Source organism: Sorex araneus, chromosome 7 (assembly GCF_027595985.1).
Source record: "Sorex araneus isolate mSorAra2 chromosome 7, mSorAra2.pri, whole genome shotgun sequence".
In the NCBI taxonomy this organism is placed as follows: domain Eukaryota; kingdom Metazoa; phylum Chordata; class Mammalia; order Eulipotyphla; family Soricidae; genus Sorex; species Sorex araneus.
In genome coordinates, this window is record NC_073308.1 from 34,153,843 (window position 1) to 34,287,626 (window position 133,784).

Here is a 133,784-nt window from a genome sequence, read left to right on the forward strand (position 1 = left end):
TAGTAATAATAAAGTTTTCTAATAAGATTAAATGATAGCTCAGGGAACTGGAGACTTGCTCTGCATGTAGGAAGCCAGGATTCTATCCTTGATACCACATGAAGTCCTTAAGCATCACTGAGCATCACTGGGTAGGTCCCAAAACCAAACGAACAACAAAAGTTGTCAAAATCAAAAAAACAAAAAGAAAAGGATGCCCGTTATCATGACTTCTATCCATCATTGCACTAAAATTTAAACCTCAGCAGTTAAGGCCAAAGCAAACAAAGCACACTGCGTAGGGGGCTGGAGCAATAGCACAGCGGGTAGGGCGTTTGCCTTGCACACGGCCGACCCGGTTCGATTCCCAGCATCCCATATGGTCCCCTGAGCACCGCCAGGGGTGATTCCTGAGTGCAGAGCCAGGAGTCACCCCTGTGCATCGCTGGGTGTGACCCAAAAAGAAAAAAAAAAACAAAACATACTGCGGAGATTTTAGGGATAAAACCTGAAACTTGAAAGAAATAAAACTACATAAATGTAAGGATTTATCTTGTTCACTGGAGATTCAATATTGTAAAAATATCCATTCTTCCCTAATTAATCTCTGAATTCGATTTAATTCTATCAAAATTCCACAGATTCCCTCCCAGCACCCTCAACTCCCCTCCTCACCCACAATCTGCCCCTATGGCAGGCACCTTTCACCTGGGGACACTGGTGGAGGGATGGGTGTTGGAACACTGCACGACTGAAATTCAATCATGAAGAGGAGTAAAAATAAACAATATTTCAAGCTGACAGAGAGATATAGAAAATATAATAATAATCTGACCACTTATCAGATTTGATGATTTTTTTTAACTGTTCAAAGACAGAATGTTAAAGATGCAGTTAAAAGCCTGGTATACTGCCTCTTTCCCATTTCTCACCCCCTCTGCCTCATGCCTTGATAAACACCAAAGGCTCTTACCTGGCTTTTAAAAATAATGTTATTACCCAGGAAAGCATAGTAAGTAAAACAAAGTACTGATACATTGTTTTTGTTTGTTTTTTGAGCCACACCCAGCAGTGCTCAGGGGCTATTCCTGGCTCTGCACTCAGGAAGCACTTTGGGGAGTGCTCAGAAGACCGTATGGGGATGCTAGGGATTGAACCCAGGTCGTCCCCGCGCTACCCACTGTACTATTGCTCCAGCCCCTGATGTATGTTCTTAAATTTGCTACGATTCTGTTTGGGGGCCACACCTGGAAGTCTTTAAAGGGCACTGGTAGGGACCTTTGGTCCTGGGGATCAAATTCAGGACTCCTGCTTACTTGCTCTAACTCTCTGGCCCCATTTTTAAAATTGGAGGAGTGTGGGGCTTGGACTCACCCAGTAGTGCTCAGTGACTACTCCTGACTGTGTCTTCATGGGTCATTCCTTTTAGTTACTGGTGGATCACATGTGGGGCTAGGAACAGGTAAGCGCCTTAACCCTGTATGCAAGGCAAGTTCCCGATCCACTGTACTATCTCTCTGACCCCAGCAAATATATATATATATTTTTTTTCTTTTTCTTTTCGGGTCACACCCAGCGATGCACAGGAGTTATTCCTGGCTCTGCACTCAGGAATTACTCCTGGTGGTGCTGGGGGACCATATGGGATGCTGGGAATTGAACCCGGGTCGGTCGCGTGCAAGGCAAATGCCCTACCTGCTGTGCTATCACTCCAGCCCCACCCCAGCAAATATTTTTAAATAAAGAAGTTTAGGGGCCGGGGAGATAGGATGGTAGGTAGGGTAATTGCCTTGCAGGCGGCCGCCCTGGGTTCAGTTACCAGCATCCCATATGGTCTCCTGGCACTGCCAGTCGTAAATCTGTGTGAAGAACCAGGGGTAATTCCTGAGCATCATAAGGTCTGACCAAAAACAAATAAACGAAACAAACAAAAAGTTTGAATTTAGTAAAATGAGTACTGTCTGATATATACTCTCAAATATTTCTATTAGTTGTTTAATATAATAACTACCTATTGCATGATGTCAGAATATTGTTCTAACACTTTGTACATGTAATTAGGCATAGCCTATGATACTCTGATTTAATCACAGCATTTTCTTCTTATTATAACACAGCAAACAAAGTAATTTAATCTCAAGCTGTGCTTTCTGAAATTATTTCATGGCGATTAAGGAGTGAAGACAGGCAGGATTAACAAAAATGAGGAACTGCTGAAGGAAGCAGTGAAACAGGTTGGGGCCAGAGCATTGGGAGTGAGAAGGGAGGAATATCACCAAGGAACAGAATACAGGCTCGAAACAGAAAAAGGAAAAGGAGAATGCACGTCCCAAATCCACAATAAAGGGAGTCAGTTGAAAAGAAGTTCATTGGGGCTGGAGAGATAGCACAGCGGGTAGGGCGTTTGCCTTGCACGCAGCCGACCCGGGTTCAAATCCCAGCATCCCATATGGTCCCCTGAGCATGGCCAGGGGTAATTCCTGAGTGCAGAGCCAGGAATAACCCCTGTGCATCGCTAGGTGTGACCCAAAAAGCAAAAAAAAAAAAAAAAAAAAAAGAAAGAAAAGAAAAGAAGTTCATTATGTAGTGACAAACTATTTCAAAGGCAGACATTGTATCAGATATGAGCTGAAATAAGCTTGTCAAACTTTATGGGTACTCGTGTCTTCTTCAATAAACTTGGATGAATGTGTTTTCCATGGCCGGTTCTGCACCCAACTAGGGGAGACAGAGAAGGGGTCCCATGTCGTTGGACTGCCCTATAGTTCACAGAGAATCCAAATGTGGTGACTCCCCCCTTGCACTGCATTCCTGGATGAGCCTTGGAGCTCCAGTGGCCAGGAGAAGGTACTGTGTGGTGTGGGTTGACACGGAAGCAGCAGGGCTCACCTCACATAGGAAAACTCCAGAAATGGGCCCAGCAGAGTGACAATGGCAGATTGAGTGAACCTACTGTGTTTTAAGACATTTTCTTGTTTGTTTGTACTTGAGCCATACCCAACGATGCTCTGGGTGTACTCTTGGCTCTATGCTCAGGGATCACTCCTGGTGGTGCTGGGGGGACCATAGGGAGTGCCTGGGATTGTACCCAGGCCCATCTACTGACTGTACTCCCCACCCCTGTACTATCACTCTGACCCCTAAATCCTTCTTTAAAGCATACTTGTGGCACAGTAGAAATGACATCTGCACTGTAAATTCATTGCAGCACTGCTCACAATAGTCAGAATCTGGAAACAGAGTGCCTGAGAACAGACAACTGGTTAAAGAAACTCTGGTACAGCTACATAGTGGAATACTATGCAGCTGTTAGAAAAGCTAAAGTCATGAAATTTGCTTATAAGTAGATGGACATGAAGAATATCATGCTAAGTGAAACAAGTCAGAAAGAGAGGGACAGACATAGGATTACCGCACTCATTTGTAGAATATAAAATAGCATAGTATGAGACTAACACCCAAGGACAGTCGAGACAAAGGCCAGGAAGATTGCTCTACAATTGGAAGCCTGCTACAGGTGCTGGGGGAGAAGGGATAGAGAAGGCATCACTAAGTCAATGATGCTTGGAGGGATCGCTCAGGATGGGAGATGTGTGCTGAAAGTAGACAAAGGACCAAACATGATGGCATCTCAATATGGTATTGCAAACCATAATGCCCCAAAGTAGAGAGAGAGTAAGAAGGAAAGTGTCTGCCATGGCGGGGGGTGGGGGCAGGAGGGATGCCGGGGACATTGGTGATGGAAAATGTGACCCTGAGCACAGAGAGAGGAAGAGCTTCCTCCTCCAGAAAAATAATTAATTAAAAAACCTCGTGGGACAAACCTCCTTGGTTTCAAATTTTTTATATTATTGATTTAATTTTATTTCTCTGGGGGAGGGTCCCACTGTGCAGTGTTCGGGACCCTAAATAAGATTATGACCTGCAAAGGAGGGGCTGGCTTATACACAGCTCCATGATGATTATTGTGGGTTTTTTTTTTTAACAAATTTTATCATATTTAAATAGCTAACTGCAGTTTTTAATGTCTCCTTGATTTTGTTTTTTTCTATCGAAGGGATGCTTCAAGAGAGAATGTGGGAAGAAAGAAAACAACGAGATGAAAACCAAATCAGGTATGTTACACTGAGCTTGAAGTTTCTTCATGGTATGAAATTGTAAAGCTTGTTATTGATCAACTATAAGTGGCAAACAGCGCTTGGCCTATCAGAAGTGCAATGCATACCAAAATGCCACGCACATTTTAATCTACTTCTTTCCAGATCAGACCCCATGGACGGCTCTGCCACTGTCTGCTGGGGACAGACTGCAGCTGTCAGCAGCTCACCCATCTCCTGAATGCTTCTTTGTTTCCGCGGAACTGTGTTCCAGCAAGAGCTGGTCCTGCCCAGAACTTGCCATTTAAACCTCCCTGTGCAAAAAGCCTTACAACTGGGCTGGAATACTTGATTCATCAGAAGACTTTGTGTCAGTGTGATTTGTCTTTTGTTGTTGTTTTTTTCTTACAGATTCTGAAAACACACACCAAGGAAAACACCACTTTTTCCAGCAACCGAGTTTTCTGGTCGCCCTCGCTCACTTTTTATTTTAAGAAGTTTAGGCAAAGGGGGCAATTAGGGAAGTGGGTGTTTTCAGTGAGACTCTCCATCAAACACCAATCATACCCCTGGTCAACATTTGTTACATAATGTACTTTTCGTTCCATTTGGAATCTTGAAAGAAATAAGACCTTCCTTTGGAAAAAAAAAGTGTGATAATTTGTTTTCTTATAGAGAATTTCCTGTGAGAAGTGCCTGGGATCTTACTGGATCCATTTAAACAAACATTTTGTGGTTAAAAACCATGTAATGTTCTTCTAAGCAATAACTAATGCCTATTTTTTTTAAGTACAACAAAATGATTTTTGTAAGTTGCCTGGGCGTGAGAACTCTAGAACTCAATGCACTAGGGTCATCTCACACAATCTTCCTGCCCTATGATCTGGTTCCTTTATTTTATTCAGCATTTCCTTCAAGTCCCTTGGAATACCTAATGCAACATAATAAAGTCTTTTGAATTACAGTTGTTATTCTAATACTTCACCTACTGAATGGTGCTATGCTGAATGCAGAAAAATTTTCTAAACTGTATTTTTGCTCCAATTAGGAGATTTTAAATGAAGGTACTAGCATTCTTTTTTTTGGGGGGGGTCACACTTGGTGTTGTTCAGGGGTTACTCTTGGCTCTACACCCAAGAATTACTCCTGGTGGTGCTCAGAGGACCATATGGGATGCTGGGAATCGAACCTGGGTTAGCTGCGTGCAAGGCAAATGCCCTACCCCGCTGTGCTATTGCTCCAGTCCAGATACTGACACTCTTTTAAAACTTTTTTTAATTAATTAATTAATTTTTAAAAAAATTAATAGTTTATTTTTAATTAGTGAGTCAACGTGAGGGTACAGTTACAGATTTATACATTTTTGTGCTCATGTTTCTCCCTTACAAAGTTCGATAACCCATCCCTTCACCAGTGCCCATTCTCCACCACCAGTAAACCCAACATCCCTCCCCCCCTCCCCAGTCCCGTCTCCCCCCACCCCACACTGCCACTATGGCAGGGTATTCCCTTAAAACATTTTTTTAATGTATTTTATTGTCGTATTGTTGGCATTGTTTAGGGAAAGGTATTAGCCTGGCAAGCAATTTATAGACTTAGCATTAGCCCAACTTTACTGTAACTAGTTAGACTTCAGAGGAGATCATTTTGAACCAGAAATGTGAAAGTGTCTGCCTTGCATGCATGGACCTGGGTTCAAGTTCTGCTACAAAAAAGAAAGAAGAAATGCATGTAGAACCATGCTGTAATGAGGTCCCGCTACAGTACACAATATTATAAGGCTTTATTGTTTTGTCACATCAAATTATTCCACAAAATGATACACTATCCATTTAGATATTTAGTTCGGAATGTCTGATGAACAATTACTTGAAGGAAAGAAAGTACCTTAACACAAAATGTTATAGTTGATGAACCCTGGATAATATTAAGATCTATTTCCTTTTCCAAGTAAGAGGCATATCACTGTCACTGTCACTGTCATCCTGTTGCTCATCGATTTGTTCAAGCGGGCACCAGTAACGTCTCCATTGTGAGACTTGTTGTTATTGTTTTTGACATATTGAATATGCCACAGGTAGCTTGCCAGGCTCTGCCATGTGGGCGAGATACTCTTGATAGCTTACCGGGCTCTCCGAGAGGCGTGGAGGAATCGAACTTGGGTCGGCCGAGTGCAAGGCAAACGCCCTAAAGCTGTGCTATCGCTCCAGCCCAAGAGGCATATACAATGCTTTATTTGGGTTCAGAAGGATAGTACAAGAGGTAAGGTTCTTGCCTTGCATGTGGCTATGGTGTTCGCAGCTTTGTTTCAAACCCCTGGTTCTGAGGACTGTCAGAGGTCACTTGAGCATAAAACCAGAAATAGCTTCCCAGCCAAAATGGGTGTGACCCCAACACCACCCGCAAATAGAGTTAAAAAACAAAATGTGTGAGATTGGAGTGATAGTATAGCGGGTAGAGCATTTGCCTTGCACAGGACCAACCCAGGTTTGATCCCCAGTCTCCCATACATGGTCCCCTGGCACTGCAAGGAATTGTCCCAGAGTGCGGAGCCAGGAGTAAGCCCTGAACACAGCCGGGTATGATTCTAAAATAAAAATAAACAAAACAAAAAACAAAATGCCTCATTTTAGGATCAGGAAGGTAGCACAGGCGGTAAGGCACTTACCTTGTTGGCTCGATTCAGGCAGCTCAGAGGGTTCCCCAAGCGCTGATAGGAGTAGCCCCTAAGTAGAGAGCCACTGAACATTGCTGCGTGGGGCCCAAACCACCATCCCTGCAGAAGAAAGTTAACCAGACAAGATGAGTGCCTTTGAGAGTAAACAGTAAAATTCACTTCTAGTGGAATAAATTATTAAATAATATACAGGTATTTGACCTACTTGAATTACCCCTCTGTGAATATTCATTTTGGGCAGACAAAACAATAGAAAGATACCACCAGTTACTTCTTTCTCTATATAGCCAGATAGTTCTTAGCATTTCCACTTTATTTACAAATAGACAACTTCTAATTTTATTTGCAAATAGTTGGAGAGTTATTTTTCGTTTTATTTTTGCCTTTTCTGTGGGAGAGGCCATGCCATGCTCTTGGCTTTGTCTTTAGGAATTACTCCTGCAGATTCCAGGAGTCAAACTAGGGTCCGTCCATGTAAGGCAAGTGCATTAACCCCTATATTATCTCTCCAGCTACAAGATTGTCACCCTGAATCGAGGTAACTAATATAGTGTAACAAAAGTGGTTTGAAATACAATACTAGCTTTGAGTGGATTTTGAATAGATTAATAAAAACCCAAGAATATTTCTTTTTTTTCTTTTTTAATTTTTTTAATTTTTTTGCTTTTTGGGTCACACCTGGCGATGCACAGGGGTTACTCCTGGCTCTGCACTCAGGAATTACTCCTGGCGGTGCTCAGGGGACCATATGGGATGCTGGGATTCGAACCCGGCTCGGCCGCGTGCAAGGCAAACGCCCTACCCGCTGTGCTATCACTCCAGCCCCAAGAACATTTCTTTTATTTCCTTTTTCTGTTTGGTTTTGGGGGCTGCACCCAGCAATGCTCAGGGGTTACTTCTGACTCTGTACCCAGGAATTTCTTCCGGTGGTGCTCTGGCTACCATGTAGGATGCAAGGGATCCAACTTGGATTGGCCACATGCAAGGCAAATGCCTTACCCACTGTACTATCACTCAGATTCCACTTTTCTTTCCTTTTGTTTCCTCTTCTTTCCTTTTCTTTCCTCTTCTTTTCTTTTCTAGTCTTTTCTCTTCTCTTCTTTCCTTTCCTTTTCTTTCTTTCTTTTTTTCTTTTTTTTGGGGGGGGCATCACACCCAGTGATACTCAGGGGTTACTCCTGTCTCTGCATTCAGGAATTACTCCTGGCGGTGCATGGGGGACCATTTATTTTATTTTCAAAGAAACCTTTCTTACTTGAAATTATGAAGATTTGGGGCTGTAGCAATAGTACAGTGGGTAGGGCACTTCCCTCGTATGTAGCCAACCCAGGATCAGTCCCCAGAATTCTATATGGCCCCCTGAGCACCAGTAGAAGTAGTTCATGAGCATAGAGCAAAGAGTAGCCCCTGAGCATCATGGGATGTGGCCCCAAAAACAAACAAAAAGAAATTACAAAGGCATGTCTCAGCAATTTCTATACTGCTCTAAATTGCTTTTATCTTCTTTCCAATGTCAGCTTTTATTCTGAATAACTGTGCCTCATATGGCAAAAATAACATTGAGTTATCTCCATGCTACAAAGAATATCATTTTGGATGCCACAGACTTTGCCTTTGCAAACTCTCACCATCATGCTGTAATTTTCTTCTTCTAGTTTAACCCAGAGTCTTTAAATTAACAACATCAGGAACTGAACAGGAAATTACATTTCTCTGATGTAGAAAATTAGGAGGAAGATGGGGAACAGATGAGAAAACTAAGGAAGGGAGAAGGAAGCAACCGTCTTTTGTTTCTGCTCATTAAAATCATGTATTCACAATCATCCTTGTCTCTTAACCCAAAGAATAAAACATCAGTAAGAAATCCAGATTCTCCAGTTCTTGATAAGTCAACTTAAAGGTATAAATTTTCTGTATTTGATTGATAATTCAAGCTCTACATAGAAAGAGGCTCACAAAACTTTAAGCATAACTTCTAACTAGTGTTTTGCTGTTGTTTTGATTTGTTTTGCTAGCCCCACCCAGAGGTGCTCAGGGCTTACTCCTGGCTTGCACTCAAAGAATCGCTCCTGGCAGAGCTCAGGGTGTCAGGGATTGAACCCAGATCGACTGGGTACAAGGCAAGCACTCTACCCATAGCACTATTTCTCTGCTACCTCCCCAACACCCCCGCCAGTAGTGTTTTAAAGGAAGCTTTGATTTATAAGTTTAGTGGCTAAAAAAGGGAAAATTTAGCCCATATGCCTGACTTGTTCTAATATCAACATATTTGAAAATGCCAACATATTTTAAACTACAGTAATAGCTGTTTCCATAGCAAATGTGGTACACAAAAATAACAGATTTTTGTTTTGTTTTGTTTTTTTCTGAATGCTATTTGCAGCCACTTTGGTTGAAGAAGCTAATCAGAACTAATTCATTGATTTTGGTTGATTTGAGCAGAGGCCCTGAGGCCAGATAGCAGTCAAGTTTCCCAAATAAATGGTGGGGAGAAGAATAAACTGGAGAGGAGTGAATATGGTGCTAGCTACTTACTAAATTTTACCAAATGAAGGTACATAAAAGTTTATTCGTGATCAATAATCTCTTTTATTTCATAAGAGAAATGAGATTTTAACAGGAAAAAAATGGAAGGAAATAATGTCCTAATTAAACTCATCTTTCAGAGGAAAAAAATAGTTTCATGAGAAAACGCTACATTTGCTCTGAATAATTACAAAATAAATTTGTATCTTATAATCACAGGGGAACCCCTTAGTATGGTATTAAGGAGATAATACTCCCATTCGATTCCCATACATGCTAATTAAGGTAGAGTGATCTGTTTCCTGGCCTTAGAACGCGTGCTGATGTAGAAAGGTGTTTATTTGGCGGGTAGTATCCCATTTGGTCTCCCAAGCACTGCCAGGAGTGCAGAGCACTGAGTGAAGAGCAGAAGTAAACACTGAGCACTGCTGGGTGTGGCCCAAAAAGACCAACCGAACAAAAAAGATTTCTCTTGTGCAACATACACAGAGTGATAATTTAGCCAACACATATCATAAGGGGCACAAATAGATTAGACTAAGTCAGAGCAGGGAAAACTTCATGGAGGAGGTGATATCTGTGGGAGGGAGATATTCAAAGACTTCTGTAGCTTGTGTTGTTGGAGGGCATTTGGGAAAGGGTATCACTGTATCACTGTCATCCTGTTGTTCATCGATTTGCTCGAGCGGGTGCCAGTAACGTCTCCATTCATCCCTGTCTTGTGCTAGTGTAACCCAATGGCATATTGGGGGCTCTTTCATGATCAGGGGAGTGAGGAACGTAGTTGTTACTGTTTTTGGCATATCCAGTATGCCACGGGTAGCTTGCCAGGCTCTGCTATGTGGGCAGGATACTCTCAGTAGCTTGCCGGGCTCTCTGAGAGGAACGGAGGCTTTTGGGGCGGCCTCTAATCGCCTTTACAGGTGTTCCCAGTCTACCGAACGTAAGCTTTTGGTCAACTGGCATGTTGTAACGATCTGCACACTGACAAACACGCACCTGCCTGCGTCTCTGCGCAGCACCTGGGACATCTGCAACCTCAGGTTGATCTCCTTAAGGTTGATGGAGTGCGGCTGGGGGTTGTTGAGCAGCTGGCAGAGCAGGACCCTATAGCAGAGGGTCTGTGCCAGGTCGAACACCTGCGCGGAGTCCCCGGTCACCCGCTGGTTGGCTGACAGCACTTTGCAGCAGATGAGCCACTGCACGCACTGCTGCCACGGCTCTATGTCCGACAATGTTGTGGCACTGTGACAGGGCCCGGCTGCGGCAGGCAGTGACACTGCGGCCGCCGCCAAGGTTGGGGAAGGGTAGTTTAATAAAAACCAGTTAAAGCAATGCTTTGGAGAAAAGAATAAATCTTCAGTGTCCTGAGAATACTTTGACTTCATATTTACTGTAAAGTGCTGTCACCAAAACAGGGGTGGGGGTCAAGCCCAGTGGTAGAGCACTTGTCATGCATGAATGAGATCCTGTATTCCCCAACATCTGGTTCACCAAACAAAACGAAAGCAAAAGCAAACAAAAATTATTATTTAAATTTTAAATGAGCTGAAAATAATTTAAGGGGCTAGAGAACATGCTTTGCATGCAGGAGCACTGGGTTTGATACCCAACACCACATGGTACCCATGCACTGCCAGAAGCAATCCCTGGACACTGAACATTAAGCACTGCCAGGCGTCACCCCCAAAAGAAAAATATGTAAAGAAAAAACACCTTAGCAAATGGAAGAAATATGAATGTAATATAAACTATTTTTGAAGAAGAAAGAATATTTCCAAATACATTTTAAGAAGTCGGACTGGAGCAATAGCACAGCGGGTAGGGCGTTTGCCTTGCACACGGCCGACCCAAGTTCGATTCCTCTGTCCCTCTCAGAGAGCCCGGCAATCTACTGAGAGTATCCCGCCCGCACAGCAGAGCTTGGCGAGGTCCACGTGGCGTATTCGATATGCCAAAAACAGTAACAACAAGCCTCACAATGGAGACGTTACTGGTGCCTGCTCGAGCAAATCGATGAACAATGGGACGACAGTGACAGTGACAAACATTTTAAGAAATCAGTATCACTCTGATACCAAAAGCAGAAAGAAAACTATGGAATAATCACTGTCATCCCGTTGCTCATCGATTTGCTCGAGCAAGCACCAGTAACGTCTCCATTGTGAGACTTGTTGTTACTGTTTTTGGCATATTGAATACGCCATGAGTAGCTTGCCAGGCTCTGACCGTGTGGGCGAGATACTCTCGGTAGCTTGCTGGGCTCTCCAAGAGGTGTGTATATATATATATATATATATATATATATATATATATATATATATATATCATAAGACCCTCTATGATTTGTTGCCTACTGTCTGAACTCCATCAAATATGTGGTGTGGTAATTATGGAAAATGGATAGAAATGTCTTATAATGTGTCTGGAAAGCAGCCTGGAGCGTGGCAGCAGTTAGGTAGTGAAGGTCAGCTGCCAGGGCTGGGTCCCTTGGGGCAGGGAGGGTTCTCACCCGCCCCCTCCTCCCCTCCCAGCCCCCCCCCCCCCGCCCCGGGGTGCTCCGAGTGAAAACAGCCTGGTGTGGAGTCCCAGGGATGTCAGGAAAGTTCAACATACACAAATCAATTGCTGTGATGACCAGTGTAAAAAAGGATAGAAGTCACCTAAATTGATGCAGAGAAAGCATTTGACAAGATTCAACATCCGTTTGCAATTTTGTAATGAAATGGGCATAGAAGTAACATACCTTGATATACTGTATTGTATGACAAGCCCACCGCTGAATATCATATTCAAAGTTCAAAAAGTGAAAACCTTTCTTTTATGTTCCGAAACAAGACAAGGCTAACCACTCTCTCACTATTAGTCACAATAGTGAGAATTAGCAGTCCTAAGCAGAGAAATATGAATTATAAAATAAATGAAAAGAATCCAAGTGGGAAAAGAACATGATTGTCAGTATTGGCAAGTGACATGACAGTTTGCCATATTAATATACAAATACATAATAGGCTCTGCTATGAAAAACATTCAAAACAAAAGTAAAGAAGTAGGCTACAAAACCAACATACAAAAATCTTTTGTGAGAAGCTTGGAGATAGTTCCATAACAAAAAAAAAAGAAAAAGAAAAATAGCTTGTCTTGCAAGGCTGGTAAAGTCAAGTGTTTAATTCCCAACACCCCCCTATCTGCTGAAGTGTGATCCTAGAAGTTCTGTTTTTTGGAATCGCAGGCACCACAACAGAACAGCAATCTTTTGTTTTGTTTTTTCTTTGGGGGCCACAACCAGCAGTGCTCAGGGTTTACTTCTGGCTCTGCACTCACGAATCATTCCAGGCAGACTCTGGGGATCATATTCGGTGCAGGGGATGGAACCAGGTCAATGACATGCAAGGCAAGCGCCTTACCTGACTGTACTATGGGTCTGCCCCCTTAAAGGCAGTTTTAAGAGGATCTTCAAAGTCAAGGCAGATGCTTAAACTACAATTACTAATTCAGGCAAAGCCACCAAGCAGATAAGTGGAAATGGGAAGATACTAACTTGAAATTAGGAACCGTGAGTTTGGGGGTAGGAGAGGTAATACAGTGGTAAGGGCACTTACCTTGCACACAGCTGAGCCTAGTTTAATCCCTAGCAACCCATATGGAACCCTGGAATAATTTCTGACTGCAAAGCCAGGAGTAACCCCTGAATATTGCCAGGTGTAGCCCAAAAACAAAGAAAAAAAGATTCCATGATTTTGACTGTCAGCTCTACGCTTCCTGTGAAACCCTGGGGAATTCTCACCATTTACCTAGCCTCCTCTGTCAAATGAAATCAGTACCCACATTATGCATATTACATTTTACATTCTTCTTCTACATTTTACGTAGTATCCATATTACATTTTCTGATTCGATGAAGCAGGGTGTAGTAAATTGTCTGAGAAACAAAAGCAGCGCCTAATTTAGATCCCGAATGCTGGACAACAATTGATTTTACCTTAACCTCCAATTATAATCTGGTCAAACACAGAGGTGTAGAATGTTGTCGTTGGAAATACCTTAGGGGGTGCTTAAGCCCACCCTTTTATTGTACATCAGTGAAAATGAGAGCGCAAAGAAGTCATATTTATTCCTCTGAATCACCTGGCCTAACCGTGCTGTAACCCAAGTGCAACACTGCTGGATCCCAAGATCCTTGATTCAGGACAGCACTGTAGCACTGTAGCACTGTCATTCAGTTGTTCATCGATTTGCTCAATGGGCACCAGTAACGTCTCCATCGTGAGACTGGTTGTTACTGTTTTTTTTTTTTTTTTGCTTTTTTGGGTCACACCCAGTGATGCACAGGGGTTACTCCTGGCTCTGCACTCAGGAATTACCCCTGGCCGTGCTCAGGGGACCATATGGGATGCTGGGATTTGAACCCGGGTCGGCCGCATGCAAGGCAAACGCCCTACCCGCTATGCTATCTCTCCAGCCCCGGTTGTTACTGTTTTTGGCATATCAAATACGCCACGGGTAGCTTGCCAGGCTCTAATGTGTGGGCAGGATACTCTTGGTAGCTTGACGGGCTCTCTGAGAGGGGCAGAGGAATTGAATCCAGGTCGGCCCCGTGCAAGGCAAATGCCCTACCCACTATGCTATCGCTCTGCCCTTTGATTCAGGATCACTGTCATCCCGTTGCTCATCGATTTGTTTGAGCGGGCACCAGTAACGTCTCTCATTGAGAGACTTATAGTTACTGTTTTTGATTCAGGACACTAAAAGATATTAAAAGTGATGGAAGTTTTGCCCCCTCCTGAGGATCCAGAGACTGTAGTTTGAGCAGTGACCTGAGAAAGGACATACCTTAAGGATCTGGGCTCTGGGGTGTGGTGCCTGGGAGCTGAGCATGAGGTTTCTCTGCTTAAGGCAGATTCTGGGAGCCAGCAAGATCGCACGGTGAGTAAGTTGCTTGCCTTGCATGCAACTGACCTGGCTTCCATCTCTGTTCCTCCAGCACCTCCAGGAGTGATCTCTGAGCACAGAGCCAAGAGTAAGCCCTGAGCACCACTGGGTGTGGCCCATCCCTGCTCCCCCTTTCCCCTTACCCCCAAAAGACTTCCAGGCCGACTCTGAGAAGAGCCCAGACTTCCCTGGGTTCTCAGCGCTCCACACTGGCCTCAGACCACAGGTCTCCCTGGAATTGTTGTGAAGACGGATGAGGTCACCCTCATAAAGCTCTGCTGGCCCGACGGATGAAAGCCACAACTGTGTCTAGGATCAAGAGCCAGGAACACAGCCCCACTCCTCTGTCCTACGTGGGTCTACTTGATGCAGCTCAACTTCATCTAATTAAAACCCTACTGTCCTTTCGTCTGGATGAGCTAAGTGTCATCAGCTAAGTATTCGTCCCCCTCCCTCACAGGTCATTCTTCACCTCAGAGAGTTAAAGTTCACTTATTCTAGCCCCTGGAGTTCCAAAGAACTTAAGTCCTAGACCAACGACTTAAAGTCCTCAGTCCTTTGGTCTTCCCATTTACCATAGGAGGATAATAACAGGGCAGCTGAGTGATCAAATAAGTCAGTGTAGAACCACTGTTACACGGAAAAGGTAAATTTCTACTACTATCAGGGTTACCAATTGAAAGTCTACGCATATATGCTTCCCATTTAAGAAAAAAAAATGAATGAGCTCTTTTTGTAGGGCTCCAGGCTTGAGTTTCTTTGTTTCTAAGGAAACACATGGGAGATTTCTACATAAATAATGATCTTCTGGCCTTTGAAGATATAAACAAGACCATGCAGGCAAGCTGGGCTGCTCAGGCCCTCAGATCTCTTAAGTTTACTCATTAAAAATTTGCTCCCTCAGCAGATCTGTTTACCATTGCCTCCCCAGCAAACGGGCGCTCAATCAATAGCGGCTAATGAACGAATTCATCTATGAATTTAGCCGAGACAGGGACTTGGAGATTCAGTCCCAGAAAGGATGTCTGACTGACCCTGAATTTTACAGAAGAGAGGAGAGGAACTTCTGAAATAAAGAGGTGGATTGTCTATGTGGGGACAGTGTAATATTGCCTGTAGATACAAATGAAATTACTGTGATAGCTGTGCAGGTGGACAAGCTGGTTTAAGAACCACTGGGTTTGTTTTTGCTTTTAATACAGTCAGATCTCTTAAGGCAATGGAGACGTTTCTGTTTGACAAAGGTAGGTATTCTGCAATGATTTCCCGTTTCTAAAAGGGATCATTCTAAAGGAGTCACAAAGAACACCCTATTAGCACGTCTGTTGCCCTGAAAAGGAATCCTTCTTCTTTGTACTCAGGGTGTTTCTCTGTTAATAATAGCTTCCTACGATGACCCTAAGTTTCACAGCTCTCTGAAAGGCAAAGCCACTCTTTGTGTTGATCACTTTACCCCAGCCCTTACTCCTCCCCAGTCGGGGTCACAGTAATGCCATCTTTACTAAATGCATCCTTATTGAACCAAAGGACAACTTTCTTTTTTTTTCCTTCTCCCCCTCCCGACCTCCCACCACATCATGTTTATTTTGGTTAAGAAAGTGTTCAATAAAATTCACAAACGTTGGGGCTCGAGAGATAGCTCCAGGGGCCAAGTGCATTCAAAGCATGCTCTGTATGCTTGAGGACCAGTTAAAAGCCCAGTACCAGGAGCACTAATCTGGGAATAGATACATTCTGCTGTTTTGCTAGATTTTTTTTTTTTTTTTTTTTTGCTTTTTGGGTCACACCTGGCGATGCACAGAGGTTACTCTTGGCTCTGCACTCAGGAATTACTCCTGGCGGTGCTCAGGGGACCATATGGGATGCTGGGAATCCAACTCGGGTCTGCCGCGTGCAAGGCAAACGCCCTACCCACTGTGCTATCGCTCCAGCCCCTGTTTTGCTAGATTTGGCCCCCAAGTGAAAACAAATTCACAAGCACTATCTAGTAACCTTTTTGCACAAAACATCCTGCAAAGTTGCAAGCAAGATGAAATTAATGCTTGGTTTCTGGTCTTGAGAAGTTCTTATTGGCTTAAAGATGAGGGTGATGATGGGGAAACTATATCTACATCTCTGACCAACCCTGACCAGGCAACTGAACCTCTGGAACCCTCCAGTCCTGCTTCTAGAACTGACCGCTGCTAACAAGGACTATTTCACAGAACTGAGGTGAAAGCTAAGGTACTGATTATAGGAGCCTGCTTTGTGAACTATTATCTGTGTTAATTTTATTATCCCCTAAGTGATCTAACACATGAGAAATACTACATTAATATGCTAAGTTATAGGAGAATGTCAATGGATTGTATTATTTTTCCTTCTCACTTACATTCTTCTCCTAGCCCAGGGCATTGGGTTAGCTTGGCTTATGTGAGTTAAACAAGTTCAACAAGGGCGGAAGAGACAGTACAGCAAGTGGGGCATTTGCCTTGCATGCAGCCGCCCTGGTTTCATTCCCCCAACCCCTCTATGGTTCCCCAAGCCCTAGCCTAGGCTAGGAGTACATCCTGAGCACTGCCAGGTATGTCCCCCAAACAACAACAAGATAAACTCACTAAGTATTAGCTATAATACCTATCCACTGTCCCTGAACATGGAGTGGCTACTAGCGGCTGCGGGCGGCACCAAAGGCAGACCCTGCCATAAGCGGGGAAAGACATACTTGTCATTGCCTTACAGTGGACAAAGTGCTCTGGCAGAGCTAACGAGGTGTCCTGGGGACAGGAGGGGAGGCACCTATGTGACAACTCTGACAGTTCTGGGAGTCAGGGGCGGTCAGAGAAGGCGTCCTGGAGGAAGTGAGTACTGTGAAGAGACCAGACTGCTGAGTTAGTAACCAGGGGCACAGAAGGCGGCTCGGAGCAAGGCCAGAGCTCTGGGAAGGCATGGCCATCGGGGAAACGGGGAAGCCGGTTCCAGATGCTGGACACGTCTGATTTGTTTCATTTGGAGGGGATGGGGCGGCATTAGGGGATGGGCCCCTTTAGGCGGAGATCATCTAGTTAAGCAAGAAGCACCTCTCGGTTCAGATCGAAATTAACCCAGGCTTGGAGTTTCAGCTCCTCCCTCCCTCGCCACCATTATTTTGTGATCTCCAGGCAGCCACCCCGGTCCCTGACGGGGATCTCGAGCACTGGGCTATGGAGTACTAACCAGGACTTGTTATTTTGTTTGTTTGGTTTTTTCCCCCCAGTAGGGATCCATCTTCCCTGCCTAACCCGGGCGTGATACGACTGCGAGGCCGCGCTCGCTTCCGTCCGGGTCCTCGGCCCGCACGGGGAGCGGCAGCCGCCGCCGCCGCCGCCGCCGCCGCCGCCGGGGCGCGAGCACATCCTCCCGGGCGGGCGCGGCCCCGCTCACCCCCAAGTGCTGATTAAGCCGGGCCGGCCGGGCCGCGGGCGCGGAGCCAGGCCGCGCGTGCGCAGTGGGCCGGGCGGCGCGCGGGGCGGCGAGCGCGGCGGGGCCGGAGCGGCGCGAGCGCGCATGCTCACAGCCCGCATCTGCTCACTCCAGCCGGTGCCGCAGCCGGAAAACCGCAGCGGCGGCGGCCGACGGGGAGCGAGCGAGCGAGCGAGCGAGCGGGGCGGCCTGAGGCGGTGCGGGGGCAGCACACACCGCACCCGGGCCTCGCCGCGCGGGGGCCGCCGCCCGCGCCGTCGGCGGGGAGGACGCGCCGGCCGCCGGAGGAGACGGCGACGGGCGGGGAGCCCCGAGGAGGGGCCTGCGAGCCGCCGGCCGTGATTTTTTGACGTTTTCCGCCGGCTCCCGCGCCCCGCGCCCGCCCGAGGCGGGGGGCTGTCCGGGCGCCGAGGGCCGCGGAGCGGGAGGCCGGGGGCGTGCGGGCCATGCCGCCGGCGGGCACAGCCTCCCCAACGTGACCGTCCCGGGCTGCCCACCCCCGGCCGCCTCCGCCCCGCGCTTCCCCCCCGCAGCCCGTGTGACGAGCCGGAGACAAAGGGGAGGCGGCGGCGCCCTCACGCGCGCTCGCGGGGCCGCACATTCCTATGCCGGGCAGCGGCGGCGGCGGCGGCGGCCCGCGCGGGGGGCGGCCGGGCAGCGGCGGGGCCCGCTGAGCCGCGGCGGCCGGGCGGGCCTCGGGCGGGCCCCGACGGCGGGAGCCGCGCCCGGCGCTGCCCCCGGACCCCGCTCCTCTCCCGCACGCACGCAGGCACACACGCACACACGCGCGCGCGCGCACACACACACACCATGTGAAGGGGCGCGCCCCGAGCGCCCGCGGAGCCGCCGGCAAGCATGGGGGACGCCGCGGAGCCCCGGGAGATGAGGAAGACGTTCATTGTCCCGGCCATCAAGCCCTTCGACCACTACGACTTCCCCAGGGCCAAAGTCGCCTGCAATCTGGCCTGGCTGGTGGCCAAAGCCTTCGGGACAGGTAAGCGCGCGCTGTCCCCCCCCCCCCCCACCACCACCCTGCCCCGGCGTTTCCTTTGGGGGGCCGGGGGTCCCGGGGTCCCGGCCGCCGGCGCCCTCCCGGGCGGGTTGAAGCGGGTGCGGGAGACGCGGCGGCGAAGAAAGGCGAAGCCAGAGTCCCGGGCGGCGGGGTCGGGCGCCGGGTGCCCTTGAATGGTCAGGTGGGAGGGATTTGGTCAGTTTCCCTCCCCGGCGAGCCGCGGCGGCGGTCGGTGCCTTTTAAAAAAAAAATTTTTTTTTTTTTAAATTTAAAGGAGCGATTTTGTCTTCCCCACCCCCCTCCCGCCGTGGGGTGGTTTGGGGGACGTGATGTTTCCCCCACCCCCCACTGTGCCACATCCATCGCCCCCGTCCTCATTGTGATCGCGCTGCCGAGACGACATCTGGGTCGTTTCCGTGGCTGCTGGAAGACGCCCGTGGCACGGTCCTTTATGGGTTTTTGACATTTGCAGTGATGGCTGCTGCGGAGCGCCCCGGAATTGTAAGGGCGCCTGGTCGAAGTGCAGTCCGTGTTCGGGTTTTTTAAAAATTTTTATTGTTGTTGGCTATCTGGACGCCAGTACCTGCCTCCCCTGCACATTTCGGGCTCCCGTCGGGTCAGTTACTTTAAAAAAAAAAAAAAAAGCAAAGCAGGGAAAAAAAGGTCAGGATGAGTTGAGCTCAGGAGGGTCGTCAGGAGGGTGCTATTTTCATCTTGTGTCATCAGTGAGACATCCCCCTCTTTCCAAGTGACGTCTGGCTTCATAAATTAAAAAAAAAAATACAAACTTAGGAATTTTTTTAATAGTTTTTTTTTTTTTGAGGGCTTTGGCCGCTGACATATATTGTGTAGCGCTGAAGCAATTAAACGCTCCTTCCCTTGCCCTGTCTTTGTAAAATAACAGGAAAAGGGCCTTCTGTTCTAATTCTTTAGCTGTTGCTGTAGGAGCCCATGTTGTGCAAGGATGAGAAATGAGCTTATCCTTTGAAGATGCTCCTGTGAGGTTGTTTTGCTGATAACCTTTAATTCCATAAGATTTTTGTGTCCCAGTTCATAAAATTTGGATTACGTGAAATATTTGTTGAATAGTTTCCCAGTATTTACCGATTTTTCTTTTGGTGTTGAATGTAATTTGGGGGAGGGGGAAGGGAGATGGCTTATTTCCAAATTTAGGACTGAAAATATGTGGGTAAATGGTTTAATTCAGCTTTACTGGTTAAGCGCATACAGCTAAATGTTTTCAGAGCTCTACTTACAGCTTAACAAGCAAATGGATCTCTAGACAGTTATTTGAATTGTCTACAACTGATTCAGTTCTACAACTGACATCAGGAAGAAATAAAAATTAAAAACTAATTTTGAAATAGCGTCTATTTTAAAGATTTCTTTGGAACCAATGTCTAGTAACACAGAGAGGAAGTATAGAGTAAACCATAGAAAACACAAATAAAATATTTTTCTGACATTTCTGAAATCAAGCGAGAAAAAAGTAGCCGTCTCTTGGTTTTAACTTGCACAACACACTGAATCTAATTTTCACTTAAGAGTTGAAATCAGCATTTATAAAAGGTGGAAAGGGGAAATTTTACATGGTGAATTGTGTCAGTACGTGTAGAAAATGGAAGTTGAAAATAGCAAAATTATTTTCTTTTCCTCTAAATCCAGGAGGATACTTGCACATATCAAAAGGTTGTCCTGGATTCACAAAGGCTACTCTCAGAAAATGGCCTACTTTCTGGATATATGTCAAGCAGTGTTACTAGATTCTGGGCCGCGCAGGGACACATTTTGAACACGCCTTAAGAGAGGTGAAGGAATCTAGATCAGTGGACTCTGCCATGTGCCAGGCACTGCTCGATGCTTCGCATCAAGCTGTGTTTAGGATTCACACCCACCTTGCGGTACAGGTAGAGTCTTCTCATTTTAAGGGAAATGGAAGCCAGCTGACAGAGGTTAGACTGCCCTACTATTGCAGCTACATAAGGGTTTTGGTGTGACTCTTATGGGTCACATATGCTTTTTAAACCCAATGTTTTAAAACGTACTGCTCCACTTTTTCTTAAAGGGACCTTCTAGATATTGTTCTTATTTTGCAGTTGAGGGAGCCAACTCAGATGAATTTGCTTTAAAAATCAAACATCTGAAGTAGACACCAATGGTGGGATTGGTGCTAGAACATACTGTGTCTAAAACCTAATTATGAATTAACTTTGTAAATCATAGAGGTTTAATAAAATTTGGGGAAAAGAAGATTAAACATCTGGTAGGTTGTGGCATCTGTCAGCTCAGGTCTCTGTGACTCCAACATCTGCATTTCACACCCTCTGCACAGTAATCCTTTTATCTGCAAGTGTGAAGAATGTGCAAGTAGTAGATGTTAAGTCTTTTTATTTTTCCCTTGAAAAAGTAGGCAGGAAAGTTCGAATACTTAGTTGCATTTGCCTCGGCAACAGTTGCAATGGATGAAAAGATCATATATAAAATGAAATGAAAAACACTTCTAGAAGACCTTTCAGAGAGTCACTTAGTAACAAGAAATTAACACCTTACGAATGTTAACTTTCTACATTTTATTCTCTTTTTTTTGGTTTGTTTTGGGGCCAGTGATGCTCAGGAGTTTCTCCTGGCTCTGCATTCAGGAATTACTTTTGATGGGGTTTGGGGTTGCGGGGGAGTGTGGGACACCATTTAGGAGGGATGCGAGGTACCGAATCCAGGTCAGTCATGTGCAAGGCAAGTGCCTTACCCACTGGACTATCACTGCAGCCACTAACATTTTGTTCACTCTTTAATCTTTCTAAGTATAATTTTGGAACGGGGCTTCTCCTAGGCTGTTGTTTAGGGGACCACCTGGGTCCATTCTACGTAATAATCAACCTGTTGCTTCTTGGTCCAGTGGCTTGGTGCCACCCGTGATGCCAAAGTCTCAGGCCGTGGCAGGAATCAACTGGGACTTCTAAATGCCAGACATGTGCCCCCTTTCCCCTTGATTCTTTTTTACTCCAAATATCATTCAGACAACATTCAACACATATCATTTGCTGCAGACCACTGGTGTGCAGCATATAGATAACTTATTTAAATGCATTAAGGATATTCAGTTAATCCTCAAAAACAGACTGACTTCTGTGATCACTTTTTTGGGGGAACGAAAGGTGGGCCACACCTGGTGGTCTCGGTAGTGACCCCTGGCAGTGCTCTTGTGTACCATATACCGTGCTGAAATCAAACTGGCGTCCAACCAGGGTCCACCACATCCCAGGCAAGCACCTTTATGCTGTCACTCTAGTCCCTTGTTTATTTTTCTGGTAATAACTGGCTAGGTGCTTGGTGGACATTCCTGGCATTGTTCAGGAGACTCATTTGTTGCTGCAGATAGAACGTAGGCCTCTTGGATACAAACCATGTGCTCCAGCCCATTGAGCTATCTTTTTGGCCCTGAAATCACTTTTGAAAAATCATAATAGGTATTCAGGTGCTGACTTAACTCTTTTTCATTCAGAAACTTCCTAAATTTTTAGATGTTAAAAGGTGATTATGTTCTAAAGGTCACTTAAATAACACCTAGAAATTGTGGACATCTAATGAAGCTATTAATTCATAATAAAGCACTATCATTCTAGTACCTAGAGAACAGATGGAATTTTTACTTAATTTGAAGTCTTACATTAGAGGCTTTGGATTTTATTCTTTTCTTTAACAGTATCCCAACTAGCCCTAATTGTAAGTTTATTTTGTGTAATAAACAGATAGTGTTGATCAAATAAAGAATGATTGTTTAGTTGACTTTGAAAAATAGTCCACTTACCTTAGGCAATTGCAGAAGTTGAATTGTTTCTACTAATATATTTGAACAGCCTAATCTATCAAAGCAACAGTATTACTGAGCTTGCTGTATATATTCTTTCCCTTATATCTTTAGGGGAAAATAGAAGGCAATTGCCTTAACCTCTGAATTCTCTCTCTGGCCTCCGTGGGTAAATTGATAGATGTAAACCTTCCTCGGGTAGTCTTAAGTTCTTAATAAATTCTTAAGTTCAGCATTTTTAACGTGGAATATAAAATCCACTACCTAGTGTCCAGTTTATCATTTTGACTTTATCACTCTTTCTTTTAGACTATGTAATTCAGTAACATACCAATAACATTTGGTATTACAAATAAATACACCTTATATTTATTTCTATGTATACCAACATTTTTGTTTCACGGGTAAGATTATAGTGGCAAGTGAGTGGATAGCTCTGTGGTTAAGAGATTTAAGTAAGAAGGCCTTTTGGGGAAGTTACTGCAGAAGTCTGGGCAGAGATCGTGGCTTGAAATAGGAATAAGAAAGCTGCTCGGGGTGGAGCCGTAGTACAGCAGGGAGGCACTTGCACATGGCCTACCAGGGTTTGATCCCTGGCATCCATATGGTCCTCTGAGTGCCACTAAGAGTAATTCCTAAATGCAAAGTAGGAGTAACCCCTGAGCATCAATGCATGCCCCCCCTTCATCCCCCCCCAAAAAAAATCTTTTCTTGGATGGGAGAAGAAAAGAATAGGAGCTGAGGTTAAGCTTTCCAAGTGTCAGCCCTGTTGGAAGCAGCCTATATAAGGCACTTTATATGTAATATCACATTTTAATCCTCAAGACAGAATTATGAAGTTACTAATCCAAATTTTTCAATGAGGAAAATTGGGTCCAAGGGTTTAAGAACTCATTCCAAAGCTCCTAATTTAGGGAATTGGGATCTGAACTTGGGGGAACTGACTTCTGACTTAAAGCTGTGTCGTTAGCGTAGTATTCTGTGGGTAGGACTAATGGGAAGGAAAAGAGGGAAAAAAAATAGTAGAGATATCCTCTTTCTTTTTCCTTTGTTTCCTTTTTAGGTTGATGGGGGGTTGACCATCCCTAGCTGTCCTCAGGGCTCTCTCCTGGCTTAGTTCTCAGGGATCATCCTGGTGCTGCCGCTCAGGATCATGTGCAGTGCTGGGGACTGCCCCAGTTCAGCCGTGTGCAAGGCTTTAGCCACTGTACTCTCTCTCTAGAGACAGTGTTAATCAGTTTAACAATCACTCACATCCCTCAGACCAACTGGAGCGATAGCACAACAGTAGGGTGTTCACCTTTCACGCAGCCGACCTGTGTTTGATTCCTCCGCCCCTCTCAGAGAGCCCGGCAAGCTACCGAGAGTATCGCACCCGCACGGCAGAGCCTGGCAAGCTACCTGTGGCGTATTGGATAAGCCAAAAACAGTAACAATAAATCTGTCAATGAGAGACGTTACTGGTGCCCGGAACAAATCGATGAGCAACAGGATGACAGTGACAGTAACTCTCTCTCTCTAGCTCAACTCTGCATATTTCTGCTTAACTTTTCTTGACTTTTGTTGTTGTTGTGTGCTGGGGTGGGCAGGGGCATACCCACAGCAGTGCTCAGGTCACTCCTGGCACTGTTCAGAGTACTGGGGCTCGAACCTGGCTTGGCCACATACAAGGCAAGTGCTCTCTCTGCTGTACCATCACTCTGGTCTCCCAATTCTGGATGAGTTTTTGAGATTTACAAGTTGTTATACATTGGCAGAGAGAGAAAGAAAGTAACAGATTGATATGGGAAGTCAGTTTTGATATTGTAAACTTTGACCTTGATCTCTCGAGCTATTTTAAAAAATCACATGAACTAGACAGCTATGTGTAGGTATGAAGTATGATTGAAGTTGAGGTTAAGAAGCAAGCACACCCAACAATGAACAAAAAAAAAATTATGAGCAACAGTTATAAGTCACAATTTGGGAATTTTCTGTATATAGCATTGTAATTGAATTGGGACAGATGAGATCATAGAGGGAAAGAAGTTTGACACAGAATCTAGGCTAGTGAATACTTAGAATGGATTGTGGGTGCTGAGGAAAAGGAGGCAGAATAAGAGCAATCAGAAATGGTCAGAGAACTGAGAAAGTGTAATAATGCAGAGGATATAGGAGAAAGTTTTGTGGAGAGTCTTCTTACTGTTAAGTGGCACAGCAGGTTTTGATTAAACTTTCCCTGCTTCTCTTCCCCTTGTTTTGTTTTATTGGCTGGAGATTGCACTCACTTGGTTGCAGTGCTCATCGGGAATCCCAGTGGCAGAGCAAGGCAGACTCTGCCACTGGACTCCATGCCTGGACCCTGTTCCTCAGTTCCTCAGTTTTTAAAGCCTTGCCTCTGTTCTAAGAGTTTGTGTTTTAGAGAGATATGGTAAGTGTATATTTATAATTATAGAATTCAGCTACTATGTAAGAAACATATAGCTGCAATAGTAGCTTATGGAAGAGGGAGGGGAAGGAGGTCACTTTCAGCCTCAGTGATCTGTGAAGGAAGAGGTCAGAAGTAAGGATGTAGTTAAAGCAAGTCTGAAGGATGTCAGGCGAGTGAGAGTAGGCATTGTGGACGGAGGAAGTGATGTGTTCCTGGAGTGGTGAAACCCAAGTCGTTGTTGGGAAACAGCAAAGATCACTTGGTCTGGAAAGGTTTCTGTTGTAGAGTAGTATGAGATCCAGCCTAAAAGGTAAATCTGTACTCTGATTTATTTGGGGGCCATACCTGGTAGTGCTCAGGAGTGACCCCTGGTGGTGCCTAGATGTGATGCCAGGGAGTGAGTCAGGGTTGGCTACATTGCAAGGCAAATGGCTTCACACCTGTACCATCACTCCTGCCCCTCTCTAATTTATTAAACACATACTTCTTTGCTAAGTATTATTTTGAACATTTTACCAAGAGTATCCCACCCGCACGGCAGAGCCTGGCAAGCTACCTGTGGCATATTCGATATGACAAAAACAGTAACAACACTTCTTATAATGGAGACTTTACTGGTGCCCACTTGAGCAAATCGATGAACAACGGGACAACAGTGCTACAGGGCTACTTGCATTATTTCTTTTAATTCTGAAAACAGCTCCATAAAGTGGATGTTTTATTTCATTTACAGCTTTTTTTATCTACAGTTTTTGCAATTGGGAAACTCAAAAGCAGTTCTTAAACTCTGAGCAAATTTTCCCAACTGCAAAAATTGCAGTCTGGATAACTTTTAGTTGTGAGGCTATCCTGTGTGTTGTAGGAGTTTAGCAGCATTTCCCAGCCCTACCTCCTCCTTCCCAGTTGTGACAACCAAAAATGTCCAGATATTACCACATGTTGGGGTGGGTGGTTGGACAAATGACCTCAGCTTGAGAGAACCACTGCCAAAAAAATAGTTTGTAAGATAGACCTTCAGTGTAAGGTTTTTGATATGGTAAAATGCAAATTAAGTGTTGACATTTCGATTTTATAAACTTTCCACTGGAAATTAGGAAATATGATACTTTGCCCTTTTTAGAAATGAGGAAACAGGTTTAGAGGTATTAAATAACTTGCTCTTCATCGTCTAGCTTCTAGATGGGATCAGAATGTCTTCAGTATCATAAAAAAGCTTTATGATATTCAAATTTATATTCCACTGCTTTGTCATAATTTTCTATATGTTCTTTACAATTTTATTTTCAGCACTGGAAATAAAGGTGTAGAGCACAAAAGCCTTTCAAATGTGAGTTACTTTTTCAGCATTTTTATTTGATTAGTTAGTACAGAAACGGAATATATTTGGCATTGATCTCATTTTAGGGCCTTCCCTCCTCTCTCTCTGGTTCTAGTTTTCCACATATACTACTTTATGGCTCTTTTCTCTTGGTAAATTGCAATATATTTATATTGCTATTATATAAATTAACCATTATATATTTAATAGGGTAGTGACAAGCTTGGGTGCTTTAGTTGACACAATAATCATTTTTATCATATTTAATTCAATTCCACATTGTTTACATAATTTTTCCATTTTTTTAAAGCATTAATTCTTCATCAATATAATATTTTTTCTCCATGCTGTGAATTCCCTTTGTTATGGTATTAAAAAGTAAAATTTTCTAAAATGTTCTTTAATATACCTTTGTATTGTATACAGGTAAAATATAGATAAAATGATGATACTCTTTGACCTTCCATTCTCCCTTCCCTCCCTTTCCCATCTGCCTTCCCTATTTCCTCTCATCTCCGGTATCAGCAGAACATTTTAGACTGAATTTTTGCACAATAGTATCTTTCCAGTTCTCCTACCATATATGCCCTTATTTTTCTGGAACATTTTTTTTAAAGTACTCTGTTTTAGTTTCCTGGCTTCCTGAATAATCATAATAAAAAGTATTTGTGTACTGCTTTAAGTTCTTCAAAATACCAAATTGCAAAATATTGGGCTCAATCCATTTCATACTTAGAATGATGCTTTTAGATATTACTGTATGCTGTTGTGGGAGTGGGATGCGGTTATTCTTCCTCCCTTCTCCCCCCCATTTTTGGGCTGCACCTCGTTCTGGGGGCTGCTGAGGTCTGGGAAGTGGGATGGCACCTTGTTCAGGGCTTGGTACAGTTGTGGTTTGTGCCCATGATTCAGTTAGGAATGCTCAGTAGCCCTTTGAGCTATTTTCCCAACTTGAGATTGCATTTTTTTCTGGAAACGCTTTTCACTGCAAACTAGAGAAAAGAAAGCAAACGAAGAATATGGCAACAGAGCAAACAGCTCTCTCTGTAACCTTCATAGCTGCACTTTATCATGCCTAATTTATGAACTATCACTTTCTATTTTCTTGAGATAAACATTCATCTCTCCAACACATACATAGCTTGCAAACATAGATTGCAAGGAATGCATGTGTGTGATCTTTACAAGCTATCTTGAAATTGCTACACACCCTATTCCTAGCCCTCTTGTTCATACCATTTTCTGTCTCTCAAATGGGAGCTCGGGATAAAAGATAAGTCATTTGTCTTCACAAAAGAAAATTTGTAAAATAGCTAATATGTGTGTGTGTGTGTGTGTGTGTGTAGGTCACACAATGTTCTTTTGTTCTTTCCCTTTTTTGATCTTTTTGGGTCACACCTGGCAATGCTCAGGAGTTAGTCCTGGCTTTGCATTCAGGAATTACCCTTGGCAGCGCTCAAGGACCCTAGGAGATGCTGGGGATCGAACCCAGGTAGCTGCCTACAAAGCAAATGTCCTCCCCGCTTACTATAATTCTGACTCCAGAGATCACTCTTGTTAGGACTTGGGGGCCCATATGCCATGCCGGGAATGAACAGGGTTTGGCTGTGTTCATGACAAGCCCTTAACTCCTATACTACTCTCCAGCCCTGATAATTTCACTTTTTTTACACTGGCATTCCACTACTGCTCTCAGGACTGTCTTTTTCAGCCGTTTTCCATATCTATTTTGATGGCAGCATAATTTTTTTCTCTGTCCTGTAGAATTTTGCATTATAACAAATTTTAAAGCAAATCACTGTGTCACTGTCATCCTGTTGCTCATTGATTTGCTCAAGCGGGCACCAGTAATGTCTCCATCGTGACTTGTTACTGTTTTTGGCATATCAGATACACCACAGGTAGCTTACCAGGTCTTCTAACTGAAAAGAGGAGCCATGAGAGAGCACCAGTTCATGTGTGTTGGAGATAAGGGTGGGAGGAAACAGGGTTGAGTTTGAAGAACATTTAAAATGCTGGTAGGAGCTGGAGAGACACCTCTGTGAACTAGAGTGTAGGCTTTGTATGTAGTAGGTATGAATTTGATCCCTGGCACTGTATAGGGTGCCCTAAACAGTGTCAGGAGCAATTCCTGAGCACCAAGTTAGGAGCAGCTCCTGAGCACCACTGGTTATGTTCCCAACCCCCTTTTTTAAAATGCTGGTGTGTTTCTTAGGTCTTTGGAAATTCTTAGGTGGAGCTTAGAAGATCTCAGGGATGAGAGAATATAGATGGTAATTAAAATAAAAAATGTAATTGCTACTCACTTTGAGGGAAAAATGAGGAGAGAAGGGAACTTAAGACAGAAAGAGGGCCAGCAAAGCCAGACAGAATAGTGAGAGGAAGAAAGAAAATCAGACCCAGGGGCCGGAGCGATAGCACAGCGGGTAGGGCGTTTGCCTTGCACGCGGCCAACCCGGGTTCGGTCCCCGGCATCCCATATGGTCCCCCAAGCACCGCCAGGAGTAATTCCTGAGTGCAAAGCCAGGAGTAACCCCTGAGCATCGCTGGGTGTGACCCAAAAAGCAAAAAATAGGAAAAAAAAAAAAAGAAAATCAGACCTGTTATGGACCTTGAGGCTACGGAAGGAAACTTTTAAGGATAAAGGAATATAAAGAGCAATTGAAGAGGCCTCCAGAACTTCATTGGATTTAGCAGCAAAGACATTGATGGCAATATATCCGTGGGAATGTGGGGGCAGAACCTATTGATTAGGAGAAGTTGAAAGTGAGAGATTGTATCAGGATGTTTCACTTGTGATAGGAGAAAATCCACCTCGAACAATAAAGAGGTTATATTGGTTCATATAACTGGAAAAGGTCTGAGATAGGATGAGATTTGGGAATGGTTTTGATCAACTCCCTTTTCCGGATTCCTGTGTTGTGTCCTTCACCTGTGAGTTAGCAAGTGGCTATAGTTTTTCCAGACTTCACACATTCATGTATCACATTCAAACGTCTTTCCTAATCATTGAAAGTTTGTATTCAACTCTTGCCTTTTTTTTTCTTTTCTTTTAAACAAACAAAGCCAGTTATTGTAGAAATTTCTTGAATGTGTGGAGTAGTAGTAAATGTTTATGAACTCTTCACCCAGCCTTCCTAGTAACAGTGGCCAGCCTTGATTCATCTGTTAACTGCTCTCTGCCACACAGCTCCCTACCTTCACTAGTTTGAAGCAAATCTTAGCACATTCATTGGGAGATATATATATATATACATATATATATGCATATATATATATATATACACACACATATATATACCTGAAACTCAGGGTTCCCCTTTTATGTTTTAATTGGAGAGGGAGGTTTAGACAACATTCTTTTTTGGTGCTCTTATGTGATGGTGGGGATTTGGATCAAAATTGGCTACGTCCAAGGCCAACACCTTACTTCCTATATTACCTCTTTGACCTGGCATTGTCCTTTTAAAACTACCATAGTATTGCCTTTACTGACAGCACACCACTAAGAACCATTAAGGTTTCTCTGATTACTCCATCTATATTTTTTTGTTTTACGGTTTAGTTGTTACTGTTTTTGGCATATCGAATACACCACAGGTAGCTTGCCAGGCTCTGCTGTGCGGGCGAGATACCCTCGGTAGCTTGCCGGACTCTCCGAGAGGGACAGAGGAATCGAACCCATGTCATCCGCATGCAAGGCAAATGCCCTACCCGCTGTGCTGTCGCTCCAGCCCTCAAGTCTCACATGGAGATGTTACTGGTGCCCGCTCAAGCAAATCGATGAGCAACGGGATGACAGTGACAGTGACGGTTTAGTTACTCCAGTCAATATTCAAACAAGGTTCCTATGTAACATCCCTTTCAAAATACACAAAATTCATTTTGTTTTCCTTGCAGTGTACTGGAGAAACCAGGGTATTTGTCTTACAAAGTTCCCCATAGTTTAACAGGTTTCCAATTGTCTCTTGTATTCCTTATAATTTGGTTGACCTCGAGAATTACATGGGTTTAGTTTGACTTCTCTCTCTTTTCCCTTCCTCTGGCTCTCCCAGTTTTCTCTCCCTTTCTCTTTTCCTCCCCCTCATTCTTCCCCTTCCATATAGGCATTACTTTATTACATTGATTAGTTGCAGCCTTCTAATACACCATAAGGTAAACTGCCCCAGAGCCCAGGGAACATAAAGACTCACAAACCAAAAATACTTAAATCACATGGCTAACTCATTTTACTATGAGAAACAAGGGGAAAGAGGTTGTACAAGTTTTTATACTTGGGATAAAATACAAGCTGATGTTTGGTGTGCAGTGTTCCGAGATGTTTCCATTTGCCATGATAACCTGTCCCCACTGATGGGATGGCCTTAGGGAACCTGGAGGTCCATAGTTTGCTTTGCCAGCGACAAAGTTGATCTGTCAGAGAGGCATGGGCTAAGCACTCCTGTCAAGCAGTAGCATGCTAATGAGCCTGATGAAAACCCTGGGTTTGTATTCCTAGAACATTGGGCCAGAATAGGTGTAACCAAGAGGTGACCACATTAAGGACTCAAGAATATTAAGTGTCCATGTGTATTTAGTGCTCATTGCCTATTGTTTAATCTCAGCAGCATGAATCTTTAGTGTTGGGTACATAGTGTAACCTCATGACTATTATTTTGTTTTTCCATCTCTGTGTATTTAACATATGAGTAAACACTTAACTTTATTTAATATATTTTATGAATTCTGTTTATTCTAACTTTTTTTTTTAACCAGCACCTGGATTAAACTATCTTAAAACTTGAGTTTTACCTTTCACAAGCTACAAACCTACTCATCTTTTGTAATTTAATTAAATAGTCTCAAAAATAAGAGTACTTTCTGCTGAGGTACAAAAAAGGCAGGAAGAATGCTTTCGGTTTTCCCCCCTTTTATTTAAAGGGGGAAGTTGGATTGCTGCCCTGCAAGAATCTACAGAGTATGCATACTACTGAGGCTCTGGGCTGGGTTTGCAAGAAATGCACAGGGCTAGCAGGGACAGGAGAAGATGGGCAGGGTTGGGATCATCCTTTCTTCGATGATTGGAGGAAGAATTTCAGTTCTTAGTTAATATTTTTGGTTTTTGTTTGTTTTGTTTTTGGGTCACCCGCCCAGTGATGCTCAAGGGTTATTTCTGGCTCTGCTCAGGAGTTATTCCTGGTAGTGCTTTGGGGACTAAATGGGATGCCAGGGATTGAACCCAGGTCAGCCACCTGCACGGCAAACACACTACCCACTGAATTCTGTCTCCAGCCCCAGTTCTTCAGTTTCAATGAAGTTGAAATTCATGAGCAACTCTAGCAGTTTGGTGATGCTTTGGAGCATGTGAACTTGCTTATGGGAAATAGGCACACTTTGGCTTTCCGAGAGAGTAACTTGAAGTAAATACTGTAATTCAAGGGAAAAGTAATGATAACCAAGGAGATGTGGGTTGAGATATTTTGAGAATGGGATGGAGTTGAATTAGATTTGGTGATGGGCTTTATTTGGGTTGATGTAGAATGAGGTATTTATTAGAGACGCTTAGGTCTCTAATTTGTCTAGTTATATAGATGGTGGTATAGTTCTTGGTATAGGGGACACTGGAAGATGATCAGGGGGCAAAGATAATTTTAGGTTATTTTAAGGTTTTTGTAAAATTTTCCAGTGAGTTTAGATGTAAAAGAATAATATCAAAAACCTCCTCAAATGCTCTTTATTGTGATTTACCAACTGTTAACATTTTGTTGTTTTATCAGTTTCTCCCTTTTTCTCTCTTCCACAAATGTGTTTCTGTATATATGGTGTATGTCTCTGCACATGTATTTTCTATTTTCAGATTACATTAGAGACATCTTACCTCCCACCTCCAAATATTTTTTTTTTGTTTGTTTGTTTTGCTTTTTGGGTCACACCCGGCGATGCACAGGGGTTACTCCTGGCTCTGCACTCAGGAATTACTCCTGGCGGTGCTCAGGGGACCATATGGGATGCTGGGAATCGAACCCGGGTCGGCCGCGTGCAAGGCAAACGCCCTACCCGCTGTGCTATTGCTCCAGCCCCCGCCACCTCCAAATATTATCCTCTGTCTCCTAAGATAAAGTATCCTTCCGTAAAATAAAAACTAGGAATTTAACTTTGACAAAATAAAACTTCAATAAAATACTATTTAATTCAAAGTTTATATTCAAGAGGCTGGAGTGATAGCACAGCGGGTAGGGCGTTTGCCTTGCACGAGGCCAACCCGGGTTCGATTCCCAGCATCCCATATGGTCCCCTGTGCATCGCCGGGTGTGACCCAAGAAGCAAAAAAATAATAATAAAATAAAATAATAAACGTAAAAAGCTTTTTTAAAAAAAAGTTTATATTCAAATATGTCAATTGCTTCAATCTTTCAATCTTCATTATCACTTTCCCTACTACCCATCTGGATCCATTCCAGTATTATGCATCATATCTAGTTGACTTGTCTTCTAAAGACTGAACAGTTCTTTGGTCTGTTTCAAACTCTCGTGATGCTGGCGCTTTTAAAGACTCAGCACTGAGCTGTGTTCTGCACTGGCCAGGAAGCCTCTTCCCTGAGCGTGGCCTTCGTTCTTGCCAGACTTCCCTTTGCTCTCTGTGCCTGGTCTAAGCAGTTCTCTGCACAGACTAACTGGGCCACTTCCTCACTTCTGCTCTGCTCTGCTACTCTGGCATGTGTTGCCCTCATGTAGCCAGTGTTCTCTGGCACTTTGGATCTGACTAACTATGATGATGGTGATGATGGGGTCCAAAATCAGATGCTGGAAATGTTCCAAAAGGATTAGATGACGTGAAGGAAAAATGCAGAGACCTATTCCCAGAGAAGCATTGATGGAAACACAGAACTGGAGATCATTTCCTACCACCTACTTTTGCTCTCTGATACCACATCATCTTCCTTGGCTTTTTTCCCCTTCCCATTTTGGGGAGAGGGAGGTTGGGGGGGGGGGACCCAGGGACACAAACCCAGCAGTGCTCAGGGTCTATTCCTGGCTCTGATTTAGGGGATCGTTCCTGCTGGTATTCAGGAGGCCATGCAGTGGTAAGAAGCAAATCCAGGCCTCTTGCTTACAAAGTCCAAACCTTCTACATACAAAGCATTTTACTAGCATTACTTCCCTTTAAGCGTAAATACACATACTTACACTCACACACTTTGGTTCTTTTTAGTGGGAAAGGCAGTTAGAACCAAGATACATACTCAGGCATCATTTGCGCAGTAAAGAACTGCATATACAGTGATGGTCCCATAGGCCTTATCACATTGCCTAGGTGTGTAATAAACTGTCCCATCAAGCTTTGTGTAATTACACAATGATGAAATCACTTGTGGCACATTTCTCAATATGTCCCTGTTATTAAGGGACCCAGGTTAAGCTTATTGTTACTGAGCTTTAACAGGCAGGCAGAAAACACTCAGATATGTGTGTACGTTAGAGTACTGCTACATGTTTCTTTTGTAGGTAGATATAAAACTATGCCTTTATACTGCTTATTATTATTTATTTTTTTTTCTTTTTTGGGTCACACCCAGCAATGCACAGGGGTTACCTCCTGGCTTTGAACTCAGGAGTTACTCCTGGCGGTGCTCAGGGGACCATATGGGATGCTGGGAATTGAACCCGGGTCGGCTGTGTGCAAGGCAAACGCCCTACCCGCTGTGCTATTGCTCCAGCCCCTATTTTTTATTATTATTTCAGCCTGTGCCACAAAGTTTACTTTTTGTCCTTCCTATTTTTTCGTAACTCCCCTTGTCACTGAGAAACCTGACTCTCATTTTGAGTTTGAGGTTTCTTTTTGTCATCCAAGCAAAGAGTTGAGTGGGCTGGTGACTTAGGAGGATCTAGAGTTCAGAAGAGGTACGTTAGTCTCAGCGGGCAGTGGGAGGAGGTAATTTAAGCTCAGGAATGCTGTACAACACTTAACACATGATTTTATAAGTGGAGGGAGGAGGCAACCAACTTTTAATTAGATCTTTGAAGGCAAAATTCTATGTTTAGGTACTTTGTATTCTTTCAGTAAATATGTGAGTGCCTGCTGTATTCTAGATACTGTTTTATGGCTAGTGACACAGGCCAAAGATGTACCTTACTTTGCTGGGGTTACATTATAGTGGGAAGAGGCAGAAATGAAATAGCAATTTAGTAATGTTGAGAATTAAAATAGGATATCTGGATGGTTACAGAAGGTGTATCGTTATTTAACTAGACCTAAGTGGAAAGAGACACCTCTCTGAAGGTTAAAGGGAGGAACTTCAGGGACAGAAGGAACAGATAGTGTACAGACCAAAAGTTGTGAACTTGACATGGCCTCACAGTCCATACATGGCTGCAAATAGCAAGATTTTTTTTTTTATTTTTTTTTTTTTATTTTTTTTTTTTTTGCTTTTTGGGACACACCTGGCGATGCACAGGGGTTACTCCTGGCTCTGCACTCAGGAGTTACTCCTGGCGGTGCTCAGGGGACCATATGGGATGCTGGGATTTGAACCCGGGTCGGCCGCGTGCAAGGCAAACGCCCTACCCGCTGTGCTATCGCTCCAGCCCCCAGCAAGATTTTTTTTATGGCAGAATGAAATTCCACCATACATTTTACTGCAACTTCTCTATTCATTTATTCATTGAGAGACACAGGTTATTTTTTTGTCCTGATATATCAGTAGTTTGCAACTAGCCTGCCCGATCAGTATTCATCAACAAGGTTGATACCAGAGGTCTACTACAGTGTTTAACTTCTAGTCTAGTTTGGGTCACACCTGGTGGTGCTCAGGTTTTACTCCTGGTCTGTGGATCACTCTTAGTGGGGCTCTAGGGACCATAAGGGATGCCAGGGATTGAACCTGGATCAGCTGCATGAAAGACAAGTACCCAACCTCTGGTGCTGTTGCTCTGGTCTGCCATTTTTTTTTTTCAAAGCCCAAATTTTCCCCTTTATACCATGCTAATTTCTAATAGTAAGGAATGTAGATTAATTATACTACATTATACCTTAGCCAAAATGCATAGAAGTGATGAAATAAAGAATAATTATAAGAAATTTAGTTTTGAGAGGAAATACTGTTGCAGATCTATATTGGCCTAGGGGAAGAGGAGGGTTTTTCAGTGTAGGTCACATAAGAAGGCCTGAGTCTGGGACAGTGATAGAGCACATGCCTCGCCTGACTTAGTGTCTGGGGTTGGTTTTGGTCCACTGCAAAACAGACAAAGTAGGTGCACAAAGTAAACTCTTATCACTACTGCAGAATCTGGGGGCTCTCTTCTGAACAAGGCTGTTGCCTACAAAAACAAACAAAAGAAACACTTTTAATTTCTCAAAGATTGAGTGTTTAGTGAGTGTACCAAACACTGTTAGGCGATGAAAACTTTTATCCTGATCATAAGATAAACATGGTCTTTGTACTCCGATCATGTGTAATGATGTACTCAAATGTAGTACTTTCTTGTCAACAGTGGATTTTTTTTTCCATTTTGATAAGGCAAAAAATGATTATAACTTTCTTCAGTTATTTGCTGTGGTTCCTGTCATTGACTATTTTTGTGTCTTTTGAATAACATTTTGTTTTGAATAACATTCAGTGATTTGTTGTTGCTATGAGCAGGGTTGATTCTTTTCAGCTGTGATGCTCACCTTGGGTTGCACACTTCAGTTGCAGTGTTTGCACATACCTGACTGAGCCAGAGATTTCACTGGTGTTTTGCACACTCAGCATCAGAGATTGACCTGTGACATCAGTTCTTGCAAGGCAGATATATATATATTTCACTGTATCACTGTCACTGTCATCCTGTTTCTCATCGATTTGCTCGAGCGGGCACCAGTAACTTCTCCATTGTGAGACTTGTTGTTACTCTTTTGGCATATCCAATATGCCATGGGTAGCTTGCCGGGCTCTCCGAGAGGCGCGGAGGAATCGAACCCAGGTCAGCGCGTGCAAGGTGAACGCCCTACCCACTGCGCTATCGCTCCAGCCCATATATATATTTAAATATGGAAAGTAAGGCAGTATTCCTAAGATCGAGTTTGGTGAAATTTTTTTTTTTTTGCTTTTTGGGTCACACCTGGTTCTGCACAGGGGTTACTCCTGGCTCTGCACTCAGGAATTATCTCTGGCAGTGCTCAGGGGACCATATGGGATGCTGGGAATTGAACCCGGGTCGGCCGCCTGCAAGGCAAACGCCCTACCCGCTGTGCTATCGCTCCAACCCCCGAGTTTGGTGAAATTTTTGAAGTGTATTTTACTCTACATATTTATTTTTACTCTACTGATTTATTTGGGCTTTGGGACTGTAGCCAGAGTGCTAAGGGCTCACTCCTGACTTGTGCTTAGGGATGACTCCTGGCAGGCTCAAGGGACCATGTGGAGTTCTTGGGGTTTGCCACATGCATGTCAAATACTATGCCTACTTTACTCTTTCTCCAGCCCTCCACCCTACTTTTGAAATCTGTATCATGTAGTGGTGTGTGGATGCAACTAGTAACTAACCAGGCCAGCTTTATAGAAAATTGCCTTGAGCAATACTATCTCTACTCCCTGTACCTGTACCTCAAGCATTTCAGGTGATTGTTAATTTCAAAACTTAGATCAAATTAGGATTTATAATAACATGATTAAGGTAGGTTCTGCTTATATCCTGGTGCACAAGAAAAACTTGTCTCTTATCCTTTGCAATTTTAGGAGTGGTGTTTCACCTCTCCTTAAATATTAATTTATTTTTGGTTGTTTGTTTTTTGGAGCCACATCCTGAGTTGTTTAGGCTACTCCCAGAATGTTGATAGGGAGTTTGCTCATAGAAGTGCTTGAGGGGGAAGGGTGGGTAGGGATGGGGAGAGGTCCTTGCGATTCTAAGATTGAACAGCATGTGTACTAGTCCTTTGAGCTATCTCCTTTGCCCCGTTTTTATTTTTTGAACTCCCAGGAGTGCTGGTGCCCACCAGTGCTACCTCTGGCTGTTCTTGGGAGAGTAGGGAGAGAGTAAAGCCTCTTTAGTTTTGCTATTTATCTTCTAATAAGGTATGCAGTTCATTTACTTATGTATAGGAGGGAGATTGGACCACACCCAGTAGTGCTCAGGGCTCACTCCTGGCTCTGTACTGAGAGATCACTCCTGGAGGACTTGGGACCGTCAGGGTGCCAGGGACCAAACCCATGTCATCTGTGTGCAAGGCAAGTAAGTACCCTTCCTGCTGTACTCTGACTCTGACCCCATCAGTTACTTTATTTTAAAAGGTGTTACAAGTCCAAACTTTTTCTTAAAGAAACCGAGCGATAATACTGCAGTTAGGGTGCTTGCCTTGCATGAGGCCAACCAGGGTCCTATCCCTGGCACTCCTTATGGTCTCCTGAATTCTGCCAAGAGTGATCCCTGGTCACAAAGCCAGGGTAAGCCCTGAGCACTGCTGGATGTGGCCAAGAAAAATAATTTTTTTTTCCTAAAATATATTCTTGTACCCTTGGCAATGTGATAGACATTTTCAAAGTCTTAAGTATATTTAGTTCTTAAAGACTTGTTTTTCCAAAGTGACTTATTTTAAAATACTCAGTATGCAGCTTTGCATTCTTTTGGGGATGGAGAAATCTCTTTTTGTCAAATTCTTGAAACATTCTTTGACTTGCTATGGATTCTTAGCTTTTTCCTTGTTTTGGGATGTAATTTTTGTTTGTTTGTTTGTTTTTGTTTTTTGGGTCTGCTGGGTCTCATTCCCCTGACCCTGAAAGAGCCTCAAATGTGGCATCGTTGGGAAGGACAAATAAAGAGAGGCGTCTAAAATCTCAGGGCTAGGACGAATGGAGAGGTTACTGAGACCGCTCGAGAAATTCGATGATATGATGATGATGATGATGATGATGATGATGATGATGATGATGATGATGATGATGGTTTTTTGGGTCACACCCGTGATGCTCAGGGGTTACTCCTCGTGGTGCTCAGGGGACCATGCAGGATGCTGGGAATCAAACCTGTATCGGCCCCGTGCAAGGCAAACGCCCTACCCACTGTGCTATAGCTCTGGCCCCAGGACTTAAATTTTTTTTTAAATGAAGTAGCATTGCATCACAAACATTTTGTAAGTTTGATGAAATCATCATTATAAGTCAACATTGTACATACTGTCAGAAAGGGTTACTTTTTTAGTTTTAGAATGTAAATTTTCGTAGTAGATTTTTTTTTCTCTTTGTATTGAGATGATGTGATTTAACTGTAATACTCATATTGTTACTTCACACTTGTAATACTACTTCAAAGCCTCTCCACTAGGGAGTCAAAACCTCTGCCACTGTGCTTTAGGATCTTTAAAAAAAAAAAAATTAAATTTTCAGGTACCAGAGAGAGAATATAGCTGGTAGGACACTTTATTTACACACAGCTGACCCAGGTTCCATCCTCTCACCAGCCCCACAAGAAATGATTCTTGAGGGAGTGTAGAGTCAAGAATAAGTCCCTGAACATCACCAGGTGTGGCCCCCCAAAATAAATAAACCTTAAGCTTTTATATTTTAGGCTTAATGTTATGCCTCAGTAAAGTGGAAGGAAATAGCCAGAGTTATATGTCTTTCTCTTTCATTTTAACTCTTGTGATCTTGGCAAACCTTTAAAAAAATATCTTTTGTTTAATTGGTGCTAGAGTTTTGTTTTACTGGTACAGTGGGTAGGTCACTTATCTGGCACCACATATGGTCTCTTGAGCCTGACAGGAATGGGGGGGTGGGGTGTGTGTGTGTGTGTGTGTGTGTCTGTCTGTCTGTCTGTCTGTGTGTCTCTGTGTGTGTGTGTGTGTGTGTGTTTGCATATGGTCTCTTGAGCCTGCCAGGAATTGTGTGTGTGTGTGTGTGTGTGTGTGTGTTTGTGTGTCCCCGCGCATTTTGGGGCCAGTGCTTGGAGGCTCCTTCCTCTTGACTCTGTGTTGGACTATCTCCCTTGCAGTAAACTTTTTTTGTTTTGTTCCTCATTTTTTTGTGAGTTTTTTTTTTTTCCATACCCTTGCTGCACTAGGTATCCTGGCTCTGTGTCAGTAGTGCCTCCTGGTGGTGCTTGGGGGCTCATTTGTGGTACTAAGTATTCTTTTTATTTTTGGTTTTGATTTTGGGGCCACACTTAGTGATGCTCAGGGCTTACTCCTGGCTCTGTGCCCAGGGATCAGTTTTGGTGAGGCTTAGGGGACCATATGTGGTGCCAGAGGTTCTAACGCAGGTTAGCTGTATGCAAGGCAGGCACCTAAGTGCTATACTATTGCTGCTCTGGCCCCCAAAGCTGTTAAGTTTAGAGCTGTCTCACTGCTGGCTAATGAAACTATGAAGGGAGGTGTTTTTTCATTATTAAGTAAATATATATATATTTTTTATTTTATTGAATCACCATGAGATATAGTTACAAGCTTTCATGTTTGAGTTAAATCACATAATGATCAAGCACCCATCCCTCCACCAGTGCACATTCCCCACCACCAATATCGCCAATATACCTCCCCTTTCCCACCCTCCCATCTCCTCCGTGGCAGATAATATTCCCCATACTCTCTCTACTTTTGGGCACTGTGATTTGTAATACAGATACTAAGAGGTTATCATATTGGTCCTTTATCTACTTTCAGTAAACATCTCCCATCCCAACCAATTCCTCCAACCATCATTTTCTTAGTGATCCCTTCTCTATTCCAGCTGCCTTCTTCCCCCCCCCCCCCCCACACACACACCCCTTCCTGCACCCAGGAGGCAGGCTTCCAACTATGGAGCAATATTCCTGGCCTCTGTATCTACTGTCCTTGTGTGTCAGTCTCATGTTATGTTATTTTATACTCCACAAATGAGTGCAGTCCTTTTATATCTGTCGCTCTCTTTCTGACTCATTTCACTTAGCATGATACTCCCCATATCTATCCACTTACAAGCAAATTTCATGACTTCATCTCTCCTAACAGTTTCATAGTATTCCACTGTTTAGATATACCAAAGTTTCTTTAACTAGTCATCTGTTCTTGGGCACTTGGGTTGTTTTCATATTTTGGCTATTGTGAACAGTGGTGCAGTGAACATATAGGTACAGATGTCATTTCTACTGTGCTTTTTTGCACCTTCAGAATATATTCCCAGAAGTGGTATTGCGGGGTTAAATGGAAGCTCAATTTCTGGTTTTTGAAGGACTGTTCATATTGTTTTCCAGAAATGCTGGGCCAGTCAGCATTCCCACCAACAGTGAAAGAGTGTCCCTTTTCCCTACATCCACGCCAGCACTGGTTGCTTTTGTTCTTTTGAATGTGTGCCAGTTTCTGTGGTATGAGATGATATTCCATTGTTGTTGTTTTGGTTTGCATCTTCCTGATGACTAGAATGTGGAGCATTTTTTCATGTGCCTTTAGGCCATTTGTATTTCTTTTTTTGAGGAAGCTTCTGTTCATTTCTTCCCATTTTTTGGTTGGGTTAGAGGTTTTTTCTTGTACAATTCTGCAAGTGTGGTATATCCTGGATATTAATCCCTTATCAGATGGGTATTGGGTAAATATTTTTGCCCATTCTGTGGGCTTGCTCTGTATTTTGGTCACTGTTTCTTTTGAAATGCAGAAGCTTCTTGGTTTTATGTAGTCCCATTTGTTTATGTTAAAGTAAACGTATCTTTAGATGTCACCAAAATCCCAAATTGATAGGTCCACATGACCTTTTTTTGAGAGTCCTGTATGAACAGCTGCTGTTTGGGTATTCCCACTTAGAGGTTTTTTGTTTTTATTTTAAGTAATACGGCTCTTCCCAATGATGTTCTGTCCTCACTAGTTTTTGTCTTTGGTACTTGGTCACATGTGATAGTTCTGGGAGTTAGGGAACAGAGCATATAGACCTGGGAATCAAATTCAGGGGCTCTCTCATACTAGACATGTGCTCTTAATATTTGAGCCAAACCTCTGCACTCCAACTTGGTTGTTATTGCTGAAATATTATCCCATCAGATTCAACATGGGTTTGTGATTCTAGAACTCATGCTTCCTTTGGTTTTCCTTTTTCTAATAATCATATCTCCATTTCCCAGGTAACACAGATATTCCATTCTAGGCCTTGTTTCCCACATTCCCTGTTGGGGTGTGTAACTTCTTTCTTCAGTGGTGCTCTCCACTCTGGGATCGTGCACATCCCCACTCAGGAATGGATTCTCTCCTTTATTGTACACTATCTCGGTAACCAGACTTGTCCATTAGTTGCCAACTCCTCTCTTTGGTTTATTCATGGAATTTTTGGGTTTGTCTTTAGCAAACTCTTCTGCCCTTACTTCCTGCTTTCACTACTGCTATCAACTTCATGTCCTTTAAAGTGACTGACTAAATTCTCTGTCATCTTATCTCTGATTTTAAAGTATTTTATTGGAGGCTCTGTAATTTATAATATGTTTAATAATAGAATTTTATGCATATAGCATTCCAAAACCACACCTTCCACTGGGACCTCTGACTTTTACCACCATTGATACTGAGTTCCACATTGTCCCCAGACAGTACCCTCAAAATGTCACTCTGCTCCTGTAGGACTGCTGGCGTTTCCTTCTTAGCTAATAGGTAAAGAGCTCTTGTTTTAAGGAATACTACTTTGGGACTGGAGATATGGCTCAGAGAGTTAGTACACATGTTCTGCATATGGGAGCCCCTTTGATTCAGTCACTGGCATGCCCCCCACCCTCCAAAAACTGCTAAGAGCAGACCTAAGAAATGTGCAGTGCCTCTGAGCACTGCCTGGTTTGCCCTCAAAAGGAAGGAGGGAGGAAGAGAGAAAATGGTGGTGGTGGGGGGACTTGGGCTTCCTTTTATTTGCTGCCATTTCCCACCCCTTGCCATGTCATTATGGATTTTGATTGGCTACTTGTTTGATGAGGGAGATTTAAATTGACTGGCTAAATTCACCTGGCACTTCACCTTTCCACTCCCACTGTAACGTTACTGAGGTCTCATTGAAACTACATCAAGACCCTCTAACTTCTTAATCTTCTTTTGTCGGAGAGTCCTGAAATCAAGCGTAATGGCTGCCCTGAAAACCTCACGTTTCTTTTTTTTTTTTCAATTTTTTAAATTTTATTGAATCACCGTGAGATAGTTACAAGCTTTCATGTTTGGGTTACAATCTCACAATGATCAAACACCCGTCCATCCACCAGTGCACATTCCCCACCACCAATATCCCAGGTATACCCCCTCCCTTACCCACCCTCCCCCTGCCTCTAAGGCAGACAATATGCCCTATACTCTCTCTACTTTTGAGCATTATAGCTTGCAACACAGACACTGAGAGGTCATCATGTTTGGTCCATTATCTACTTTCAGTAAACATCTCCCATCCCAACTGGTTCCTCTAGCCATCATTTTCATAGTGATCCCTTCTCTGTTCCATCTGCCTTCTCCCCTCCACTCATGAAGCAGTCTTCCAGCTATGGGGCAATCCCCCTGGCCCTTGTATCTACTGTCCTTGGCTGTCAGCCTCATGTGATGTTACCCTACACTCCACAAATGAGTGCAGTCCCTCTATGTCTGTCCCTCTCTTTCTGACTCATTTCACTTAGCGTGATACTCTCCATGTTTATCCATTTATAAGCAAATTTCATGACTTCACCTCTCCTAACAGCTGCATAGTATTCCATTGTGTAGTTGTACCAAAGTTTCTTTAACTAGTCACCTGGAAAAACCTCACTTTTCAAAGAAGATTGGCAAGTAAGGCCAGAGCTGTGAGATTCTATGAGTACAGCTCCTCATTAACTTTTTGGATTCCCTTCCCTCCTTATTCTTATCCTGGCTTTGATGAAAAGCATATAGTCTAGGTACTGACTAGGGAGGAGGAAGAAGAAATGTAGGGTAGAAAAGGTCAGAAAATTTGTATGACAGTGGCTGGAACTATAAGTACAGTGGGTATGGCTAGTAGCTTTGCACACAGCCAACCTGGGTTCAGCCCCTGGTACCCCATTTTGTTAGCTGAGCACCACTGGGATGTGACATAAACACAAGTGAAAAGAATTGTAAGACTGTGAGAAGCATTTTGTTTAGTAATCTTCCTGCCATCAGACGTGGAAACGTTTCCTCAGGTTGGTTTGGAAGCAGGCATTGGGAGAGTGAGACCTGACATCGTTCAAAGGCAGTGACTAGCAGATAGGAAACTTTTTCCCAAAGGAAATCTAGGTTTTATTTTCATGTCCTATTTGTAAACTACTCCATTTCTGTGTCTTTCTTGAACGGATCGGTGGGATTTGCATAGGAAGTCTTTTGAATTAGGATGGGTTAGGGTCATCTTCCATGAAGAAGATGAAAAATACTAGGTTTTTTGTTTGCTTGCTTTGTTTTGAGTCGTGAGCACCTGGTAATGCACAGGACTTAGTCCTGGGTCTGGGCTCAGGGGTCACTCATGGCCATGCTTGCCTAGACAGGGGACCATGTGCAGTTTGAACCTGGGCTTGGCTGCATGCAAGCTCCTACCCACTTAATGTCTCTCTTGCCCGGAAATAGCAGTGGTTTCTTAGTGCAAGGAATTTAGCTATCCCCTAAACGAAACCTTCAGATGACTCTCATCTGAACAAACTAGGCAGAAAATAAGAGACAGGCCTTAAGGCAGGAGGAACACAGTGAGCTAGGTAGTTTTTGTATTGCACCTGAGTATAAATCTGTGGGCAAAGGATTTTTATATTCTGTGGTGGCAAAGCCTAGCAATTTCCTGAAATAGTCATTATCCAGTATTTCTTGTTGATTGTCAAATGTGAGGGTGTTCACTAAGAAGAGTTTTTCAGATTCTTCTAGTTATATCTCTGTGTTCTAGTATGCACTTGGGAATACTGAACTCAACTTTCTCCTTGTTTGCTTTATAATCTCTTTTTAGAATATGCGCAGAACAGTGTCTTCTGAAAGGAAAATTTTTGTTTGTTTTTTTGGGCCACAGTTCGCAGTGCTCGGGGGTTACTTCTGACTTTACATTCACGGATCACTTCTGGTGGGCTCAGAGGATCAAGCCCAGGTCAGCCTCGTGCAGGGCAAGCACCGCACTTGCCTTACTGTCTCCCCAGCCTTGTAAATGCTCAGCTCTCATTTCAGATTATTTACCAAGGTCTAATAAATCATCTTTTTATTCAAAGGTCATTGTTAATTTAAAGGAATCATAACTTCCAAACAATTAAGTAAATTATGTTTTCATTTATTAAAATCTTACCAGAATTTTACTTTTCATTCTTATAGACAATGTGCCAGAGGAACTTCGAGAACCATTCTACATTGATCAGTATGACCAAGAGCACATCAAGCCACCTGTTGTTAATTTGCTCCTGTCGGCTGAACTGTACTGTCGTGCTGGGAGTCTCATTCTCAAGAGTGATGCAGCAAAACCCCTCTTAGGCCACGATGCTGTAATCCAGGCTCTCGCACAGAAGGGTCTTTATGTCACTGATCAGGAAAAATTGGTAACTGAACGAGATCTCCACAAGAAACCCATACAGATGGTGAGTATTTACATAAGCAAGATTAGTTTATTTAAAGAGCATACTTTTGTGAGGAGGTCGGGAGGGTGTGGCTCTGTGCTTGGGATGCTCAAATGACCTTGTGTAGTACTGGAGACTGGAGACTAACCTGGTGTCAGCTACGTGTGAGACCAGTTACCTTAACCTCTGTGCTGTCTCTCCGGCCTCTGAAGTGCGTACTTTTGGTTGTGAATTGTATTATAAAACAGGAAAATGGGTTTTTATTTTTTTATTTTTTTTTTTAAATTTATTATTTATTTATTTATTTATTATTGAATCACCATGTGGAAGTTTACAAAGCGTTCAGGCTCAAGTCTCAGTTACACAATGCTCAAACACCCATCCCTTCACCAGTGCACAGATTCCACCACCAAGAACCACAGTAAACCTCCCCCCAGCCCCCACCCCCAGCCCCCACCCCCAGCCCCCGACCCCGCCTGTGTAGCTGATAAATTTCATTTTACTTTCTCTTTAGTTTTATTACATTCAATATTCCAACAAAAAACTCACAATAATTGTTTGGAGTCCACCCCCCCCTTCACAAAGTCAGACCTGCTGGAAAGGCGGCATTGGATAATTTGCTTTCCATTGCTGAGAATGAAAAGATATGAGGTCATGTGGTCAAAATAGGAAAATGGGTTTTTAAATTGGATTGTCTTCAACTACAGTGTAAAAACTTTCTTACTCACTTCCATTTCCAAATTCAGGAATATTTTAATAAAGTATTTTGGAATTTTTTTGTCTCATCTAGTACCGAAAAGGATGAACTACACAGTTTTCAATACTACTTTAAAGTGATTTTTATTCAGTTTACTTTGTATTTCCTTTTTGTGGTGTCAGGAATAGAACCTAGGGACTCACATGCAAGATAAGTGCCTACTATTGAGCTACATCTCTGCCCCAACTTTTATTCAATCTTAAAGATTATTTTTCTATCATAGAGACTAGAAGATAATGAAGGTACACTCTTGATTTTATTCCTTTTTCCTGTTTTATTGGTTTGATTTTAAGTGCCACATCTGATGGTACTTATGAACTATTCCTGGGTCTGAACTAGGGGTCACTCCTGATGGTGCTCTGGGAACCATGTGGTGCTGGGAATCAAATCCAGGTCTCCTGTATGCAAACCATGTATGCAGCTAGCTCTCTGCCCCTTTGATTCTTTCTTTAATTAATTCTGTTACTGTGGTGTTGGGAGTTGAACTCGGGTGTCCTAGTGCTTGGCTACATCCCAAGTCCTTGATTTTATTATTTGGGAAAATGTGAGGTTTTTCTGTTTATTTGCAGTTTGAACGTCCTTTTGGTAAATTTCTGCATATCAGATAATTTAGTTTATTTAATAGAAATTAATCGGGGCTGGAGCAATAGCACAGCGGGTAGGGCGTTGCACGCGGCCAACCCAGGTTCGAATCCCAGCATCCCACATGGTCCCCCGAGCAACACCAGGAGAAATTCCTGAGTGCATGAGCCAGGAGTAACCCCTGTGTATCGCCGGGTGTGACCCCAAGAAATTAATTTAGGGGCTGGGACAATAGCACAGCGGGTAGGGCGTTTGCCATGCACCCGGCCGACCCGGGTTCGAATCCCAGCATCCCATATGGTCCCCTGAGCACTGCCAGGGGTAATTCCTGAGTGCAAAGCCAGGAGTAACCCCTGTGCATCGCCAGGCGTGACCCCCAAAAAAAAAACAAAAAAAATTAATTTATTCTGTGGAGGAATACAGTTAAGAAAGAACTCCAAGCTTGGAGCTAGAGGGATAGTATATCAAGTAAGATGCTCGTATGCTATGGTCCCCTGAGCATAGCCAGGAGTGATTCCTGAGCACAGAGCTAGGAGTAAGCCCTGAGAGCACAGCAGGGTGTGGCCAAAAAAACAAAGAAAAAAGAAAAATTCTAACCAGGCCTGGAACACACATATAAGAACTCTCTTAGGATACATTTCAAAGACAAACCCAAAATGTCCAAGTTCATTGTATATTGCTTTGGTGTGCCACATTATTTTGTTTTCAGATGCTTAGTAACCACAAGAATAATATTAGAGGGTGGCGTGATAGCACAGCAGGTAGGGCATTTGCCTTGCACATGGCCGACCCGGCTTCAATACCCAGAATCCCAAATGGTCCCCCAGCACCGCCAGGAGTAATTCCTGAGTGCAGAGCCAGGAGTAACCCCTGAGCATTGCTGGTGTGACCCAAAAAGCTAAAAAAAAAATTAATATTAGAAAGATAAGTGGTTTTTCACATTAAGTCATACTATTCTATGAGACTAGTCTTCAGAGGTAGGGAAGAGTATAATTTTTGTAGAGAAATTTATTAATAAATTATGAAGTCATGAAACTTATGGACAAAAATTTGCTTTCCAAATCTATTAGTTAATGAGGTAATAACCTCTTTGCTTTAGGCTGTTTCCTTCTTTAAAACCGTATGTTTTGACCTAGGGAGCCTCATAAACAGTACTCAAAGGTAGGCCTTCCCTACTATCCCATCTTCCTGGCTTTTCTCGCCCTCCCTCCCTCCCTTCCTTCTCAAATTATGATGCAGACAACAGAGAATATGCTCTCTCTCATTTTTCTGGCAGTTCTGTGCATTTAGCTGGCCACTGACCTTTACTTGAATGATGTAAGCTTAACAAGTAAGATGGAACATGTCTGGGAAAGAACTAATTGGAATGAGATAAGTGATCTAAATATAAGTGTAGCTGATCAGCATTGGGAATATATATATATATATATATATATATATATATATATATATGGTGGATATTCTGCTGGGGAACATCAGAAATTATCTTAAATTTTTATAGCTATTGTTGATGCATAGTGTTAAATATTTTTCTGTTTTCTATTATTAGAAATCCAATTTGAATTCTGTTATTTGTAGGTAGTTTTATATTACATAGACCTCATTTTTAATTCACATTGTCTTTGATATCTTCTGTCCATGTATATTACATTCAAATCAGTAGTGGATAGAACATAGATGAAGAATGTGATCAGATTAAAGGAATAGTTTGATTCAAGTTGACTATTATATATTTTAAGTTAGTGTTACATACATGGAAGCATAATGACGTGAAGCTAAAAAGGGAGGGCTACATTATGAAGAGACTGTGAAGCAGTTGGGGATTTGTGTATTATGTGGGCATGTGTATTACAGGATTATGGAATACATTATTTTACCTTTTTGTTTTTTGGTTTTCCTGCTTACATTAAAATATTTCAAAACACCATTTAATATTTTATGTATGGATATACGATCAGTGTAACTTACTTCAGCTCATTTTCAGATCTTTGTGATTTATTCTTGTTACTTACTAGACTCGTAGCTCTTTTTTTCTAGTTTACTCTGCCAAGCAGTGTGCTTATACTTTGCATCTCAGACTCATCTTGATTCTTAGAACAGCCTCTGAGAAAAAATATGATGGCTTTGTTCTGCTTATGAGGAAACTGAGGCTGTGAGAATATCATGTTTAAGATCACAGCAGGTAGTGAAGGCAGGACTCAAGCCATCTGTCTTTGCTTTAAAAAAGCATACTTTTTCTCAGGTTCTTGTGAAACTTTGATTTCTGCCTTTGCCTAGAATATAGGAAAGTAATAGGGACAGGATAGAGGAGTTGCTGGAAATGGGAAGTGGAGTGGTAGAGGAAAGGATAAGTGGTCTTCTGCCTTCCCTTCTGCCAGTTGGTTTGAAGTTTTGGTAGTTTAATTTACCCAGATTTCTTTTTAAAGTAATTTCAGCATATTGTTCCTATCTTGAAGTTTATGTTTCATGTAACATGGAAGTAACCCTTGGGTTGGATGGTTGCTCATAGAGGATGGAGCCAAGTTGTAATTGATGTGGGTTTTTTTTTTCTTTGAGTGGATGTGTTTCTTTCGTTTTTTTTGTTTTTGTTTTTGTTTTTTTTGTTTGTTGTTTTTTGCTCTTTGGGTCACACCTGGAAATGCACAAGGGTTACTCCTGGCTCTGTACTCAGGAATCACCCCTGGCACTGCTCAGAGGACCATATGGGATGTGGGAATCGAACCCAGGTCTGCTGCGTGCAAGGCAAACGCCCTACCCGCTGTACTATTGCTCCAGCCCCTGGATGTGTTTCTTTGCGGGGAGTGGTGCAGGGGGAATTGGGCCAAACCTGGGAATGCTCAGTGGTCACTCCTGACTCTGTTCAGCCCATATGCCGTGCTGGGGATCAAACCCAGGGTTAATCAGCGTGCAAGTCAAGGGACTTAATCCTTATACTGTCTCTCTGGCCTCTGGGTGTGTTTTTCATTTTTAAGATTGTGTGAAATAGTTACTATTTTTTCTGGATACATGGAAAGTGTTAAGAACAGAGAAGCTTATCTTAAGAGTATCTGCTGTCCTTTTTTTCCCCCCTTTTTCTTCTATTTTTCTCCTCACCAATGTACTGATACTGTTTGGCAGCTGCTCGTATGAATTTCCATGGCATCACCATCTGTTGGAACTGAATGTAACTTATTTTGTAGAAACTTTAAAAAAAATATTTCCCCAATTTAAAATGAAAAACTTTAGAGAAAAATGATTACATAAATGCAGAATGATAATAGTTGAAGACATAATGATTTCTTGTCATCCTTTTATAATAGTGTCTTGAAAATCTATGAACAGAGCTTGTCTTTGAAAAATTATTTTAAATTCTCATAGCTATTGTTTCTTTTTGCATACTGCTGGATCTTGGTTTGCTGTTTGCTAGTCATTAAAACCTAATTTGGATTCCATTATTTCTGTGTAGTGTATTATGTACACCTTAGTTTTAATTCACATTGTCTTTGATAGCTTCTGTTCATGTGTATTATATTCAAGTAAGGTTTATTTGTAAAAATTAGAGTTCCTGGGGCTGGAGCGATAGCACAGCAAGTAGGGTGTTTGCTTGCACGAGGCCAACCCGGATTCGATTCCCAGCATCCCATATGGTTCCCTGAGCACTGCCAGGAGTAATTCCTGAGTGCAGAGCCAGGAGTAACTCCTGTGCATTGTCAGGTGTGACCCAAAAAACAAAACAAAAAAAAAAAAATTGAGTTCCCAAACTTACTTTCTTATAGAAATAATTTGCTGCATGGTGCTTATCTTACCAAATGATCTCACAAAATCTTTTCATATATTTATAATAAAATAGAAGTCAGGGCTGGAGCGATAGCACAGCGGGTAGGGCGTTTGCCTTGCACGCGGCCAACCCGGGTTCGATTCCCAGCATCCTGTATGGTCCCCTGAGCACCGCCAGGAGTAATTCTTTAGTGCAGAGCCAGGAGTAACCCCTGTGCATCTTCAGGTGTGACCCAAAAAGCCACCAAAAAAATAATAATAATAAATAATAAAATAAAATTGAAGTCAGTGAGACCACTTGTTAATTCGTTCAGTTTTTTTGTGAAGCTTCTGTCATGTAATATATATTACCTACCATAATTAAAAGAGTTTTGTTTGTTTTTTTAACCATTAAAGGGAAAAAATTTGTGAGAAACCTACACAGGAAAAGAAACATTTTTCTCAGTTCTTAGATTTCTGTGAGCCCATGCTGTTCTGTCATTGAAAATAAGTTTGAATATTCCAGAGTGACTGTGTTGCAGAGTTGGGCCTGTCTTTCCAGGAAGTTCTTTGGTATACTTGCTGGGATAGAGGGATGCTAGTATTGCTGTCATGGAGTTAGTAGTTTTAGTTTGTGTGGTGAGCAGTCAAGTAAATAGAGAAAAAGATCAGTATTAAAAACTGATAATGAGCAGAGGACTGGGGAAATCTTACATGCTCTTGCCTTGCATGCAGGTAGGGCTCTTGCCTTGCACACTTCCAGCCTGGATTCGATTCCCCGGCATCCCATACTGCTAAGAGTAGTTCCTGAATGCAGAGCCAGGAGTAACCCCTGAGCGTCACTGGGTATGTGGCCCCCCCAAACAAAAAGATAAAGTAGACTGATGATAAGCAATATGATGTGACATGCCATTGTGAGAGTCTTATCCTGGAGCACTGGTCTGAAATGATAAGGATATCTGTGAGGCCACGATAAGAAGGAACAGACATAAAAGTTCAGAATTGCTAAATAATCCACTAAATAAGTAAACCACTCTGGATGGTAAAATTCCTACCATGAATTAGAACGAATGTTTTTGTGAATTTGAAATTTTACAGTTTTGTTTACCTTATAGTTAGTGCAAGATCAGGCATGTTCAGGGTGGTATGGCCGTAGACTGGCAGGATTGGAGCAATAGCACAGCAGGTAGGGCATTTGCCTTGCACTCGGCCGACCTGGGTTCGATCCCTCCATCCCTCTTGGAAAGCCCGGCAAGCTACTGAGAGTATCCCACTCACACTGCAAAGCCTGGCAGGCTACCTGTGGCATATTCAATATGCCAAAAACAGTAACAACAAGCCTCACAATGAAGACGTTACTGGTGCTTGCTCAAGCAAATCGATGAACAACGGGACAACAGTGCTACAGTGCATAGTTTGTGCAATATGAGATACTTTTCTTGTTTTTATGTTTAGATTTTGGGCCACACCTGGCTATGCTCAGGGACTACTCCTGACTCTCTTGGGATTGGCACCAGGTGGGTTCATGGGAGACTCTGGTATCTGGCTTAGAACCCAGGCCTCCTGCATGCTTTGCATGTACCCAGTTTGTTGAGCCATTTTAATAATTTGGGGGAATTATTATAGGTCCAGGAAGCGTGACACAATACTGAAAAAATAGATCAAGTCCTTGTTTATAGAGAACTAATATTTTAGTGGCAATGCGGGTTATAAAAATAATTTTTAAAAACCCTGTGCATTTATTAATAACGCGAAAGACAGTGGTAAATGCTAAGAAGGAAATAAACCAGAAGGCGCTAGAAAGACTGGCTGTTTTCTAAGAAGTGGTCAGGGAAGGTCTGTCTAAAGAGTTGACATTTGAACTGAGACTAAATACCAGAAGGACCCAGCATGTGATGGTCTGGGAAAAGGACATTGCGGGCAAAAGGAACCACAAGGTTTAGTGGCCTTAATGCAGGAGTCAGTTTGATGGGTTTCAGAAGCAAAGAATGCAGCTGAGATTGGTTCCAGCAACGCTGATAAGGAAGGGGGTGGTCAGAGACCTGGTTAGGGAGGAGGATTATAATGTAACCAAGCAGGTACAGCCCTTAGACCATGAGAAGTTTGATTTTTCTTTGGAATGTAGAAGGAAATCACTGGAACATTTAAGTAGTTCCCTATGGTTTATTTATTTATTTTTGTTAATGCCCTCAGGTTTCTATCTAGACAATTGTATAGAAGGTGCAACTGGGAAATGGGATGGGGTGGGGTGAGCTAGAAATGGAGGAATTGTATTTTGAACATGTCATATGTTTTTTGTCTTATTTGGGAGGGATCTCCCAAGCAAGGAGCCTGGAGTCCCCTCAAGGAGACATTCAGCCAACCAGACAGTTTTCAGTACTTAGGTTCAGTTTTGGAACGACCAGGGCCCATGTGGTGATTCTGGGGCCAAGACCTACTGTGTCAGGGATTGAACACGTGTGTATAAGTCATCAGTCCTCAACCCTGACCTGGGTTGTTGAAATTTTTTATTTGGTCCCTGTGAAATTACAAAATTATTCATGATGGGGTTTCAGACATACAATGTTTCAATGCTAATTCCTTCATCACTGTCCACTTTCCTCCATTTATGCCCTCACACAATGTGTTAAATTTTAAATGCTGTCTAACAATTACTAAGCTGTATATATGAATCTGAAATTTAGAAGTCCTGTGTAGAGATTTAAATTTGGGAGTTAGCAACAGCAGTCCATGGGACTGAATGGTAGAGCACTTAGAGAATGTGAATAGAGGATTACTAAAAACTATTACAGTAATTAATATTAACTGTATTAACTGTAGATTAGCTCTTTGACTTTTTTATAGTTGAGTTTATACCCTTTCTAATTTTATTCTTTTTTTTTTTCTTTTTGGGTCACATCTGACAATGCACAGGGGTTACTCCTGGCTCAGCACTCAGGAATCATCCCTGGCGGTGCTCAGAGGACCATATAGGATGCTGGGAATCGAACCCGGGTCGGCCACGTACAAGGCAAATGCCCTACCCGCTGTACTATTGCTCCAGCCCCCTCTAATTTTATTCTTATTAAAATATTACTATTAGGGCCAAAGAGATAGTACTGTGGGTAAGGCACTTGTCTTGCACATGGACAAACCAAACAAATCAAACCAGGTTTGATTCTCAGAATGCTGTATCGTCCCATGAGCCCTGCCAAAACTGATCCCTGAGCACCAAGCCAAGAGTGGACCAAAAATAATAAAGTATATTCTATTGATAACATTGACTTTTAATGACCTGAATTGGAATTTAGGTTTAAATAAAAGTCAGTAGTTAATGATTCTTGCCAAATTAGTGGGGTTTTTTGGTGGTTTTGGTTTTTTGGTTTGTTTTTGTTTTTTTTTTGGGGGGGTTTTTTTTTTTTTTTTTTTTGCTTTTTGCGTCACACCTGGCGATGCACAGGGATTACTCTTGGCTTTACACTCAGGAATCACTCCTGGCGGTGCTCAGGCGACCACATGGGATGCTGGGAATCGAACCCGCACCGACCGTGTGCAAGGCAAACGCTCTACCCGCTGTGCTATCACTCCAGCCCCAAAAATTAGTTTTTAAAAGGATATATATGTTATGATGTGCCAGAAATATAGAGGTGGCTGGCCTAATTTATATGGCCATTTGAAACTATTTGAAAAGTTAGTGTTGCTTGCTGACTCTTTTTTTAAGTTGGCAGGGTTTTGGGGGTTTTTTACATATTTATTCTTATTTCTTTATAGTAAGAGTTAACATAATGACAATTTGACCGTTTTATTGTAAGTAGGAAGAATTCCTTGAGAATACATCCACGTTCTTGGGAGGGAGTGGGTGTTAGGGAAAGGACTACTTTGTAGATGTTTAGCACCCATTCTAAGCATTCTTTCCCATGTGTTCAAACTTCTTTCAAATAAGCAAATACTTACTTGCCAGTTAGCTAGTTAACTTCCTCACCCATCTACAGTTTTGATCCTTTCCCCCCCTGGTAACTAGCAGTCTAGGCCCTTGGCAGAGTCTGTGTTGAAGACCCTTGAGGATTTTGGTCTTTTAGTTGTGCCACTGTGCCTTGTCAGTCTGGATGGACACTGCTTGCCAGCAGGCATTCCGGAAAGGAAATGGGTGACCTCTGGAAATGGCATGGGCCGGAGGAAAATGTCTTACTGTGCTGTTTGATTTACTGCCATAACTTTGTTCACATTTTCTGCAACTTTTCATACTGCTGTACAATTTAAAATTGTCTTCATAGTTTCTAACCCCCTGGGAGGGTAGTGACAGGAGGAACAGCGTGATCTTCCCTTTCTCTTCCTCATAAATGGTACTTGGGGATGGAAGCCCGATTGGTAGAGGCAAGTTAAGGAGCGGCACTGATTATGTTATAACCTTGCGTGGTTCTCTTTCTGGGTTTGTTTTTTTCCTGGTGAAACAAGTACTGTCAGGCATCTTTTCTTACACCCCCAGCTGAAAGAAATTTGCTGACAAACTTCCTTTCAAGCAATTTTTTGAGTGTTAAATGGAGCTTTTACTGATGGCTATTTTTATATGATAAAGCATATTACAGTGTATTTTATGTAATTTATTTTAGATTCTGAGGTTTGAAGACAGTTCTTGGCTCAGCATCACAGATGCCTGGGAAACTTTCAGATCTGGAAAGCTATAAAACATGAACCTGCTTTGAAGTATACACCATATGTGATTGGTTAGACTATACTCGGAATGTCCTATTGGTCAGCAAATGAAAGAGCAGAGCTGTCATTTGACTTCTTTGGCATAAGGTAGCAGCAATTATGTTGAGTGGTGGTGGACAAGCCCAAGCTGCCATATATAAACTCTATAAAAATAAATCTTGCTCAGGTCCCAATAGTTAAGACATTCGGAAAATACATGGGTTCTTTACTTAAATCTTGATTCATTGGATAAAATCATCTATTTTAGTAGAGGTTTTATAAAGCCTGTGTTTTATTGTCTTGGTTATTTTTGTTTCCTTGCATACATTTCTGAAGATAGCTTTTTATTAACTGTAATTATGGGCCAGGCACATGAAAGGTGAAAGTATAAAAATCTGATTTAACTTAATTCCTTAGGATTTCTTAGAATATTGGTTGATACAACATCAATATGGAAAAACATAAAATTTAATAATAAAGTGTGAAGATTCATCATTAGATAATAAACAAGTCCATTGAAAAATTCCCATAATTAAATGTTATTTGCCTTAATTAAAACAACTTTAAATTGTTGTATCACTTGGAACTTTGTGCTTTGATATATCTCATTTGATGCCTTGTTAGGTGAGAAATCATGTATCCACATTTTACAGATGAAGAAGATGATGCCCAGTAAAGTCTGAGTAACTTTCATCAGACTCTGTGACCTGGACCAACAGCTGAACCTATGGTGTAGTGACTTTCATTGAACTAGAGGAGAGGGCAGAGTTGGGGTAGGGGCAGTGGCCATGATAGCGTAAGCCCCTAAAAAGAGCTGTTCTTTAAAAATCAACCTACTGAGACAGAATTTCAGTACTACGTACTAGTTACTTAAAGTAAATAGTTTATTTAGACAAATGCGTAAACAACTCCATTTAAGATATAAAATGTTTTCATCATGCTCCAAAATTCCTGTGTGTCTCTGGATTCTCAGCTCTCACCCCCACCCCACCCTAGGCAATAGTTAATCTTTCACTTGGGGTTAGTTTTGCCAATTCCGGAATTTTGTATCTATAGAAGTGTAACATATGAACTCTTAAATTGAGTTGTTTTGCTCATGTTTTTTTTAAATTTGTCTATATTGGTACGTATAGTTTGTACAACTGGCATATAATATGTATGTATACGAGACCTTGGACAAACGTTGGGTTGTCCTTGCTCCTTCCGCAGGGAGCTTCGGTTTATTAAGTTACTCCCATAATAGTGCCCCTGAGGCACACCCAATTCCATCAAGCACTGATAATCCTATATTGCTTTTATCTTTCCTTTATGCCACTTGCATGGTTTATTTAGCTATGTCCTTTTCGTATAGACACAGGAAGACAGTACATGCTATGCTTTGTAACATGAAGTTGACTCCAAAATAATATTTACTCCTGGGCATTTGTATTTACTTGACTTAAGCCTCAGTTGCCCTTGGTTCCTAGCGCTCCAAGAGCAGGGTCCCAACACAGGGACTGGATGGACCCAGGATAAGCTGTGGGCTACCCTGACATCAAAATGGGCCAGGCCAAGCACCATGATACTAACTATAAGTTAGGAGCATGGTCATGGACAAACTCTGTCATGACCCAAAAAGAGGTAACTGAAAAAGGACCCTGCTGGGGTTAGGAAGACTAACCTGGCCTGAGGACTGGGGTCTGAAACATAGCGAGATGTCCCCAGGAAGAGACAACCTTTAAGCGTAATATATCTCTTACTCTGTTCATACAAAATGACATTGCTAGAAATATATAAAGTAAATTTACTATGATTGTTTTTGGATTACTAGCAGAGGAAGAACAAAGCAATACACCCTTGATGGAATCCCCATCCTTGATCGGATCTCCTAGTAATTTGGAGTGCTGAACCCTCAGATGAGATTTTGTCCTTCAGTTAATCTCCTGAAGGAGGAGCTTTACCTCTGTTTGTTGTTATGACAACAGTTGCAGTCTCAAGAACTCTTATAGTCTAGCCCACCGATGTTCCTAAAGCAGCACACATGTGTTTGGTTTTAACATACTTGCTTGTATTCTCCGATATACATTCTAGCTACCAAGAGTATCCTGTCTGCACGAAGAGCCTGGCAAGCTCCCCGTGGCATATGTGATATGCCAAAAACAGTAACAATAACAGGTCTCATTCCCCTGACCCTGAAAGAGCCTCCAGACGTTGGGAAAGGCAAGTGAGGAGAGGCTGCTAAAATCTCAGGGCTGGGATGAATGGAGATGTTACTGGTGCCCGCTCGAGTAAATCGATGAATATAACAGGATGACAGTGATACAGTGATGTATATGAGACATACATGTGTATATATGTGTTATGCGCGTGTGTGTATCGGTATATACACACACATGCTATGTATGTCTATAGTTTGTCTTGTGTCTGCTCTGTGCAAGGCAAGCACTTTACCTGCTGTACTATCTCCAGCCCTTAGTTTGTTCCTTTTTATTGAGTATCATTCCATTGCATGAAAAACACTGTTTATTCACTTATTCAGTGATGTTTCTGGATTGACCCTCTAATCAGTAACCATAGTCATTTATGTACATTTTTGTGAGGACCTATATTTTTATATTTTGGGGTAAATACTTTAAAATTGAATGATAGGCTACATTTATGTTCTGCGTGTGTGTGTATATATATATATATATACATATCATATACACATGTATATGTAACTTTCATGTAGCTATCAGTTTCTCAAAGTGATTGTACTTTTTATTTGCTACCGATGATGTATGACAGTTCCTCTTGCTACACATCCTTTATAATGCTATGTTTTGGTTTTTGTTTTGATTTTATATTGGGACCACATCCAGTGGTGCTCAGGGCCTACTTCTCCTGGCTCTAAGCTCAGGGATCATTCCTGGGAGGACTCAAGGGGTCTTATGGTACCAGGGATTGAACGTAGGCCAACTGCATGCAAGGCAAATACACTACCAATTGTACCATTGCTCCAGCCCCTAAAAACACTTTTTTTTTTCCTTTTGGTGGGGTTTGTGGTGGGGGAAGATGTTCCCCAGCTGTACACAGGAACTAAGGCCACTGCCTGTGATGTTTTTGATGCTGGGGGGCCAGTGTCACACATCTGGCACTGCAAGGACAGTTGGGAGTGAGGGGGGCTTGTGACACCAGAGACCAAACTCAGAATCTCACATATTAAAGATACGTGATCCAGTCCTTCAAGGTCTCTCCTCAGTCCTCTTAGCAGCACTTTCATTATTATCAGGTTTTTTTTTTTGTCATTCTAGTGTGGATTAGTATTCCTTTGTAGTGTTAATTTACATTTTCAATTATATGCAAACCTACAATTACCTCAAAATTAAAAGTTTAAAAGTTTTAACTATTTTTATTTTTAGCTACTTAGAGCTATAATTTAGAAATTTTTAATAAGAAGACCCCCAAAGTGCTTATTTAAAAGTCTCTAAAATTCTAAACATGCTAGTCTACATGGTTAGTGAATGTTAGACTGAAATATGACTTGGTTCTATAGGAGACTTTCTCAGAGTGGCCAGCACTACCCGCTTGTGAGGATGGAAGTAACCTTGGGGCAGGGAAAGTAACCTTGGGTGCAATTGAGGTAGCGTATTTTGGTTTGTTTGCTTAGAGAAGGTCAGCTTCCATTCCAAGTGGGTGCTTAGTGATTGTTTTTGTCTTTTTTTTTTTTTTTTTTTGTCGGGGGAGGGAGGGAGGATAGGCCAAGTAAGTTTGAGCCTCTAATATAGAAAAAGAAAAGGTAGGTTGTATGGTATGCTCTTCTTTTATGGTACTTGTTAAAGACATTTATATTATAAACAAAGTCCTGATTAGTAAGAACTATTGTTTCCATCAGAATGGGTGCAGTGGACAAGCGTGGTAAGGTAATTCTATTGACATTGAGTACTGGGACTGGTTTCTAAGGTCTTTGGGTCAGTGTTAGAATATGTGTTTCATACACACTTGTCAGTCCAGCAGATAGGTATCTACTAGTCATGTGCAAAACATGTATTTTTACCAAGAGGACATAATCCTTGCTTTTAGGCCACTAGAGATCTAAAGAGACAAATAAGAAAGTGGACTTTTATTTCATGGTACTACTATAAGTGGAGTCTGTCAGAGGGGACCTAAATCTAATACAGTCTGAGGTAGTAATTCTTAGGGGAAGCTTTCTGGGTGCTGTTAACTTAGCCTTAGTTTTTAAAAAATGCATAAGCCTTAACTTAAGCTTCTTGGGGGGTGAGAGTCACTTATTAAATATAAAGCACAGAGTGAAGACATGCAGAAATCTTCAATACTTTTAGATGTTTGTCGTTTGATGTGTGTGTGTGTGTGTGTGTGTGTGAGCGCGCGCGCGCGCGTGTGTGTGTGTGTTGATGCATTTATTGGGGGTAGGTGACCCATACTCATTGGTAGTTGGAGTCATTCCCAGTGGTGTTCAGGGGACCATGCTGAGCTCAAGTCAAATCTGGGACTCCTGCTTATACATTCATACATTTATGGTTGTTTACTTCTTTGTGGGGGAGGGTTAATAGGCTACACCGGCAGTGCTCAGGGGTTATTCCTAGCTCTGCTCAGGAGTGACCCCTGTCTGTGTTTGGGGAACCATTTGTGATGCTGGGGTTCAATAGGCCACATGCAAGTACTTTACCCCGGTACTATTTCTCTGGCTCATTATGGTGGTTTGTTTCTTAAGTGAACACAGAGTAGCAGTCTTCTGATAGGAGATGAATAAAAACTATGCAAGTATCTGTGAGTAGGCTGCCTCATGTCACCACTCCTGTATAGTTTGAAATATCACTGAAAGTTGAAAACAGGAAAATCTGTTACGTTTCTGTCTTATTTCCTATGTTCTCTGGCAAAGACATGTTCTAGGGCTGCTACCTCCTGGAATTGTTATTTTCTGAAAGATCCTGAAGAAATGTCTTTTGGGGTCTGGATAGCTAGCGCAGAGGGAAAGGCACATGCCTTGCACACAGCCAGCACAGGATCAATCCTCATACATACGGGATACATGTTTCACTACATTTTCTGTTTTGTTTGTTTTGTTATTGTTGTTGTTGTTGTTGTTGGGTCACACCCGGAGATATTCAGGAGTTACCTCCTGGCTCTGCACTCAGGAATTCATCGTCATTATCATCATCCCATTGATTGTCGAATTTCTTGAGCGGTCTCATTAACGTCTCCACTCCTCGTAGCCCTGAGATTTTAGAAGCCTCTCCTTACTCGTCCTTCCCAACAATGCTGCATTGGAGGCTCTTTCAGGGTCAGAGGAATGAGACCCAGCATTGCTACTGATGTTGGCATATGAGTACGCCCCGGGGAGTTTGCAAGGCTCTCCCATGTGAACAGGAAACTCTCAGTAGCCTGCTGGTTCTCCCAGCGGGAGAAGTAGGCTATAAGATGTCTCATGGGCAAGAGACTCTCAGCATCAAGCGCTTCCAGGAGATTGGTTTTAAGTCTCTGGATGTCGGCTGTTGATGGGATTATAGGCCGTTGATGGGGGGTGACGGGGGGGGGGGGTGGGGGGAATAGTCCCTGGGTGTGACTGCCTAGCTGCTGGGAAATGGGAAATGTGGGCGGAAGAGGCCCAGTTCTGATCTGAGCAGGCTTGGAGGTCTCAGCCCCGGGTCCCACACACCTACTCGGGAATTATTCCTGGTAATTACCCCTGGCTCAGGGGACCATATGGGATGCTGGGAATCAAGCCCCGGTAGGTCAGGTGCATGGCAAGTGCCCTACCCGCTATACACCTCTTCAGCCCCTGATTCACCAATCCGAGCCTCAGCCCAGGCCTTACAGATCTTTCTTTTTCATTTGTTAAAATGAGTTCTATTGAGAACTCTGTAGATTCACTTGCAGTTGTTAAGACCACAGAGATCCCAGTTCCTCCCATGGTAACATCTTGTAAAACCACAGTGACATCACATCCAGGATGTTTTCATTGGCACAATTAAAGTATAGACTAGATTCCATCACAGACTCCCTCCTCTTGTCATCTTGTAATCAAATCTATTCCACCTCTCTTCCTTAAATATAGGCAACTTCTAGCCTATTCTCCATTTATGTATCAACTGTTTGCTCCATTTTATTTTATTTTTTTTTATAATTTATTTATTTTTAATTAGAGAATCACCGTGAGGGTACAGTTACAGATTTATACACTTTTGTGCTTATACTTCCCTCATACAAAGTTCAGGAACCCATCCCTTCACCAGTGCCCATTCTCCACCACCCGTAAACCCAGCGTCCCTCCCACCCTCCCCACTCCCATCTCCGCCCCACCCCACCCTGCCACTGTGGCAGGGCATTCCCTTCTGTTCTCTCTCTCTAATTAGCTGTTGTGGTTTGCAATAAAGGTGTTGAGTGGCCGCTGTGCTCAGTCTCTAGCCCTCATTCAGCCCGCAACTCCCTTCCCCCACATGGCCTTCAACTACAATGTAGTTGGTGATCGCTTCTCTGAGTTGCCCTTTCTCCGGAATGTGAGGCCAGCCGCGAAGCCATGGGGTCAACCTCCTGGTACTTATTTCTACGGTTCTTGGGTATTAGTCTCCCACTCTGATATTCTATATACCATAGATGAGTGCAGTCTTTCTATGTCTGTCTCTCTCTTTCTGACTCATTTCACTCAGCATGAAACTTTTCATGCCCATCCACTTAACTACAAAATTCTTGACTTCCTTTTTTCTAACAGCTGCATAGTATTCCATTGTATAGATGTACCAAAGTTTCCTCAACCAGTCATCCGTTTTGGGGCATTCGGGTTTTTTCCAGATTCTGGCTATTGTAAACAGTGCTGCGATGAACATACATGTGCAGATGTTGTTTCGATTGTACTTTTTTGATTCTCTGGGATATATTCCCAGCAGTGGTATTGCTGGGTCAAATGGGAGCTCAACCTCTAGTTTTCTGAGAATCGTCCATACTGTTTTCCAAAAGGGCTGAACTAGCCGGCATTCCCACCAGCAGTGTAGAAGGGTCCCTTTCTCCCCACATCCTCTCCAACAGCGGTTGCTTTTGTTCTTTTGGATGTGTGCCAGTCTCTGTGGTGTGAGGTGGTATCTCATGGTTGTTTTGATCTGCATCTCTCTGATGATTAGTGATGCAGAGCACTTTTTCATGTGCCTTTTGGCCATTCGTATTTCTTCCTTGGTAAAGTTTCTGTTCATTTCTTCGCCCCATTTTTTGATGGGGTTGGATGTTTTCTTCTTGTAGAGTTCAACCAGTGCTTTATATACCATTGATATCAACCCCTTATCTGATGGGTATTGTGTAAATATCCTTTCCCATTCTGTGGATAGTCTTTGTATTCTGGTCACTGTATCTCTTGCGGTGCAGAAGCTTTTTAGTTTAATGTAGTCCCATTTGTTGATCTCTGTTTTTACTAGATTGCTTAGTTCCGTGTCACCTTTGAAGATACCTTTATCTTCAATATTGTGGAGGGTTTCGCCGACCTTGTCTTCAATGTACCTTATGGTTTGTGGTCTAATGTTGAGGTCTTTAATCCATTTTGATCTGACTTTTGTGCATGGTGTCAGGTCAAGGTCTAAACCCATTTTTTTGCATGTGGTTGTCCAGTTGTGTTTGCTCCATTTTATTTTCATTGCTGAAGAGTATTTCAGCAAACTTAAGATACTGTTTACTTGAGATTATAATAATTGATGAACACTTCTGACTGTAAACAAACAGTTTGATCTACACATTGAACATCCTACAAAAACTGTCTCACTTGTGTTTTAGTTGTTTTCCATTTTTTTCATTATAGTTGTGGGGTGATATCTAGCGATGCTAGTAGGGCCACACATTGCTGATCCATGGCACCCTGTATGGTCCTTCAAGCCCCGCCAGGAGAGACCCCTGAGCATGTCTGGGTCTGGCCCCAGAAAACAAACAACCTCACCAAGTGGTTTCTCAGGACCTGTGAAACTACCTCGGTTTCTGTATCTAATTACAGTGACAGGAGTGGCAAGTATTGCTTAATTAGAACTAGTCTCAGGCTCTTCACTTTACCATCTCATGATTTGTTACTGAAAAATAAACATTCAAAACTCTGTCCTTGGGCTAGAGCTATAGTACAACGGATAGGGCGTTTGCTTTGCACGCGGCCAGCCCAGGTTCGATCCATGGCATCCCATATGGTCCCCAAGCACTGCCAGGAGTAATTCCTGGGTGCAGAGCCAGGAGTAACCCCTGACTGGGTGTGACCCAAAAAGAAAGAAAAAAAAAAAACCTCTGTCCTTATGAGGTATGACTTAGGGGGAAGCCATCAACAATCACTTAAGAATTAAACAGGAAAAGAATTTATTATAATTTATTATGTGGGTGTATTTGCAGCTCCGTTTATTTTTAAACTCAAGGGCTATTCCTGGCGTAGTGCTCAGGAGTCACTCCTGGTGGCTCAGGGGCACCATCTGGTTTTGGGGCTCAGACCCAGACTTTCTACAGTAGCAAAGCCCCTCAGCCATTGTGCAGCTCCTTATTTTTGGATTTTGTTTTTGTTTTTGTTTATTTTTTTTTATTTTGGGCCACACCTGGTGATGCTTAGGAGTTACTCCTGGCTCTGCACTCAGGAGTCACTCCTGGCGCTCAGAGGACCAACCATATTGGGAGCAAACACATTCCCCGCTATACTCTCTCTCTGGCCCCAGAAATAACCCTTGTGACACAGATGTAAAACCTGATATTGGCTTTTGGATGAGACTGAATTTATCAGTAACTTTCCTGTGATTCCACATTATTCCTCTGTCACTGAAATGCCCTGCTCTTGATTCTGCTTTGCGGCTTTCATAACCTGTCTCAAGTGCTGCTCCTAAATGCCACGGTCTGCTCTGCCATCTTGTGGCCACAGTGTGCAGTCATTGCTGCTGTCACTGGTATAGAGCCTCAGCCTACACTTGGTATAATTGGATGGGCTCTAAATTCAGACTTTCGGAATTGAACCCCATGCCACTGCTTCCTTCCTGATAGCTCATTAAACTAAGGTTACATCATTTTCTCAAGGATTTATAAGTATTATAGCTGTAAACTTAATGTCTTACATCTTCTTACATAGTTATTGGAGTAAATTAATTTAATGCAAATGCTGAAAACATTGCATGGTACACTTAGCTACCATTACCCTCATTTTAATTGCTTTAAATAATGTATTTTATTTAATGACATAAATGCTCCAACTGGTTGACTATAGCCTAACTTCTAGGTTCATTATGTATGTACGTTGTTACAACATATTTTTTAATTTACTTGAAACTTTATTGTTTAATGAGTTAAGAAAGATAGTAACATGTGCATGCTACTTGTTTCAAAGTGAGTAAATATGGAAATAACTAAGCACAAAAGTGGAAATTTTTTTTTAATTTTTCATTGAATCACAGTGAGATACACAGTTACAGGGTTGTTCAAGATTGGGTTTCAGTCATGTAATGTTCCAACACCCATCCCTCCACCACTGTACATTTCCCACCATTAATGTCCCCAGTTTCCCTCCCCACCCCACCCCCGGGCCTTTTTAATTGTTTTTGAATTTATGAAATGAACTTTGTTCGGAAAATGCATTGCTAACTATACTTAGTGTTTATTGCCAATATAAGGCATTATCTAAGTTCTACTTTCAGCTGTTCCTTTTCCCTTCCTGTTATCTGTATCAGGATAAGGCACTTGCTTTGCATGTGGCTGACCCTTGTGTGATCATCCAGGTACTGACAGGAGTAGCCCTGGAGTATCACCAGATGTGACCCAAAAACCTAAAAAGGAAGTAAAATAAAGATATATGAATATATGTCTGGGGGGAAGGATTGGCACAGTACTCAGGGCTCACTCCTGCCTTGTTGCTCAGGGGTCACTCCTGGCAGTATTTGGGTGACTATATGCAGCATCAAGGATTGACCTGGGCTTGAGGACATGCAAAGCATTCACCTACTTCCTGTACTATCTCTCTGACCCAATGTTTATATATCCTGAACACATTTTAGTGTGTTTTTTAGTTCTGTCTCTCTGTCTCTGTTGATCTCAGTGCTCAGAAATTATTGCAGTACAAGGATAGAACCAGGGTTGGCCCCGTGCAAAGTAAGTGCTTTAACCATTGTGCTATCTTTCTGGCCCTCCACTACAGTTGTTTTTTTTTTTTTCCTTTTTGGGTCACACCCAGCAATGCACAGGGATCACTCCTGGCTCTGCACTCAGGAATTACCCCTGGCGGTGCTTAGGGTACCATATGGGATGCTGGGAATCGAACCCGGGTCGGCTGTGTACAAGGCAAACCTTACCTGCTGTGCTATCACTCCAGCCCTCTCCACTGAATATTTTATTCTGCCCAGTTTCCCCTATTGTTAAATGGCGGCATAAGATAGCAAAAAAAAAAAAAAATGCTTATTTTGGTTGTAATATTATTTTCATTCTTTTTATTTATAGTACAATAATGACTGGAACGATAGCACAGTGGGTAGGACATTTGCCTTGCACGCTGCCGACCCGGGTTTGATTCCTCCATCTCTCTCAGAGAGCCTGGCAAGCTACCAAGAGTATCCCTCCCACACAGCAGAGCCCGGCAAGCTACCTGCAGCAATATGCCAAAAACAGTAACAACAAGTCTCACAATGGAGATGTTACTGGTGCCCGCTCGAGCAAATCAGTGAACAACACAGTGAACAACGACAGTGCAGTGCTGATGATTAATTCTATTCGTATTCCTTTTTTTTTTTAGATTATATCTGTAGGACAAATTGCCACAAGAGTCTTAATTTAAAGTACGCAAATGTTTTTTATGACTTTTGAAATGTTTTCCACATTTTTGTTCAGAAGAGTAAGGCTTTCCCCACAAAGAGTTAATGCTCTTTAATGCTATTAAATCCTAGTTGCTAAGAGCTTTCCTCCTACAACATTGTACTGTAATGTTTGTTACTTTTGGCTTGTTACTTTCTGGGGCAGAGTGAAATAGAACAGACACACACAGATAAATAAATGGAGTAAGGCCATGCTGAGTGGACTCAGGGTGCTAGGAGAAGTCTAAGAAGAACTGGCATCACCGAATAGTAGGACTAGTCTGGAACCACTTCCTGGAGGGAGAACAATACAAAGATATCTGAATTTGAAATAATTGACGCTTGTTTTTCTTTCTTATGTTTATCATTCCCAAAACATGTCTTGCCTAGACTATTTAATACCTGCCACTTATATGATACAGTAGAAATAACACATAAATTTGGAGAATCATTTCATGATTTGAACTTTATGTCCTTACATATAAAATATAAATAACCCTGCAGAGAGTTGGGAGGGTTATAGAAAATGTAGACTATCTGCAGCATTATTTCAGTACAGATCAGAGAGAGAAGAGCTAAATATGAATAAAGCACGTAAATATGAATAAATACACGTAATATGAATAAAGCACGTAAATATGAATAAATACACGTAAATATGAATAAAGCACGTACCTGGCATGTAAGCTAAGACTAAGAGTCACTCTTGGTTTTACCATTGCATCATGCCTGAAGCAAAGTATCTACTTACCAAAACATCTGCTTGCCTTTACGTATTGTAATGATTAATTGTATTCATATTGAATAGAAGTGCTAACTTTTTCGGTGCCCTGGTCCTATAGTCAAAGCCACTTCCTCATCTCCAATGTAAAACCTAGTCTTTGGCGTGAGCATCAATAGGCTAGCTTCTTTTGTCTTTCCTTCTTTCCTTTCTTCAGCCCATGCTGCTTGCCAACTACCATGGTAGGTGCAGGACGTGGGAAAACACTCAAGGCACTATACTTGCCCTCAGTTGTCTTACTGGCTAACTAGAGAAGTTCAGTAGTAATCAGGTTACTACGCTTCTGGTTGGTTGGTTGGTTGGTTGGTTGGTTGGTTGGTTGGTTGGTTGGTTGGTTTTTTGGTAATTGGATGTGGGAGGTGGTGGGAATCAAACCCAGATTTCCTGTATGTGAGGCAAGTGCTCTTGACTCACTCTGCCACATCCACAACCTTAGGTGTAGTACAGTGAGATAATTCAGTTTTTCCAGTGGCTGCTCTCATTATTTATCATCATCTGGAAGTTTTCCTTTAATACCAGTGCTCAGACTGGAGAGAGAAGTACAGGGGTTAAGGTGCTTGTCTTGCATGCTGCTAGTCCAATACTTCGCTCCCCGTGTGGTCCCCCAAGACTCCCCAGGAATGACTCCTGAGTGCAGAGCCAGGTAAACCCTGAGTACCACCAGGTGTGCACACCTCCTCTGAGAAAGAGAGACAGACAGACAGACAGACAGAGCACATCCTAAAGTCATAAAGAAGACCTTTGAGATCGACACATTTACTCTGTAAATATTTAGATCTTATGTTCTATGAAATACACTTTTTTAAAAGTTAAATATCCAGGGGCTGGAGTGATAGCACAGCGGGTAGGGCATTTACCTTGCACGCGGTCAACCCAGGTTCGATTCCCAGCATCCCATATGGTCCCCTGAGCACCGCCAGGAGTGATTCCTGAGTGCATGAGCCAGAAGTAACCCCTGTGCATCGCCAGGTGTGACCCAAAAAGCAAAAAAAAAAAAAAAAGTTAACTATCCAAAGGCAAGCTAGGAAAAAGTATTTGCTAATTGAATGACACAGTAATATAGGTAACTTACAAGCTTTTACAAATCAATAAATAAAAGTGAGCATCCTATTTGATATATGAAAAAAATATATATGAACAAAGAAGCCATTTTCCAATGGGAAAAAAATAGGAATGATTGCTAGACATGGAAGCTGCTGAATCAGAGTGGGGTGGGTTGTTTTTTTGTTTTCTGGGTTTTTTTTTTTTTCTGTTTGTTTGTTTTGCATTTTTTACTTTGAAACCAATACAGACAATGATACCTAATGTTGACCTGGGACACTGGTAACATTCCTGATAGGGGAGAAAACTTGTTACTGTGTATCTGGAGAACATATTAATCATAATTTATAAAGTTGTTAGAGTTTTGTTTTGTTTTGTTTTGTTTTGGGGGCCCATTCCCAGTGGTATTCAGTACTTACTCCTGGTTCTGCACTTAGAGATCACTTCTGGCAGGGCTCAGGGGACCCTGTGGGGTGCCAGGGATCGAACTAGGGTCAGCTGCACACAAGGCAAATGCCCTACCCATTGTACTGTCTCTCCAGCCCTAAAAATTGTATGTGCTAAGGATTGAACAAGGCTGGGGAAGGGTGGTGGGATTCAGTTGTAGGGGCAGGGAATACCACTGAACTACATCCCCAGCTCAAATGTTAAAATGCAGCTGCTTTGGGGCCTTCTAACGCCACAAGGAAAAATTATACCTGGAAAGATACAATTGTCTGTAATGCTTTAAAAAAGAAAAGATGGGTTGGAGTGATAGCACAGCAGGTAGGGCATTTGCCTTGCATGTGGCCGACCCAGGTTCAATTTCCAGCATCCCATATGGTCCCCCGAGCACTACCAGGAGTTGTTCCTGAATGCAAAGCCAGGAGTAACCCGTGAGCATTTCCAGGAGTGACCCCAAAAAGGAAAAAAAAAATTTCAAGAAAAGAAAAAAAAACGTAAATTAAAAATCTTTTTCTTGGGGCTGGAGCAATAGCACAGCGGGTAGGGAGTTTGCCTTGCATGTGGCTGACCTGGGTTCGATTCCCAGCATCCCATATGGTCCCCTGAGCACCACCAGGGGTAATTCCTGAGTGCAGAGCCAGGAGTAACCCTTGTGCATCGCTGGGTGTGATTCAAAAAGGAAAAAAAAAATCTTTTTCTTGATGTATACTGAATTTTTTTTCCTTCTTTTGCAAAAAATTCCTTCCAAGGGTTAGGGACATGTCTTAAAGGCATTGATTGTGGAAGTCTCTGTTCTATCTCTCACACCACAGGTTCCCTTGAGCACTGCCAAGAGTAGTGTCCATGCACTCTGGGTGTGCCTTTTCCCCTAGAAGGAAAGAATATACACTAGATGTGTAGATACTACCACAGGGGATACTCTCTGCTTTATATACTCCATAATGTAACTACTATATAACTTTTTTTTTTTTTGCCTTTCGGGTCACGCCCTGCAATGCACAGGGGTTATTCCTGGCTTTCCACTCAGGAATTACTCCTGGTGGTGCTCAGGGGACATATGGGATGCTGGGAATTGAACACGGGTTGGCCGCGTGCAAGGTAAACACCCCACCCCCTACCCGATGTGCTGTTGCTCCAGCCCTAACTTTTTTTTTTTCTTAATCTGAAAAACAGCAGCGGCCAGAGTCAGAGATAGGACAGAAATAAGGTGCTTACTTGCAAACAGCCAGTGCATTTTCTCTTGCACCACATATGGTCCCCTGCGCACTTACAGGAGTGACCCCTGAGCATAGAGCCAAGAGTAAGCCCTGAGTACCACCAGGTGTGGCCCCAAAACAAAAACAAAATAGGGTCCAGAGAGATATAAAGGGGTCATATTGCTTGCTTGCTTTGCATGCAGCCAACACTGCCAGATGTAGGTCCCAACCCAACCCCCACCCAAAATAAAATTAAAATTTACATTAACAAAGCAAAATAAAAGTCCATATGAAGTCCTGTCCTGGATCAGTGGAATCAAGAAGAAGTTGGGGCCAGGAAAATGAATTTTTATCTTCAGTTATGACAGGTGTAGATTGTGTGATTTGGAATCAAGACAAAACTAAAATGAGGTTAGGTATGAGAGCATTTTGGAAATATATACAGGGAGTAAATTCCCACTGTGTAGGTGTGAAGGAGGAGGAAGGAGCATAATCAAAAAGGATTTTGTATTTTGTAAATTATGCTGAATAATCTATTATAAAAAGTAGGGAGATTGAGATCCCTTTGAGTAGAATATAATAACTCAAACATAATAACTCAGTGTTTGATAAATTAGGTTGTGGTTTTTTTTTCTCTTTGGGTCACACCTGGCAATGCACAGGGGTTACTCCTGGCTCTGCACTCAGGAATTACCCCTGGCGGTGCTCAGGGGACCATATGGGATGCTGGGAATCGACTCGGGTCAGCCACATGCAAGGCAAACGCCCTACCTGCTGTGCTATTGCTCCAGCCCCAACATATTTTTTTAAGTTAATTCATTTTCCTTATTGTGAGGGTAGCCCATATCCAGCAGTTCTTGGGACTTACTACCAGTTCTGTGCTCATGGGTCACTTTGGTGCTTGGGGGACCGTATACAATGCTGGGGATCAAACTGGGATCAGCCGTTTGCAAGGCAAGCACCTTATCCCTTATCCCCTGTATTATCTCTTTGCCTCAGGGTAGCTCATCTTTAAAGTGTAACACATATGCATTCTTATTAAGGATTTCCTTTCAGAGTCTTTTGTTATTTCACTTTTATGTTTTAAAATACATTTAATATTTTAAAATGCAAGAGCAAAAAAAAATACTATGAAACTAATATCCAAGGACAGAAAAAACGGGCCAGGAGGACTGGTCAGTGGTTAGAAGCTTGCCACAAGTGTGTGGGGGTCGAAAGTCAGTTACGATAGAGAAGGGACCAGTATGATAATAATAGAAACTGAGTGTTGAAAGTAAGTAAAGGGATATATCTGATAACCCCTCAGTAGTTTACTGCAAATCATAATGCCCAAAAGGAAGGGGGGAGGGGGAGGGGAGATAGGGAGAGAAAGGAGAGAGGGAGGGAGAGGTAGAGAGGAGGAGAGGAAAAGTGCCTTTCATGGGGGCTGGGGGGCCCAGGGGTGTGCAGGAGGGAAATTGGAGATATTGGTAGTAGGAAATGCACTTGTGAAGAAATGGGTGTTGGAACATTATATGAGTGAAACCCGATCATGAACAACTTTGTAACTATCTCACTGTGGTTCCATTTTAAACAATAAAGTTTTAAAAATGCAAGAATGTTCAAAATAGCAATTTCTAAGTATAATTTTGTGACTTTTTTTTCCAGAGTGCTCATTTGGCCATGATAGATACCCTAATGATGGCTTACACTGTAGAAATGGTCAGTGTCGAGAAAGTAATTGCGTGTGCGCAACAGTATTCGGCTTTTTTTCAAGCCACAGATCTACCCTATGATATTGAAGATGCTGTCATGTACTGGATCAATAAGGTAGGAATATGTACACACTGAATTAAAAATGAGTGTCTTACAACCAGGAAAGGTGAAATCCTTGTTTAGACATTGCCGTGCTATATAGACCGAGTGTCTTGTTCACCTAGATTTATTTGTGGAAATGTTGAACCGCTCTGTGGTAGTAGTGAGGTAGGGCCATTTGAGGTGACAGGTGATGATGGGGACCTCTTGGGTGTAGAATAGCCGGACCTATATAACAGATGTCTTGAGAGAGTCCCTTTACTCTCCACCACATGGGAGGTTTCGGCAAAAATCAAGCCAGATCCTTACCAGTACCAAATTCACTGTGTTGAATTTGATTGATCTTGGATGTCCAAGAATCAAACCAGGGTCAGCTATATGCAAGGCAAGCACCTAGGTCCCTGTTCTATTTTTCCAACCCCCAAGTTTTTGTATTTGTTATTTTCCAACAAAGAGTGTCTTGTCTTTAGGTCTCAGCTTCTCATTACTTCTTTAGAGACCTTCTCTGATAGAACCATTCTTTCCAAAATAGATCTCCCAGCTCTTATTTTCTACTTACATATTATTTCTGGGCACTACACCAGTGATGCTCAGAAACCACTACCAGTAACACAGAGGATCAAATCTAGAGCTCCTACATGCAGAAAGTGTGTGCTCTGATTGCTTGAGCCTTCTCCCTGAGCACAGCCATTCGTGGCCCACAGAACAAAACAAAAAATGCTCTTTAGAGCAAGTATAGCAGGTAGCCACTTACACTGCATATGCCGGGATTGATCCCTGAGCAGAGCCAAAGTGAACCCTGAGCACAGCTGGGTATGGCTCTAAAACCAAAATTTGTTTTTTTTTTTTTTTTTTACTTTTAAGCAAAAATTTGTTTACTAAATGATTATTACTAAATAATAAGCATTAAGACTGAGTGAAGTTAGTACCTCTTTTCTCTAGTACTGCAGATAGTTTCCAACATATAACAGGTATTCAACAAGTATTTGAAAAATTAATGAATTCTTTTTTTAGGAGAGAAAACAAATTATCTGTTGTAAACTAATTTTCCTGATTGGTAAAATGAAATTTCCATTTGAGTGATATTGATACTTGATAACAGAATCTGACAAAGGCTCTTAAGATGATTATTTTATATTTAAACGTACCATTATTTTAATTTTTTCTTTAATTTTGAAGGTAAACGAACACTTGAAAGACATAATGGAGCAAGAACAGAAGTTGAAAGAACATCACACAGTTGAAGCTCCAGTAGGTCAAAAGGTAAAAACAGCCTTTATGAGATTCTGTTTGTTCACATATTCACAATCTGGAGCAGTTTTAATAGTTGTATTCATTAAAATGCTTTCCAGTGGTAGCTGTATCCCAGAATGCTATGCAACATATACTTAGTAGAAATAGAAGAGAAATTGTATTCGCGCGCACTCACGTGTGTGTGTGTGTGTGTGTGTGTGTGTGTGTGTGTGTGTGTGTGTGTGTGTGTGTGTGTGTGTGTGTGTGTGTGTGTGTGTGTGTGTGTGTGTGTGTTGTTAGGGTTCAAACCCAGGACTCATATGTGAGGCTTGGCTTTACTGTCAAGCCACATCCCAGTTCCCTTTGTCTTTAAAAGAAGTAGAATTATACTTTTTGAAAACCACTAAAGAGTAAAATAGCACTTATGTCCTATTAATGTAAGTACTTGCTTTCTTGCTATATAGACTACAAAAATATTAAATGGAAAGTATTGCCAACTAGTGTTTCTTCCCTGCTCTCTCTAATTAGTTGAAGTTATTTTGTTGAAAAAAACGACCTTGTTCAGTGCTGTATTCGTATTTGCTTTTTCTGCACACTTATTTGAAATAATCTTCTTTACCCTTTGGGAAGAATATTGCCTTGCCATACATGATCTACTTCTGCTTATTGTAATGATTGCAAATTCAGCCCTGGACTCATTCTACTTCCCTTTTGTGATTTTTCTTTTGTCATACAAATTTCCTTGCATGATTCTAGAACCTGAATAAAAAATTTTACTGCTAAAATACACAACATATCTTGGTATTCTGAAAATAAAAATGTATACTGGGAAAAAAAGGGGGGACAATAAAGTGGTGGTCTTTATCACTGAAAATATATTTTTCACTGCAGCATTAATGTCTAAAAGATATGTGAACTATAAGTTTGGAGCTCCACATTAGAAGCTTTAGTAACATGTTTATTGAAAATCTTTCTGATAACTTTACTTTTACCTTTTGCTTTCCCTTTTTTTTCTCCCTGCTTTCTCTGAAGTCTCCTTCCAAATGGTTTTGGAAACTGGTTCCAGTAAGTTTACCCAGCTATTTCAATTTGCTTTCCAGAATTGTAATTGTAGGGGTTAATGCCTTTGCTGCTGTATCATTTGATACAATGCATAGAGATTGGATTTTAAGGTATTTGATTATACATGGAAAATGGAAAAATTAAATAAAACCTAACCAAAGTATGGAATAGAAGTTCAAAAAAAAATTTAAGGGGTACACATCCTTTTGCTTATCTTGTCAATATTCCCAGACTAGGGGTCGGAGAGAGAGTACAGCAGCGAGGGCACTTCCTTGCATGCAGCTGACCCAGGTTTGGTTTCCAGAACCCCCTATGGTTCCCCAAGCACACAGCCAGGATTGAGCCTGGAGCACTGCCGGGTGTGGCCCAGAAAATCGGGGAAAAATACTTCCCAGACTAGATTTTTAAAGTGTGAATATAGATAACCATGACTGTAGCTCAGCAGTAGAGCTGTCCTCGTGTGTGGGCCATGAGTCCTATCCCTGGTACCATGAAATAGATAAAAACCAAGTGTGAATATGGGGGGGTCCTAATAAATTTAGTAAAAGTATGAGTTACACGGATAAGTAATTTGTATTTTATAAGCTATTTTTGAAGACCCTCTGTAGTTTGAATTATAGAGTATGCTTTTTGTTTGGTAAAAAAAAAAAATCTGTAGGTTTTCAGTGTCCTTACTATTATTAGACCTAAACGATATTCATACTGGTTTGACTTTAAGGGTTAATAATTTAGGATCAAGTATTGTGGAAGGGGCTGTGAGGTGGAGGGATGACTTGCTTTAGAAATATTTTATGCCCATGAGGGGCTGGAGAGATAGCACAGCGGGTAGGGCGTTTGCCTTGCCCGCGGCCGACCTGGGTTCAAATCCCAGCATCCCATATGGTCCCCTGAGCACAGCCAGGGGTAATTCCTGAGTGCAGAGCCAGGAGTAACCCCTGTGCATCGCCAGGTGTGACCCAAAAAGCCAAAAAAAAAAGATTGGGGCTGGAGAGATAGCACAGCGGGTAGGGCGTTTGCCTTGCACGCAGCCGACCCGGGTTCAAATCCCAGCATCCCATATGGTCCCCTGAGCACAGCCAGGGGTGGTTCCTGAGTGCAGAGCCAGGAGTAACCCCTGTGCATTGCCAGGTGTGACCCAAAAAGCAAAAAAAAAAAAAAAAAAAGAAATATTTTATGCCCATGAAAGCATAAATCAGAAATGCATCATAATGTCAAAAAATATAAATCTGAGGCACCTTGGAAGTGTGGGAAGAATAGGGAATATTTCAGTGCAGCAAGTTTGTAAAATATAGAACTTGTTCCAATATAAAGATGAAAACATGGCATTTGCCTTGCACACAGCCAATTTGGGTTTGATACCTGGCATTCCACCAGTAGTAATTCTTGAGTGCAGCATCAGGAATAAACCCTGAGCATTGCCAGGTGTAGGCCAAAAAAAAAAAAAAAAACCAAAAAAGTCAAAACTTGGCATGGATTGAATAATAGCTTTCCAAGAGTTGCACGTGACAAAAAAGTGAAAAGTTGATTTATCTGATACATATTTTAGATTGTAATCTTCAGGAAAATGTTTTGGCATGCCAATCATAAATCTTGTCTTTTTTAAACTGTGTACATTCATGACTAAAGCCAAGTAAAACTGTATGGGTGCATGTGTGCATGTGCATGCATTGTATAGAGGTGCTACTTGGGAGAGATATGTAGGAGTTTTGTTTGTTTTTTTGCATCAGAAAAGTTACACAATTCAGTTGTTTCATGACCCTAAGCACTCAGCTCAGTTTAAGTTAGACTGTAGGCCAAAATCAATCTTGTCTTGGAGATCTGGTAACTTGGAGACTGAGCGCAGTGATTTGATGGCATTTCCAAGAGACAATATTATTTTATTTTTTTAATTTTTTTTTCTTTTTGGGTCACACGTGGTGATGAACAGGGGTTACTCCTGGCTCTGCACTCAGGAATTACTCCTGGTGGTGCTCAGGGGACCATATGGGATGCTGGGAATTGAACCCAGGTCGGCTGTGTGCAAGGCAAACACCCTACCTACTGTGCTATTGCTCCAGCCCCCAAGACAGTATTATTTTAACTGGTCAGATTAAAGGTGTGAGGGCCAGAGCAGTAGTACAGCAGGTTAAGGCGCTTGCTTTTCATGTAGCCACCCGGAATTCAATCCCCAGCATCTCATACTGTCCCCGAGCATCAGCAGGAGTAATCCCTGAGTACAGAACCAGGAATAACCCCTGAGCACCACTAGTTGTGGCTCTCAAACCAAGATTAGTAAAAGGTGTAAGGATCTGGAACTATGCTTACGAAATGTGGGAAAGCTAGAAGATGCTACTGGTTGATTTCAGTTTTTTTTGTTTGGTTGATTTTTTTTTTTAACCTCTCTCTCCCTTCTCTCACCTCTGCTCTCCTCTCCCCTCATCCCTCTTCTCTCCTCTTTTTTGTTTAGTTTTGTTTTATGGTTGATTTTTAAACAGTCTCCTAACAGCAAAGTGAGGAATCTTTCTAAGGATTCTGTAAAACTCAGTAATCAATTAAAAGACTTTATATAGTGCATGTAAGTAATTTTTTTCTAAATACAGGTATAGTTTGGAATATACCATTAAATATAGATGTCTAATTTTTTAAAAAATATGGACTTGGAAAAAATAGTAAATATAGAGATATAATCACACTGGTTCATGAGCAAATTCTTCCAGATTCTTCCAAAATTCTCCAAGAGGAGGGACTGTTTTGTTTTGGTGTGTTTTTTTTGTTTTTTTTGACTCAAACTTTGTTCTTTTGTGGGGATCCTCCACAGGCATTACTCAAAAAAAGTAAATAAATAAAATAAATATGTGTTACTCAGGGAGCCTCTTGGAATGGACCCAGCTCTGCTTAGGTAGACCATGTGGTACTAGGGATCAAACCCTAGTTGGGCACATGCAAGACACGTGCCCTAATCCCTGTGTTTTCTCCTTGGCCCTTGATTTTATTCTTGAGTAGACAGAGATATAAGAGTAAATGTCTCCTTCACTAATGTATGTGCTTTCTGAGCGCATCATTTATGGGGACTCTAATGAGAGATGATGACTCAAAGAGCTGGAGCATATGTGTTACTTATAGGAGGCCTGGAGTCAGTCCTAGCATCTCATGGTCCCTAGAGCAGTGACCCGGGAGTGGCCCCTAAGCTTTGCCAGGTAGGGCCCCAGTATAAATCCAAATGAAATCTAGCCTTACCTCCAAATATTCAATGCTCTCTTTGAGTAAATTATTTTTCTATTTTTATTTTCACAGGATTTTTATTTCATTATTATATTTTAATTATCCAATAAAAGTTAGTTTAAAAGATTATTTTTTAAGACTACTTAAATATCAGTAACCAATATAATGGTAAATTTAATGTAGTATTTGAATATGCCTTTTCATGAACTCCTCAGTATTTTTCTTGGTTTTAGAAGGTCTAATAGATAATAATAGCTAACCTTTTGTTACTGCTAGCTCTGTGTAAGTTTTTTAATATTTGGACTATTTTTGTACAAAATGAATGGATCTTAAGGTGATTCTACTTAGTGAAATAAGAAAATAAAAAACAGTTACTGAGTACCTAAAGTGAATGAATTGGCAAAACCCACCCAAAGTAACTCCAACCCTGAATCTACTAGAGGGGACATGGAGACCAGGAAGGGGTGAAGAAGAGACGGGTCTTTTTGATAGGGGTATGATTGTTACTCAGGTCCTGGGGTTGAGGGAAACTGAACATCTGTGGAAGTATAAAGCTAAACCCCTGCAAGTCCATAGTTAATAAAAAACTCAATTAGGTTTATGTAAGTTAACAATATAATGTTACAGTATTTAATGTCAAACTAGTGTTGTGCTATATATTTAATTTTAGTAAAGAAATAGATATAGATATTGTTATTTCTAAAGAAGGATGTTGGTGGCCAGAGAGATAATACAGTGGATTGAGTGTTTACCTTGCATGCAACTGACCCATGTTCAATCCCCATGTCCCCGTATGGTTCCCTGAACACCGTCAGGAGTAATTCCTGAGTACAGAGCCAGGAGTAACCCTTGAGTATTGCCAGATGTGACCCAAAAAGTAGCACTGCACAGTAGCACTGTCATCCTGTTGTTCATCGATTTGCTTGAGTGGGCACTAGTCACCTCTCCATTGTGAGACTTGTTACTAGTTTTGGCATGTCGAATACGCCACAGGGTGCTTGCCAGGCTCTGCCGTGCGGGCGGGATACTCTCAGTAGCTTGCCGGGCTCTCCAAGAAGGACGGAGGAATTGAACCCAGGTCGGCTGCGTGCCAGGCAAACACCCTGTCTGCTGTGCTACCACTCTAGTCCAATCCAAAAAGAAAAAAAAAAAAAAAAGGATGTTGGTGCTTAGAATCTACAACACTTTTTTCTTATATGTTTAATACTTAGTTGTGTCTTTTTTGGGGGGGTGTTTTCTTTTATTGCAGGCTCGTTACAGGAAAGAGCAAACTTTGCTTAAACAATTACCTTGCATTCCATTGGTAGAAAATTTGTTGAAAGATGGTACAGATGGCTGTGCTTTAGCTGCCCTTATTCATTTCTACTGTCCTGGTGTTATCAGATTAGAGGGTAAGTGCTCCAGTTAAATATTTTCTGAACTATAAGTGGTAAATCTTGAAGATAACATTTAAGATAAGATAATGAAACCTTTTCTTCAAAAAAATATTTACACAAAATTATAGCAAGAGAGTTGAGAAAAGTAGAACCTGCTGTGTGTGTGTGTGTGTGTGTGTTAAATAGATGGCATATAATTATGTATTTTCACCAAGTCGCTAATTATGAAATGGCTATGAGGGCTGGAGAATAAGACAGCAGGTAGGGTGCCCACCTTGCACACAGCTAACCTGGGGTCTATCCCCAGCACCCCATATGGTCCTCAGAGCCCACCAAGGATAAGCCCTGAACACAGCCACATGTAGAAAGAAAGAAAAGAAGGAGAGGAAGAGAGAGAAAAGAAAGGGAGAAGGAGAAAAAGAGAGAGGAAGAGAATAAATGATATTACCAGATTAACACAAATTTATCACCCTGCTCTTTTCCTATTTCAAGATATTTGCTTAAAGGAAACAATGTCTTTGGCTGATAGCCTGTATAATCTGCAGCTGATTCAAGAATTTTGCCAAGAGTATTTGAATCAGTGTTGCCATTTTACCCTGGAAGATATGCTCTATGCTGCTTCATCCATAAAGGTAACTTATTCTTTGTCCTTTGCATTTTGTTAAAAATCAATTAGATATGCAAGTGACCTATGCATTTCAAACTTACAAATTAACTCTAGCTGTCATTTCATTTGTTATTTTATTTAGAAAAGTTTTTGAGGGGCTGGAGCGATAGCACAGTGGGTAGGGCATTTGTCTTGCACACTCCCAACCCACGTTCAGTTCCCAGCATCCCATATGGTCCCCTGAGCACCGCCGCATGTGACCCAAAAACAAACAAACAAAAAATTCAACATCCTGTGAATGTTCTTTTTGGAATCTAGTCTTAGATTTGGGGCTGGGTATTTGGGGGCCATGCCTGGCACACTTAGGGAGTGCTGTTTCTCTGACCCCAACACTATTAGATTATTTATACAGATGTCTTTGTACTGTTAGCAAAGTGGAGGATAATAACCATTAACTGTTTGTGGGTCATAGATAAATACTGACATCATATAGTACAATTTGAGCCCAACGGGAAAATTAGTTAACGCTTTTAGCGGGAGGATAGAATAATCTGGGAGCATGAAATCATTCAGGTCCCAGAACTTGAGACAAAAACCAAGAAAGAGAGAAGAAAACTAAAATAATCTGGAAACGAGACTTTTAAAAAAGAATCCAATGTGTTAGCCATTTGTTCCTTGCTTTAGAATATTTCATACTTCCTTACTTTAGATCATTATTACTATTGTTCTATTATTATTTTGTTTGGTGGGACGCACACGAGTAATGCTCAGGGTCTTTTTCCAGGTTGTGCCCCGGGTTCACTCCTGGTGGTCATCTGGAAGCCCATGTGGTGCAGGGTTGGAACATGGGGCCTGCAGCAAGCAGAGTCTGTTCTCTGGTCTGCTGAGCCCTTTCTGTCTCTGCTCCTGCTGTTCTTTCAAGCAGTATGAGTCCCGGGTCTGGAGTCCTGGGACAGGAGGTAGAGCACTTGCCTTGCAAGCGCCAACCTGGATTCAGTCCCTAGCACTCTATATGGCCCCATGATTTCTGTTTGTTTCTGGACTACACCCAGTGGGTATCAGGGCTTACTGACTGTGCTGAGATTTCATTCTGAAGCACGTCACCTGTTCAGTATTAATCAGTTTGATAATAACAGTTTTCTTAGATGCCAGTTACCTCAAATTTAAAAGGCATGATGTTACTTCAGATTATTATAAGAGGATTTGTTTTGTTTTTAAATTTACCAAGTTCTATAAGTAAAATAATTCTTTGTGTTTATAGCTTTTATGTAGACATTTAAAAATACAAACTTGTGGTGGAAATGTGCTCCCAAAGAACCTCTTAATCTTATTTGTTTGTAGGATATTTAAGAAATTATTGCTTTCAAAAATAAATAACAAAAGGATAGTGACTTTGTTGATTTATCCTTACTAATGACTTTTCAAATTAGGTAAATAGTATAAATGTTTTATTTCTAAATTATTAAGACAGCCCATCAACCTTTGTGCTATTTAATTTCTGGATTACTGTTGACTTTAAACATCTATATACAATGCTTGTATAATTTAGCTATATGCCTAATTTTTCCTTTAATTTCCTTAACTCTCTTGCCAGAGTAATTATCTGGTGTTCATGGCAGAACTCTTCTGGTGGTTTGAGGTGGTGAAGCCTTCATTTGTGCAGCCTCGAGTTGTTCATCCGCAGGGAGGTAATCGGTCTTCTGAACTTTCAGTGTTCCTGGAAACAGACAAAATGTGAAAAACTTTCCTACTAATATCAAGTTTTAGCAGTTAACCTTGATAAATTCTGAATATTTTAAGCCACTAAATTTTCTGAGAGAGGTGATATAGGAAAGAAAAAGCAAATGCAGAAAATGGTTCTGATTTCAGGCTATTATGAAACTTTTAGCTTTAATTTTTTGCCCACTTTGTTTTTGTTTGGTTGATTGAGGTTTTTTTGCTTTTTTTGCTTTTTGAGTCACACCCAACGATGCACAGGGGTTGTTACTCCAGGCTCATGAACTCAGGAATTACTCCTGGTGGTGCTTGGGGGACCATATGGGTTGCTGGAAATTGAACCCAGGTCGGTCTCATGCAAGGCACCCTATCCCTGTGCTATAGCTCCAGCCTTTTTTTTTGCCCACTTTGTCTTGCCTTTTTAAATTTTTTACCCTCATCATTAGCTTTTAATTCTCTACTAGATTTTAAGTTTTTGATATTGTTACCCAGGAAACACTCACGATGGCTTGGCTTTAATCTATAGTTTGTTTTTGTCACTAAACTACTATTAAGGGGGTGTCAGGACAGAAAGATAACTCACGAGGTGAAGGTACTTACCTTGCATGTGGCCAGCCCTGATTTGGCCTCTGGTTCAGCATGCTCCACAGAGCACCCCTAGGAGCAGTGCGGCACTGAGCCGGGAGTAGGTCCTGAGCACTACTACCAGGTGTGGTCTCAGCCCCCATTCCCTCCCAAAAATTATAGGGGTATGTGTGTAAACTTGGTAGGTCTTTAAAAAATTATTATTATTAGTTGCACATAAGAATAAAAATAGACTGAAGTAGTAATACAGTAGATAGGGTGCTTGCCTTGCATGTAGTCCACCTGGGTTCAGTCCCCAGCATCCCATATGATCCCTTGAGTGCACAGACAGGAATCCCCACTGAACCTCACTGCACGTAGCCTAAAAACAAACAAGCAAGTAAAACCAATAGGGGTCACTACTGAAATCCTAAAAATTAAGAACAGCATTATCTCTAAGACAGTGATCCATTGATTTCCATTATAAAACCAGGCATTTATTTCTGTTTATAAAAAATAAGCCTAAATAGTTAAGTTCATCCTAAAGAAGTTTCCTGCCAACATTACATGTGGAACCAGTTCTTTCTGCTGACCATAACTGTCCTGCCCCAATGCCAGACATGGTCCCCAACCTCTTATTTCTTAGCTACTTTTTTTCACTCAAAGTGTGGTAAGATATATATATACGTACGTACATACTATAATTTACACAGTTATTCATAGCACCCAACTTCACAATCAGCCATGATTAATTTTCATGTGTACAGTTTTCCCAACCTCAATCCCATCATGCCAGTATCAGAGATCATTCCCGGCTGGGTTGGGGCCATATGGGGTACCATGCACCAAACCCATATCAGCCGCATTACAAGGCAAACACCATAACCGCTTCTTATCACTGGGCTCCAAAGTTTGATACGTCTAAGATTACTACCCTTATTCTCTATTATTACCATTATATTTCCCTAAAAATGAAAAAATTAAAAAACCTGAAGAAGGAAATAATATGTAATAGGTTTGCGGTGGGGCAGGGGCGGCGGCGCAATTCACTTTAGTAAGTATAATTGCAGGCAAATTACAGTAGAAGTACAAGCAAACATCTGCATGTTTGCAAAAATGGAAATAGACTTGTTCTGTCTCTAAGCTGTTAAAAATGATTCGAAGGGGCTGGAGTGATAGCACAGTGGGTAGGGCATTTGCCTTGCATGCAGCCGACCTGGGCTCGATTTCCAGCATCCCATATGGTCCCCTGAGGACCGCAGGAGTAATTCCTGAGTACAGAGCCAGGAGTTACCCCTGTGCATTGCCGGGTGTGGCCCAAAATAGGGAGAAAAAAAAAGATTCTGAATACGGAGCCATTATGTAATAAGGAATGCCTATAATAGAAGCTGAGGTTGTTCTCTGAGAACATTGAGTAAAGACAGACTTAGTAATCATCATAATAGTGAACATAAAAGTATGTTCATGTAGCTTTCTATAATGCATCTGAAACTTTTCAACAGCTATCAGATTACATTAGGTCGAAGGTTGAAAGTACATTGACCCTTCCTCTAGAAATTATAAAAATGTAAATGAAACCATTAGTAAGCTCTACCAGTTCTAATTATTAACCAAAGAAATTCTGTCTCTTTAATTGTTTGACTATCAGCTGTTTGTAAAGAAGCAAAAATATATGCTAGTAAACATGTGATTGAAGGTTTTTCTCTTTTATTATAGCTGAACCTGTGAAAGATACTACGCCTTCGCTTCCTGTCTTGAGTGGTGCCAAAAGAAGTGTGTTGGATAGTCCATGTAGCTCTGACTTCCCTTCAAGGTTGGTTCCAGAATTACTATTTCCATTCTGTTTACTAATAGAATCAAAATGGAATTTAATTTAACTTTAAAAAGTTTTGGGGTGGGAATGTTGCTGGGGGACATTGGGTGCTGGGGACGAGGCCCTTTGTTTCCTTTCCTTGGCCAGACTGTTTTGGGGAGAGGAGGGCTCGGGGCCGTACTTGGTTATATGCTGAGCAGCCTACAAGTTGTTCACTCGAGTCATCCTGAATAGAATAGGCAGAACACTAGACGAAGGACAACCATGCGAGCAAGCCGGGTTCCGAAAAGGATTCAGCACAATCGACCATATCCACACAGTGACCAAACTCATTGAAGTTTCAAGAGAGTTCAAGATGCTGGTCTGTCTAAGTTCATCGATTTAGAGAAGGCCTTTGATTCTGTTGAGACTGAAGCAGTCATCGAAGCCCTAGCCAAACAGGGCATTCAAATTCAGTACATCAAGATCTTCCTTGAGCTGTATTACGGATTCACCACCAGGATCTCACCATTCACAAGAAAGTGATCATCGACGTAAAAAGGGGTTCGGCACGGTGATACCATTTCACCGAAACTCTTCAGTGCCGCCCTCGAGAACATCATGCGACGACTGGAATGGGAAGGAATGGGAAGATAGACAGTCGGCAACTACACCACCTCCGCTTCACTGATGACATCATTCTCATAACATCAAACATTAGCCAAGCGGCACAAATGCTGACTGATTTCGACCACAAGTGTGGAAAGGTCGGACTGCAGCTGAATCTCAGCAAAACGATGTTTATGAAAAACGAACTAGTCCCTGACGTTCCATTTACTCTCAGTGGAACGAACATCTCCGAATGAAGCAGCTATGTGTACCTGGGTCGAGAACTCAACATGAGGAACAATTTGGTGCCAAAACTGTGCAGGTGAAAGAGAGCAGCGTGGAACGCCTTCAAGGGCATCGAAGAAGTGGTTAAGAGAACAAAGAACCTCCGACTCCGGGCACATCTTTTCGATTCCACCGTTCTTCCTGCACTGACATACACCTCAGAGACCTGGGCCCTATGCCAACAGGATGAGAATGCTATTCGGGTATTTGAAAGAGGAATCGAAAGACCTATGCTTGGAGTATCACTCAAATGAGAGAAGGAATCCAGGAGTTCTGACCTCCGTCAATGGTCAAGAATCAGGGACGCTGTCTCGTTTGCCAAGGCGTCGAAAATCAGATGGGCTGGACACGTGATGCGATGCAGAGACGACTGCTGGACTAGAGCTGTTACCAATTTGATTCCACGGGACGATCAAAAAACTGAGTGGCCGCCGGCCAACAAAATGGTCAAGCTTCTTCGTCAAAACCTTGAATAAACGGTTTGAGGCTCTTCCTGTTCCTGGAGCGAGCAGATATCATTGGACTACACTAGCATGCGACAGGGACAAGTGGAGATGTTACTGGCTCCCACTTGAGCAAATCAAGGATCAACATGATGACAAGTGATACAAGTGACAGATCAGATCTTCTCGTCTGCGAGGGAATTTCCCTACTGCTTTGTTTGGTGTTTTCTGTTGAGAGATCACAGCAATATTTATCTTCATATTGAATTTTCTTCTAGTGCTTTAATTCTAGTGCTTCAGGTTTCTCTTGCTGGTTTTTGGGCTGCTCCCACCTCTGTACTAGGAGTCACTCATGGTGGTACTTATTGGGGACCATGCAGTACCAGAATCAAACCATGCAAGGAAAACTCCTAAACCCTCTCTACCTCTCCAGCCCACAGCTCCACTCGAGTTATTGTTTTGTTTTTAGGCCACATTCAGGGGCTCTCAGGGCTTACTTCTGGCTCTAAACTCAAGGATCACTCATAGTGGGAACTTGAAGGACCTTATGGGATGCTTGGGATCAAAGTTGGGTTGGCTGCATGCAGAGCAAATGCCTTACCCACTGAACTCTCTCTAGCCCCCCACTTAAATTCTTAATATCAAGAACTGAATCAGAAGCAAAGTAAAAACATCCCTACCATTTAATATAAGGATGATTTTGGCTCCTGACCATCTATGTGATATTATTATTAGCTCATATTTAAAATATTCTTCAGGGGGGCTGGGGTTAAGAATCTTCTAGAGGGCTAGAGAGAGAACACAACTGATAGGATGCTTACAGACGACCTAGGTTCTATCCCGGACACCCCATATGGTCCCTTTGAGCACAGAACCAGGAGTAAGCCCTGAACAATGCCAGATATAGCCCCTCAAAATAATAATAATCATCAGTATTATTATTTATTTTTATTACTATGTGGGGAAGTTTTATTATTATTATTTGGGGGAGGAGGAGGAGGAGGAAGATGACATAATGAACTAAACCATAATTATATTATATTATATTATATTAATTATATTATATTAATTATAATATAATTAATTATATTAAATTTATTTTGCATTTCAGTGTGGAAGGAGCTACATATGTACCCTCTCATCACCATTTGTATTCTAGACATTCACGTCCCCAACCGCATTCTTCAACCTCAGGTAATAAATTTGAAAACATCTTTAAAAAAAGTGTCATCTAAATAGGTGAACTGGGAAATAGTTGAGAATAAATATAATAAACTGAGGCATCAAGGGCTTTTTTCTGGAAAGTATTATGTATAAAGAGGCTAGTCTTATTTCTTTGTGCTAGTTTTTCTTAATTGATCTCTGATCTTCCATTCATGCTGTTTTGGTGTCATTAAATTCTATAAATTAAAATTTATTATGTGATTTCAATGACTTTCCTTTTTTTTGAAGGAGGAGGTATTAGAAGGTCATCATCTATGTCATATGTTGATGGCTTCATAGGGACGTGGCCCAAAGAGAAAAGGTAAACAGTAAAATTATTTTTAGTATATTTACATTAGCACTGTCGTCCCATTGTTCATCGATTTGCTCGATCGGGCACCAGTAACTTCCCCATTGTAAGACTTGTTACTGTTTTTTGGTGTACAGAATACACCACGGGTAGCTTGCCAGGCTCTGCCACGCGGGCAGGATACTCTCGGTAGCTTGCCAGGCTGTCCGAGAGGGACGGAGGAATCGAACCTGGGTCGGCCTCTGGAAGGCAAATGCCCTACCTGCTGTGCTATCGCTCCAGTCCTATGCAAAAAAAAAAAAAAATCATGCAAATGGCTGCTACCTGAATGGATATATGGAGAGTATCATGCTGAGTAAAGTTAGAGGAGAAAGACCAACACAAAATGATCTCTATATGTGGGATATGGTGGAGGAAGTATTTAATTGGGGCGGGGGGGGGGCAGCTGAAAAGTAGTAAAGTTATACTTGACTATCAGCAACAGTACCATAGTGCCAAAAGTCATAAAAATGCGCCTCTCAAAGAGGCAGACTGGTGGGTAGGAGGCAAATGGGGACAGGAGCACTGGTGCAGGAAGTGACCACTGGTATTAAAACACTGTATGACAAAAATCTAATCATCAACAACTTTGTAATTCACAGTAACTAAATTAAAAATAAAGGCAGGTCTGGGTTATTCATGGGATTGCCAGTGGATTCAATGGTATATTACATTGCATTTAGGTTGTGGCAGTAGAATATTTTAATGACATCCTACACAAACAATTGAGCTTATCTTGAGTATAAAGAAAAAAAAATCATAGCACTTATGGTAACAGAAGGAAAATTGTAGTCTAGTTTCTTTAGTACATCTATTTCTTATCAATTCATGGAATCAGCGAACATGCAAGAAACAGGACGATAGTCACCAAGAGTGGTTAAAACTATAAAATAACATGCAATGAAAGTACCATGCTTTGAATACAACTATATGCCAAAAAATTTAACAATGCCAAGAAAATAGGACAATTAAAAAGAAATAATCGTATTGCCTATATAATTCTCATAAATGGAGGTAAGGACCACCCATTTTAATATCTCCAAAAAGCTCGACTCACTATTTTACATGTCATGAAAGTTAAAGAAATCAAGTCGTCTCATGGACTGGCAGGTGACTTATTAATTCCCTTTCATTTCCAAACCTCATCAAGCAGTCACTACACTTACGAGGTAAGTCAATCGGATGCTTGAAATCTAGATGAATTTTAAGATCTTCAATTTGTCCCATTGAATATTCACAGCATTGACATAAATAAATCCCTTCGGATTTAATCGAAGTTAATTGAGTTGAGCGATAAGTATAACAATGGAGAGCATGGGCAGTACAGTCTTCTAAGCAAAATCACCTTCGACAAATGTAAAAATTTCTTTGTATGCCAAGTGTGTGGTTTTCGGAGTCAACTTCATACAAATGTCAGCAGGCACGTTGCCATTGAACATTCCAAAATTTTCCCTCACATGTGTGATGACTGCAGCAAAGGCTTTTCAAGTATGCTGGAGTATTGCAAAAATATAAATTCACATTTGTCCGAAGGGATTTATATTTACATTATCAAGAAATATTCTTTTTTACTCTTGTTGTGGTTAGCCAGACTGCAATAGATTGTTGATTAGTACCTAAATCTTAAAAGGGTGGTGCATAAGGATGATAAAGATCAAAGGGGCTAAATTTAAAGAGAACTTGAAGCTTGATTGATGTGTAATTTCAGATAATCAGGGGGCGGAAATCTAGTTTTGAGTCATAGCTGGCAGTGCTCCAGGGTTGTTCCTGGTAGTGCTCGGCGCACTCGGGGGTACCATGCATTGCTAGAGACTGAACTGGAGTCAGCCACAAGCAAAGCAAAGTGTCTTGACCCCTGTACTATCTCTCTGGTTCCTCAATTAATTATTATTTATCAGTGATTAAAAATAATTTTCTTGGGGGCTTGAGCGATAGCACAGCGAGTAGGGTGTTTGCCTTGCACGCGGCCAACCCGGGTTTGATTCCCAGCATCCCATATGGTCCCCTGAGCACCGCCAGGGGTAACTCCTGAGTGCAGAGCCAGGAGTAACACCTGAGCATCACCAGGTATGACCCAAAAAACAAAAAAATAAAAAAAATAATTTTTTTTCTGAGGTTATTTAAGAAATTTTTTTTTTTTTTAGATCTTCAGTGCATGGAGTTTCATTTGATATTTCTTTTGACAAGGAAAGTAGTGTGCAGAGATCCACTCCAAACCGGGGAATCACTCGTTCTATTAGTAATGAAGGAATTACTATGAACAATAATCGTGTATCTAAACACATTAGGAAAAATCTGTCCTTCAAGCCAGTAAATGGAGAAGAGGAAGCAGAGAGTATTGAAGAAGAACTTAATATAGACTGTCACAGTGACCTCAAATCTTATGTGCCCCATAATAGAAATAATCTAAATTCTAATGAGAATATTCGTTACAAGGTTCCAAATGGAGCTTTACAAAACAGAGTACTTCTCGATGAGTTTGGCAATCAGGTTGAAACACCAAGCATTGAAGAGGCATTACAGATAATTCATGATACTGATAAATCTCCTCATACACCTCAGCCAGATCAAATTGCAAATGGCTTCTTTCTTCATAGTCAGGAAATGAGTATCCTAAATTCCAATATCAAGCTAAATCAGTCTACTCTTGATAACATCACTGAAACAAAAGGTGCCTTGAGTCCTGTCACTGACAACACTGAGGTAGACACTGGAATCCATGTTCCTTCAGAAGATATCCCCGAAACCATGGATGAAGATTCTTCTTTGAGAGATTATACTGTAAGTTTAGATTCAGACATGGATGATGCATCAAAATTTCTTCAGGATTATGACATGCGCACCAGCAACCCCAGAGGATCACTGAGTCCTTGTCCAAGCACTGTTAGTACCAAGTCACAACCAGGCAGCAGTGCTTCCTCTAGTTCTGGAGTTAAAATGACTAGCTTTGCCGAACAGAAATTCCGGAAACTGAACCATACTGATGGGAAAAGTAGTGGAAGCAGTTCTCAGAAAACAACACCAGAGGGCTCCGAACTTAATATTCCTCACGTGGTGGCTTGGGCACAAATTCCAGAAGAAACAGGTATTCCTCAGGGACGCGACACTACCCAGCTGTTGGCATCTGAAATGGTACATCTTAGGATGAAACTAGAAGAAAAGAGGCGTGCTATAGAAGCCCAGAAAAAGAAGATGGAAGCTGCTTTTACCAAACAGAGGCAGAAAATGGGAAGGACAGCGTTTCTGACTGTGGTGAAGAAGAAAGGAGATGGAATTTCCCCTCTTCGAGAGGAAGCAGCTGGTGCGGAAGATGAGAAGGTGTATACTGATCCAGCAAAAGAGAAGGAACCACAGAAGGCCAATGGACAGAGGAGCAAGTCTCTGGCCGACATCAAAGAAAGCATGGAAGTACCTCAAGCCAAGTGGCTCAAGTCTCCAACAACACCTGTTGATCCCGAGAAGCAGTGGAACTTGGCAAGTCCCACCGAAGAAACCTTAAATGAAGGAGAGATCTTAGAGTATACCAAGTCCATTGAGAAGTTAAATTCATCACTGCATTTTCTGCAACAAGAAATGCAGCGCTTGTCACTTCAGCAGGAGATGTTAATGCAGATGAGAGAGCGAGAACAGCAGTCGTGGGTGATTTCACCTCCCCAGCCCTCTCCGCAGAAACAGAGCCGTGAGTCGAAGCCACCTCGGCAGGCAGGAGCGTCCTCAACCATTGCTTCCTTCTCCTCCGACTCCCCTCGGCCCACTCACCCATCGCCACAGTCTTCTCACAGGAAAAGCGGATCTTTTTCGGCGAAAAATCAAAGGACTCCAAGGCCAAATGAGTTAAAAATCACACCTTTGAATCGAACGTTGACACCCCCTCGGTCTGTGGATAGTCTTCCTCGGTTAAGGAGGTTTTCCCCGAGCCAGGTTCCTATTCAAACGAGGTCCTTTGTATGTTTTGGGGATGATGGGGAACCTCAGCTCAAGGAATCCAAACCCAAGGAGGAAGTGAAAAAAGAGGAACTGGACTCCAAAGAGACTGAGGAACAGCACCTACAAAACCCAGAGGAAAAGGAACCCAAACCTCTTGAGTCAACAGTTTCTGAAGTCCTGTCACAACCTGTTACAGAGACTGTCTGCCTGACACCAAACGAGGACCAGTTGAATCAACCCACAGAACCTCCAAAACCTATTTTCCCACCTACTGCTCCCAAGAATGTTAATCTAATAGAAGTTTCCCTCTCTGATTTGAAACCCCCTGAGAAGGCTGATGCGGCTGTTGAAAAGTACGATGGCGAAAGTGATAAAGAACAAGGTGATGAAGAGCAGAAAGTCTGCTGTGGATTCTTTTTTAAGGTAACTCTCTACTTGGTTTTAGGCATCTTCTTAGATGGGTTTGGATCTTTAATAGCTTGACAACTTTTTTAATATTAACAGTTTCTTTTATCAAAAGTCTGATCTGCTGTTAATCTAATCTAGATGTTGGTATTCACCTCGAGTCACATTCAAATACTGATTTCTAGATCAGCCATCTCTTCATCGCAGTCATAGTACAAGTTCTGAAATGCTGTTTGTGCTACTTTACCTCTCTTTCTCACTTTTACAAAAGAAAACGAAGCCTACCCTGTGGAGTTGGGGATATCATGTGGCTCATCTATGTAAGGCTTGAACCCCATCACCCCCCAAAAAAGATTATTCAGGATTTATTATCAGTTGCCAATTTGCAAAAAGTTTACGATTTGGCTTTGGCATTGCACATAAGTATATTTTAGCATCAGAACATCCAAGATGTTCCAAATTTATGTTTTTGAGTTGTGAACATCTTCCCTTATATGGTTGTTTTGTCCTCTTTTTTTTTGGGGGGGGGGAATGGGAGAGTGGCAACACACCCAGAGGTACCCATGGCTTATTCCTGGTAGTGTCAGGGCCAAAGGTGATGACTCTCTTTTTTTTTTTTTTTTAATTTTATTGATTCACCATGTGGAAAGTTACAAAGTTTTCAGGTTAAAGTCTCAGTTATACAATGCTCAAACACCCATCCCTTCACCAGTGCACATATTCCACCAAAAGGTGATGACTCTTTTTTTTTTTTTGCTTTTTGGGTCACACCCAGCAATGCTCAGGGGTTACTCCTGGCTCTGCACTCAGGAATCACTCCTGGCGGTGCTTGGGGGACCATATGGGATGCCGGGGATCGAACCCGGGTCAGCCGCATGCAAGGCAAACGCCCTACCCGCTGTGCTATCGCTCCGGCCCCAAGGTGATGACTCTTAAGGCCCTTTGTAATGTCTAAAAATTTGTGTGGCATGTTCTGTCTTAACCATGGTAGCATTTTTTGAATTACAGATACAGTTCACTATTTAGGGGGTGGGGGGGAGGGTGTCGCTCCCAGTTAGACCAGTGGTGCCAGGAATCACAAGGGCCACACTAGGTAGTGCTCAATGGTCCCTCTTTTTAACTTTTGAGTCCCTTACTACCTCTCTGTTCCTGGCAAAGAAAGGAAAACAGATCTAACCAGGGTCAGATTTGTAGGGCAAGTGCCTTAACCCTTGGACTATCTCCCCAGCTGCTGAAGTCACAGCTTCTTAGTTGTACTCTCTGCCTTTAATAATGTCCTTCTGGTCTTTGTTCTGCTGCTCGAGATCATTGTTGTTAGAGCCTAGCTTCAATGAAGTTGTTCTCTATGAAAATACCTTAGATTTGAACTGGAGAGATAGCCAGGGGTTAAGGCCTTTTTAGAAGAGTTATGTGCAATGTGTCTATTTTCTCTTCCAAGGAAAACTTTTTGGATAATTCTGAACCCATCAAGCAATTGCCAGAGCCTCAGCTTAATAAGTGCCCAGGGTAGCTCAGAGATGGAACATTTGCCTTGCACATCTCAGTGAGGCCTTGGGTTTGAGCTCCAACACTCCCCTCCCCGCCCACAAAAGATCCATATAGCAGTAGTTTCATTGTGAGGTAACTGTGGGTAGCAGATATAGGGGTACTTATATATGAGTTTGTATTGTGTATATATTAGAAATACAATTCAAATGCAGTTTTTAAAGTGGAGGGACTCAAATTTTAGGGCTCCCCCAACATTGAATTTTTTTTTTCACCCTTTGTATGATAGTTCTTAACTAATTCTTCCTAAGTTTTGAAAATCTGAGTAAGGTAAGTGCCACCACTTGCTGATCATCGAATTGTTGCCATTTTCCATGTGGATACTCTGGCAGTTGCTAAAAGGCCACCAGTGACACCACTGAATCACTCTGCCTTGGGTCCGTTTGAGGCCAAGGCTCCCAGGCTACCCCCACATCTGCCACAAGCCTCTCCTTATCTGGGGTCGACCCCACTCCCTGGGCCAGACCTCAAGATTGCTTTTTGGCATTCAAGGGTCCCTCACTTCCTAAGGAAACTAATGCAGTCCCTGTCCCCAGCCCCAAATCAACCTGGGGGCCTTACCTTCTGACAGTAGGGTAGGTCTGCTCCTGCCCCTCCTGACCCTTCCACCTCGGACCCAGAGACTGACTGTGCCTTGGGTTTTGGTTTTTATATAGGAGTATTTATAATGTGAGGGGCATAAGAACAGTTGCTATTTTAGGCATCTCTTCGCTTCCTAATTTCTGTAATGTGCTCGTGAATGGTGGAGTTAGAGTAGAAGTGAAAAGATAGTTTCGTCTCTCAGTTGTAAGAGTGAGCACTAAGCAGGAGTACAAAAGCTGAGAATCAGGGCACCTAAAATACTCATCTTTTCCAATGACATTCATTCTTAGGATGACCAAAAGGCAGAAAATGATATGGCAATGAAACGGGCTGCTTTGCTGGAGAAACGATTAAGAAGGGAAAAAGAGACTCAGCTTCGGAAACAGCAGCTGGAAGCAGAAATGGAGCATAAGAAAGAAGAAACGAGGTAAAGGAAATGGCGTGTCATTTCTCAGTCAAAGTAGTTCGAGTTCACTAAGGGCCAGGAATGTGGGTCAGTGTAGAACATTTGCCTTGCATGTCTGAGTCGTGGACTTGCTTCCTGACACTACAAAAACATAATTTCTTGAATATTTGCACACATGCACACATATTTCATAATTGATATGTGTCTGTGTGTCACTGACTTACATGATCCTGTTTAAGGTGGACCACGGAGAGTGCTGAAAGACAGCAATTCTCCCTTCCTCGCATCAGATACACTCTCCAGTGTCTGTTCTCTTTGAAATGCAGAATAAGAAATTTAATGTTTGGTTTCTTAGGCGTAAAACTGAGGAAGAACGTCAGAAGAAAGAAGATGAGAGAGCACGCAGAGAATTTATTAGGCAAGAGTACATGAGGCGCAAACAACTGAAACTAATGGAGGACATGGATACCGTAATTAAGCCCCGCCCGCAAATAGCAAAGCCTAAAAAACAGCGCCCCAAATCTATTCACAGAGATCATATTGAATCCCCCAAAACACCGATTAAAGGTCCTCCAGGTAACACGACTTCTTGCGAAGAGTCTGTTCATCAACACCAGCAGCTTAGTTTGTTGGACTAACTGGATTGTACTTTGGTGTGCTGAATTGGACACAGCATTTAGGACTGTGCATGCTCCTTATTTGGAGAACCAAATGAGCAAGCTAAATATGTGCATGCATATATTCAGTAGAATAAATATGAATGCTAAAATAAAACCACTTTAAATACTAACCTATAAAGGAACTGTGGCTTCACAGTAATTCCTGAATTTTTACCTATCATTTCTAAACTTGTAAATTCAACAGACAAATACTGTGTGCATGAAGTCAATTTTTTATTAAAACTAAATGTCACTGGGGCTGGAGTGATAATACGGTGGGTAGGGTGCTTATCTTGCATGCGCCAACCCAGGTTCAATTCCCAGCACCTCATATGGTTCCCTGAGCACAGAGCCAGGAGTAATCACTGAGCATTATTGGGTATGGCTCAAAAGGAAAACCAGCAAAAATCATGGAATTCCAGAGAATTTTTGTTTTCTTAAAATTGAAGAAAAATGACATTTACTTCCTGAAAAGAACTTCCTCTTCTGGACATTGAAGTTGATATATTTTGGCTTAAGATACAATTTTCCATCTAGAAATCAGATATCATAAATATTCTTCATTCTTTTTATTTTTTAATTTTAATTTTTTGTCAGTGTTTTTAGGTTTTTTTGTTTTCTGTTTTTTTTCTTTTTGGGTCACACCCAGCAGTGCACAGGGGTTACTCCTGGTGGTGCTCAGGGGACCATATGGGATGCTGGGAATCGAACCCGGGTCAGCCGCGTGCAAGGCAAACGCCCTACCCGCTGTGCTATAGCTCCAGTCCCAGTATTTTTAGTTTTCTTAAGTGACCAGGTTCACATCTGATATTGCTACTTTCCTTGTGGAGTAAATCCTAACAGCAATATATTTATTATTCCTTGATAATTTTAAACAACTTGCACATATATGCATGCAAGCATATTCTGTTTAGATTAATAATAACAAAACAACAATAGAAATTTCATTTTCATGTGCTGGTGTTACCTAATGAACAGACTCTTTTCTAGTTGTTCCTTTTCAATTTGTAATTTTGTTTTTCTTCAGGATCACGAATTTATCGTGTTTTTTCAGTCTCTAGCCTTTCCTTGGCATCCCTGAACACAGGCGACAATGAGAGTGTGCATTCAGGCAAGAGAACACCAAGGTAATTTCATGATAGGAATATCTTTCGTAGAAAATATATTTCCTACAAATATTTTATAATGAATGAATCATAGTCATGATGTTTGGCATGTTTTGCTGACTTGGTTTGGGTATCTCTTAAGTGAAATTGAAATACAAAGAAGTCTGTTCACTTTAAAATGTTAATTTTTGATTTACTAACATTGATAAAGTACTTCTTATAAACACAGTAGCAGTAACTATACATCAGTTGCTAAAATGGTGTGATAAAATCAGGCCTATAGAAAGAGGAAATGTATCAGCTTTTCTAGCTTACTTCCCACCGAGTAGTTTCCTCCCTTAGAATAATTACAGTGTTTGTTTATGACTTACAAAAGATTGTTTTTGTTTTGGGGGCACATTAAGTGTCCTGTGAGGCTGCTCTCGGCACATTGCTTGGGGTTGTATCCTGTAAAGCTCAGGTACCAAGCTGTGATCCATGGTAATGCCAAGGATCACAAAGCATGCACTCCAGCCCTTTGAGCTATCTTCCTAGCCCAGAAAGATCTTTTTTATCCTCTCTTTATCTCTAGAATATATCTCAAGGACTAAAAAATCAGTATTTTATTACCTTACACTTCTTTAATACCCATGATTTTAAAAAGATTCAAAAAGTATTCTAGAGGTCAGAACAACAGTTATATAGTGGATAGGGGACACTGCCATCCCGCTTTACCCCCACCACCCCTTAAAGTCTCCCAACCACTTCCAGGAGTAATTCCCGAGTGCAGAGCCAGGAGTAAACCCTGAGCATCACTGGGTGTGGCCCAACCTGCACCCCCCAAAAAAAAATATTTCTAGTGACAGTTATCAACTCTTGAATTCTGTTCTTTGTTTACCATCCTACTGTGTTATATGCCAGTTTTTACTGGAAAACCAGTCTTTGATTCAAATATTGAAGAATTCCTTCTACATACTAGGCACTTAGATAACTATAATTAAGACAAAAGTTCACATTGGGATGATGTCTGCATGAAAAGAGTAATTAACAGTATTATAAATCCCAGTACTTCAGTAAAAATGGTTAAGACAGAAGTTCACTGTCCTTCCATTTATCAGCCCACATGCAAGGCAAGCTCCCTACCACTGTGCTACCACTCCAGCCCTATCCTTTTATTTTCAAGTTCCTTGGTTGGTATAGGTTAGTGCTCTCACATACCTACCCTTCTGACCTTCAAACGTTCTTACTCTATCGAGATAACAATATTCTACTTGTTTCTTAGATCAGAGTCTGTAGAAGGCTTCTTATCTCCAAGTCGCTGTGGCAGTCGAAATGGAGAGAAAGACTGGGAGAACGCATCAACAACCTCCTCGGTGGCTTCTGGGACCGAATATACAGGTTAGTGTCTGTGCATCTCAGTCTGACACACTGACGAGGAGAGAGACAAGCTGAGCTAACAGCGTTTTCACTGGCAGAACTCTTGACCTAAACATGGAGCTAGCCAGAAAGCATGCAGGAGGGTCAGTTGCAGGGGTACATTCCCACCTAGGGAGGGTGCAACTTTTTCTTGGATGAACTAAAATTAACATATTCTCGTTTTCTACTTCCCTAGCCCTTTCTGCATTCCAGCTTGAGTCTGAAGGTCTAGAAAAGTGCTTTCAGGAATACCGGTGTCCATAGTACTGAAAATTGCCCATCATAGGCAAAGTTCTCTCTGTTGGGATTTGTGTACATCTTTTAAAATAGTAAGAGACGCTGGAAGGTCAGGAGAATTAATACGCTAGATCTAAGGGGACATCCAGCCTCATATCGCTATCAATTCCTCTTCTGGTCTTTGGGTAGGCATTGGTGAGGTTAAAGCAAATTGAAGATTGAAGTCAGGAGAACATTTCAGAGAAGTGAAGGAGGCCGGTGAGGTAGCCCAAAGGACTCAAGCTACAGGACTGGCATGAAGAGCCCCTAGTTCGGTCCGTAGCACCACCTGAGCACCACCAGTTGGGCCCCCGCCTCCCCATCCCCGCAGAAGAGGAAATGAGAGCTGTGAGCACGTGGTTCAGGAGAACGAGAGCTCTGGCAGTTGCTGCATTTGCAGTGAGCAGTAGCAGCTGCCCCAGGAAGGCCCAAAGAGGATTAATACTTGTTCCTTTCCACCCTGGCTTCTTGTTGTGCCTCTTAGTACAGTGTCCTCAAGCCACCAAACAGACCTACAACCTGGAAGTGAACTGCATTTGCTTCTTTTCGACTGTGTGCTTCTCTGTGTTCATTCAATCTGGCATTTCGTGACCCAGCTGCTCACTATTCTAGATGTCCATTCTCACTGCTCTGCTGGGCCACTTCCTGCTGACTCTTGAGCTGGTGATTAGATTTTCAGGAATTATAGAAGCTGTAGAGACTTAGGTAGCTTCAAATCAGCTGTGGTAAGAATACTTTTTATCACAGAAATAAGTAAATGCAAACCAGGACTGGTTTTGTTTGTTTGTTTGTTTGTTTCTTGCCCCCAGAGTGGTTTTCAGGGGTCTGAGAGATGCATCGAATAAGATGCTTGCCATGCACATGGCTGATCCAGGTGCAATATCTGACTTCCTGTATGGTCCCCTGTTACCACTAAGAGTGACCCCTGAGCATTGAGCCAGGAGTAAGTCTTGAGAACAACTGAGTGTGGTCCAAAAGCAAACAAACATAAAACCAGGGGCCGGAATAATAGTACAGTGGGTAGGGTGTTTGCCTTACACATGACTGACCCGGATTCAATCCCTGATATTCCATATGGCCCCCGAAGTCCTACCGGGAGTGATTCCTGAGCTCCAGGCCAGGAGTAAGCCCTGATCATGGACAGGTGTGACCCAAAAACTAAAACACAAAGTGATTTTTCAGTACATTACTGAGAGTAAGGCACAGTTCTTACCTTCCAGGACAGGATTGAGCACATGGGGAGAAGAGGCACCCTTCCTAGGTTGCAGTGTTCCAGAACAAATGGCAGAGACTGCTTGTGGGTTTTTTGGTTAGTTTTTTTATTTGGGTCACACCTGACAATGCTCAGGGAACCATCTGGGACACCAAGGGTTGAACCCATGTCGGCTGCATGCAAGGCAGATGCCCTACCCGCTGTACTATTGCTCTGGCCCCTGCTTGTGTTTTATTGACCAGAAACTCACTGGAGATATAGAAGAAGGAAAAAGATGAAGTTATTTCTTATTTTTTAAAAATAAAAATTATGGGGGCTGGAGTATATTGTACAGAGAGTAGAGCACAAATTTGCTTTGCATGGTGGCCAACCAGGGTTCAGTCCCCAGCATCCCTTGTGTTCCCTGAGCCCTCCAGAAGTGGTCCCTGAGTTCAGGGCCAGGCGTGAGCCCTGAGCATTGCTGGGTGTGGGGACCAAGTAAATGGCTCAGAGGGCCAGAGCACATGTCAGACGTGCACTGGCTCTGGGTTTATCCCAGCTAGTACCTCATGGCGTCCCTAGAACTCCTCTCCCAAGGGGGAAAAAAACGACAAACCTCATTAACTCATGGCCCTGTGGTATAGAATTTATTGTACTTTAAGCACTTTCCAGCAACCCTACCAGACTCGAGAAAGAGCAGGGGCCCAAGCGATAGTATAGCCAGGAGGGCATTTGCCTTGTATGTGGCCGGCCCAGGTTCTTTCGTCAATATCCCAGGTCATCCTCCGAGCATCTCCAGGAATAATCCCTGAGTATAGAACCAGGAGTAGCCCCTGAACATCACTGGGTGTGGCCAGAAAAAAAAAAACGGAAGGGGAAAGAGCAGTTGATGCTGATAGTAATACCTGCTTTCTAGCTCTGCTCTCCCAGGCACCCCCAGATAGCCTAGGAAATACCCTCAGGGTGCACCCTTTGTGGGTAAAGCAGCTAACGAGCACAGCGCCAGGCTCTACAGCACAGGCTTTAGTTTTCTCTCAGTAATGAAAACAGAAAAGCATTGTATATGCAGTGTTTCTGACTTGGATCTTAACCCACTCTTACCTTAGGACCAAAGCTCTACAAAGAACCCAGTGCAAAATCTAATAAGCACATCATACAGAATGCTTTAGCTCATTGCTGTTTGGCTGGAAAAGTAAATGAAGGTCAGAAGAAAAAAATCCTGGAGGTAAGCATGTTTGCATACAGTTCAGTCTGTAACATTCTCACACTGTAGGAGTCTTCTCTGTTTACTCACAGAAAAAGACTCTGGGCGCCAAAGATAGTAGAGTGTAGAAGGTATTTTCCTGGCATGTAGCCAACCCAGGTTCAATCCCTAGCACCCTGTATTTTCCCCCAGGCCCACCAGGAATGATTCCTGAGCACAGAGCACAGGAGTTACCCCTGAGCACCACCAAGTATGGCCCCTGAACAAACAAAAATTCTCTTTATTGGCTCCTAACATTTCAGTGGTATATATAAAAAAATCTATAACCATGTTTTAATTATTAGATTTGGTTGTTCGTGGTCAGAGTTCCGGAAGACTATGCTTATTACAGACTACAATTGATTTAGATGATATAAATTATAAATTATTTTCTTAGAGTCATTCAAGTTTTATAGAACTCTTTTCCTTTTTAAAATAAAAGGTATAATTTTCTTTTATAATATGTATCTTATGTTTTACTATTAAAGAATTTACATTTTTAATTGTATAATTTGAACATACATTTAAGAAATTGTGTATCAACATGGTGAAAGAAGGTTTTTTTAATCCTTTGTTGTTGTTTTCTTCTAAAGGAAATGGAGAAATCAGATGCCAACAACTTCTTAATCTTGTTCCGGGATTCAGGCTGCCAGTTCAGATCTTTATATACGTACTGCCCAGAAACTGAAGAAATTAATAAATTGACTGGCATAGGCCCAAAATCTATCACTAAAAAAATGATTGAGGGACTCTACAAATATAATTCTGACAGGAAACAGTTTAGTCACATACCTGCAAAAACCTTATCCGCCAGTGTTGATGCCATTACCATCCACAGCCACTTATGGCAAACCAAGAGACCTGTGACACCAAAAAAACTCTTGCCCACTAAGGCATAGGAGTCAGGAGATACTTGTTGAGAACATTCGTAGTGAGTTTGCACTTCATCTTTCCTGCCTATTAAGAATGTTTCTAATTGCCAACAAGACTTTCGCTCATTGAAACTGGACATTGAGCTCCGTTGCCAGGAACAACTGGAATGTGGCCCACAGTATTTGGAGTGTAGAAGAGTCTCGCTGAGGTGGCAAGTTGAAGCGATGAAGGAATCGGTTCACAAATGGAGGTTTGTTTCACTGGGTTCACCGATTGGATATAATGAAGCACTGAATTCTCATGGACGCTAGTTGGACTTAGAAGTTTTAATATGGCTTAGATCACAAATTATGTGTTTCATTTGTTGATTTTTTTAAAAAAACTTTTTAATGTATATGCTCATCTTCAGATGGTTTATTTTGCTAATTGTCTCTCCTAGGGGGATTTATTCTAAGATATCTTTGGATTTTGTTACAGTTGGAGATCATAAGAATAGGAACTATGCCTTCATTGGTAACTTGCACCTCTCTTATGATGCTCAGAGAAACACTAGTGTTTGATTTTCCAGTAACCCCTTATGTTATAATGGTGTTAGGACATCTGCGAGAATTATTCTGCGTAGTATTTACAGTTCTGTATTTATTATTCACTCAAGTATTAACATTTCTTCATTAAATAAAAGGAGGAGGTGTTGTAAAGAGCTGCTAGTAGATGTGCTTTAAACCACGGGAGCTTAACCAAGAAAATATTTAAGTTGCTGATTAAATCAGTTCTGTTTTTTACACTTCTGACGAACTCAGAACCATTTAGATTGTTGTTTTAGCAAGAAAAGGCTTTCTATCCCTTTTAAAACAAGTCACTTTACAAGCTGGCAGGAGCGAAAGATACTTTGAGAGTAGTCTTTCAGTCTGAAGATTTAGGACTTCCTGCCACTGTGGAAGAGGTCTTTACGTTATATTTAAAACTGATAGAAATTATATCTAGAATTTTTAAACATGTACAAAGGGCTACATTTTTATTTTTAATTTTTTTAATAGCATCACATTATTTTACTTACTCAGTTTTTCTTCTTTTTCATCCCTTTTAAGTGGAACAGCTTAAATTAAGTACACTCTCAAATCTCCTCTACATGATCTTTGTTCCATTAACAGTGTATGCCAGAGGGTTAGTTGGGGAAAAACTTCATTCTCAGGAAAAGACTTGAATGATTATGTGACCCTGTTATGTTTCAGTGTTGTGACAACTGTGTAAGCTTGGGGGGGAAGACAGTATTGTATCATAGGTGAGATGCATAGTTTGTTTTCTTTCATGGGAAGTAGAGATTTAAAATAAACACGTTTCTCTAACTGCTGTTTAGAGAAATAACTAGTATCTCATATGATGTATTTACTCATTTTTTAAAAAAGAGTAGGAATGAGATGTCCCTGAACTGTACTTTTCTATTATTATAAGGCCTTTAGGCATCAGTGCATCTGGGTTATCAACATTTTCTCAAATGCTGTCAATATTTTACTGTAATTTATGTTCTTATATTTATGTATATTTGTTAAAACTGTAAAAAAATGTTTTACAGATTTTTTCCAATATCTGTGCAAAATATATGTGTAGCTCAAAACTATTTGTGATCTGCTGTTTGCATGTAAAAGACCAGGATATGTAACTCCTATTTTAAGTGCATACATATTGTGTATATAATATTATTGAAATGAGGAATTGTACATTTTATTCTTCAGACAGCAGTTACTATCAGGAGGAAATGGTTATCAAACACATACATGCTTAGTTTTTAAAAGTAGCAAATGAATCTAATCAAAATACGGCAAATAACAGTCAATTAACTATCCCTTATCAAAACAATCTTTGTGATAATACTTGACTATTAAATTTGCCAAAAAAATTGGTTGTAACACAATGGGAATCAAAATTAAACCAGACCACTCTTTATTCTTAAATTCATGTGCAATGAATGAATGTGCATATGTCTGAAGGGAGAATGTGAATGTTGCCACAAATGTTCATTGCTTTCAGTATGATATTTTACTTTATTAATGCAGAAGGAATATATATATATTTCTCCATAAGTCTGCAGTTTTTTTAATTATGGTGCAGCTTTTTAAATTACGTTTTTAAAGTTACACAAATGAAAATTATGTTCTTTCATAAAGACTGGAGAGTTTCACCAACCTTATGGAAACGCCTTGGTGCTTCCATTATTGGAGGTAAAAATGTAATTATTCAATTAAATTTGCCAAACACTTCTTATGTAAACCGGTGCAACCTGTCTAATTCTGCTGTTTGACACACCTTTGGAAAGCTTTTATTTCCTCTTGATTTCCTGTTTTGTTTCCAAATGACTATGAGAGGTTCTGTTGGCTGTTCCAGTGGGTGGCGGACACTGCGGGGAGGAACGGTGTGGGGTGTTTCCTGGCGCGCGCTCAGAGGCTTTTTCTAAATGCTGTGCTGTAACCTATTGTCACATGGGCTATTCCCGGTACCGTGTACTTTCCCCCTTTTGTTCGAATAAAAGCATGGCACCAAGTGTCTCCTTTTCTTTTCCTTTTTAAATTTTTTTATTGAATCACCATGAGATACAGTTACAAAGCTTTCTTGAGTTTCAGTCATACAATGATCGAACACCCATCCCTCCACCAGTGCACATTTTCCACCACCAATGTCCCCCGTATCCCTCCCACCATCCCACCTCATCCCACTCCTTGCCTCTGTGGCGGGCTCCTTCCTTCTTACTCTCTCTACTTTTGGGCATTTTAGTTTGCGATACAGATACTAAGAGGCCATCATGATGGTCCTTAGTCTACATTCAGCACCAAGTGTCTCCTTTTCTGCTTTTTCATCACATGTAGGGTTCTGTGATATTACTTGTACAACTTTTTGGTTTTGGTTTCTTTTTTGGAGAGCATACTCAAAGATGCCTAGGGGTTACTCCTGGCTCTGCACTCAGGAATTATTCCTGGCAGTGCTTGAGGGACCACATGGGATCCCGGGGATCGAGCCCAGGTCAGCTTCATGTAAGGCAAATGCCCTCCCTGCTATACTATTGCTCCAGTTCTGTGATGTTACTTGAACCTAAATGAGTACTTCATCTGATTTTCCTATCTCCTGATTTACACTGAAATTGAACTCATGGAATATTCATGAGATAACTTTTAATATTTGACATTGTTTAACTTGAAGGTATGTTAAAGTAACTTTCTGTGCTTAGTTCAATATATATGTAAATGACATCATACATAAATTTTGTCCTTATGATTTTGGTGAATATAATTGTGCCAAATTAACTATTACTTTAAAAATTTCATTCATCTATAGAAGTCAGTTGTTGGCTGTTACTCTGCAATTTTCACTTTGCTAAATCTAATTGACTAGAACAGTTAAAAGAGCTCAGGATTGGAATAGTAGTATTAATGGGCAGGGTGCTTATTTTTCACACAGCCATCCCAGGTTTGATCACTGGAACCCCTTACGGTCCCCCAAACCCACCAAGAATGATCCCTGAGCACACAGCAAGAAGTAAGCCATGAGCACTGCTGTTTATGACCCAGAGCGAACCAATAATAATAATAATAATAAAACCGCAAGAAATAGCTTGGAAGACATGTTTCTAGGGGAATACCTGAGACAAGAAAGAATATAGTGGGAAGGGTTCTTGCCTTGCACTTGTCTGGCCCCAGTTTGATTTATAGCACTGCATATGGTACCCTGAGCACCGCCAGGCATGGCCTCGCCACACACACACACACACACACACACACACACACACACACACACCCCGCCAATTGTTTTGGGGTGGCTTGTTTGCTTTGGGGGGGCACACCCACCTTGGGACTGGTTCTGCACTCAGGGATCAGTCCTGATAGGCTCTAGGGACCTTAGGGAATAAAATATAAAAATGCCTGTGGTTGCTAAGCTCAGGTAGTTTTCTGTCCTTAAATTCCTTTATAAGATGCTCAAACTTGAAGACAGAGCTGCATTTGCACAACATTTTCTGATACTTGAACTTTTAAAGATAAAAATATTAGGACTAGGGACTGGAACGATAGCACAGTAGGTAGGGTATTTGCCTTGCAGGCGCCCGACCTGGGTTCAATCCCTGGCATCCTATAGGGTCCCCCGAGCACCACCATGAGTAATTCCTGAGCATCACTGGGTGTGACCCCAAAAGCAATATATGTATATATGTGTGTGTGTGTGTGTATATATATATATATATATATTAGGGCTAAAGAGATAGTACGGGAGATAAGGCACTTGATCCTGGTTCAAGTTCCTGGCACCACATATGATCTGGCTCCCTGAGCACCACTAGGGGTCGCCCCAGAGCCAAGAACAGTCCCCAAACTAAAAAATATTTAGCCTTAGGACTAGGACTTTATTAGAAAAGTATATCCAAATCATGGCCTCTTGCGCCCACACTGGTTAACTGACTATAACTGGAGCAGAGGGAAATATTCAGCAGTGAGTAGAAACAAATCTTAATAATCTTTCATATTATGAAAGACATAATGCCCAGTAAGGAAACACAGCAGTGGTGCTGCGCCCTAGGAACCCCCCATTGGTAAACCATTTATAAAATAAAATTGAAGTTCTGTCATCAAGTATGAGATGTTTTCAAAGTGAGAAGTTCATCTTTTATACCATATGGTGCATGGGCGGGCATGGGGGACACGGGGCCTGGGTTGGTATGTCAGTTGCTTTTCACAAAGGAGGCCTAGACCCTGTCTTAAACTGGGGGTCAAACCTCTCCCACCAGGCACGTGTGGCAAAGAATGTTTTTAAATAGATGTATGGTTTATTATCAGTAAATGTTTGTGGGCCTTGGTCCACGTACCTGGGTCACCTAAAAAGTTCTCTGGAGAGAAGTCATCGAAAGCGAAGGAAGTTTCAGAGGCCCTGGTCTAGAATCTAGTTTTAGTCATCTCTACCAACTGTGGCTGTTCTGAAAAATCAGGGGGAAGTGTCTTTTTTTTTTTTCTTTTTGGGTCATATTTGGCTATGCTCAGGGGTTATTCCTGGCTCTGGATCTCAGGAATCACTCCTGGCAGTGCTCGGGGGACCATATGGGATGCTGGGAATCAAACCTGGGTCGGCCGCGTGCAAGGCAAATGCCCTACCCACTGTGCTATCGCTCCAGCCCTGGAGGTGACTTTTCTTAAAAAAAAATCATTTTATCCCCAGTGTAAAGGATAAAAGCAAATGTTCTTTCAGACACACTAACTTGAGCCTGTTACGTGAGCAAAGCCACTAAGGTCTATGAGTCCTGATGATTCAGCGCTCCTTAATCCACTGTCTCTTTCGTGGTGGAATCTCCTGCCTTTAGACACAGCGGCCAGGGTTAGAACTACCTCAAGGTAGGGGCTGGAGAGATCAGAGAGCGAGTAGGGTGCTTGTCTTGCACATGGCTGACCCAGGTTCGATCCCCCGAATCCCCTATGGTCCCCGGAGCCCCAGCAGGTGTGATCTTGAGCACAGAGCCAGGAGTAAGCCCTGAGTACTGCCAAGCGTGGCCCCAAGCCCATAGATCACCCTGGACCCCAGAGTATAGGGAGAAGGGGAGTTAGTCAAGGGGGGATGGAAGAAGATGAGGACGGGCAGTAGTAGAGGAACAGGGCCCTTGGCTGTCCTGCTGATGCGGGAGGTATAGCTCTATATATCCAGAGCACAGGCTCGACACCACAAAGCATGAGGTCCAAACCACAATCGCTGAACTCTGGACTATGCCTGTCAAGGTGGCAGGTGGGGGGACGGGGAGCATGGGGACACTGGCGGTGTTGGAACACTCATCTATCAGGGTCGGAGAGATAGTACGGCAGGCAGGCAGGCTGCTTGCCTGGCATGCAGCCGACCCAGGTTCAATTCCCACCATCCCATATGGTCCCCCAAGCACCACCAGAAGTAGTTCCCGAGTGCAGAGCCAGGAGTAACCCCTAAACATTGCTGAGTGTGACCCAAAATTTTTTTTAAAAAAAAAGACTATCAATAACTTTGTAAACTTTAAGTTTTAACTTTTTTTTTTTTTCCAAAGAATACCCGGGGCAAAGGACACAGTGGATGGCTTGTGCGCCATCACAGCTCAGACAGCTGCTGTGGTCCCTGACCCAGACCGCGTGCTCGCTCTTCTGGCCCTGCCTGTTGACGAGAAAGGGAGTCTGAGGCACCCTCCAGAGCCCAGCGGGCAGGAGCTGCCTGCTTTAATACTGCTTTGTCCTGGAAAAGGTTCTGTGATTTGCTTTCCGGAAAGAGGGCTGATGCTTTGGTTCTGGCGTGGGGACACACCCAAGGGATGCGGGAGGCACTCCTGGTGGTGCGCAGGAGACTTGGGGTGGTGGGGATGGACCCCAGGTCCCCTGGACGAAAAGCCAGTGTCTCTCCAGCCTGAAGTGGTACATTTTAACATCATTTTACAGATAATAAGACGAGGCTTGGGGCTGGAGCAATAGCACAGCGGGTAGGGCGTTTGCCTTGCACGCAGTCGACCCTGGTTCGATTCCCAGCATCCCATATGGTCCCCCTTGCATCACCAGGAGTAATTCCTGAGTGCAGAGCCATGACTAACCCATGTGCATCGCCGGGTGTGACCCAAAAAAGAAAAAATAAATAAATAAATAAATAATAAGACAAGGCTTAACTGTTGTTTGTTGGGGGCTTGGGGGTGGTTCTGGGAACCATAACCAGGGTCTCACATGTGCGAGGCAAGTGCTCTACCCCTGAACCACATCCCCGGCCTTGAGGCTTTGAATGGCACCTGCCAAGGGCACAAAGCTAATCAGTGGCTGCCTCACAGAAGTATAAGCCTCATTTCAAATTTCCTATTGGGGTTGGAGTGATAGTACAGTGGGGGAGGAAGGCACTTGCCTTGCATGCAGCTGACCCGGGTTCGATCCCCATCAATCTCATATAATCCCCCAAGCACCACCAGGAATAATTCCAGAGTGCAGAGCCAGGGGTGACCCCTGAGCATCGCTGGGTATGACCCAGAAAGCCAAAAAAAAATAAAATAACAAAATTTCCTTCACTGGGTCACAGTGCAAAATTTTCCTCAGCTGTAAATTAGCTCTTTGGTAATAAACACACATAGAAGTCTCAGAGTTACACAAGTTAGTAATTTAACATGATTTAATGTATTCATCACTGATGAAAAACTATTCCTTTGCCTAATACCCTAACCAGTGTCAACACAGCTGTCACTTATCAGACTTGTACATTCCCATAATCTGGAAGAACTAATCTTGTTCTGGAATCTATCACAATGAGCGGCAGAAACAGTTACCAGTGGCAAGGAACTGGGTCACAGAGAGGGTCTCCTTGGAGAAAAGAAGAGGAAGAAAGAACGGGTCTCAGGGTATCCTCACTGAAAGTTCTTCACCACAGTCGTCAATGTGATCCAAATACACTGTAAGGCATTTTTGCCATAAGAGATAAAATTAGGGGCCAGAGACATAGGACAGCGGGTAGAGTGCTGACCTTCCACACGGCTGCCCCAGGTTTGATCCCTGGCACTGCATATGATCCCCCTGCCCCTCCAGAAGTGATCTCTGAGTACAGAGTCAGGAATAAGCCCTGAGCATCACAGGGTGTGGCCAAAAAAGCACTGAAAAATTAAAAATAGGGGCTGGGGAGACAGTATAGCAGGCTCTTGCCTTGCACTCGGGTTTGATCCCCGGCATCTCATAGATGTCCCATGCACTGCCAGAAGTAATTCCTCAACATTGCTGTGTGTGGCCTCCAAACCAAAAATGGCACTGTAGCACTGTAGCACTGTGGTCCCATTGTTCCAGTAACGTCTCCATTGTGAGACTTGCTGCTACTGTTTTCGGCATCGAATACACCATGGGTAGCTTGGCAGGCTCTGCCGTGCGCGTGGGATACTCTCGGTAGCTTGCCGGGCTCTCTGAGAGGGACGGAGGATATAGTTTTTTAAAAACCACTGTTGGCTGACCTACCTGGCCCAGCTCCCTCTGGTTCTATCTGTGGAACCATCTACTCCGGGGAGCAAGGGTCCTCGACCTGAGATGGGTTTCTCCTGCAGGGCCTCAAGGGTTGGATACTCAGTGCCACCGAGTCCCCTAGCAACGTGGGGGAGCCCCCAAACCTCTTGCTGGGGTAGTCCTGAAGCACTGCTGGTTGGGACCCCTAATGGCGTGCGCACAGGTACAGCGGGTCACATGGCAGAGATGCCAAGATGCTTCCAGCTCCTCAAACCCCACGCACGGGCAGTCCTGGCCCTGCCCTTCCTGTCCTCGCCTGCCCAGAAAGCCACCCACAGCTCCCCCCTTTTGGCACAACCGCCCGCCCAGGCCCCTTTCCCCAGCCCAGCGCCCCAAACCAAATGGCACTTCCTCCCAAACCTCGCTCCTTGCCGACACCTTCAAGGTCTCGCCGTCCTCCCTGTGCCCAGCACGGCAGAGCCCACGTGGGGGACCGTCCCTCTGCATTGCCTTCGCCCACGGCCACCAGGCTCGAGTGCAGGCACTGGATGGTCCCGCCTGAGCTCTGCAGGGGCCCCTAGCTCTTCCCCGGGCCACCTCCCGTCCCCTCACTCCCACCGCGACTGCCCAGCAGGTGGCCACCAACTCCCCCGGGCACAGGCTTGCTCAGGTTCTCAAGGGTACAGGCCACTCTAGGCCTGGGGCTCACGCACGCCAGAACAAACCAGGGAAATACCTCCCAGGCTTCCTAAGCTACAAACAGGACACTGGGGCCCGGTATTTGAAGGAAACTCATCAAAGGAGCGGCTACAGGAAACGATAATGAATGACTCCCTGCCTCGATCTTCATTTGATTGCAGAGGGCCGGGCCTGATGCGTTCCAGCTTTTCCCACAGAGGGCTCTTCTGTTTGTGGGCCACAGCCAGCAGTGCTCAGGGCTCACTCCTGGCTCTGTGCTCAGGCCTCACTCCTGGCTCTGTGCTCAGGGCTCACCCCTGGCTCTGTGCTCAGGGCTCACTCTGGCTCTGTGCTCAGGGCTCACTCCTGGCTCTGTGCTCAGGGCTCACTCCCAGCTCTGGTCAGGGCTCACTCCCAACTCTGTGCTCAGGGCTCACTCCTGGCCATGCCAGAATGGAGCCCAGGTCAGGAATGTGCCTCTTTGTGGCCACAGTCTCTTTGCTCTTCTAAACCCTATTCTCAGTGTTGTCACTACACAACCCAGTCCTGCGGCCACGCTGGCCTCCTCACGGTGACCTGAACCCTGGGTCACCTTATCTGCCAGGACATGAGGCCTGTCAGGCAGTCTGTGCCTGGGTCTTCTCTGCCTCTGGAGAGGGACTGAGCGGCGAGTCTGAATCTCTGGAGTCCGCAGGAACTGCGTCGCCTGCTCAAGTCTGAGTCACCTCACGCAGAGGAGCAATGCCAGGTCTGGGCCGGGGGCAGCTCCTGTGAGATCACTGAAGTGACATGTGGACAGGGGCATCACCGTGAAGACCAATCGCTGCCTTTCCCAGAAGAGTCCGGGGTGCCATGGGGCGTCCATGTCGTTGCAGACCCTGACGGGCTGGGCGAGCTTTTCCCCTGGAGAGAACCTTTGTCCTGGGAATTCCGCCACAGAGGGAAGACAGACGGGGCGTCCTCTTTCCTTGACAGTCGCCCCCCCCCACCCCCCCCACCCCCGTCTCCCAGAACCACAGGGCAGTGACACAGCTGCAGGCTACTGGGCTTTCACAGTGACTCACCCAGAGCCACCTGACCTTTCTGAGTGACCTGTATTTAGTACCTGAAAGTTTCTGAATGTCCATGAGCTGCTTCCTGGCTCTGCACTCCCGGGGTGGGGCCTCCCTGTATACCAACCACCGCTCAAGTGAGTGGCTGCTTGAGACGCACCCCCACCACACACACACACACACACACACACACACCACTGCTCAAGTGAGTGGCTGCTTGAGACGCACCCCCACCACACACACACACACACACACACACACACCACTGCTCAAGTGAGTGGCTGCTTGAGACGCACCCCCACCACACACACACACACACACACACACACACGCACACGCACACACACAAGCACATCCCCCTTCTAGGGCTCAAGGTTCTACCAGGTCCCATCCTGGTGGCCAGTGGGTAACAATAGATATAAGACCCCAACTCTGTGGAGACGTCAGGGTTCAGGCTCTGCTCAACTGCCCTCACCAAATCAACTGACTGGCCAAAGAGGTCAGCATCGGTTTTATGGGTCCTTGTGGGTGTGCCCTGGGTTGAGAGGGGTGTGGGAGGGGCTTCCTCAGTCCAAGGGACCAGGATGGGGTCGCAGGCAGCTCAGAAGTCACGGGGCAAGCTGCCCTCACCGAATCGGATGCTGCAGCAAAGCCCCAACTGTCTCTGTCACTCAGAGGAACTTGCCTCCCGCACCCCTGCAGCTGACACCAGGCCCAGTAATCTGGAGCGATCGAGTCTGGATGACCTCAGAGGTGGACCAGCTCTTTGGAGATGTCCAGTGCAACTCCCCAACCTTTGACCCACCACCGCTAGGACCGAGAGGGAGCTGGGCTTGCAGGAAGGGAAGGAAGAGCAACTGTGGAGGCAGGAGGGGCCACACGGGACTATGGGCGCAGGGCCGGGGAGGGGAGAGCAGATCGAACCTCAGCAGCAGTAAACCAGAATCCCAGGTCACACAACCATCAAGTGAGTTTTCTGTTGGAATACTGAATGTCTTCAAGTATAGAGAGAATAAAGTGAAGATCATTAGCCGCACAGGTGGGGTGGGGTGGGACGGGGGGTATACTGGGGTTCTTGGTGGTGGAACATGTACACTGGTGAAGGGATGGGGCTCCGATCATTGAGTGACTTGAGAATGGAACCTGAAAGCTTTGTAACTTTTTCCATGGTGATTCAATTAAAGAAATGAAAATTAAAAAAAAAAAGCATTAGGTGAAAAAAGAAAAAAAAGCTGATGCCAGGCCGGAGAGACAGTGCGCGGTGGGGAGGGCATTTGACTTGAATGCTTCCAACCTGGGTTCGATCCCCGGGACCCCATATGGTCCCCAGAGCTTCACGAGGAGTGATTTCTTGAGTGCTGAGCCAGGAGTAAGCCCTGAGCACTGTTGGGTGTGAGCCAGAAATCGAACCCCCCCCCCACATAAAAAACAGCTAATGCTGAAGCCAGATTCTTTCTCCCAACTCCTCCTCTTCCCCCCCCACCACCACACAGGAATACACACATAGGCACACAGGCACACAGGCACGCACACAGACGTGCACACACACATTCTCGTGCACATGCACACACACACACACACACACACACACACACACACACGCATGCTGCCTCTTTTGTTCTGTATTCTGGCTTTTATAATGAAAAGGACAGATAAAACCTTCAACTTTCCCCTAAAGTGTTAATACCATATATACTGGAAAGAAGCCCCTTCACCCGCAGAGCAAACTTGTTGTGCTCCTTGGACATCCATCCCTCTGTGCAGCCACAGGTCTGCCATCACGCTGTGCAGGAGGAAACCTCCCTCACCTGGAGCCTAAGAACAGGGTGGATGCGGCCAGGCTGACCCATGTGACACAGGAAGAGTTTAGGGGAGAGGAGGGAGGGGTGCAGAAAAGACACCACCCCTCTGGGTTCAATGGAACCAGGAAGGGGATCCTCCACCCATCTCCCCATGCAGCTCAGCAGTCACGCCCATAAGCCACCTCTGGCTCGCACCAGATAATCTCGTCATCTGCCTCCATCCAGATCGCATGTCCTTCTCTTCCGGAAGGGAGAATAATACGATACATGCCATTACCATGCCACCGGACCCCACACCAGACTGTTTCATTCAGGGCACCCCGGAGGGGGGTGGGTGAGACCCCTCCCCACCCTACGGGACCCAGCCCTGGAAGCCAAAAACCCTGAGAACTCAACCACCGCCATGCTCACAGCCGCTCTCCACACACTCGGGCCAAGCCTCACCCAGGAACGAACCAATTCTTGGACCAAGTGCCTGAGAATGACAACTCACACCAGCCATACTCCAAGAGTACCACACTACATTTGATGGGCTTAAAGTAGGAGGCAACCAATCTTAGAGGGAATTTTTTTTTCAGATACATACATATATATGTATATGTACATATATATGCACACAAGGCTCAACCTTTAACAACATGTTAGTGATATCTTACAGAAGGGCTTAATGATCACTGGGTGAAATACAACAATCTTCACACTCTTTCCTCTAAGGAAATCTTTTTTGGAATATTTTCAGCAGTTTTTCATAACAAACAATACAAAATGAATTATTTCGGTTCTGCTCTGGGGCAGAGGGTGGGTTTCAGGATGGAAACATCCAAAATATGGTGGTGGGAAGGTGTCATGGTGGTGAGACTGGTATTCAACTATTAAATGTAATCAAATATTGTGAACTACTTTATAAAATAAAAAATAAAAAGACACCAACCCGGGGCATGAAAGAGAAACAAGGACTGTCCACAAGGTTTGGTTTCCCCCTCAGAAATCTTCAGCGGCCTATGCCTGGTGTGTCCACTCTGGGTTCCACAGGTGGGCCTCAGTACGATCTGCTGGGTTATTTGAGGAGTCTGGAGACACTGTTATTCATTCACCTGGGGGTCCCAAGCAAGTGCTTAGGGTTCCCGGGATAGTCTCAGCAATAGTAGGAATCATCAGGACTATTCCGGTGGCACTCGGGGGCCCAAGAATTTGACCCGAGGTATCCGCATGCCAGGCATGTACTCTGGCCCCACAGCTTATTCATATGCAAAATGTTTGTTTTGTTTTTTTTTGGGGGGTCCATACCTGGCTATGCTCAAAGATTACTCCTGGTGGTGCTCAGGGATGCAGTGCCAGGGTTCGAACCTTGGTAGGCCGTGTGCAAGGCAAGTGCCCTACCCACTCTACTATCACTCTGGTCCTAGAAAATAATTTCGTTTTATTTTGTTTGGGGGCCAGACCAAGATATGTTCGGGGGTTACTCCTGGCTCTGTACTCAGGGATCACTCCCAGCAAGCTCAGCATTACCATACACAGTGCTGGGGGTTGAACCTGGGTGGGCCTCATAAGAAGCAAGTGCCCTACCCGCTGGACTGTAGCTCCGACCCCCACGTGGAAGACTCTTTGAGCATCCCCAGGCCGGGAAATAACCCATCAAGTCATCCCAAAGAGGAACGATCAGCTTCCAACCTTCACAGGAAAGCTGTGGTGGTTTTTTCCTTGCCCCCCGGGCTCCCCAAGGCTAGAAAGCTGGGGTGAACGAGCACAGCACCGTGGGACTGGCTGCACAGAGACCAGAACCTGCAGAGACAGAGGCAGAGATGAGACTCAGAGTCATGTTCCAGCTCCGGCCGTTGCAGCCTCCTGGATTCCAGACAACGGCCAAGGCCCCGGGCGGCTCCTTGCAGAGAAGCCGCCCTGTGCGTGGTTGGACAGCTCAGGAAGCAAGAGACCTGCTCGTACGATAAACAACCTACTTCTCCTTCCCCTCACCCGCAGCCACTACTACTCTAGTCCCCTCCCATTCTTTTTGCTTTGTTTTTGGGGACACACCCAGCAGTGCTTGAGGGTCCATGCAATGAGGGGGGAAGGAAAGGGCTGCCGCACCCAAGGCCTGGGCTCTCTCTGCTACCCTCAGGGCCCTGCCCTTCGCACACACTTCAGGAGCATGCGTGGCCTCCGTGTCCCGGGGGGAATCCAAGTCCAGTGCCTGACCCCCAGTGCCCCAAAGTCCCCAACACAGTCCCCCAGGCTAGTTCTGACTCCCCAAGGCCAAGAGAGTCAGTCTTCACTTAGTTCCCTCTTGCCCCAGACCCCAATACATATGAGAACAGCAGCCTGGCCTGGGGGTCCCTGCCTGAGTCCTCTCCATCCACCAGCATCTTTTCAAACCAGCCTGGTGTTGGCCAACTCTAAAATGTCGGTATTTCCCCCCCTCCCCAGAATGAAGTCCAGCCCCTTGGGGTCTTGCTGCAGTCCCCCACCTCCTATCCGAGCTCACCCAGCTGCTTCCTGGAACTGACCCCAAGGTTCGTAACCCATCCCTCTGAGATCCCACAGGCTGCTGGGGCGTGTCCTACAGCGTGGTGTGGTTCCAGCGTGGTGGCCCTAAAGCACTGTGCAGGGCCCACGGAGCAGTGACCTCGGAGGCCAAGAATGGCAGCTCTGGAAATGTTGGGAGCCACTGTATGGGGAGCTCAGGGTTGACCAAGAGGAATAGGACAAAGCTGACAGTGCAGGGCGGAGAGACAGTAAAGCGGGGAGGCCTTCCCGCACATGCAGCCAGCCAGTTTGAGCCCTGGCACTGCATGGTCCTTGAGCAGTGCCAGGTGCGCCCTGGAGGTCCGTGGGGTGTAGCTGTGGGTCCTCAGCACCAGCAGGGCCAGAATAGCGCCACATCCCCAGTCCTGGCACTGAACCGCCATCCTCCCTGGCTGAGAACCACCACGAGGGTCCCTCTGGCCTCCTGAGCACCACTTGGAAACCCTTAAAAAAATGGACAATCTGTCCCAAATTTCAACACCAGCTTCCCCAAAGTCCCCCACCCCCAAACACACACACACACACACACACACACACACACACACACACACACACACACACATCCTATCATTCCGTTCCCATGGTGAGGAAAGGAGGGGTGGATCTGGGTCAGGACTCAAGGCCAATGGTCACAACCAACCCCTCAAGTGAGAGGAAAGGAAGGTCTGATCAGACTTCACACCCACCCAGAGTTACTACTGCTGCACCCCAGATTCTGCAGAAGAGACTGACTGGGCCAGAAGCCACAAAGCCCTGCATGCCAAGGGCTTCTCTGAAAACCTGTCCTGCAAAAGAGGGACCCCATACATCACAGAGTTCTGGGCCAGAGTGATAGAACAGCAGCCCGTAGGGCGCTTGCCTGGCAGATGCGCACCCGCACACACACGCACACACGAAAGAAAAAACATCATAGTTCTTACTCGAGGTTGATGGGGGTAGGGGACACCTCTTGCAAACCTGCATCTGGATGATGTTTAATGAATGTACTTATGATCCCATTTAAGATTTTTTAGTTTGTTTTGGCACATTCGGCAGTGCTCAGTCTTGGCGGAGCTTGGGGGTTTCCTGGGTGGCGGGGATAGAACCCAAGTCAACCAAATGCAAGGGACACACTCTCCCTGCTGCAGGCCCCAGCCCCTGGTCCCACTTCTTAAGGAAATGGCTAACGGGGCATGTCAGTCTGCAAGCCCAGCTGGGTCGCCCCCTTTGTTTGGTCCGTGCCCCCCTTGCATGGTCCCCAAACTCTTGCAGGGTTCTCCCCACACCCAGCCGCACCCTCTCCCCCACCGCGCCCTTCCTCACCTTCCTGCACACCCATTGGTCTCTCTCTGGGGTGGCAGGAAGGGAGGTGCAGGGCATAGACCCAGAGACTGTGCCGAGCGCCCGGCTCCCACCCAGAGAGGTTGCCCCCGGCCCGCAGGACAGCCGCCCCGCCATGGCCCTCACGGAGCCCTGGAGCGCCAGCGCCAGCGCCGACCCTTTCGACGACTACTGGGGGTCGGGCATGCCAGACGAGCTGGAGCTATGCCCCGCGCGGGCGCTGCCCTACGGCGCCGTCTACATTCCCGCGCTCTACCTGGCCGCTTTCGCGGCGGGTCTGCTGGGCAACGCCGCGGTGGTATGGCTGCTGGCGAGCCAGCGCGGGCCGCGGCGGCTGGTGGACACCTTCGTGCTGCACCTGGCGGCCGCCGACCTGGGCTTCGTGCTGATGCTGCCCCTGTGGGCGGCGGCGGCCGCGCTCGGTGGCCGCTGGCCCTTTGGCATGGGGCTGTGCAAGCTCAGCAGCTTCGCGCTGGCCGCCACGCGCTGCGCGGGCGCGCTGCTACTGGCTGGCATGAGTGTGGACCGCTACCTGGCCGTCGGGCAGCGGCTGGACTCGCGGCCGCCCCGCACGCCCCGCTGCGCGCAGGCCGCGTGCGCCGGCGCCTGGGCTGCGGCGCTGCTGGCTGGCCTGCCCGCGCTGGCCTCCCGGGGGCTGCAGCCCGCGCCAGGGGGGCGGGGCAGCCAGTGCGTGGACGCGCCGTCGGACACCTTCCAGGGCCTCGGCCTGCTGCTGCTGCTGCTGACCTTCGCGCTGCCTCTGAGCATCACGGTAGTCTGCTACTACCTGGTGGCGCGCCGCCTGCGCCGCCTCCCGCACCTGGGCCGCGCCCGGAGGAGCTCGCTCCGCATCATCTGCGCCATCGAGGGCGTCTTCGTGGGCTCCTGGCTGCCCTTCGTCGCACTGCGCGCCCTCTCCCACCTGGCGCGCCTGGGCGCACTGCCGCTGCCCTGCGGCCTGTTGCTGGCGCTGCGCTGGGGCCTGGACATCGCCACCTGCCTGGCCTTCGTCAACTCCTGCGCCAACCCTTTCATCTACCTGCTGCTTGACCGCTCGTTCCGCGCCCGCTTGCGGCTCGGCCTCTGCGGCCGCGCGGGCAGCGGGGCGCGCGGGTCCAGCTCGGCGTCCTCGCTCGCGCCGGACACCAGCTCGGGCTTCCGCAGCCACGCGGGGCCGCCGGCCCGAGACCGCACGGGGCGCGCTGCCGTCTCGGCCGGGATCTGAGATGCGACGATCGGACGCGGGACGCGCCGGGACGCGCCGGGACGCGCCGGGACGGGAAGCGCCGCTGCCGCCTGGACGCGCCGCGTCTCCTTCATCTGTGCGCAGGGCCGGGGGAGTCCCGCACCCCAACCCCAGGCTGCCCGGCGGACTCCTGCAGCTCCGGGACATGGAGCGGACGGCGGCTGGGGAGCCTCGGGCTCGCCGAGATGCGGACAACCGAGCGGGGAGTTCCTTGTAGCCCAGACCCGGCGACCGCGTGTCCTCCCGCTGTCCTTGCGCACCCGCGACAGTGTCGCCGGCGTCTCCCGAAAGATGCCCTCATCCCTCCCACGCTCCGAAGAGCTGTCCCGACGGCGGGAATCCGCCCCTTTTGTTCCCAGCCGTCTTTGTGGCAGCTGGACGCGTCCTTCCCCATCCGGAATTCCGTCCTCCGAGCTCCCCGACGCCGCAGAGCTGCGTGCGCGCTGCCAGGTTGCCCCGCGGGACGGTCCCCCAGGCGCTGGCGTTGCCTGCGTTTCCCACCTCGCCCTCTTCCCACGAAGTCCTGGACTCACCTGAACTCCCTCCCCAGGCCCCGGGAGGGTCTTACGGGCAAAGTTTTCTCATTAAAGGCTTGGCTGGCTCTGCGCTGACGGCATCCGTCTTTATACGGGCTGTGGGAGTGGGATGCGCGTCCCCCGCGCCGCTGCAGCCCGGGTCCAGCCAGACAAAACTCAACCCAGGAGTTGAGGTTCACCTCAGAGGAGCCGGGTTTCTGCGCGGGGGGCTGAGCTGCCCCCGCAGGCGGTAGTCTAGTCATTCCTGTCCTAGGATATTGCACGTTCTGAAGGTTAAGTGTGGGGGTGGGGGTTCCGAGGGACGTCTGTCACTGGGTGTTACTTCCCAAAGGAAGTACTTCTGGTTTGCGCATGCCCGCGTTTAGAGGTGTTTTTGGAGAGCTGCGTGCTGCCTGATGCAGCGGTATTGTCTGATTTCCCTTCCGTGGTGGTTTCTAGAAAGTTCAGTGATTTTACAATTTAAGAAGCTTTTGGGGGGGGGTGCGATGCGATAGTACAGCGAAGAGGGCGCTTGCCTTGCACCACATGGCCCACCGGGGTTCAATCCCCCTCATCCCATGTGTTCCCCGGAGATGGAGATCGCCAGGAGTGATTCCTGAGCGCCTCCGTGTGTGTGCCCCTCCCCCCAAACAAAAATAAGAACAAAAATATTGCCTAAAGGAATTTCCAGCAGGGGTGGTGGGAGGAAGGACCAAGGAATTAAGTACCTGCATGGGGCCAACCCGCTGATCCATTCCCAGCACTGCCTATGGGAGTGAGCACAGAGCCAACACTGAACACAGATCCCGGAATAGCCCCCGGGCGCTGCTGTGTGTGGCCCCCAAATCGAACCACAAATCAGAAAAACAATTCTGGCCAAAGCAGAGAAACAACGGACTTGCCCCACTTTCCCAGCTCCCCCAGGGACCGACCTTGGCTGCTGGTGAAGCCAAGAACTTCTTCCCCCGGCTACTTAACCCCCAGCCAAGGCCACTGAGTTTCTTTTCCACATTTGTGCGGTTGGGTTAGATCAGATTAACCCCGCTACCCAGCCGACCCCTGCTATACTCACCCCAAGAGACAGTGGGGGTCCTGGTACCCGCAGGACAAACAGCAGTCCCCCTCATACAGCCCTCCCCATCCTTGCCCTTGTGCAGCGAAGCAAGAAAGGATTCTGTCTTTTTTGTTTGTTTGGGGAGTGCCACAGCCTGCTGTGCTCAGGGATCACTCCTGAGTGCTCAGAGAAGGACACGTGGTGCTGGGCATCAAACCTGAGTTAGCCAAATGCAAGGCAAGAGCCTTACCTGCAGTATGATCTCTCTGGCCCCGAAGGAAGGGTTCTGTCCCTCACGGCTTCTAGACTTGTGCGGGGTGAGCCCAGCTACAGAATGTCCTGCTCCTTCTCCACTGGCCCCACTTCACCCCTGTTAGACTTCTCCGGATTTAGTGTGTTCCCCCTGCCCCGCACCTCCCCCCACCACCACCCCCAGGCAGAGGGAAGTGGCTTTGCACGCCCGCTGGGTTTCCTCTGCCCTCTCTCAGGCCTCACTGAAACTCAGCTCTACTGTCCAACTGCACAACTGCATCCATGGTCCATCTCAAAGGTGGGTGGGTGGGTAGGTGGGTGGGGTGGGTGGGCCCTCGCATGAGTCTTTCATGTGCCCTTGGAAATTTTCTCTTGACAGATCAGAATGGAATCCGGCCACAAACCCCCATTTGCCAGTGGGGAATGGTGAGGCACAGACTCAGCAAAGAGCTGGCAAAGAAGTTCACCCATATCGACTGCAAATAAGATTCTTTCAGAAAGCAATGTGTCCTAGGACTGGAGTGATAGTCCAGTGGTAGGGTGCTTGCCTTGCACACTGCTGACCTGGGTTTGAGCCCCAACACTCCATATGGTCCTCTAAGCCTGCCAGGAGTGATCCCTGAGTACAGAACCAGGAGTAAGCTGGGTGAGGCCCAAAAATGAAAGAGAAAGAAGGAAAGAAAGAAAGAAGGAAAGAGAGAAAGAAAGAGAGAAAGAAAGAAAGAAAGAAAGAAAGAAAGAAAGAAAGAAAGAAAGAAAGAAAGAGAAAGAAAGAAAGAAAGAAAGAAAGAAAGAAAGAAAGAAAGAAAGAAAGAAAGAAAGAAAGAAAAGGAAGAAAGAAAGAAAGAAAGAAAGAAAGAAAGAAAGAAAGAAAGAAAGAAAGAAAGAAAGAAAGAAAGAAAGAAAGAAAGAAAGAAAGAAAGAAAGAAAGAAGGAAAGAAAGGAGGGAAGGAGGAAGGGAGGAAGGGAGGGAAGGAGGAAGGGAGGAAGGGAGGGAAGGAAGGAAGGAGGGAGGGAAGGAAGCTGTCCTTCTGGATGAAGAGATTTGTGCTGCTGGGTTTCAGATTTGTCTGCAGTGCTAAGGACTCAGAGCCTCAGACAAACAAGGCCAATGCTTGGGCCACACTCTCAAGCCCCAAGCTCAGGCTTTTTTGAGAGGGAGAGGAGAGAGCTACATGTGGCAGTGCTCGGGGGCTACTTACTCCTGGTTCTGTGCTCAGGGATCACTTGTGGAGGGGATCAGGAGACCCTATAGGGTTCTGGGGATCAAACCTGGGTTAGTGGCATGTTAGGCAAGTGCCCTCCCCTGTAGCAGTATCTCTGACCCGGCTCAGGGCTTCAAAGAGAGCCTGAGTTTATCCCGCCAATCTCAAGCCCCTTCCAACCCTGTCATTTCCCTCCTGTCACACTCTCCCAAGGCAACCAGGCTCAGCCAAGTTTGAGGCGCTGAGTTGTAGAAGTTTGTCCAGATTTAAACCTGAGAGGAAGGCCCAGAGGCAGGGTAATCCCTTCATTAATCTAATGGACTGTTATGCAAATTTCAAGATGTGCAAAGGGAGATTGGAAAGTGTTGCTGATGAAAGGAAAAGGCTAAGCAAAATTACTCGTGTTAAGTACACCCACGCACTTCCAGCCTGGAGCAATGAAGCTCACGGCCAGGGTGGGTTCCATAGAAGGAGAGAAACGGCTCTTGGCTCCTGGCACTCCAGCCCCCTCGGTCGGGATCCACTTTGGTGCAAAAACCAGATTTTGCTTCTTTGACAACCAAGAGGGGTTCTGAGATTTCTTCAGTAATGTCCACCCCGCCCCCCTCCACCGTTCCCAGCATTGTGTGGTTTCTCCAGCACCCCAATTAGCTGAAGAAACTGAGGCTCCAAGGTAAAGTGGCTCACTCAAGGCCACGGTAAAGGTCACAGATGAGCCAAAAGGCAGCTTTGCCTCCAGCCTTCTCTTGGCTCCCAACCCGACTCCTACATCACACCAAAGATGTGTTTCCCTGGAAGAACCACCGCAATGTTCTCAGCCCTCGGAGCCCCAGGAGTCTGAGGGACCGCTCTGATGAGATCCGTGTATAAGGGACACAGAGCAGATATGAGTGTCCCTGGGATGTCTGACGCCAGGAACACTCAAAATGCTGGGAGGAAAACTGTTCTGTGCCTGGGGATCAGAACAAGGCGATTAGATACTTTTGCTTTTTTGGTAATTAAAGAGCCTCAGAAAAGCCAAAGCTACAATTAGACCAGGGAGGCAGGGGATGTGGCTCAGAGGTAGAGATTTGTCCAGCATGCATTCAACCCCCCAAAACTAAGATAATAGAACTTGGGACCAGAGCAATAGCACAGCAGATAAGGTGCTTGCCTTGCACGCGGCTGACCGGGGATTCCATTCCCGGCATCCCAAAGAGTCCCCTGAGCCCTGCCAGGAGTGATCCCTGAGTGCAGAAGCAGGGCTAAATTCCGAGCACCACCAGATATGGCACAAAAACCTAGTTAATTAAGATAATAAAATAAAATGAGACCAGGGTCCACTTGGGTCCTGGCTGACCTGGGGTGGCTCCTGGCCTCACTTTCCTCCCTGGAAGAACCAAGATGATTATCTCTGGCCGGTTGCCTGAGGCTCTAGGGAACGTTTTGTGAGCTGTGTGTTTGGACAGGCACCGGGGGGAGCTCTGCCCCTGGATTCTGGGGGGGCAGGAGCTAGGGCAGGCTGCATGTGGCAAAGGCTGGGCACCCTGGCCGTGTCTGGGTTTAGGTTTGGCTTGTGACTCATTCTGGGCCTTCTTCTCACCCCCAGCGACCTTGTCTTTTCTCAGGGCACAGTGTGGGAGCCTGGGGCTCGGGTGCTGATGAGTGATCTGGGGAGTTCAGAAGCCTGGCACCGGGGGATGACTCACCCGTGCCCTCTTCCCTGGCAAGAGGGGCGGGGGAAGCAAGGCCGGGCACTTGCGAGGACCGTTGCTCGGCAGAGTCGGGGGGCTTTGCTCTTTCCTGAGTGGTCCACGGGAAGCGACCCAGCACCCTCCTCACCCACCCAGCTTCAGAAAAACGGGGTGGATGATGTGGGCAGCAGCAGGCAGGCAGGGCTGGGCCCCCAGCTCCCCTCCGCCGCTGCCGCCGCCACAGGACTTCCCAAGTGCGGGGGACACAGCTCAGGGAGGGGGGGTGCCGAGACTCCCGGGACTGGCTGGAGGCCTTGTGTCTGGTCACGGTGAACCAGAGATGGGACGTTTCCCATCTCGGGGGGCTAGGGAGGCTCCTTGCCCGTCTACGCACAGCACACTTTGGGGAACGCCCCACCCCGCCATTTTAATGGTGCGGTTTCTCCAGCATTCCAGCTAATAGAGGAAACTGAGGCTCCGAGGAGAAGTGGCTCACTCAAGGCCATGGTCACCGTCACAGGGGAGCCGAAGGGCTGCTTTGCCTCGTGTGGCCCCTACCCCAGTTCCTGCATCACGCCCAAAGATGTGTTTTCTTTGTTCTTGGGACTCCTGGCCCAGGTGCTCACAAACCTTTTAAGTGCTTCTCCCACGAAAAAGAACACAGGCTGGGGGAAGCCAGAGAGGTAGTCCAGAGCCGACTTTGGTTCTCTCCCTGTCACCTCATACAGTTCCCCAGAATCTAGAAATGACTGCCGAGCACAGGGCCGGAAGCACCCCCTGAACACCACTGGGTGTGGATGTGGCCACCAAACTGTCTGTGTGTCTGTGTGTGTGTGTCTGTGTGTGCGTCTGTCTCTGTGTGTGTGTATAAGTGAAATGGAAAAGGCTGAGTAAGACAGAGGCCACCCTCAGCACACCAGCCTGAGCTAGAACATTCTTTTTTTTTCTTTTTTCAGAAATGTTTGCTGAGACACCGGGATTTACAAAGTTGTTCATAATCGCGTGCTTCCAGGCATACAACATTCCAACACCAATCCCACCACCAATGTCCCCTTCCCTCCACCAGTGTCCCTAAGTTTCCTCCCGCCCCCACCCTGTGCCCCCCAGTCTGCCCCCGTGGCAGGCATATCACAAGTTCATCCCATACCGTCTTGATCCAAAAAAACTTAAAGGAGGGGGTTGGAGTGATAGCACAGCAGGCCGACCCAGGTTTGATTCCCAGCATCCCATATGGTTCCCCGAGCACGGCCAGGGGTAATTCCTGAGTGCATGAGCCAGGAGTGACCCCTGTGTAATGCCGGGTGTGACCCAAAAAGAAAAAAAAATCAATAAAAGTCAATTTGTGACTATGAATTGCTGTATATTCGTAATCTTTCTTAATCTAGGAGAGGACAACCTTAAACACCATGAGTGCGTGCCATACTCAATGCCACATGACAGGAAGTTTCTCCAGTCCTTTGAAGGAGCTCTTTTACCGCTTCTTGCAAAACTGGTTTCAAGGCTACGGATTCCCTAAGCTCTTGCCTGCCATGTAGCTCTTTATCCCTCCTATCCTTCCAATCTGAATGATAACCTAGCTGGGCTGAGCCTTCTTGGGAGGTGTTCATTTCATTGAGTTTTTGTACTATATCCTTCCTTCCAGGTTCTCCCTGCATGTAGAGTCTCGTTTGAGAATATTTTTTCTTTCTTTTTTTTCCTTTCTTTCTTTTTTTTTGGGGGGGTCACCCTCTACAGCCAGGTGTTACTCCTGGCTCTGCACTCAGAAATTACTCCTGGCAGGGGCCGGAGTGATAGCACAGCGGGTAGGGCGTTTGCCTTGCACGCGGCCGACCAGGGTTCGATCCCCGGCATCCCATATGGTCCCCCAAGCACTGCCAGGAGCAATTCCTGAGTGCAAAGCCAAGAGTAACTCCTGAGCATCGCTGGGTGTGATCCAAATAGCAAAAAAAAAAAAAAAAAAAAAGAAAAAGAAATTACTCCTGGCAGTGTTTGGGGATCCATATGGGGTGCCGGGATCAAACGCCCTCCCCCCGTGTCGCTATCGCTCTGACCCCTCTTCTTCCTTTCGGACTCAGCCCAATCTCCAGCAAGCCCCGGGCCAGGTCCCTTGAAGCCTCAGAGCCTGGATGGATCCCATAAGGGCCCCTCATGGAGACACTGGGGCCTCAGGGGGGCAGGCGGAGGGGGTCCCTTCTCTTCCGGTCAGGACTGGAGAGGCGGGGCTAAGTCGGCCCAGCGTGGTTCTGGCCAGAGAAAGCGGGGGCTGGACTTGGGTGAAGCGGAGACCAGACAGACGGTGCTGCCGCGTCTGGGTGGAGGCTGGGGTTTGCCCAGGACGTGCTAGACGGGTGATTAATCTTGCTAGACTGCTCAGAAAATGACTGTCTTGCTGTGTGTGCCGCCCTCTCCCCTCTAGCCCAGGTCTTCCGGCTGCCCCTCACAAAAACGGGGAGTGAGAGGGGGGTGGTGGCATGTGCCCAGATTGGCGCTGCGGTACATTCACAGGGAAGCAAACGCGGGCTCAACAAACTCTCTCCTTAAATCAAGTCTTGTAGGTTTGGAATATCTGCTCCAAACCAAACACCCGTCTGACCCATGCCCTACCTACCTATCAGCTCCTCTCCTCTCTCTCTCCCTCCCTTCCCTCACACCCCCGCCCCCACCCACCTCCTCTGGGCAGAACTGTGGACTCAGGAATGTATACGCACAGATTTCAAATGCATTTCGAAAACCCGTTGAAAAGCAAGGCTGAACTTTAATGAAATTAAGAGCTTGAATTTCTTTGTATTTTTGACCTGACTATGATGAAAAACATTACACAAACCGGTGCCACAGGGGCCAGAGAAATAGTACAGAGGTTAAGGCACTTGCCTTTCCTGTGGCTGACCCAAATTCAGTCCTGGGCACTTCATGGTCCCCTGAGCTTCGCCAGGAGTGAGCCCCGAGCACAGAGCCAGGAGTGAGCCCTGAGCACAGAGCCGGGAGTGAGCCCTGAGCACAGAGCCAGGAGTGAGCCCTGAGCACAGAGCCGGGAGTGAGCCCTGAGCACAGAGCCGGGAGTGAGCCCTGAGCACAGAGCCGGGAGTGAGCCCTGAGCACAGAGCCGGGAGTGAGCCCTGAGCACAGAGCCGGGAGTGAGCCCTGAGCACAGAGCCGGGAGTGAGCCCTGAGCACAGAGCCAGGAGTGAGTCCCGAGCACAGAGCCAGGAGTGAGGCCCGAGCACAGAGCCAGGAGTGAGCCCTGAGCACAGAGCCAGGAGTGAGCCCTGAGCACAGAGCCAGGAGTGAGTCCTGAGCACAGAGCCAGGAGTGAGCCTTGAGCACAGAGTCAGGAGTGAGGCCCGAGCACAGAGCCAGGAGTGAGCCCTGAGCACAGAGCCAGGAGTGAGCCCCGAGCACAGAGCCAGGAGTGAGCCCTGAGCACAGAGCCAGGAGTGAGCCCCGAGCACAGAGCCAGGAGTGAAACCTGAGCACAGAGCCAGGAGTGAGTCCTGAGCACAGAGCCAGGAGTGAGCCCCGAGCACAGAGCCAGGAGTGAGCCCCGAGCACAGAGCCGGGAGTGAGTCTTGAGCACAGAGCCGGGAGTGAGCCCCGAGCACAGAGCCGGGAGTGAGCCCTGAGCACAGAGCCGGGAGTGAGCCCTGAGCACAGAGCCAGGAGTGAGTCCTGAGCACAGCCGAATGTGCCACCCTTCCCCCCATTAAACAAAGAACTCATCTGTAAAACAGGATAATGCTTCTTATCCAAGGTGTGTGTTAATGCCTGAAGTGTTAAGACTAGCCCACAATCAGCATTCATTAAATGCTTGTTATATTATTATAGCTAATGGGAGTCAAATAAGTAACAAAACACATTTGTTAAATGAAGTTGAAGTCTAGTGTGGTTTTGATCTTTTCTCCTGAGTTCACTGATTCCAAAAATAAAATGGGGTGGGTGGGGGGGTGGCGGCAATGCACCTGGCAATACACTCCAGTGCTTAGAGTTTCTCCCTGTGTATTGGGGGTCGGGGGATGGACCCCAGCTTCCTGTGTGCCAAGTCTGTGCTTCAGCTCTGAGCTGCCTCCCGGTCCACCCCCCGATTTTGGTTCTCATTTACTGAGTCTCCATCCACACCCCTTCCAGCCTTTCAAAAAGTCCAGTCTTTCAAAAAAAAAAAGGGGGGGGCATAAAAGTCTCCTGGAACAAGGACTTTGGGGCAAAAATATTTCTCTATTTCTTCTTTCCTTGGAACTAAAAACCTACTGTGACAATGCTGCTCTCTCATGATACGAATTCTGGAATGCACCCGGCTCTGGGTCCCTTTGTTGAAGAAGCCACGACGTGCTGGGAAGTTCCCAGAGGGGCAGGCATGTCGCTTCACAGATGAGACCCCAGCACTAGGAGACCACACTGATCCTTCTCAAAGATCCCGTCTCCCCGTCACTGGGGACCCTTGCCTATTTGCCATACCTGGTGGTTATCAGGGCTACATCTGCCTCTGTGCTCAGGGATCATTCTGTGAGACTCGGGGGACCCAATGTAGTGCCAGGGATTAAATCTGTGTCGACTGGGGCTGGAGTGATAGCACAGCGGGGAGGGCGTTTGCCTTGCAAGCGGCCGACCCGGGTTTGAATCCCAGCATCCCATACGGTCCCCTGAGCACTGCCAGGGGTGGTTCTTGAGTGCAGAGCCAGGAGTAACCCCTGTGCATCGCCAGGTATGGCCCAAAAAGCAAAATAAATAAATAAATAAATCTGTGTCGACTGTATGTAAAGCAGGTGCCCTTCCCCCTGTGCCCTCTCTCTTAACACTTAACTGTCTCTGCCTGGCTGAAAGGCCAGTTCACAATAGTGGGTAAGACAGAGAAACTATTCACCCCCCCACCAGCATCAAAGGCAAAGTGAAGTGTGTGAACTGTCTCGAATAAACCCAGTACTTTCGCCCACTAATTTATCTTGAGGGGAACCGTTAAGATCCTTCTCATTGATCACAGCCTTTGTGGTGGCTTCTACTCCCCGGGCCCCTACCTGTGAACCATGGAAACATCCAGAATATTCAGGAATGAGTTATCTGGCAATGCACAGATGCCTCAGCCTGCTGCAGAGGCAGGAGGTGTGACAAGGCCAGGTCCATTGAGAGCCGGCATCCAATGGGTGGAAACAGTTTCTGGCCTCAAGATCCTCTGCCCTTCAAATCGCACTCCTATCTCAACGCTGAATGTTAAGAACAGATGGAGGTGTGAAGTGCTTATCTGTTTCTGCGGAGGCCCAGGCCTTTGAAGCCTCTTTGGCTAAGCCACAGGAAATAAAGGTTGGTCACCAGTAAACAGGCTTGGACCAGAAAGGGGTGATTATCATGTGGAAAGGTTACTTTCTTTAAAAATAAATGTATGTTTTTGGTCCACACCCAGCAGTGCTCAGGGCATATTCACGGCTCTGTGCGTGGGGGGTCAATTCCTGTGGTTTGTGATGCCAGGGGTTGAATCTGGCTGCTTATTGCATTTACTCCCTGAGAGCTGGGGTGAGAGAGGGTGAGGAGTGCAGGGGGGAGGAGGGATTTGGGCCGCGCCCGGTGGTGACCGGCCACTCCTGGCTCTGTGCTCAGGGAGCCGAGTGTGGTGCCGGAGTCTCTAACCAGTGGGCCACAGGGAGAGGCGGGCACCTTAGCCCTGGACTGTCTCCAGCCCAAGAGAAGCTTTCAAGGTTGGGAATGTGGGGAAACATCTCTGCAAACGTCGGAGAACCGGGGATGGTGCTGGGCGGCAGAGTGCCTGCCTCACCGAGTGAGGCCTCGGGCCGGGTCTTTGGCAGGGCCCCATCGAACCGGAAGCTGTGATCCCTGGGGCTACAACAACACGTGGTTTCCAGCACACAGGAGCCAAGGCTATGTCTCAGCCGTGACAACAAAGGGCAGAGATGGGGAGAAATTACCGCCTCTGACAGGTCCACTCTGGTGCACAAAACGTGACAACAAAGGGCAGAGATGGGGAGAAATTACCGCCTCTGACAGGTCCACTCTGGTGCACAAAATGTCACTCTCAGCAGCACTTAACCTCCTGATTGTCAGCATCCTCCCCTCAACCACCCCACTTCACACATGCAGCAACCTAAGCAAAGGCACTCTTCTGAATCCCAAACTCCGTCCGTATGTTTATGGGTCCACGATGCTGTTGGGGGCTCCTCCCTGCTCTGTGGTGCTGCGGGGGGGCCTCACACGGTGTCGGCACACAAGGTCCCCCACCTTACCCCCGGTACGACACAGATAGATCTCTAGCTCCAAGTCTCCTATTTCTAGCACCTCTTCTAGATTGTGTATCTGACCCATCCCACCCCTGTCCCGGGGTCAGGCCCAGACAGTGCAGGCTTTTGATTCTACCAACGGACATTTAAGTTCTAATCACTGGAAACCCAATAATCCTCTAACAAAAAAACGGGGGTCATGGGGCAGGAATTTACTTTGCACGTGGCCAACCTGGGTTTGATCTCTGGCATCCCACATGGTCCCCGGAGCCCTCCAGGAGCAATTCCTGAGAGCACAAGCAAGAGCAAGCCTCGAGCACTGCTAGGTGTGGCCCCCAAACCAAGTAAATAGGGGCTAGAGCGACAGCACAGCGGGTAGGGCATTTGCCTTGCACGCGGCCAACCCGGGTTCGATTCCCAGCATCCCATATGGTTCCCTGAGCACCGCCAGGAGTAATTCCTGAGTGCATCACCAGGGGTGACCCAAAAAGCAAAATAAAAAACAGAAGCAAAAACAAGTAAATAATAAACAATAAACAATTTTAAAAGAGAGATGTGGTTTTCCGTGGGAAGGAGTGGAGGCAGAGGGCGGAGGGTCACGGTTCTTTTCTGTCTGGATGCTAACTATCACCATATAGAAAGTTCCACAAAACTGCTCCATTTCACATTCCTCTTTTATACTTTGCCCTGTTCACTATTTTCTCCCTAGGGCAGTGTGTCTCCCAAGCAGTGGTCTGGATCCCTGTGGCCACACCGTCAGGGATCAGGGGCCCTCCAGGGCTGGACCGGGGGCAGGGTGGGGGGGGACAGCCATGGGGTGGCAAGGCTTGAACCAGAGTTGGCCGAGTGCAAGGCAAGCACCTAACCCTGTACTCTCTGGCCTCTCTGCTGTGCTCTTGGAGCATAATTTACCACTTTTCCTCCAAGCTCTGAACTCCCTTGAGGTTTCCGGAAGCAAAAGGGATAGTGGGAGAGACCAAACCCTAAGGGATGCTGGGGGCCCATCTGGAGGGGGTTGACGGCAGGGAAGGGGCTCAGGGCTTGCCCTGAGGAAGGACCAAACCTGCCTTGGGAGGAGGGATCCCAGCCTGACCACCTGGGCGCTGTGGAGCAAGATCTGGCTCATGATTTTGGCCCCAGCCCTCTCCACCCCCCATCACATTCCTTACACTCAGCCCACCCAGGGTCCAGAACCTTCCATTGGCAACTGTCACCTCCTGGTGGCCAGGCAGGGGAGAGCATAGGTACTGGTCTTGGTTCTGTTGGAGGTACTGGTCTTGGTTCTGTTGGGGAGGAGAGGAAGGAAGGAAGGGAGGGAGGGAGGAAGTGAGGAAGGAAGGAAGGAAGGAAGGAAGGAAGGAAGGAAGGAAGGAAGGAAGGAAGGAAGGAAGGAAGGAAGGAAGGAAGGAAGGAAGGAAGGAAGGAAGGAAGGAAGGAAGGAAGGAAGGAAGGAAGGAAGGAAGGAAGGAAGGGCCTAGGGGTTAGAATCAGGTGGGAGCCCTGGTGGAGAGGGTGGTCTGAAGTGGAGGGGAAGGTGGGCAGCAGGGGGAGGAAGACTGCAGGAAAAGGCTGGGGAGATGGTGCCGCGGGCAGGGCAGTTGCCTGGCACTTGGATGGCCCAGGCTTGATCCCTGGCACCCCTCTGGGCCCTGCCAGGAGTGATCCCCAAGAGCAGAAGCAAAAGCAAGCCCTGCTGCCTCGGCGGGGAACGTGGTCTTCTCCCACCTCCCAGTTCAGGGACTTCTGCCACAGTGCTGCACCCCTGGAGGCAGCTGTGTGAAACCCCCTAGCAGGATCCCCGGGGGGATACTCACCTGCTGCAGCCCAGCCTGCGGCACCGTCTAGAAGGTTCTGACCCCCAGGGCAGAGTCGGGCAGTGCCCCTGAGCAGGATGCGGTCGGGGGAGGAAGTCAGGGGCCTCCAGCTCCCAGTCATTCTGGGCTTTCCACAGAGCTTGTGGCCAAGGGCACCGGCAGGGCACCGTCTGGGTGAGTGTTTCCTCCCTCTGCCCACGGCGCAGGTGGGGGAGGCGGGGAGGGGCCTGCTACCCACTCCCAGTGCCCCAGTTTCTTGTTCCCCAAACCTCAGCTTCTTTCGCTGCTGGGGGAAGGGCGTGGGTCGGGGAGGGTCCCACCCCACCATCTGCAGGACCCGATGTGCCCACAGGAGGGAGGCTCTGGGGGGACAGGAGGCCTCCCTGCGTGCGGGGATGTGGTGCAGGGGGCACCAGGCAGAAGCAGGCCAGGTGGGGCTCCGGCCCTGTCCCCCTTCTCAACAGGGGGACTCAGAAAGTTTTCCCAAGGCCCTTCCCAAATGACCCACATGGCAGAGGGCAGCCCCTGCCCTTCTTACTGGGGCTCACAGTCTTTGCCAGAACATTCCCCGCCAGTGCGCAAGATCCACACCCCCCCCGCCTGCTGTTCACTCCATGCACCCCAATCTCGTGCTCCCCAAACCTCAGTTTCTTCAGCTGCTGGGGGAGGGGCATGGAACACACATGCAGTTTCTTCATTTCTTTGGACTGGGGGTGAGGGTGGATTTGAGGGGTGGGGGCACATTCAACACTTCAGGGCTACTCCTAGCTCAGTGCTCAGGGATGGACCTGGGCCTCCTGCAGGTAAGTGCTTGTGTATTCCTAGGCCCCACTCCCCAGGTTTCTCCAGCCCCATCTCCTTTGGATTTGTTTTTAGAGGGGTGAGGGAGAGGGTGTCCTCCCAAGCAGCCCTCGGGAGGGTTGTGGTCCCCAACTGGGTCAGCATTTCAGTGCCAGGCCCAAGGATGCTGCAGTCGGGATCCCCCTGTGGTACTTTGGGGGCCTCCAGGACATCACCTGTCCATGTGGAGTTGGATTATATTATTATTATTATTATTATTTTTGCTTTTTCGGTCATACACAGGGGTTACTCCTGGCTCTGCACTCAGGAATTACTCCTGGCGGTGCTCAGGGGACCGTATGGGATGCTGGGACTCAAACTCGGGTTGGCTGCGTGCAAGGCAAAGGCCCTACCCGCGTTGCTATCGCTCCAGCCCCATGTGGGGTTGGATTAGACAAGGGCCAGCCACAGGCTGAGTAAGCACGTGCTGTAACTCCTGCACTCTCTCTCCCTAGGGCCCCACTTTGGGTCCTTTTTCTTTCTTTGGGGAAGGATCAATTCTATCAAACTAACTTTTTATCATCAAATTTTATCATCGTGTTTTATATAGTTACTGGTGCCCGCTCGAGCAAATCGGTGAACAACAGGATGACAGTGTTACAGGGCTACAGTTTTATATAGATCTAGGCCTACGTGTCACAGATTCAACAAATGATTCTAGAACAGAGGTTCTGAAGGTTTTTAAAAATGTTTTTAAATTATAAGAACCTTTTTATTGACTGAGGTTTTGAAATTGAAAATAATGTTAATGATGGTTTCTTGGGTTGGAACGACAGCACAGCGGGTAGGGCATTTATTTGCCTTGCAAGTGGCCAAGCTGGGTTTGACTTCCAGGAACCAATATGGTCCCCTGAGTACCGCCAGGAGTAATTCCTGAGTGCAGAGCCAGGAGTAAGCCCTCAGCATTGCCAGGTGTGTCTCAATAAAACAAAACAAGAAGGTGTTTCTCGTGCATATAGTTCCAACGTCACACCCATCACCAGTGTACCCACCTCCCTCCCCAAGGGACCCCAACACCCTGTCTTTTACCCCCACCCCAACCAACTCAGTTGTATAGATCAGTTTGGCCCTTTGACCCTGTGTCGCTATGTGTCTTTAAGTCCACATCTGAGAGAGATCATTCTCTAGCTAGTATGTGTGTGTGGGGGGGGGGGGGGAAGGGATTTTTGCCCAGATAAGCTGGTGCTTGGGACTTACTCGTGGTCAAGGACCACTCCAGGTGGTGCAGAGGGGACCTTATGCAGAGCCAGGAATGGAAGCGTTGACCATATGCAAGACATGTACTGTCCTCTCCCCTGGATGTCTTTGGGGGTGAGGACCCACTCCTAGTGGTGCACACGGCTCAGCACTTGTGGCTCACTCCTGACTGATTTTTAACAGAGTCATGTACAAGTCAGAAGGTGTCAGATAACCATTTGGATCTCTAGCTTTTGTTCTTAAAACAGGTGCTTCTTTCATGGGACATTTGCTGTGAGGTCTTCCTTAAGATACTGACAGAGGCCAGAGAAATAGTAGAGCCGGCAGGGCGCTTCCCTTGCAATGTTTGCCTGGGGTCCGATCCCCAGCACCGCACAGGATCCCCTGAGCCCTGTCAGAAGTGATCCTTGAGCACAGAACCAGGAGTAAGCCCCGGGCTGAGTGTAGCCCAGAAGAGACAAAGCCTGACAGTGGCTGGACCCTGGGTTCGGGTGACGCCAGCACTGCATGGTCCCCCTAACCCTCACCTGAATGAACCCTGAGCATCTCTAGGAGCAGCTGTCAAGTTCTACCATCCCAAGATAGAGGCTGGGTTTGGGAACCTGTCCTGGTCCCTGTCCCTCTGCTCCGTTCCTCCCTCGTCCTCCCTGCCCTCACTCCATCACTGCGCACCTTTGGGTCCGGGCCGTTTTTGAGTCCAAGTTGTGGGCTGTGGAATCAGAGTGATGTCGCCTCAGGTCTTGCTCCAGCCTTTCCTTACATATTCCTACCATGGCCTTCAGCTTCTCCTGTAACTTCTCCTTTTCTTTTTTTTTTTTTGCTTTTTGGGTCACACCCGGCAATGCACAGGGGTTACTCCTGGCTCTGCACTCGGGAATTACCCCTGGCCTTGCTCAGGGGACCATATAGGATGCTGGGATTTGAACCCGGGTCGGCTGCGTGCAAGGCAAACGCCCTACCCGCTGTGCTATCTCTCCAGCACCAATAACTTCTCCTTTTCTGAGGGTTCCACCCTTCTCTGGGGGTGCCTCAGTCACTCCATCTCCAGGGGGATGTGGTCCTCAGGCCTCTGGGCTACTTCAGGGCTGGGAAACTCCTTCTTAGTTTCTTTTTCTTTTTTTCCCTTTGCTTTTTTTTTTTTTTTGGAGGGTGGGGCACACCTGGCAATGCTCAAAGCTTACTTCCGGCTCTCAGTATCAGGAACTATTATTTGTTTTTTTTTTTCTTTCTTTTTGGGTCACACCCAGCAATGCACAGGGGTTACTCCTGGCTCTGCACTCAAGAATTACTCCTAGCGATGCTCGGGGGACCATATGGGATGCTGGGAATCGAACCCGGGTCGGCCGCATGCAAGGCAAATGCCCTACCCGCTGTACTATCGCTCCAGCCCCAATATCAGGAACTATTACTGCTGGCACCAGGGAACATTTGGGGGAATCCAACCTGGGCTGACCAGATGCAAGGCTAGTGCCCTACCCACTCTGTTCACTCCAGCCCGTCCCACATGATCTTTGAAGTCTATGCAGATAACAGTGTTCAGAAATTTTCCAGTTAATCCTGCTGTTCCCTGGCCCATTTCCACACGCTTGGTCCAAACAACTAGAGGCTGGAGAGATAATGCAGGGCTTAAGGCTTTTGCCTCGCATGGATCCAACCCTGGTTTGGTCTCCAGCAACCACATATGGTCTCCCAAGCATCTTCCAAGGTGATCCCTGAGTGCTGCTAGGTATGGCCCTTCCCAAACCAAGTCAACCTCAATAACAGAGCTACTTGAGATGTTCCAACAAAGGTACGTTTCAGATGAGATGAGCACCAAGGGTGGGCTACTCCACTGGTGGCCAGGGGACCCTCGCAGGGAGCAAGCCACCTCTGGACTCAACCTCCTCTTCCCCCTGGAGCTTGGCCCTGCCTGGCAGCCCTGCAGATTATAGGCTAGGGGCACCCCTAAACTCGCCGCCTGCCTCTGTCAGTCTTCCTCTCTAAATAAATAAATCACGATCACGAAATCCTGTTAATCTTCGCTTTCTCGAGCAGGCTCAGTAACCTCTCATTTCGTCCTTTCCCTGAGATCTTAGAAGTCCATCTCCACTCAGCCCTCCCTATGATGTCGCACTGGGGGCTCTTTCAGGGTCAGGGAAATGAGATCCAGCTTGTTACTGGATTTAGCATATGAATACACCATGGGAAGCTTGCAAGGTTGTCCAATGTGGGCAGGAAACTCTCAGAAGCTTGCCAGTTTCTCCCAGAGGGAGAAGTAGGCTACAAGATATCTGGGAGCTTGCTTTTAAGTCTCTGGGTGCTGACCGTTGATGCGATTACACACACCTGTGTTCCTCTGCCGGTACCTTCATGCGTGAGGCCTGTCTGAACGTGTGGAGAGGGGCTTCGAACATGGCTGTAGCCAGATTCCGGTGATCTTCAGCCGCCGGGAGCTCTGCTCGGGGTGGGGAGGGAAGCTGGAGCCCATCCCCTCTGAGAGGCCCCGGGGAAGACAGCCAGGCGTGCGGGCAAGAGACTCTCTGCATCACTCTCTTCTGAGAGCTTGCTTTTAAGTCTCTCTCTGGATGTTGGCCATTAAATAAATAAATAAATATAAATACAGAAAAACTGTTGGTTCTCCCTCTCTGGAGAGTTCGAACCCAAGTAGTTTCTTTTCAATTTCAGGACAAAAATTTTAAACCCTTCGCTAGCCAACATAGCTCTTGATCCAGCAGCGCTCATACAATGCCTCTGCACAAATCAGCCCAACTGGGGCCTGACACAGACCTGCTGGGTGCATGATCATGGCTGAGCCCTCCCTCCCTCCCTCTCGCCTGGTGCACAATCTGGACAATCACTCTGAGCCACCCTGTTTCCTCCTGGGCCCTGCCCACCACATTAGCCTCATCTCTCTTCCCTCTTCCCACCCAAAGGTGGCTATTGTTTGTTTGCGTTTTTTTGGGCCACACCTGACGGTGCTCAGGGCTTACCCTTGGCTCTGCTGAGGGGTCACTCCTGACAGTGCTGAGGGCGCCGGGGATTAGGACCAGGTCAGCTGTGTGCAAGGCAAGCGCCTTATCCACCACAGTATCTCTCTGGCCTCTGTTTTTTTTTTTTTTTCAAGTAAAGTTGTTCACAATACTTGTCAAATGTTACTATTCAAACACCAATCCCATCACCATTACACCTTCCCACTACCATATTTCCATCCTAAACCCCATACCCTGCCCCCCCAAGCAGAACCGAAATAATTTATTTTGCATTGCTTATTATGACTATTTCGCTAAAAACGAGACCAAAAAAAGTCTCTTAGAGGAAAGCGTGTGATGATTGTTGTATTTCACCCAGGAGCCAGTAAGCCCTTGTATAGACATTAGTAACATGTTGTTTAAGATTGAGCCTTGTGTGCTTATATCTGCAGCTGTATCAATATATTTCCCCTAAGATTGGTTGTCTTCACCATCAAATGTGGTGCGCCTATAGGTGGTGTAAAATATAAGATGTCTCGCGGGTGCGAAGGCAGACTAACCCTTATTTCTACTTTTGTACACGTTTAAGCTGCCTTCAGTTCTGCAGCCCAAGCTCTGGCTCCCCTGGCGCTGCCTCCTCGGAGCCCTGCAGCCCGAGTAATTCCTGCTCCTGATCAGTTCTAGCTGGACCTCCCTGTATCCTGTACCCACTTTTGGTCTACTTGCAGACTGGAGACGCCTCTAGGTGATCAACTGTGACCAACCATGGTAGACACTGTGGAGGTGCTCCAAAAATGCTGGCTGAGCAAGTGAAAATAAATGTATGTGAGTGAGAGGTGAGTGGACAGGGAAGTGAACGGTGGATGGGGTAGTGAATGGATGAAGACGGATGAGTGGGAGCTGGATGGAGTATTTAGGTAGATGGATGGATGAGTCGGTGGATGCTGTTTGGATGGATGAACAAAGGGCCGTTGGGTGGATGCACTGGATACACTAGATGGATGGAGTCTGGGAGGGCACACCGGGCAGTGTGCAGACGTTACTCTAGGC

General features: G+C 44.9%; 2 protein-coding genes across 5 annotated transcripts; both read left to right on the plus strand.

Moving 5' to 3' along the window:
* Positions 1 to 17,776: 17,776 nt before the first annotated feature.
* Positions 17,777 to 100,993, plus strand: CAMSAP2 (calmodulin regulated spectrin associated protein family member 2). Of its 4 annotated transcripts, none has more exons than XM_055144327.1 (18): positions 17,777 to 18,646; positions 44,409 to 44,668; positions 70,259 to 70,420; positions 71,585 to 71,668; positions 72,671 to 72,703; positions 77,151 to 77,292; positions 77,770 to 77,909; positions 79,479 to 79,572; positions 81,881 to 81,977; positions 84,405 to 84,487; positions 84,746 to 84,818; positions 86,990 to 89,195; positions 91,595 to 91,731; positions 92,066 to 92,286; positions 93,397 to 93,496; positions 94,737 to 94,852; positions 97,445 to 97,563; positions 98,175 to 100,993. In XM_055144327.1, the coding sequence occupies exons 1-18, from the start codon at positions 18,508 to 18,510 to the stop codon at positions 98,478 to 98,480; spliced, it is 4,512 nt and encodes a 1,503-aa protein (XP_055000302.1). In that variant the 5' UTR covers positions 17,777 to 18,507; the 3' UTR covers positions 98,481 to 100,993. The 4 variants fall into 4 exon arrangements, with proteins under 4 accessions (XP_055000302.1, XP_055000303.1, XP_055000304.1 ...); XM_055144328.1 differs by having other exon boundaries at positions 93,424 to 93,496; XM_055144329.1 differs by lacking the exon at positions 72,671 to 72,703.
* Positions 100,994 to 113,887: 12,894 nt separating this feature from the next.
* GPR25 (G protein-coupled receptor 25) lies at positions 113,888 to 114,997 on the plus strand. Its single transcript, XM_004610145.2, has one exon. It carries the CDS (start codon positions 113,888 to 113,890, stop codon positions 114,995 to 114,997), a length of 1,110 nt encoding a protein of 369 aa, XP_004610202.2.
* Positions 114,998 to 133,784: the final 18,787 nt, after the last annotated feature.

Bases quoted from the DNA above. Each gene is read 5' to 3' on its own strand.
- CAMSAP2 (XM_055144327.1), top strand. From the start codon at position 18,508: ATGGGGGACGCCGCGGAGCCCCGGGAGATGAGGAAGACGTTCATTGTC. The intron at 71,669-72,670 runs GTAAAAACAGCC...CTTTCTCTGAAG, and splicing joins AAGCTCCAGTAGGTCAAAAG to TCTCCTTCCAAATGGTTTTG. The intron at 93,497-94,736 runs GTAATTTCATGA...CTTGTTTCTTAG, and splicing joins TCAGGCAAGAGAACACCAAG to ATCAGAGTCTGTAGAAGGCT.
- GPR25 (XM_004610145.2), top strand. From the start codon at position 113,888: ATGGCCCTCACGGAGCCCTGGAGCGCCAGCGCCAGCGCCGACCCTTTC.